The 144,179-nt window shown below is 42.3% G+C and overlaps 1 protein-coding gene across 1 annotated transcript; it reads right to left on the reverse strand.

Annotated features, from left to right (window-relative positions):
- Window positions 1-7,783: 7,783 nt before the first annotated feature.
- Window positions 7,784-109,754, reverse strand: NCALD (neurocalcin delta). The gene is made up of 4 exons (XM_077270980.1): window positions 109,399-109,754; window positions 26,952-27,348; window positions 16,878-16,983; window positions 7,784-11,682 (listed from the first exon to the last, which is right to left on the reverse strand). Exons 2-4 carry the CDS (start codon window positions 27,327-27,329, stop codon window positions 11,585-11,587), a joined length of 582 nt encoding a protein of 193 aa, XP_077127095.1. The 5' UTR covers window positions 27,330-27,348; window positions 109,399-109,754; the 3' UTR covers window positions 7,784-11,584.
- Between the last annotated feature and the right edge of the window lie 34,425 nt (window positions 109,755-144,179).

The raw sequence follows: 144,179 nt of genomic DNA on the forward strand, positions 1-144,179 counted from the left end.
CCATGAAGACCACTTCTGCCCAGACAGTAGATAGGTGTAACTGGGCCCCATTGGTTGCTGCCAGTTCTGAGCTGATGGCACTGCTGGACATCTTCCAAGTTTGAAGGTAAATTAAAAGGAGTTCTGTGAATATAATCCGCGCTGCTGAAAAAATGCAGGTCTAGACGTGTTAAAAAAATGGAAAATAGTGGTTTAATCTACACGTTTCAAAGTCCAAATGACTTCTTCATCAGGAAATGACCACATACATCAAGTAACTTGATGTGTCTTCCATCTGCTGCATTAAGTTTCCTTGGCTGACCACTGATTCTACATTCCTCAAAGTTGCCTATTTATTGGCGTCCTCATTGCTAAGAAACGCACACAAATACTTATTTATCATGCAATGCCATAAGGTTTATGATGGGATCCACGTTTATTCTACAGCAGGAAATAACCCTAAACATAAAGCCAATGTCATTAAGAACTGTCTTCAGCATAAAGAAGAACAAGGAGTCTTAGAAGTGATGATATGGCTCCACAGAGACCTTATCTCAACATTATCGAGTCTGTCTGAGATTACATGTAGAGACAGAAGGATTTGCACAAGCAACATCTACAGAAGTTCTGTGGTTAGTCCTCCAAGATGTTTGGAACAATCTCCCTGTTAAGTTCCTTCACAAACTATGTATAAGTACAAGCGTTCTATGGCTACGTTCACATTAGCGTTAGTCAGGAGCAGCCGCGGCGACGCATGCGCCCCTATATTTAACATGGGGGGCGCATGAACATGCGTTGCACTTGCGTTTTGTGACGCATGCGTCACTGTGGTGCATGCGTCAGGGCGCAGAGGACACTACATGATGCAGTTTTTTCTGCGCCAAAAACCATGCAAAAGTGGACGCATGCGTCACAAAACGCTGCGTTGTGCATGCGTTTACATTTGCGTTGTGCGTTGCGTCGCCGACGCTGCACCGCACAACGCAAATGTGACCGTAGCCTTAGAGGAATTAATGAAGGCAACAGGCAGTCACAGGAAATACTGATTTTAGTTTTCTCTTTTGCTCTTTCAATTTGAATTTTGTTAATTGATAAAAAATAAATTACTAACACTTCTATTTCTTAGAGCATTCTTACTGTGCAATATTTTTTACACCCCAACCTAACACTTTTGCACAGTACTGTATATTTGATATTTGAGGTGTTATGTTCAATAATGTGAGCCGAATGTCAGGATCAAACAGCCTAGCTAAATTAAAAAAATAAATAATTCTACAAAGCATGATCTAAAGGGTGGAAAATAGAAAAAACAACCGTAAATGTGTGCCAGGAAGCAACTATTTTGACTCACATTCTTTAAAGAGAACGTCTGTTTTCTCAACCACATTGTAATTATTCCATGGCAATAGAAGTTTGCAAACAGTCTTAATTAAAAATCTGATATACAGCCCAGTGCTTTCTTATCTAACTTCTTGGCTTCACATATCCCTACATGAGTGCTGCAGCTTCAGGCTGTGTGCACACGTAGCAGATTTTTTGCGTTTTTTTTGCGTTTTTTCGCTATAAAAACGCTATAAAACCGCAAAAAAAACGCTAACATTAAGCATCCTATGTAATACAATGCATTCCGCATTTTTTGTGCACATGCTGCATCTTTTTCCTGAGCGGAATCGAAATCCAGAAAAAAACGCAGCATGTTCATTAAAATTGCGGAATCGCGTCGATTCTGCACACATAGGAATGCATTGATCTGCTTACTTCCCGCACGGGGCTGTGCACACCATGCGGGAAGTAAGCAGATCAAGTGCGGTTGGTACCCAGGGTGGAGGAGAGGAGACTCTCCTCCACGGACTGGGCACCATATAAGTGGTAAAAAAAAAAAAGAATTAAAATAAAAAATAGCGATATACTCACCTTCTGGCGGCCTGACCTTCTCAGAGGCTTCCGAGGTGTGTGTGTGAAGGACCTGCGATGACGTCGCGGTCACATGACCCGCGGTCACGTGACCGCTACGTCAATGGAAGGTCCTGAACACACAGCATTAGGAACGGAAGCCGCTGAGGTGAGTATAACCTTTTTTTTTCTTCTTTTTTTTATTATTTTTAACATTCTATCTTTTACTATAGATGCTGCATAGGCAGCATCTATAGTAAAAAGTTGGTCACACTTGTCAAACACTATGTTTGACAAGTGTGACCAACCTGTCAGTCAGTTTTCTAAGCGATGCTACAGATCGCTTGGAAAACGCTAGCACTCTGCAAGCTAATCATGCTTGCAAAACGCTAGTTTTCTGCGGGTATATGCATGCAAATTCTGCATGCGATATACCCGCGGCAGGAGGCGCAGAATTTCCGCGGCAATTCTGCTACGTGTGAACTCAGCCTTAAAGAAAAGGATTTTACTAAACTCTGTCGAGAGTTGGTAATGCTTTATGGCCCTGATGCATCAAGATTGGCCTTTTTATAGGAAGGTACGCCAAATTCATTAAGAGGTCCGCACCTGTTTATACATTAGGCGTTTCTTTCCATAGTAAGAAATATGCTGCAGTAATAAATACATTTCGGTCATAATTTGCGGCCCATCTGTGGCATAAATTATGAATCATTTTTTAAATGCTCTTGGCCATGCTCCCTCTTGGCTAAGCTCTGCTACCTTTTCAAAAAGATGTTCGACCTGGCCGAGACTGGCGTAAATATGCCAAAATTCTCAACATTGGTGTGCAATTTTGTGTGGTGGAAACATTTTAGGACATTTACAACACTTTTAAATCGGAAAATTATCGGAAACAGGTGGATGAATCGGGATTCAGTGTTGCACTCAAATTGTAGTTTTGTGTTTACAGCTCCAATGAAAACCTATGTCATACTCATAATGCTTTCCAATTTGCTCCCTACTGCTTGCTTATCTACAATATATACAGTTGACACCAGTAGTTTACACACACTATATAAAAAGACAAATAGGCATGGTTTTCTCAATATCTGAGATGAAATTAGAATAAGTCTTTCTCGTTTTAGGTTAATTAGGATTATCATAATTATTACTATTTGCCAAATGCCAGAATAATGAGAGAGAGAGAATGTTTTAAGGCATTTTTATTACTTTAAGTTTACATACACTAAGATCCCTATGCCTTTAAACAATTCTGGACTGCCCATATGATGATGTCATGTGTTTGGAAGCTTCTGTTTTTTGGCAACATCTGAGGTAATTAGAGACACACCTGTGGATGTATTTTAATGCACACCTGAAACACACTTCTACTATATGTAGCATCATGGGAAAGTCTAAAGAAATCAGCCAAAATATCAGGAAGAGAATTGTGGACTTGCACAAGTCTGGCTCATTATTGGGTACAATTTCAAGATAACTGAAGGTGCCCTGTTCACCTGTATAAACAATTATACACAAGTACAAACAAGATGGGAATGTCCAGCCATTGTACCGCTCAGGAAGGAGACGGGTTCTGTGTCCCAGAGATGAATGTGCTTTGGTCTGACGTGCATATCAACTCAAGGTTAAAAGCAAAAGACCATGTGAAGATGATGGTGGAAGCTGGTAAGATAGTGTCAATATCCACAGTGAAACAAGCACTGTATCAACAATTTTTTGTGGGACAAGTTGTACTTTTGAATGACACCACTGGCTTTAGCATGTACTGTAATAAAAAAAACAGAAACAAATTCAAAGTTTGGTGAAATTGCAAACAAAGTGCAATCCCACACTTGATTTTTGTTTGGCTTTTTTACTAGGTTCACTAAATGCTAATACTGACCTGCCATTATGATTCTCCAGGTCATTACGACTTCATAGACACCAGACAAGTCTAGATTGTTTTTTATCTAAAAAAAAATTCCAAAGTTTGTAAAAAAAACAAAACAAAAAAAGTTGCCATTTTCCGAGACCCATAGTGTCTCCTTTTTTCGGGATCTGGGGCCGGGTGAGGGCTTATTTTTTGCATGCCGATCTGATGTTTTTATTGATAACATTTTGGTGCAAATAATGATCTTTTGGTCCCCATTATTGCATTTTATTGCAATGTTGCAGTGACCAAAAAATGTAATTCTGGAGTTTCTATTTTTTTTCTTTCTACGCCGTTTACCAATTGGATTAATTCTTTTTATATATTGATAAATCGGGCGATTATGAACGCGGCGATATCAAATATGCGTATATTTGATTTTTTTTATTGTTTTATTTTGAATGGGGCGAAAGGGGGGTGATTTGAACTTTTATATTTTTTATTTTTGTAGCGTTTTTAAAAACATTTTTTACTTTTTACTTGCTTCAATAGTCTCCATGGGAGACTAGAAGCTGCAGTTGTCCGATCGCCTCTACTACATAAAGCAGGGCTGTAGCAGATAAGCTCATTTGCTATGAGTGTTGACCGCTAAGTGGCGCTCATAGCAATCCAGCAATGACAACCACAGGGGTCTCCTGCTGACCCCGGGTTGTCATGCCAACCCATTGGCCACCCACGGTCGTGTGACATGGGCGCTGATGGGAGGAGGTAATGACGCGCTTCCTGCATGTGCATGTTAAATGCCGCTTTTAGCTTTTGACAGCAGCATTTAACATGTTAACAGCCGCGGGTGAATCACGATTCCACCCGCGGCTGTTCTGGGCACAGGTCTGCTGGTCAGATCAGCTGTCATGTGTCGGCAAAGGTGCGGGGCTCATCGCCGGAGCCCGCACCAAACGGGGAGGCATCCAATGACGGACTCTGTCTGTCATTGGACGTTAAGGGGTTAATGTTTGCAAATGCACACAGGAACAAAGGCCTTCATTTTTGGAGACGTCCTTTGGTCTGATGAAACTAAAATTTAACTTTTTGGGCATAATGACCATCGTTGTTTGGAGGAAAAAGGGAGAAGCTTGGAAGCCTAAGAACACCATCCCAACTGTGGCAGCATCATGTTGTGTGGTTGTTTTGCTGCAAGAGGGACTGGTACATAGTAATCTTAGTGTATGTAAACTTTTGACTTTGCAGTAAGTAAAAAAAAAATGCCTTAAAGCATTCTCTCTCTCTCATTATTCTGGCATTTGGCAAATATTAATAATTATGGTAATCCTAAGTAACCTAAAACGGGAAAGGTTTATTCTGATTTCATGTCAGATATTGAGGAAAACATGCAGATGTGTCATTTTATATAGTGTGTGTAAAATTCTAGTTTCAACTGTATATTGATAAGCAGGGGAAGGAGACCGATGACAGGTAATATTATTGCAGGATCAGACAACGGAGTGTTCGTTTGCAGTCTGTTACCATGGAAACACGTACAGTGGGGGAAATAAGTATTTGATCCCTTGCTGATTTAGTAAGTTTGCCTACTGACAAAGACGTGAACGGTCTATAATTTTAAAGGTAGGTTAATTTTAACATTGAGAGATAGAATATCAAAAATAAAATCCAGAAAATCACATTGCATATATTATATAAATGTATTTGCATTTTGCAGTGAGAAATAAGTATTTGATCCCCTACCACCTATTAAGAGTCTGTCTCCTAAAGACCAGATAGAGGCTCCTAATCAACTCGTTACTTGCATTAAAGATGATGAGCGAATATACTCGATACTCGAGATTTCCCGAGCACGCTCGGTTGTCCTACGAGTATTTTTTAGTGCTCGTAAATTTAGTTTTTATTGCCGCAGCTGAATGATTTACATTTGTTAGCCAGCATAAGTACATGTGGGGGTTGCCTGGTTGCTAGGGAATCCCCACATGTACTTATGCTGGCTAACAGATGTAAATCATTCAGCTGCGGCAAGAAAAACTAAATTTACGAGCACTAAAAAATACTCGGAGGACACCCGAGCGTGCTCGAGAAATCTCGAGTATATTCGCTCATCACTATTAAAGATGCTATCTTACATAGAGTCACCTTTATAAAAGACTCCTGTCCACAGACTCAATCAGTCAGACTCTAACCTCTACAACATGGGCAAGACCAAAGAGCTTTATAAGGATGTCAGGGACAAGATCATAGACCTGCACAAAGCTGGAATGGGCTACAAAACCATAAGTAAGATGCAGGGTGAGGAGGAGACAACTATTGGTGCAATAGTAAGAAAATGGAAGAAATACAAAATGACTGTCAGTCGACATCGATCTGGGGCGTCATGCAAAATCTCACCTCGTGGGGTATCCTTGATCATGAGGAAGGTGAGAGATCAGCCTAAAACTACACAGGGGGAACTTGTTAATGATCTCAAGGCAGCTGGGACCACAGTCACCAAGAAAACCATTGGTAACACATTACGCTGTAAAGGTTTAACATCCTGCAGTGCTTGCAAGGTCTCCCTACTCAAGAAGGCACATGTGCAGGCCCGTCTGAAGTTTGCCAATGAACACCTGGACGATTCTGTGAGTGATTGGGAGAAGGTACTGTGATCAGATGAGCCAAAAATTGAGGTCTTTGGCATTAACTCAACTCGCCATGTTTGGAGGAAGAGAATTGCTGCCTATGATCCAAAGAACACCATCCCCACTGTCAAACATGGAGGTAGAAACATTATGTTTTGGGGGTGTTTCTCTGCTAAAGGCACAGGACTACTTCACTGCATCAATGGGAGAATAGATGGAGCTATGTACCGTAAAATTATGAGTGACAACCTCCTTCCCTCTGTCAGAACATTAAAAATGGGTCGTGACTGGGTCTTCCAGCAATACAATGACCCAAAACATACAGCCAAGGCAACAAAGGAGTGGCTCAAAAAGACGCACATTAAGGTAATGGAGTGGCCTAGCCAGTCTCCAGACCTTAATCCCATAGAAAACTTATGAAGGGAATTGAAGCTCCGAGTTGCCAAGCGACAGCCTCAAAATCTTAATGATTTAGAGATGATCTACAAAGTGGAGTGGACCAAAATTCCTCCTGACATGTGCGCAAACCTCATAATCTACTACAAAAAACGTCTGACGGCTGTGCTTGCCAACAAGGATTTTGTCACCAAGTATTAAGTCTTGTTTGCCAGAGGGATCAAATACTTATTTCTCACTGAAAAATTGCAAATAAATTTATATAATGTATACAATGTGATTTTCTGGATTTTATTTTTGATATTCTATCTCTCAATGTTAAAATTAACCTACCCTTAAAATTATAGACTGTTCATGTCTTTCTCAGTGGGCAGGGGCAAACTTACAAAATCAGCAAGGGATCAAATTCTTATTTCCCGCACTGTAGTTGTATATTTCAGTTTCTTAAATAATAGCTTTTTAATTAAGACATTTTCCAAAGTTGCTTCATTTCTTATTTCAGATGTGTTGGAACAAAAATTATGGCTGCAAAGTTACAAAGAGCTGATTTGAATCAGTAAGTTTGGAAAAGAAGATAAAGAACTGGGTGGATAGATCTCTGCTATCTGTACTGAATTTTTTTTCAAGAATTAAGGATACAAATGCACAACACTGTATATGGAGTCTTTATGAGAGACATGGAGTCTCTAGAGCACAAAATATCACCATCGTGGAAAGCCCCAATTTTGCAGATGACGTCACACCCACCATATTAAAAAGTGTCGAGGTTCAACAATCCTACGGCCAAAAGTAGGTTGCTTAGGAAATGTTCTATACTATTTTGAATAAGTTCCAGAGTACTCCTGGGGTGGGAGGACTTAAAGGGGTTGTCACATTTTCTATATTTCACAGTGCACTGCTCCACGGTCTTCCAACTTCCTGTTTGCCGAGCAGTGGGGCAACCTGCTAACTGACAATTTGGAAAAATTTGGTGCCATATAACGACCGCGTACAACTTGTTATATGTCCATATCCATGAGACCTTGCGAAAAGAATTGCAGACTGACAAGTAGCTGTTTATTCCTCATTCATTTCATATATATCTCATTAAAATAAAAAAAAACTTTGTTTCCTTTATTTTTGCAAATTAATATTTAATTTTTTTTTACTTACGAAAAAAAACAGCTAAGTAATGTCATTTATGTAAACTTCAAAACCACATTATTTTTGCATACCAGAAAATATTCACAGTTTGGAAAATGATATGTCATGCATTAGAAACTGCAGCTGAATCGTTTGACAGTAGAGAATCCTTGCGATGATAAGCGAGAAAAGTAACAAGTGAGGGAAAGGAAGGGGAAGGTCGTCTTTCAGGACCGGGTAAGGTAATGATGAAGTTACATTTTTCTCTGGAAGAATTAGGTAGATTTCATGTCCTTTTATATAACCATCTTTAAAGCTTGTTATTTATACTTGATAGTAGAAAAAAAAAAAGATTTCGCACTAAGTCATGCTCACATGAATTATACACTCGCTAGGATCCCATATGGTAAAGCATAAAACCATCATTGGGTTGCTTTAAGTAAATATTTGATCCAAATTCACAAGACGTTTACAAAATTTTCAAATACGATAAAAGTTACAGGGTGTACAAAGTGGGGGAACACTACTCGGAAAGGGTCAACTAGAAAGAACTACAGGTCCGTACTACACGGGATAGAGCACAATGATATGAGGCAACCGTCCGATTAATTGTAAATTCATGGAACGATACAAGTGATGGAAGGAGGCGTGCAAAGCAAAGAGTCACGTGTTAGTCTACGGATTGCAACATGGCTCTCCGCACTCTCTTAGTGAAGCACCTCATTCCGAGCGGTGTGGTAACTCATAGTGGCGAATCAGCTACCATTTTGTAGAAAAGAATACTGAGGGTTGATACTTTTATCTACTTGATATGACCGAGCACTAAATATGCTCGTGTGCAATATACATTGGAGAAATTTATCATTATATTCACACATTTTTGGAAAAAAAATGAAAAATATTCATAAAGCCTGTGCACCACAAAAGTTTTCAGGACTCCAAAGTATAAAAATTTTATTCTCCATTTTTCTAACTTATGTTTTCTGTCCAAATAATGTGTTGACAAATATAGTGCAATGTATTGGGGGAGAAGTGGGTACGCCACTGGTCTCCAAGATCCTCTCTTCTTCATAGCTGCAGGCAGACAGGGTATTTCTGAACTTACGGTATATATGTGCATATAGTCATTTATATGGATGCCTTTTGTGGACACGTTTAAACAAACACCCTCCCTCTTATCCATTCATGGTGGCTTTATGGTCAAGGTTTAATAGAGTATATTGAAAAGTTCAACTCTCATGAAACGCCTAGGAGGATCCAAAAGAAAAGGGAAGCCTCCCTGGACTCTTGGAAGAACTGGCCAAGCTCCTGGGCAACTATGAAGCCTCCCAAATTCTCCCGGCAAGCATTAATTCTGGAAAGTTACTTGTGCGCTGAAAATTTGGAAAGGTTTAGAGGGGACTATACCTAAGAAAGCAATGTGGCGAAGGCAAGAAAAAAAATCAAGTGACGTATCTAGTGTCCTACCTGAAGAGCAGGCCCAGAAATTGACAAATACGCATAAATCTAATATGCAGAACGCATAGAACCTGATCAATTTATATCAAGCAAGCAACTGATTTTGTAAAAAGAACAATTGCCATCTGTGTGGACCACATTGTTAACGGAGTGTTATTCCCAAAAGTTCCAAGTTACCTTAATTCAAAGCCCCATTCTCAGGAACGGTGATGGCCCAACTGCCAAGAACGTTGTTCTAAAAATCTGAGGGAATGCAGCAGAGGCCAAGCATGAGTACCTCCATTCTATTTTTTATCTATAGGGCTGCTGGAGAAAACAAAGCGCTGTATTTGGCAGTCTCTAGCTGTCCCATTGACAATGAATGGGCCAAAAGCACACATGCACAGCATCTGCTTCATTCCAACGATGCATTCCAGAGCCCTGTTCTTAGGCCCACTTCCATTGGTCTGACCCCCAAAGAGCCCAATCCTGTAGATCAGTGACAACTTGCACGTTGGGAATAACTCTTTAAAGGATTTGTCCAGGGTTTCACAATTGAGCCTGAGCTGTAATTTTATTCTAATCATAGAAAGTCCCTTTAAAAGAAACTCCAGAAACGGTTAGTATTAAAATCAATAGTTATGGTAAATTTAATTTCTTGCCTTAGCTGATGTTAACAGCATTCCAATAAATGCTGCCACATGATCAATCGGAAACAATAAACTGGATATGTCCATTGACTTCTATGAGAAAGTGCTATGGCCATGCTCTGTGATCTGTGCAGAGGTCATTTGGCAGAGAGGGGGAAGAAGTGAACTGTGACAATTATTTAGTGTGACAAATGTGATCTTTTGTTTTCTATATATAGGTGACACTTGATGACACATTTATTTTAAGAAATGTATTGTTTAGAACCAACCAAGAGAAATGAAGGAAGGGGGTGACAACTACCATGAGCATATTTCTTGTTCCAAAATATCGGCAGTCTTAAATAAATCAAGTCTCTAGTCTGGCAATCTACATGGGTTGTTTTTTTCTGCACCAGTCTTGTAAGGATAGTAACTAAAAAGGAGACCATGACGTGAGCTACTCATTAGTTTTCTCTCTTCACATAGTCATGTACTAGGGTTCAACCATATTTGGCTGAGATTATCTTCCGATCAACAGGTACCTTCCTAGAGAAAGGGATCAAAACAGCTTTTCTCAGTTGGGTCTCATCAAGGCATCTGTTCTCGTGGAAGGACCATTTCTAGAAATGAACAAATTGGTGGTTGATGAATCATTCAATTTGTATTATGAAATGACAAGAAACATCATGCAATACTCCAACAATTGGCAAAAACACACATCCAGTCTTGCCATTGAAGTACATCAGTAATGCAGCTGAATGCTATTAAAATAGTCAATGTACTAATGCGTCACATCCCAAAGTCGTAGCGTTCTTGTGCCACTAGTTTGTGCCGAACTGTGCAAAGTTTGCAGCCTCCACATTTTTATTGCAGTTATTGCATAACGTACTGATCTGATATTAACCTTTCATCTACTCGGGTTCTTTGCAACCATGTAAAAAAAACAATACTTATGAGATTAGACCTTATATATGAGCTAGGATCTATGGACCCTTAGGCACAAGGTAATGACTATTCTTGCCTCTATGATGTCGGAAATCCTAGTGAAAAAGTATTGATTAACTATGATTGTTTCTACCGGGAACGGGTCGTTTTGTGCTTAGGCTGAAGAAACTCAACGATGCTGGTGGCACTCACCTATGTAGGTACTTTCGCAATCCACATAAATCACTGATCTCCAACCTATGGTTGTCCAGCTGTTGCAAGACTACAGATCCCAGAATGAGCATAAGCCTTCGGAAAGCCACAGATTGGAGACCACTGATGGAAAATATCGAATACTGTTCTTCCACCTGCAATCGTTGGCTGAACAATTAAGAAGTGACTGATTTAGGGAGGCCAAATTTTAAAAACAGTCTTCTAATATTTGTTTGTGAGCTCAAAAAAAAAAAAAAAAAAAAAGTCCATAGGTTGTGGCGGAAATCTCCCGTTATCCATTTACATAGTAAAATGGCAAGAATGCCTGGCGCAAACGTACAGAAAGTGTCCCAACAGTGATAACATTCACCATTCTTTGTCATCCAAATGAAAAGATATCATACAGGGAAGTAGATATGTTTGGCCATAATGTGTCAACACCACAACAAATTTAATTTTGGCAAAAATAAAACAAAAAGTAAAAATTGACGGGGTTTTATCCAAAAACAAAAAAGTGTTCAGAACTGTCCGGCACTGCTTGGGTCGCACTGAAGTAGGCGGACGATTGATGGATCGCTTTTTGCCCCTCTGATAAACTCCTCCAGTGACAGTTTCCCTGTAAATAAGCATAAGAACTCATTAATACTTTTTACCTAAAGAATAACCATGGTTTTAATTTTTTTTTGTTTCATAAATCAATAGTGCACATCTTATCAGAGAAATCTGGTTCTTTCTCAGCCTGGATTAATCTTTCACTCTCAGTTTATGGGTAGAATCTGTGTTCAGTGAAGACAGAGTTTTCCCATTACTGAAATAGGAGATGGCAGTTGGTGCTCATAACATTTTATGGAGAGGGGAGGAGGTAGACACAGACATTCTACTGAAAATTCTCCTGATACACCAGTTACACTTTAAAATATGATAAACAGCTTTGGAAATGTCTAAAGAGTTGTTAGTTTTAAAGGAGTCTATTAAGAATTTAATAAAATGGCCTCTGTAAGGCAAATCAAACTGCAGCCCCTACTAGTTACATATTAGGATGGGATGCAGTCTGAAAAATACAGCTCCAGACGAGACCTGTGTCTAAACTGACAGAGGAGGTGTATGGTAAACACACCGGAGATACGGTGAGCTGCAGGAGAAGGGTTGTGACAAGAGAAGAAATACCGTAAATCTTCTCGGCTAACTGAGCAACATTTTTTCTTCAGCCTCGGTCCTCTGTGCTCAGTCAGCTGAGGAGAAAATGTATTTCTTCGGCTGTCACACATTTCTCTGGCAGCATCGTTATGTGTACTTACGATACAACGCCTCTAGTCGGGAGAAAATGTATTTCTTCTGCTGGAACACACTCCGGCAGCATTGTTATGTGTAGAGGTGAAGCAGAAGTCTAGCGTGGGTGATATCCATAAAAAATACCTTTTATTCCATTTTCATTAAAAGCACATAAGTTATGTGAACTTACGATACAACTCCTCTGTAAGTTGAGACAAGATCTCAGGAGCTGTGTTTCTTCAGACTTCAGCCCATCTTGACACGTGACTAGAAAAGACTACTGTTTGAACTATGTGACGAGGCCGTTTTATTACATCCTGGGAGAACCCTTTTAAAACTATCAACCCTTTAGAAAATTAGACAATTCCAAGACTGTTTACTGCAAGAAAGTCTATGTCTGCTTTTAGTTCCTCCCTTCCTCTAATTCTAATTTAAAAGGACTGTCCAAAATTACGAAAAATAGACATACTTAAAAAAAAAAAAACTTCTGCCAAAAGGGAATATGTTATCAGAAAATGACCTATTGTTTAAATCTGGTTTTTGTATTAAATGCTCTTTTTATTTTGGTAATGTTTTTTCCCATATCTGATCTCTAATACTTCCTGTTCTTTCAAAAAATTGCCATTTACATTTGCAGCAATAGACTCACTCCGTCTTTTGTACAGAAGCATCTAACTAGCATGTGCAAAGGTGACTGTGGAGAGAAGGGGAGCAGAGTCAGCTGTGAATGGGGGATCCTGTGTTTAACCCTTTAAGGTATCTTGCAAATGCTCTTATTTGGGGGGGGGATTGTTCACCTTTGGGGACTATTTTAATGAAACCTAGTTGCAAAAAATAATGCTAGCCCCAAATCCAGTTAGCAAAAAAACATGTGGCTAACCCCTTTAAAGTGCATGTCTTATTTACTTTGTTACGATGCAGCATTTTTACATAAAACACATAGTTAAGAGCGCCGCACTATTTCACAACGATAAGGAGAGTATTATTCTTGAGTCCCTTCTTTTGTTTGATTATGAAAAGAGCTGTACTAGGATTACTTTGGGAATTTTTGCAAATCGGAACTAGGACTGTCAACCTTGCGTGACCCAATACAAAGCGCCCACGGTCCTCGGCCTTCCGAATGCTGACAAGCTCTGAATAATTCAGAACATGGTGAAACCTGTGGGTTTATCGAGCCTCTGCTGAAATCGCTACTTAGAAACAGATATTGCACGCATCAGCCAAGGTAACTGGGACACCGGCTTTTCTGAGTAAGGATTACACAGTTTTATATAATTAAGGTTAACAGCACAAAGGTAATACACGTTCAACTGAACTGACCGCAACAACCCTAAAGAAAAAGAACATTGAAAAATGGACCACCCTAAACTCACCAAGAAACATTTTGTACTAGAGCTCAAGTACAGATAATGAATTTAGAGGTAATATAGTAGTTTTAGTATAATGGTACAGTTACTACAATGGGTGTCCTCTACCACTGATTCCCGTCTTACTACATTCACACTAAATGTCTCTCATTAATAGTTGATCAACCACATAAATCAGATTTAAGGGACCCACACACTCTTTGTATAATAAAGAGGCTCAGAGCACTTATCTTAATACCATACCCCGTGATCGTGGTTACTTTTGAAATGTTAAACCCTTAAAAAGTGGCATTACTATATTGAGTGATAGATCTCCTCATCTTGTCCTCTCTGTCAGTGTCCCTTAAGCCCCTGTCTTGGGACCCCTACTCTTCTTCATTAATACCTTTGGCTTGAAACAACACATAAAGTTCCATGGCTTCCAGTACCATCTATACGGTGATGACACTCAGATCTGCCTCTCTGGCCCAAACATCACCTCTCTGCAGTCCAGAATCTTGGAAGTGTCTGTCAGCCATATCCTCCTCCTTCTCCTCTCACTTCCTAAAGCTCAATGTGGACAAAATTGAATTAATTATCTTTCCTCCATCTCACCTAGCTTTCCTATCCAATCTATTTATCATAATAAATGACATCACACTTTCCACTGCACCGGAAGTCCGCTGCCTCGGAGTAACACTCGACTTAGCCCTATCCTTCAAACCACACATGCAAGCTCTTACCACCTCATGCCGCCTTCAATTACAAAAACATATCTAGAGTCCTTTACTCAACTCTTAATTTATTAAAATGTTATTGCAGTAGTCAAATCGGTAGATTACGAGGGCATGCGCTATCTTCCTCTGTGACCTCCCTGCTAACACTCTCGCATCTCTCCAGTCCATCTTCAACTCTGCTGCAGACTAATCCATTTCTCTCCTCCCTACTCCTCGGCTTCTCCTCTTTGCAAATCTCCTCACTAGCTTCCATTTCCCCAACATATCCAGTTCAAATTACCAACATTGACCAACAAAGCCATCCATAATCTGTCACCTTCACATATCTCCGAACTAATCTCTGGTACTACTATGACATCCTTCTCTCCTGAACACACATGTTGCTCACCCAATTGCCTTCAAAACTTCTCCTGAGTATTCCCCATCCTCTGGAATTCTGTGCCCCAACACATCCAATTATCACATTCGAAATAATATTCTTCATTTTTATACAGCGCTAACATATTCCGCAGCGCTTTACAGTTTTGCACACATTATCATCACTGTCCCAGATGGGGCTCACAATCTTAATTCCCTATCAGTAAGTCTTTTGGAATGTGGAAGGAAACCGGAGAACCCGGAGGAAACCCACGCAAACACGGGTAGAACACACAAACTCCTTGCAGATATTGTCCTTGGTGGGATTTGAACCCAGAACCCCAGTGCTGCAAGGCTGCAGTGCTAACCACTGAGCCACCGTGCTGCCCAAATGTTCAGATGGAACTTGAAAACCCATCTCTTCAAAAAAGCCAGAGCTACTGCAACCCCCCAACCTACTGTTTCTTTCCTCATTATCCTCTGTATTGTAAGGGTACCGTCACACAGTGCCATTTTCATCGCTACGACGGCACGATTCGTGACGTTGCAGCGTCGTATAAGTATCGCTCCAGCGTCGTAGACTGCGGTCACATGTTGCAATACACGTCGCTGGAGCGATAATTTCATGACGTATTTGCGATGTAGAAGCCGTTGGTTACTGTGCGCACATCGTATACAACCTGTGTCACACGATGCAATCATGCCGCCACAGCGGGACACTAGACGACGAAAGAAAGTTTCAAACGATCTGCTACGATGTACGATTCTCAGCGGGGATCCGGATCGCAGTAGCGTGTCAGACACAACGATATCGTAACGATATCGCTAGAACGTCACGAATCGTGCCGTCGTAGCGATGAAAATGGCACTGTGTGACGGTACCCTAAGTCCTTTCCCCCTCTGTACTCGTCTGCCATTGGTATTTTGTTCATTGTAATTTATATTTATTTTCTATATGTAAATCCTTTTTCTCATCGACAGCACCATGGAATCAATGGTGCTCTAAAAATAAATAAATAATAATAATATATCAAATCATAATTTTATTTGTAACAGATATTCTTTGCTTATGTCAATACCAGAACTACAGATGAGTGGATCGAGAGGATTGAGTTTGGGAATAACTTCCTGAAATTTGCGTTTCCATGCAAATTCAAACAGTTTGCAATTCGATTAACGAAAAAAAATTAACCGGCTGCCATTTTGATGAACCATTTAAGGTCGGCAAATGGTGTAAAAAAAGAAAACTAATGTGCTCCTTACCGCTCACCTGAATGGTCGTTGCCGGTACTCTTTTTTACGCCATTGCAAAAGGCATAACCGGTCTCTTCACTATAGGCCATGACATTCAGCTGCGTGATATAAAGATGTTCACCACAACCTTACAATGCACAGTGATCAGGCTGAAAGTCATGGCCCATAGTGAAGAGGACAGAGATGTAACGCACAATACCAGAAAGAAGAGGAGCGGACAGCTGGTAGCGAACAGCAGGGCGACCGGACTGATGAGCTGAGTATTCGTTTCTTTTGGTTTTACATCTTGTATTCATTGTGCTCTAGGGTGGGGAAAAAATCAAATCTTTTGTAAAAATTTGGTGAGGCCGATGAATTTGAATGCCAGACGATTCACCCATGAGTAACCAAACTATTGGTTTAATATTGGCCAAAAACCTTTTGAAGAAAGTCCTGTGATCCTCCTACTAGCCAGTATCCGCATTCGTGCCACAACAATGGCGTTGTACCAGGCCAGCAAATCAAAAGAGTAGCCAAGGATGCTGTAGGTAAGAGGAGGTTCACTGGGCTCCTGTCTGGTAGCCACCGATTAATGCAACGGTTGCTGGACCTGGTCCTGCTAATCGATTCACACCATCTCTAGTACTTTGAAACTGGACTTGTAATTTATCTTTCTGTACACATTGGAAAATACAATGGTTCCATGCATCTTAATATACCACAATTTATTTCTTTTAGGTTTTTCTGATGTAAAACTTCATTAAAAATCAGTTTCAATAAAAAAAATCAAAAAAGTCGATATTGTGATTTTCATTTGTCATTTGTTTTTTTTTAAATCAATACTGCCTGAATCGTGAGTGACATACCATCTCGGTTGGTATCCATTTGTCGAAAGATTTTATCCGTCCTTTTCTCAGGCGTAGACTCGTCCTCTGGCATTTTCATCACTGATGAAACCATCTTGTAGATTGCCTGTAAAATAGATTGTATTCATTACAATCCCAGGTAGTCATACTGTTGTGTGTGATCCTTTTGTGATAGGGACATGACCCACCACATTGAGGACTGGTGTATCTCATCAATGATATCACCTGCTAGTTTGTTTGAAACTCAGGGGGAAATTAAGAAGTCAATCGAACAAAAATGAATAACAGCACAATATTCATTATCAGACACAACTTAGTACTAGACCATGAGACTGCAGAATGTGAAGCACAAATGTGCTGAATTACAGAACAAAAATACCTCCATAAAAACCATATATTACTGCAGTGCTCTTAGATCCTCAAATACTATGCCAATGTGAAATGAGTTTCTTCAGCGTTCAGATATGTTTGCAGCACTCCTTTCCTTCTTTCTACAGGGCGGGCCATTTATATGGATACACCTAAATAAAATGGGAAATCAACTTCCTGTTTGTGGCACATTAGTATATGGGAGGGGGAAAACTTTTCAAGATGGCGGCCATTTTGAAGTTGGCCATTTTGGTTCCAACTTTATTTTTTCCAATGGGAAGAGGGTCATGTGACACATCAAACTTATTGAGAATTTCACAAGAAAAACAATAGTGTGCTTGGTTTTAATGTATCTTTATTCTTTCATGAGTTATTGTCAATGCAACCCTCTTTTCATACTCTTTGACACACTGATAGCAACACTGCAGGAGAAATGCTAGCACAGGCTTCCAGTATCTGTTGTTTCAGATGCTGCACATCTCGCATCGTAAGGCAATTGTCTATGCTGTGAAGCTATGAGGTGTGCAGCATCTGAAACAACAGATACTGGAAGCCTGTGCTAGCATTTCTCCTACAATGTTGCTATCAGTGTGTCTAGAGTGGGAGAAGAGGGTTGCATTGACAATCCAACACAATGGGCAGCACTTTGAACACATTTTATAAGTGGTCATAAACTTGTAAATAACTCATGAAAGAATAAAGTTATGTTAAAACCAAGCACGCCATTGCTTTTCTTGTGACTTTCTCAATAAGTTTGATGTGTCACATAACCCTCTTCCCATTGGAAAAAATAAAGTTGGATCCAAAATGGCCGACTTCACAATGGCCGCCATGGTCACCACCCATCTTGAAAAGTTTTCCCCTCCCATATACTAATGTTCCACAAACAGGAAGTTGATATCACCAACCATTCCCATTTCATTTATATCCATATAAATGGCCCACCCTGTATATCACTAACAGGAGGTTCTTATAAATATATTTACAGGTATAATGGAGGGTATAATGCAGCAGCAGTCCGGTCACTCTGCCTATAATCCTGTTAGCTTATGTTACAATTGCCAACTATCTCCATTCACACAGTGGAGAAGGAGAAACTGATTTTCTGAATTAGTGCAGATGCTGCTGTGATCACAGGACACTATTAGGCTATGAGCGCACATTACGTATTTGCTTACAGAAATTTCTTGAAGGTTTCTGCATCTCTTGGCATAAAAATGCAGCTGAAAATATGCATTTTTTTTGTGCTTTTTTGCATGCGGTTTTGTAAATCCATAGAGCTAAATAAAGATATATTATAAAAAAAAAAAATGAATTGTGATGTAATTTCCTTGTTCAACCTCTTCAGCGAGATACCCTCATTAATATTAAATAAAGACACACACACACGAGACTATGTAGGAGCATTAACATAATTAACCTATATATGCTGTAACAAGAAAGCAACTGTCAGAAATCTGCGGGATATTCAATATCTGTTTATTTTTCAAAAAATGTAACAAAAAAATTGTGTGGGCTCCAGCATAATTTTCATAACCAGCAGAGGGAAAGCCGACGGCTGAGGGCTGATGTTAATATTCTGGGAAGGAGCCAATAGCCAAAGGTTCCCAGGCTATTAATATCAGCTCACAGCTGTTTGCTTAGCCTTTACTGGCTAGTTTACAGGGAAACCCCAGAAAAAAATCAACATGGGGTCCCCTTATAAAATCGAACCAGCAAAGGCTAGGCAGACAGCTGCGGGCTGATATTAATAGCCTGGAAAGGGGCCATGGATATTGGCACCCTCCAGACTAAAAACATCAGCTCTCAGCCACTCCAGAAATGGCCCATCTTATTCTGGCACTTAGCCTCGCTCTTCCCACTTGCTCTGTAGCGGTGGCAAATGGGGTTCATATTTGTGGGGTTGATGTCACCTTTGTATTGTCGGATGGGAGTAGTAGTCCCATCAGACGATGCCTGGGTACACACACATCACATGGTTACACGCACACAGACAGACACAGACACACACAGACAGATGCACATATTCTCCCCCCACACACAGAGACATACACACATATTCATCGCCCACTCACTCTTCCTCCTTCTGACATCATTTCCTTTGACAAATCGCAGCATTTTTTACAGCAAATCTGCAGCAAATACGCAAACCTTTTTACACCTGTGTTTTTGCTGTGGAGTTGACTGACTCAATTGAAGTCAATGAGTCAAAAACTTTGCAGAAGTGCAAAAAGAATTGACATGCTGCAGAAAATAAAACACTGCAAATAAGGACTTAAATTTACTGATCATGTGCACAACACTTCTGGATTGTCATTGCATTACCTTGAATAAGTATTCCATTGCATTTTTGGACCATTTACGCGTGTTAAAAAAAACGCATCAAAAACGCATTGTGTGCACAAAGCCTTAAGGTGAGACCACTGATTGTGCAGCTAATACTCTGGTAGTCACATGATTTAGATTACAATGGGTGGGCAGAGTTTCAGATGGGTAGCCACTATTGATGGGCGAACGTGCTCAGATAACGTCTTATCCAAGCATGCTCAGGTGTTATCTGAGTTTTTTGGGCGTGCTCATATATTATTTTTGCGTCCCCGTGGCTGCATGTTTTGCGACTGTTAGGCAATCCCCACATGTATTCAGGCTGTCTAACAGCTGCAAATCATGCAGCTGCAGCAACGCTAACATAATATATGAGCACGTCCAAGATACGTAGACTGTGAGCCCTCTCGGGCAGGGTTCTCTCTCCTTCTGTACCTGTTAGTGCCTTGTTTTTGCTCATGTTTATTGTATTAAAACAATAAACAATAGTAGGTAAAATATGTAAGTCAGTTTAGCTAAACCATTAATTATTTTCATGTACAAGACCGTTAAAATGATGACAGAGCTCTCACCAGAAATCCTGAGTCTAACTTTCTCCACCCCATCATAGAGTAAGCCTGTGAGTCCTACTTTTTCCACACACTCATAAAGTAAGCCTGTGAGTCTTACTTCTCCATTTACTTGTAAAGTAAGCCTGTAAATCCTACTTTCCTGTATACTAAACCTGTGAGTCCTACTTGTCCACCTACTTGTAAAGTAAGCCTGTGAGCCCTACTTTATCCAACCAGTCATGAAGTGAGCCTGTGAGTTCTACTTTCTCCACTCACTCATAAAGTAAGTGTGTGAGTCCTACTTTATCCCACCAGTCAGGAAGTAAGCCTCTGTGCTCTACTTTCTCCACCCACTAATATAGTAAACCTGTAAGACATACATTGTCCACCCAGTCTTAAAGTAAGCTAGTGAGTCCTACTTTCGCTGCCCAGTCATAAAGTAAGCTTGTGAGTCCTACACCTACCCATAAAGTAAACCTTTAAAACCTACTTATTCCACTGACTTGTAAAGTAAGCCTATAAGTCCTACTTTCTCCATCCACTCATAGAGCAAGCCTGTGAATCCTACTTTCTACATACATTCATAAAGTGAGCACGTGATACCTACTTTTTCCACTAACTTGTAAAGTAAGCCTGTGAGCCTTACTTTCTCCACCCACTCATAAAGTAAACATGTGAGGCCTACTTTCATCACTTGTAAGTTAAGGATGTGAGACCTACTTTCTCCACCCAGACATAAAGTAAGCCCAAGCGTCCACCCACTCCTGAAGAAAGAGTGAGTATGGGCACAGTGATGATAATGATGATGATGTCTGTAAAGCGCTGTGGAATTAATGGTGCTATATAAGCAAGTAACAATAAAGAAAAATAAATACAGTGGGGCAAAAAAGTATTTAGTCAGTCAGCAATAGTGCAAGTTCCACCACTTAAAAAGATGAGAGGCGTCTGTAATTTACATCATAGGTAGACCTCAACTATGGGAGACAAACTGAGAAAAAAAAATCCAGAAAATCACATTGTCTGTTTTTTTATCATTTTATTTGCATATTATGGTGGAAAATAAGTATTTGGTCAGAAACAAAATTTCATCTCAATACTTTGTAATATATCCTTTGTTGGCAATGACAGAGGTCAAACGTTTTCTGTAAGTCTTCACAAGGTTGCCACACACTGTTGTTGGTATGTTGGCCCATTCCTCCATGCAGATCTCCTCTAGAGCAGTGATGTTTTTGGCTTTTCGCTTGGCAACACGGACTTTCAACTCCCTCCAAAGGTTTTCTATAGGGTTGAGATCTGGAGACTGGCTAGGCCACTCCAGGACCTTGAAATGCTTCTTACGAAGCCACTCCTTCGTTGCCCTGGCGGTGTGCTTTGGATCATTGTCATGTTGAAAGACCCAGCCACGTTTCATCTTCAATGCCCTTGCTGATGGAAGGAGGTTTGCACTCAAAATCTCACGATACATGGCCCCATTCATTCTTTCATGTACCCGGATCAGTCGTCCTGGCCCCTTTGCAGAGAAACAGCCCCAAAGCATGATGTTTCCACCACCATGCTTTACAGTAGGTATGGTGTTGGATGGATGCAACTCAGTATTCTTTTTCCTCCAAACACGACAAGTTGTGTTTCTACCAAACAGTTCCAGTTTGGTTTATCAGACCATAGGACATTCTCACAAAACTCCTCTGGATCATCCAAATGCTCTCTAGCAAACTTCAGACGGGCTGGACATGTACTGGCTTAAGCAGTTGGACACGTCTGGCACTGCAGGATCTGAGTCCATGGTGGCGTAGTGTGTTACTTATGGTAGGCCTTGTTACATTGGTCCCAGCTCTCTGCAGTTCATTCACTAGGTCCCCCCGCGTGGTTCTGGGATTTTTGCTCACCGTTCTTGTGATCATTCTGACCCCACGGGGTGGGATTTTGCGTGGAGCCCCAGATCGAGGGAGATTATCAGTGGTCTTGAATGTCTTCCATTTTCTAATTATTGCTCCCACTGTTGATTTCTTCACTCCAAGCTGGTTGGCTATTGCAGATTCAGTCTTCCCAGCCTGGTGCAGGGCTACAATTTTGTTTCTGGTGTCCTTTGACAGCTCTTTGGTCTTCACCATAGTGGAGTTTGGAGTCAGACTGTTTGAGGGTGTGCACAGGTGTCTTTTTATACTGATAACAAGTTTAAACAGGTGCCATTACTACAGGTAATGAGTGGAGGAAAGAGGAGACTCTTAAAGAAGAAGTTACAGGTCTGTGAGAGCCAGAAATCTTGATTGTTTGTTTCTGACCAAATACTTATTTTCCACCATAATATGCAAATAAAATGATAAAAAAAACAGACAATGTGATTTTCTGGATTTTTTTTTCTCAGTTTGTCTCCCATAGTTGAGGTCTACCTATGATGTAAATTACAGACGCCTCTCATCTTTTTAAGTGGTGGAACTTGCACTATTGCTGACTGACTAAATACTTTTTTGCCCCACTGTACTTATCACTAGTAGAGAAAACCTGAAAGTACTGCTGCCTTATTCCACCAACACACTGTTGATTAATATTGATTAACATCTTTCTTGTCATGATCACTTAAGGATTAAAAGCTGTCAATTAGTTTGTCATGAAAGAAAGCCGGAATCATAAGCCTTCTTCACGAGTCCTGCCAAACTTTAGAAAGTTTTTTATACTAAAATACTGAAGAAAATAATTGAGAACTATATATCCCCTAACTCATCATCTCCACCTGTATCATATATTATTCTCAGCTAGGTGACCTGACCTATTATATTGAGCTAATCATTGTAAAAATAGGGAATAAGGAACGCTCTATAAAAGCCACCAGCAGCAGTCCTTTACTGTAATAAGCAATAGCCTATTTGGTACTGTCTCTGTATAATTGTCAGACTCTGAATGCGGAGTTTGATATTTAGGCCGGGGTCATACTTGCGGGTGCAATGTGAGAAACTCGCGCCTCAATACCCGGCACTGCCGCCGACACTCGGGACCGCAGCATTCAGCTGCATAGAAATACATGCAGCCGCACACTCCGGTCCCGAGTGCCGGCGGCAGTGCCGGGTATTGAGGCGCGAGTTTCTCACATTGCACACGCAAGTATGACCCCGGACTTATACAAGTACTACTTACATACTGCATATTAACATTGGTCTATAAGGAAAGCTGCAAATTAACATTGGGAATATAGTGAGCAAACGTAAAAATCTAACATTGTAATATTTTTCTATTATCCATTTATTGCTTTCTCTATTTTTCAGTTTATGTATACATTGTCTATTACATGAAAACAAATCCTGTTCCTACCTGGAAACAGTCAACAGATAAATAGGCAATGAACATGTAAAAAACAACTGCTTAAAGTGGAACTCTGAAGAGGCAATTTGCATGTTAAAGTGGACCTTTCACCATGTCAAACTCTGGCCCATGGGCCAAATCTGGCCAGCAGAGTGTTTTGATTTGGCCCACGACGCCAGAACCACCACCATTATGAAGGCCCATTATTCTGAATGGAGGACAATGTGGTGCCCATAATACTGTTTGGAGGACTATGTGGGGCCCATTATTCTGTATGGAAGACATTATACTGTCTACTGAAAAAGCAATGGAATAAAACTGAAAGGGAGAAGATATAGATTAGATATTACGTAAAACTTTGTGACAGTGAGGGTGATCAATGAGTGGAACAGGCTGCCACGAGAGGTGGCGAGTTTTCCTTCAATAGAAGTCTTCAAACAGAAGCTGGACAGACATCTGTCTGGGATGGTTTAGTGACTCCTGCATTGAGCAGGGGGTTGGACATGATGACTCCAGAGGTCCCTTCCAACTCTAATATTCAATGATTCTGGTTGGCCTGCAATTTTGTCTACGTTTTTCATTTTGGCCCTCTGTTTGGTTGAGTTTAACAACCTTGCTCTAATACATGTGTGCAGCTCTCTACATTATAGCCTGTGCGACATTATAGTCTGAATACTCCCTTACATATGAGAAGAGATTACCACTAGTGATGAGCGAGTATACTCGTTGCGTGGGTTTTCCCGAGCACGCTCGGGTGGTCTCCGAGTATTTGTGACTGCTCGGAGATTTAGTTTTTGTCCAGGCAGCTGCATGATTTACAGCTGCTAGCCAGCCTAAGTACATGTGGGGGTTGCCTGGTTTCCCCACATGTAATCAAGCTGTCTAGTAGCCACAAATCATGCAGCTGCGGCAAGGAAAACTAAATCTCTGAGCAGTCACAAACACTCAGAGACCACCCGAGCGTGCTCGGGAAAACCCACGCAACGAGTATACTCGCTCATCACTAATTACCACTAATGCATTATAAATTGACATTAAAATCATGTTTATCTGTAGGCATACACATTCATTTACATCTGTGATCATGTAAATCAAGGTATATACTCCAATCAAAATCAGCTATATACGTCAGGCTGACAAGCCTCCAGTAACAATGTAGTAAATTACAGAATGACCATTTCCAAAAAATAGTCCAAAGGGTTTTTCCCATTAACTAAAATGGCCTTAATAAAGTTCAAAGATAAATGAAGAAATAGTCCAGCTTCACAAATAGGTTCTTCTTTATTTAGGTAAAATCCATAAATAGGACATAGAAGTTCTGATGACAAGTGATCTAAGGTTGATGTAACGTTCACATCTATGCGTTTCTGGTGAACACGCACCTATAAAGGGGCTGTGCACTACTAGGATAACCGCTTCTTGAACAAAATGTTTGGCCCTGATAGAATGAAAAAAACCTACACTCACCTCTCGGTGCCATTCCAGTGGTGTCAGCACTTGCGGTCCCGGAGCTCTTGTGCGGTGTTGTGACACCCGGCGCCCAATCAGCACTGGCGTCACTGTCCCGCCTTCATACAAATTGAACATGAAGATGAATTCAGAGATCAGCTACAACCTGGACTTCTTCTTCATGTTCAATCTGTACAAAGGCGGAGACAGTGATGCCATCGCTGATTAGGCACCAGGCATCACAACACCGCACAAGAGCCTCGGGAGCGCAAATGCTGACACTACTGGGACGGCACCAACACAGGAGGCGAGTATAGGCTTTTTAATTTTATCGGGGCCAAACAATTAGTTCAAGAAGGGGGTTGTCCTAGTAGTGGATAACCACTTAAATCATGATTAAGTTCATGTTCATGATTGAGTTCATGATTAAGGGTGAGTGTTCATCTGAAATGTGTAGATGCAAGCATTACATCAACATTAGATCACCTGTCATAGTAACTTCCATGTCCTGTGCATGAATTTTATCTAAATCATGAGGAATCTACTCAGGAACCTGGACTATTTCTTCATTTATCACTTATTGGCAGAGCCGTTGTCCGAGTGGATGGGGTGAACATCAATGGTGAGCTGGAATCTACGTTATTAAATTACTTAACATAGTTCCTTTTTAAAAATGATGGCTTCTAAGTGGCCTAAATTTAAAAAGTATATATATTGCATCATTTCTGATATAAAGAAAAACTTATAATCCTGTTTGAAAATTCAGGAACTCCATGGAGCCAATTGGCGTTTTCAGATGCTGGCAATCATGCTTGTTACTTCTCATGATCAGCTTCATATAGACTTCTATTGACTCACTTTAATGGAGCCCACAGAAGTCTGACAAGCTGACCATGTGCAACAATGATTAAAAAATGCAAAAGCGCAATAGGGTCTTATCCAAGTAATGATGATGGATCAATCAGTTGACAATTATGTTCACCTTATAGGGTTATGTAAGACACAACCACAAAACTTGCATAAATTGCAGCGGCTGCAGCTTCCAGAGTGTTGTATATGAAATATGCCACGGGCGATGGAAATAACCTACGCTGCTGGAGAAATGACAAAACGCGATGGAATATGGAATGTTGGTTTATTGGCAACACGTTTCAGAGTCACTCCGACTCCTTCTTCAGGACACCCACAAATGAAAAACATTTTTCATTTGTGATTGTCCAGAAGAATGAGTCGGAGTGACTCTGAAACACATTGACATTAAGTCAACATTTGTTTTTCATTTGTGATCATCCTGAAGAAGGAGCCAGGGTGACGCTGAAACATGTTGAAGAAAAAGAATGTTGGCTTAATATTCGTGGAGTCGGAGTGACTCTGAAACGTGTTGACAATAAACCAACATTCTTTTTCATTTGTGGTGTCCTGAAGAAGGAGTCGGAGTGACTCTGAAACGCGTTGACAATAAACCAACATTCCATATTCCATCGAGGCTTGTCATTTCTCCAGCACCGCAGGATACTTCCATCGCTCATGGCATAGTTCATGTGCAGCAATGAGCAGTTACTGTGTATGTTCAGTAGCATTTCTGACTTCCGTAAGATCCACTGAAGTCAATAAAAACCATAGAAGTCTATGAGAAGTTGAACATAAGCAGTAAAGAGCAGTTACTTCACATATAAGGTAGCATTAATTGACTTTTATAAATCAGTGAAGTCAATAAAGCCCACAGAAGTCTATGGGAAGCTGAGCATGAGCATTAATAAGCAGTTACTGTGCCGGCTCGGTAACATTCATTGACTTTTATGAACTCCAATGAAATCAATAAAGCTCAGAGAAGTCTATGAGAATGTGAGCCTGGACACATTGCAGCAGATCAATAGATATCTGGGATCATATCCAAATATTGAACCCAGACCTTTGTATATTATGCATTAAAACCGCTTTTAAAACTGACTTTTTTTTATGGGTTTACACTATGTATACAAACTTTTATTCAATCACTAGAAGTTTTTCATTTTTGGTGAGTTAAATGGAAATATCTTCCTAAGAGTAATTCAGCAGATATAATGGAACCAGGATAAAGTACCTGCACGATTTCCAACATTTCCGATTTGCTGATATAGCCATTTCCATCGAGGTCGTACATACTAAACGCCCACTTCAGCTTCTGTTCCAGTTTTCCTCTGGACGTCACACTCAACGCTATGATAAATTCTCTAAAATCAATTGTCCCATCGCCGTTAGCATCAAAAGTACGGAATACATGTTCTGCAAATTTGGAAGCGTCTCCATAAGGGAAGAAATTCCCATATATTTTCTTAAACTCCTCCATTGTTAAATGTCCGCTTGGACAGTCTCTCAAGAAGCCTTTGTACCACTCCTGGATTTCATGCTCTGTAAAGTCTGTGCTTTCTAGTAAGTCCTGCATGACCTCAGGACGCAGCTTGCTGTTCTGTTTCCCCATGATGGCGTGTAGTTTTCAACTAGAAACAGAAAAACACAACAGTGGTAAATATTTTATAAAATGTAACGCATTATTATTATATTTCGTTGATTGGCGAGGTTCTGTATCATTCTATTTGCTTTTTCTTTTATATTAGTCAGACTTCTTTTAAAATAGTTTTTAGCCCTCTCCTCCAGTGAAATGATCATGCATAAGTCTGGGGAAATAGCAGTTGGCCAAGCATGAATGTCTGTTTTAATGGCTGACGTCAGACCTTTTTCACTCTTTTATTTTTTGCATAATGATGACATAATGTCAAACTAAATAACATCTAATGAATGGAGATCATATGAGCAAAGCTCAATAACTGTACGCTGTTTATTCCTCCTTTTTCTGCTGAACATGCAAATCTCATATTGGGGTCAATGAATAACCATATAAACCTGGTAGATACAACCAAGAATGCAAACTCATAAACTGCAAAAACACTAACCAACTATCGAAGGTTGCAAATAAGGGATTATATAAAGAATTAATAGGTGGAAACTCTTCTGTCACAATGTCCCGTTTCATACTCAGAATAGACTATACCTATTATTTGAAGAGTAAAATACTATTGTCACGAATCTGATGTCGGATGTCCTGGGACCAGGGGCTCTTTCCTTGTCCTTAATGCTAGGGGCGCCCTAGCACGCCCGGCTCCCCAGATTACTTCTGATGGTGAAGAACCCCGGGCCACATGCCGGGAAGAGGGAAGTAGTAGTGCACTATAATACACCAACCAGACCAACCACCACCGACCAACATACAAATATACTCCTTCAGACAACAGAGGAATGCAGCGGGGAGTAGAGGATGGGGTTAAACCAAAGTAGAAGAAGAAAGGGAATTATCACATACTCAAATCCTAGCAACAGTCACAGATAAATCCACCAAATGCTTTCTCCAATAACCACCAACAACCAACAGCCATGCAGCATAAGCTAGCTATGACAATGAGTGCTAGCCAGGGCCCAGATTATATGGGAGATGGGAGTGGCTAACAGTGCACAGCTGAGAGCCTTAATACAGGAAAGCTTCCAGGAGCTCTCAACTGAGCAGATTAACCCCTGCACTGCTGAAAGAAACTTGCACCGTTTAATAAGAAGGTGAAGTGCTTGTAGTCAGCACAGGAGTAGGAGAAATCAGACACTGTGGTCTTCTGGCTCCTGACGCTGTAAATCCATGACTACTATATTACTGTGTCCCAAGAACAGGGGTGCGGGTTATAGTATGGAGTCTGAGTTGTGGTCTATGTCCAAATCTCTGGTATCAGAAATATATATAGCATAGTCTAGTGACTAGTCTATGTATAAAAGAAACAATCCTTATTACCATATTATTACTTATATTTATACAGAATTTATGGCACTTTTACTTGTATACTGTAGTTACATCAGTAAAGTTGCCCTAAAAGTAGTAGAATCAGCAAATACTAATTGTAAGTTGATTTATGCTTTAGATTGTGCTGTGACTTCCTGCTGTGGTAGAGGTAGAAGGAGCTATATTATTTAATGTGTAGTGAAAGGAAATCTAAAATCATAGTTTTTATGTATCCAACTGATGACTTTCCTTCTTATTGACATATGAATCAACTTTTGTAATTGATTGTATAAATATACTTTTCATCATCTATCCAAGTACAGTGGATGAAATAAAATGAAAAAAGAATGGAATCATTCTAATTTTTTCAGTCTCAGACCATAAATACTGTATGACAGGGCCTTTATCTTTTCCAGATGATCATTACGGAGAAAATAGCCTATAATTTTACTGTCAATGACACTTTTATGACGTACGAGCAAATTATTTTTATACTTGGGGACAATAAACTTTGGTTTTAAGGTCACAAACAAGGCAATATGTTTCTCAGCACAAAAGTGTCATTAGGCATATTAAATAGTTGTAGTTTAATATCTCATTTTTCTGACATATTTTACAAAACATTTACCATTACGGTAATGTATTACTAGTTCATTAATTTATTACAATCTTAAAAAATAGATCCTGCTGTAGATTTCAGCTTTCAGCAGAATCAATTAACACCCAGGCATTGTGAGAGAATGACCTGTTTCACTTGGGACATACAGCAACCATTAAAGGGGTTGTCTTTGTTTTATTATAAAATTCCCTACTCTTCTCTCTATACAGCTAATCCCTATAGCTGTCATTTTTTTCTTCAGTGGTTTGTTTGAGGCAAGCCACAAAAGAAACATCACAGGAGGATGGCCTTGCAGTCACTTCCCGGCTGCTTCTATCACCCCCCCGAAACAGGATGTCATCAGGGGGCAGCACTGAGGTCACGTGCCACAGCTTTGTCACTGCCATCCCCTGATGATGTCCTGTTTCAGGTGGTGATGAAGAAGTGACAGCAGCTCCAGTGGCCACCACCACACTTTTTCTGTGCCTGCATCCTTGGTTGCCGCTGCCACAGTTCCTGCTTCTATCATCGAAGTCTCTTTCCTGGAAATGAGCCAAAAAACAGGGGGTGGTGATAGAAGCAGTGTGAGTGATGGCAAAGCCACCTAAAAGCTTCAATCACCACCCTAAAACGAATCATCATCAGGGGGTAGTAATATAAGCAGCGTGAGTGACATTAGCGCCGCCCGCCTGATGACAATTCATTTGAGGGTGGTGATAGAAGCTCTGGATTATTTTTTAAAATATATTTAATAAACGTTATATTTTTTCTAAATTTGATCAGTCTGTCTATGCCGCTGTAGGTTTGTACAGATCAGTAATTTGTCTATGCATCCTGTAATTTACATAATTGTACCACTTTTACATCCATACAAATCCAACAAAAGAAAAATTGTTCATTCCGCATTACGGAAAAAAATATTTTCTAACAGTATTGCTTTTAAGAAAGAAGATCTCCCAACATACGTCACCACCGAAAGAGCAATTGTCGGGTAGAAAATAAGAGTATATCTATAGAGCTTTTCCTCCTAAATTGTAAATCCTACAGCAATCTTAACAAACCTTCATAGACAGTGTCTTTAGTAGGTCGTACATTAGATACTTTAGAATAAAGGGGTGGCCCAGGCTTGGGACTCAACTCTAAAGTCACTCTTGTGTATCTTCAGAGTGTGCACAATGTGTGCTGTCAGGATTCTCCGAGGTTCAGTTGCCAGGAGCGGGCAGTCATGCCAGATTCCGACTAGAGGTTTCCGACCTTGCTCAATTCACTTGTATTGAGCAAGCCAGCACACGTCTAGTTGGCATGTGACAACATGCATGCAAATCGCATACTTACAGTCTCGAGTACACCCGCTCTCGACACAAGAGAATCCTTACAGAGTGCACACTGCACAAAGAGTGACCTCAGACTTGAGCACCAAGCCTGAACAACCCCTTTAAATACCTTGGTTCTCTCTGGTCAATGATAGTACATATTGGGGAAATTAAGCAATGAGTTTTGCTTATTGACTTGTCTTCCTCACTCCAAGGGTTGCTCAGAATGAAATCAATTGGGACCACCAGAACAAATATTTATAAAGGCCAAACACTTATCTATATGCAACCTGAACACCTCAAAATTCAATTTCTCAGCCATCTTTGTGCATATCAAGCTTAAATACTGCATTAATCAATTTATCAATCAGTCGGATTGATGGGATAGACTCCAGCACTCAGCTAACATCACGGCTGACCCCTTGGGCCACTCCAGACCTAATCAGCCCTGACACCATTTTTATATTTCACACTGCAGCGGCCATGAGGATTGCAAATTATAGAATGTGTGCATGGATACATTAAAAGCCCATTACTTAAAAAAATGACAGTGCTGGAATTAGCAAATCTCCTGTAGACATCGCTCATCATCATCATAATCCAAAGGATCTCAAGAACAGCGCTCAGAAACCCAGGAGCCAGACGCAGCAGATCTCCATCTTGAATGCAGCCTAGGTATGCATGCTCAACCATTCATTGCATATGGGATGGCTGGAAATAGCAGAGTATCTGTTCTCAGCTTTCTCCAGCAGCACAATAGACAATGAATTGATCTTTGCAGGGCCTGGCTCCTGGGTACCAGAACCCTATTAAAGGTATCACGATGGGTCCAGTGGTCTGAACCCCAGCGATCAGTAGGTTATCTCCTATTCTGTGTTTTTAATATAGTTTTCTTTTTCGATAAAGCCAGGAGTGGATCCAAAATTAAGGAAAATTAGGCCACCAGGGACATCCTCATTAACAACTTCTTCACCCTTTATCATTAGGGTTGTTACTATTAACTCTCAGACTGTTCTAGCCCACCAGACGGTTCTACCAGGCATGTTATCATTTCCCCTTCATTGTCAATAACCTTTTAGTACCCTAGACCACCAGGGATGTTGTAATTTCTCCTTCACTGTCCTTGATCAACAGGGATGTTATCAATAACCTTTTAGTACCCTAGGCCACCAGGGATGTTGTCAGTAATCAGTTCAATACAATAGATCACCAGGATTGTTATCAACAATCTCTTCACTACAGTAGACCACAAGGGATGTTATCAATAATTCCTTATGTACCCTACACCACCAGGAATGTTATCAACCACCCTTTCATTACCCTACACCACTAGTACCGTACATATTTCAGTACATTTGTCAACCAGAGATGTTACAATAAACCCCTTCAGTACCTTAGGCCACCAGGGATGTTACCCATTCCTGCCGGTATGAGTCAAACTGTTTTTACAGGCATTATTCCTTTTATAGAAGTTGTTTTTGCCCAAGAACCCTCTATTATCTGCATCCTCACCTGGAGAGCTAGAGAATATAGTACGGCTAAACATACAAAAAAACATTATCCTAGTACATAAATTTCACCCACTGATTTTTTTTCTGTGTAGTACAGGCTATGAGATGTGATAACCTTAAGCATCAGTACAAGGTAAAACAAAATACAGATCTGTAAGTTAGAAGGTATTTTTTCAGCAAATACCAAGACGCTTGGTGTTTGAAGTGATCTACAACATAGGCGAGGAGGATGCGCCGTGTTACATGTTCCTCTATATAAATATTCATGGAGGATGAGTCACCGGCTGCAATACAGATTCTTCCTGATGAAATCCAGCAGAAATATATTATGCTAACATTCAGCACAAACAATACAGTCAGCTGCGGTATAATAAGCCGCGTTCTATCTCCAATCAATGGCACTGACGTTACTTGGTTAACTGATGTTGTCCTGTAACCAATGTCCAAAACCGTCCACAATCAGCCCCTGAATGTGTGCTGAGGTCCGGAGGCCATATCGGAGTCCTACATCAATCTAAGGCCGGGGTCACACTAGAGAGAAATACGGACGTATGAGAGGCGCAAAAGCAACGCATTGCACAAGGACCAATGTTTCTCTATAGGGCAGCTCCTATCTGCCATATATTTCCAGGCCGTATTTAATGGGCTGAGAAAATTGCAGCATGCTGTGATTGTCAGCGTATTGCGCAAAAAATACGCCAATGAAAGTCTATGGGGGCGAGAAAAATACCGATTACACACGGACACGGGAAATATTCAGAAACTTTCCCACGCTACAGTTCATATGAGTTCATGCCGCCTGGGGGCGGAGCTTCGATGACATCACCGCTAGTCACCAAAGCTCCGCCCCCTGCATTTCATTAATTCCCCAGTCTTTTACAGCCGGGAGCGGGCTGCATTAGCAGCGCTCCTGGTTGTAAATGTATTTAACCCCTTGAGATGGATTTACAGCGTGGGACTTGACAGTATGGTGGACAGGTATGGGATATTGTTGCTTTTTTACTTTTTTACAGGAAAACGAGGGTCTTCAGTTGGATTGAGCATACAATAAACATTAAAAACCTGTGTTTCTTTCTTTCAATAAAATACTTTATTGTTAATGTGTGTGTGTATTTTTAACCCTTTCCTACTATTGTATTAATAATGGATAGGTGTGTTATTGACATCTCTCCATTATTAACCAGGCTTAATGTCACCTTACAATAGCAAGGTGACATTAACCCCTTATTACCCCATATGCCACCGCTACAGGGCAGTGGGAAGAGAGAGGCTAAGTGCCGGAAAAGGCGCATCTTACAGATGCGAGTTTTCTGGGGTGGCTGGGGGCAGATGTTTTTAGCCGGGGGGGGCCAATAACCATGGTACCTCTCTAGGCTATTAATATCTGCCCTCAGTCACTGGCTTTCCCTCTCTGGCAGAGAAAATTGGCGGGAGCCCACGCCAGTTTTTTCTGTGAATTAACCCTTTAATTTAACACCTAGAGCTCCCAAATTTTGCACACACACACTACTAACATTATTAGTGAGGCATATATAAAAATATAACAGATATGCAATGGTTTACTATATGTAAACCATGTCTCATATCCTGTTGGGTTCGGTAATTATTTAGCAAAAGCGACAATTGAATTACCGGCTTTTATGCTATCTAGCTCTGTATGAAATATAAATATATACAGTACAGAGAAAAAGTTTGGACACACCTTCTCATTTAAAGATTTTTCTGTATTTTCATGACTATGAAAATTGTACATTCACACTGAAGGCATCAAAACTATGAATTAACACATGTGGAATTATATACTTAACAAAAAAGTGCAAAACAATTGAAAATATGTCTTATATTCTAGGTTCTTCATAGTAGCCACCTTTTGTTTGATGACTGCTTTGCACACTCTTGGCATTCTATAGATGAGCTTCAAGAGGTAGTCACCGGGAATGGTTTTCAATTCACAGGTGTGCCTTGTCATGTTTAATAAGTGGGATTTCTTGCCTTATAGATGGGGTTGGGACCATCAGTTGTGCTGTGCAGCAGTCTGGTGGATACACAGCTGATAGTCCTACTGAATAGACTGTTAGAATTTGTATTATGGCAAGAAAAAAGCAGCTAAGTAAAGAAAAATGAGTGGCCATCATTACTTTAAGAAAGTAAGGTCAGTCAGTCTGAAAAATTGGGAAAACTTTGAAAGTGTCCCCAAGTGCAGTGGCAAAAACCATCAAGCGCTACAAACAAACTGGCTCACATGAGGACCGCCCCAGGAAAGGAAGACCAAGAGTCACCTCTGCTTCTGAGGATAAGTTTATCCGAGTCACCAGCCTCAGAAATCGCAGGTTAACAGCAACTCAGATTAGAGACCAGGTCAATGCCACACAGAGTTCTAGCTGCAGACACATCTCTACAACAACTGTTAAGAGGAGACTTTGTGCAGCAGGCCTTCATGGTAAAATAGCTGCTAGGAAAGCACTGCTGAGGGCAGGCAACAAGCAGAAGAGACTTGTTTGGGCTAAAGAACACAAGGAATGGACATTAGACCAGTGGAAATCTGAGCTTTGGTCTGATGAGTCCACATTTGAGATCTTTGGTTCCAACCACCGTGTCTTTGTGCAACGCAGAAAAGGTGAACGGATGGACTCTACATGCCTGGTTCCCACCGTGAAGCATGGAGGAGGAGGTGTGATGGTGTGGGGGTGCTTTGCTGGTGACACTGTTGGGGATTTATTCAAAATTGAAGGCATACTGAACCAGCATGGCTACCACAGCATCTTGCAGCGGCATGCTATTCCATCCGGTTTGCGTTTAGCTTGACCATAATTTATTTTTCAACAGGACAATGACTCCAAACACACATCCAGGCTGTGTAAGGGCTATTTGACCAAGAAGGAGAGTGATGTGGTGCTACGCCAGATGACCTAGCCTCCACAGTCACCAGACCTGAACCCAGTCGAGATGGTTTGGGGTGAGCTGGACCGCAGAGTGAAGGCAAAAGGGCCAACAAGTGCTAAGCATCTCTGGGAACTCCTTCAAGATTGATGGAAGACCATTCCCGGTGACTACCTCTTGAAGCTCATCAAGAGAATGCCAAGAGTGGGCAAAGCAGTCATCAAAGCAAAAGGTGGCTACTTTGAAGAACCTAGAATATAAGACATAATTTCAGTTGTTTCACACTTTTTTGTTAAGTATATAATTCCACGTGTTAATTCATAGTTTTGATGCCTTCAGTGTGAATGTACAATTTTCATAGTCATGAAAATACAGAAAAATCTTTAAATGAGAAGGTGTTGCCAAACATTTGGTCTGTACTGTATATATATGTGTCTCACTGACATATATACACTCACCGGCCACTTTATTAGGTACACCATGCTAGTAACGGGTTGGACCCCTTTTGCCTTCAGAACTGCCTCAATTCTTCGTGGCATAGATTCAACAAGGTGCTGGAAGCATTCCTCAGAGATTTTGGTCCATATTGACATGATGGCATCACACAGTTGCCGCAGATTTGTCGGCTGCACATCCCAAAGATGCTCCATACAAGGCAGGATGGATCCATGCTTTCATGTTGTTTACGCCAAATTCTGACCCTACCATCCGAATGTCGCAGCAGAAATCGAGACTCATCAGACCAAGCAACGTTTTTCCAATCTTCTACTGTCCAATTTCGATGAGCTTGTACAAATTGTAGCCTCAGTTTCCTGTTCTTAGCTGAAAGGAGTGGTACCCGGTGTGGTCTTCTGCTGCTGTAGCCCATCTGCCTCAAAGTTCGACGCACTGTGCGTTCAGAGATGCTCTTAGGCCTACCTTGGTTGTAACGGGTGGCGATTTGAGTCACTGTTGCCTTTCTATCAGCTCGAACCAGTCTGCCCATTCTCCTCTGACCTCTGGCATCAACCAGGCATTTCCGCCCACAGAACTGCCGCTCACTGGATTTTTTTTCTTTTTCGGACCATTCTCTGTAAACTCTAGAGATGGTTGTGCGTGAAAATCCCAGTAGATCAGCAGTTTCTGAAATACTCAGACCAGCCCTTCTGGCACCAACAACCATGCCATGTTCAAAGGCACTCAAATCACCTTTCTTCCCCATACTGATGCTCGGTTTGAACTGCAGGAGATTGTCTTGACCATGTCTACATGCCTAAATGCACTGAGTTGCCGCCATGTGATTGGCTGATTAGAAATTAAGCGTTAACAAGAAGTTGGACAGGTGTACCTAATAAAGTGGCCGGTGAGTGTATATATATATATATATATATATATATATATATATATATATATATATATCCTGAATATATGTTTTCACAAATATTTGAGCCCATGGATCTATTATATGTCCATTTTGCAAGCCGGCAAGAAAATCTCGCCGTACAGATGACACACGGATACTTTTTGGAGAAAAAATTGGATCCTCGCACTGCACACGGTTCACTATTCATGATACATTTCTACATATCTCTGCCTTAAAATACGGTCCGTATTTTTGTACGTTGTGTGTGACGCCAGCCTAACACTGTGTTCACCACAGTTGCTTTGTGGAGTCTTTGTGGAGTTCATTCCTGAATATCTGTGCCAATTTTTATGGACTTATAATGGGGTCTGCGGAGGTTCCAGTTAAGGGGCAGTCCACTATAATTGACGAGTTGGGGACATTAATTTTTTTATGCTAATACACAGTACTGTATATGTTTCAGCTTCACCTCCTTTTATTGTAGCCTTCCTCACAGGCTATAATGCTCTTCTGACAACAAAATGGCTGCTGGCGGAAGAGCATGTGACCAAATCAATCTCCTTCAAATAAAAACAGCTCACATGGGAAAGCTGCTTCTCAATTGGTTGAGGCTAGTCACATGCTCCCCCGTCAGCAGCCATTTTGAGAATAAAAGAGCAGAGCAGCCTTTAAGGAAGCCCTAATAGAAGGAAAACATCTACTACTCATATATTAGTAAGCGCCATAAAATCATGTCGCCGATGTATTTGTCAAAAGAAAGCGAAAGTGGACAGCTCCCTCTAAGGTTTTTCATCTTCATTTCAGCAATAATGGCGCTGGCCGCTACTCTATAATTTTTCTGTGAAATGTGACAGAACTGTAGCTGTGGAAAAGCAGACTGATATATAATATATGGTAAAAGATGATATAACTGTAATTAAAGAGACCTTATAGACCTGATTTATCAAAACATCTAGCAGGTAAAATGGCCTTGTTGCCTCTAGCAACCAAAGTGCAGATTTTATTTCCGGCAGTAATGTCAGATACTGGTAATTATCTGATTGTGAATAACACATTCACAAGAGCGTGTAGATATAAAAGGTTTAACCACACACTGTGGCTCGTATTATTAATGGTCGGGAGTCGGGACTGTACTTAGCAACGTGAGGGACAAATAACTATCTGGAAATCTTCTAGTCATCTGTTTCTACCATTTACTGTATATCAATTTTTGAGAATCCGGGTAACACCACAGCACCAACACAGGATGACAATGCAATAGTCTTGTTTAATTCATCCTAATTGGATACACCTGGTTGCGGTGGGATGGCTTTTACGCTATTTTGATCACCGTAGTTTAAACTAAGTCCCCTTTGTTATTAAGATGAATTACTACTATTAATTTATTTTCTGTAGGTATTGTCCCATTTTGTTTATTTCCTAGGTTTTATATGTTAAATGGTCACAGCTGTGAGAATGTGCACCACCTACACATTGCACTTATACCAACATGTGCTCCGGCTCATTTTTTTGGTTTTACTTTTTTTTTTTTGCACTTTGTACATACAGGGCTGTAGGTCCCCCTTTTTGGGCTGGGCATCTTGTCTATATAACTTTCCACAGGCAGGTGCAAGACAGTCAGGTCTGCTGACACATAGCGAGGTGACCTACAAGAAGAGCTAGAACCATCTTGATTGCATACACCATGTCGTGGTGGGATGGCTTTTACGCTCTTTTGATCAAGATAGTGTCAACTAAGTACCCTAAGTTATTTACATGTACTATCACTGTTTATTACTCACTATAGGGTATTTGCTCCTTTATTTTTTTCCTTGGTTTTGTCTGTTAAATGGCCAAGGTGAATGTGCACCTACACATTGCACTTGTACCAACATATGTTCCGAATCATTTCTTTTTTACGTGTGAGTATAGCATATACGGTAAATACCATAATCAAGTTGGATGCAATTAATTTTTACAAAGTCCATTTACTGGAACTTGCTTTTCTCAAGGCTGCAGCACAAGGATTTTATTCTGCGTAGGTAAAGGCAGTATTTATTTTGATACTACTACAATGCTGATGTAACTGTCTGATCATGCAAAGGAAAATGGCACGAACACTCTGAATACCTGGCACATAAAACGGGCATGATAAATTACCATCTTATTTAGTTAAGCTGGGAACACGATGGGATACTCATATTTTTTTCTTATTTATGACTCAACGAATACACAAAAGAATTAGAATAAAACGTCTGGCATCAGCTACGTTTCTCCAAACTTTACACACAGAAGTTCTAAAAGTTATTTTGCCTGTGTAGAATTTTCTGGAACATAAACTTGCTGGAAATGCTTCCGAGGACATAGAAGGGATTGTTCATTAAAGTCGAAAGCAGCTGTTGTCTGGGGGAGAGAACACTGACATCAAAGACTCTCTCTAAAGGGAATTTCCAGCCAGCAGGCAGCCAGCGAGCGAGCAAGCTGTATTTTGTTTTGTTGTAGTCCTGGCGCTTCAATGAACCATTATGAGAGCAGAGCGAAGAAAAGGAAAAAGTCACAGTCTGACAGTTAGCATCTAGTAATATATTCTCACAGTCATTATAGATCGGTGTGTCGTCATTGTCACCATAACACCTTCTATTAATATCGCAATAAGGGGACAGCAGTCAGAAGCCGTGACTAATTAATTGGAGGATCAAGAAGATGCTTCGTTTAAGCCTTTAAAATAACCGCTACATTTTACGAGTGCATGACTTCCCAATGCATTGACACAAATAAATGTTCTACCTTTTCTGACTGTATGTACAGTTTCTGTTTAAACCTATGGATCCTAATGGAAATCAACTAAAAAATGCTCTGTGAAGTCTCATCCTACACACATTTTAGGATTAAATTGTCCATAAGGACAATTTGTGTCAGAGACTGTAGACCGTCGCTGTGCATTTGACTGCAGAAGGTCTCAGCAGTTTGCTTTGCAGACTTCTTCCTGGGCCTTCTGACTTTAGGACCCAGTGGCAACCTTCCCCCAGCTCTAGTTGACACACCTGGACTGGGCTGTATATAACTCCCAGCTTGCTGCTGGAAGGGGAGGTTGATATTTCTATTTCAGTTCCCTGTTGCGGCTTGGAGCTATAGCAGTTGGCTATCTTCCTCTCTGGTGTTTGGAGGGAGCTAAGTGTTCCCCCTTGTTTGGGTATCCTATCTGTCTTTAGTGGTAGTGGGAATTGACTAGCGCTCATCCTGTCCTCGGTGCAGAGCTTATCACCAGGGTCAGGTAGTGATTAGGTATCCTGCTCGGCAATAGTTGCAAAACCTGTATAGGGATGATAGGACAGACAGGGCGACGTTAGATCTGTGTAGGGGTCTCCACTCCCCCCTTCTCTAGTGTTTGGTTCTCTTTCCCTTATCCCTTCGTGTTGCACTTAGCCTTTCCTACACTGTGCGTGACATTGACGTCGTTGTATGGTAAACTCTTACACATTCAATTATCTGGAGGATTCCAGATGAATGATTGTTCACATGATCGTTCAGTACATTCAGTTCCCCTTAATGTCTTATCTTGATCTGAAGAGCCTGGCCCATTGACTTCAAAGATAATTGTGCAACTTGCTCCCTAATTTACCCTGTGATTAATCTGCAGGGAAATTGGGCAATTGCCAATTGGTTAAGCAGAGACGAAGACTGAGGGTCTAACCAGCAGGACACCTTGTGATCAACTTATTATTAGAGAACAACCTCACTAAAGCTGGCCATACACATTAGATGGCTGTCTGACGAATGATGTCAGTCGTTCAACCCACGGCCATCTCTGCCGACTCTCCCATAGAGAACACAGGAGCTCTCGACCAAACGAACACTCCTGTGTTCTCTTTGAGACAGATGCCGGCTTAAATGTCGGCAGGTGGAGTATCTCACAGAGAACTATATGATCGGCAGTCCAAAATTGGACAGGCACAATCGACATTTCTTCCGACCATCACTCGGCTGGTGCCTCCATACACATTAGACTGTTGTTCGAACTCATTGATAGGTTTAGCCAACATTAGTCTAATGTATATGGTGGCCTTAAGGCTGCATGTACACTGGTCAATTTTTACAAACAAGCTTTCCTAGGAATGCTCATTGCCCAATAATTGTTCTGTTTCTAGAATGAAACGGAAAAAGCGCATTCCCTTCCACAGATGTGAGTCTAGCCTAAAGGTGCCCATTCACATGAGAACACTCGTTCTGTTGACAGCTATATCTTCACATTCCCCTATGCACATGAACGCTTGTCTCTATTACGAGCTCTTTTTTTAATGCGGAGAGGGGAGAAACCTGCTGCCAGATATCTCTGAATAAACTTGAATTCAAATTGTCCAACCCTTCCCCGATCACAGAGTAAGACGGCCCCATATACAACTGATGGTCAGCCAGTCCTGCTGAAATCAGAGACTTCAACTTTCTGTATTCTAATGTGTATGGGTGTCTTAAAGCACCACTCCAGTGTGTTTTTACTTACCGCTAGTGCAACGAATCTAAGTTCCCTGAAGCCAGTATGATACTTACCAGCTGGCATCTTCTTCTGCTCTTGGTGCCTCTCCGGTCATCTTCTGTAGGTTATGACCTGCTGGATTTCTCCAGTGTTTGGTGGGTGATGAGGAAGTCACAACGCAACATAAGTCAAAGAGAGACCAAACGAGGTCCTCGTAGACTTAGGGCTCATTCAAACACCCTTTTTACCATGTACGAAAAAAACGGACCGATTATTCTGATCAGACTTTGATCAGAAAGTTTGAGTGTCATCCGTTTTTCTGGTACGTGGAAAATAAAAAAATAAAATGTTTCTGTACCTTTTCCTATTTGACAGTCAGTGAAAATCGGACCACACTCAGATGTCATCCAAGTGCGGTCTGATTTTTTCACGGAACCATTAACTTGCATTGCCATTTTTGAGACGACCTTTGGGTCAAAATCGTACAGGTCTTCGATATTTTCCATCGACCACCTAGTCTGAAGAAACATATCGAGGATATGTGCACAACCCTAGAGAATATCATAGGTATGAGTGCTATCTGTGGAAACCAGGTATACCACTCGTACACGAAAATTGGACATGTGAACAAGCCCTTGCAATGGCAAGGTCAGAAGTTGTGGTCACAAGATAGCAGAGGGGTACTGGAGTAGAGGCGGGAAGAGTTGAAGACGGCTGCTGGTAAGTTTAGGATTAGGGTCAGGGAATTTTGATGAGTAGCACCACTCCAGCGCTGAATTAAAAAAAAAAAGCTGGAGTGGTGCTTTAGACTTTTCTAGTAAAGGATGTAGGTAAAAACATAATAAATAACATAATAAAGTCATTTACATCACTGTCATAGTACAGTAAATAAGTGACTTCCACCCTAGCGCAAATAACTAGAAACCCGACTATAGCGAGGAATTGTGTTCTCCGCCCTAGGGTGACCCGCTAATTTGATATTCCATAGATCATAAACCTTTGTCATGTCTGAGTAAATAAGCTGCGCCCTTTGCAGATCAGTTCATCTCCATCTTCCTAGAGAAAAGCTGTCCATGACAGGGCACTTAAGTCTTTACTGTCGAGACGGTGACAACTATACAGTAATATGTTCACAACAGCACAAATAATCTAATTTGCTCCTTCCTGGAAGCTCGGTAACATGTTAACGCAATACTGCCAGCTCAATATTCGATAGCATAGACCCGTAAGCCACCGTGGCTGGAAAGTGCATTAACTCTTGGGTGTCTGTAAAGTGCATTAGGTAGGTGACTCCGCTAATTGAAATGATCGTGGTTTCACTGTATTTGTGCATTTATTAGCAGCGAAGGGCACGAGAGGCAATCTTTCAATTTAAGCTTTGGAAAAAAAATCATTTTCATTACGCTAATGGGTTTCTCGTACTTTTTTTCTTAACATTAGTTTCAATCTTTTGTAAAATTGGTTTACATTTGCTGCAAGTACCAGGAAGAGCAGGGAATTATAAGGGCTCATGTACGGGTGTAGGGTACAATATCATTCCTATGGGGCCATATTCTACATCATACCTCTTAAATCAATAAATTCTGTACTGCGGACAGTCTCCCCTAGAATCATTGCCTCACCGCAACGCAACGCCATATGGCAACACATGACGAGTGGATGGCACCCCACTATGGTTTCATTCATATCACATCCATGTACCCAATGGCCTCAGGCCGGATTAGCACAAAGTGATTGCACTCATTATCCAAGTGTCTACTTATAGCCTTAAGGCACAACATCCACACAAGTAGCTTACAGATACATAACAAGTCGATAGGTGCTTGTCTAAATACAATTTTTCATGAACCGATAATAAGCTAAAGGGGTTGTCCATCTTTGGGGACAATATTTTTTTTTTTCTAACCTACATGTGTGTCTTTAGGGTAAAAAAATCATTTTTTTTTTTGTAATAGGGTCACATTGAAAATTATATACTGTTTCCTTTCTATAGCCTCTGCGTCGCACTGTCTATTGCAAGCTACGGAATGAGCTAACTGAGGATCAGTCAGGGAAGTCATTCTGACGATTTAATGGGAGGCTTTGTCGCTTATTTTTTTTTTTAGCTCCTCTTGGCGGCTTTATGACATCACTGTTGAATGTGCATGGAAACAAAGCCAGTAAAAGCCAAGCAGTGTGACATTTTTATTGAAACTGAATGGCAAAAATTATTTTTAGCCACAAATAGGTATATGGATTTAAGCGGAAAAAAAATTCCAGAGGTGGATAATGCCTTTAATATAATCCTTTGATCACAACACCATTTCTATGTTGTCAGTAGCAGATCCTCTACGAACACTTTTTTGGGATGTGATCAGCCAACAATTGAGCGAGCTGATCGGCACTATGTATGCAAAGGCCAATGATTTTTTCTTAAAAATACTAGTATGGCGGATTATCAGACTGCGTAAAAAGGGCTAATAACTATGTTTAAATGGTCATGATGGCCACATCCATAGGATCTGTTCTAAGCCGCAAAAAGTCAATATAATCAGTAGTCAAAAGGGATTGGGACGTATAAGGGTTAAGCTTTGTCATGTTGTCATCCTACCATAATACATTTGCCATTACTGACAGTCAATATTTCATTATTTGGGCATCTATATCTTTATAGGAAATGGCCTTAAAGGGGTATACCCATTTCCAAGATCCTATCCCAATATTTAGTAGATGTATTAAAAATAATATTAGCAAATACTTCCAATTAGTAATGTAGTATAGTTTTTCTGATTTGCTATGTCGCTTTCCTCATGTGCAGGCATTACAGGACCTTAGGTATCCATGGTTGTGACCGCTGATATAGTGACAGCTAGATGCTAGTGGTCGTAACCATGGATACCTAAGGTCCTGCAATGCCTGCACATGAAGAAAGAGACACAGCGAATCAGAAAAACTATACTACATTTCTAAATGGAAATATTTACTAATATTATTATTATTACCCTTGCTACATATTGGGATAGAAGGGGTGATACAACAATGTCAAAACTAAGAAAAGAAAATGGTGCCATATATGGATACGGACGAGGCCATAGAAAAATATAAATTCATAACATATGAATTCCCCAGAAGACATGATCCCGAGGTCCATACTATTGTCTGCATTTACAGATATTGTACATATAGAACATATCATCAACCAGGTCTCATAGATTATTAGCAAATCATCCCATGAGTGATTGACCCTTGTGATAAGTGATTGGCTCCAGAGCCACCTCAAAATGGACCCGTCCTCTAAAGGAGGTGACAAAACAGGACAGGGACCCAATTACGAAGGATGCCTTGACGTGGCAATTGGGCTCGCATACATTGGTCATTTTATGAGAGAAGTACCTTCCTTTCTTCTTAGCAATTTTTGCAGATAAATATTTCATGTGTACATTATATAGCACTTTTTTCCTATTTTCTATGGCAGTAATGCATTTTCAAAATTCTAGAGTAATCATTCTTGGTAAATAATGGTGCAACCTTTATCGTTTTTCACCTATATGTTTTTTTTGGTTGGTGCCTGTTCACACTAGCTTGGGTGTGCTGGACTTGTTCTCTATTTCTCTAAAGGATCTGTGTCACCCAATATTATGGCAAACCTGGTCCTACCCTGTGTAAATAAGTAAAAATAGTCAATGGACTAATCTGCCGTCAGATATGAGCGCCCCACAAAATTTCCAATGTTAGCTAACTTGTTTGACCCTACAATTCTGTGACTAACAAGAAAAAAAATGTTTTCATTAGACAAATTTCTAAGATGAGACACTACTAGAAAAGAAAAATGTCACAATTTTCTGAAAATTCTTTTTTTTTCTTGTGTTTCTATATCACTTTTTAAAGTTCAAAGTGCTATACACAGAGTGCTGGACTGTACATAAGGAGAATGTAAAAACACGGTTCCTGTGGATGATATATTCTGTATAAACAACGAGAACCTCAGGAACTTTACACTAAACCAAGGAGCTATGGAAACCGAGACAGCTTCCTTTAGGATGATTTACAATGTGTTTTCCTGAACAGTCACAGTGACAGACAGCGCTTAGATTGCAATCAGTGAAAGTATCACTGACTGACTGGCGTTCTTTTTCCAGCACAAGGTAAATTGGAGCCTAAACTTGTGGCTTGTCTCCGATTATCTCCTTCATAACTAAGATGGTTGACTGAAGGCCCCCATACACATTGGACTAATGTTGGCCGGACCAGCTGATATCAACAGGTTTGATCGACAGTCTAATGTGCATGGGGGCGCCCGCCAACTAACAGTCTGGAAAGATGTCAATCGCACAAGTCTGATTTCGGACTGTCAATCATCTTGGAGATAAGCCGGTGGCCAATGTCAGTTGGTAGCTTTCTCATATAGAACACAAGAATGCTCGGACGAATGATTGCTCCTGTGTATGGTAATGTTGGCTGTGAGAGCTATCGGCTGAAGAACTGTTTTGCAAACAGCCATCTTTTGGAGCAAAACCTTCACAATAACCATGAAGAGTTAAAAAAATCCCCACTAGGTTTGATTGCAGAGTTTCTTCTCTGAAAGCAATGAAAAAACTCAGTGTGAACATACCCTAAGGCTCCCCATTCATAATTGACTAATGCTGGCTGAACCAGCTGATGTCAACTGGTTCCTCTGACAGTCTAATTTGTATGCAGCCCCTGGACAACTGATTGACTTTGAAGTTAAAGACCTGGAATGTCAAAGACAACACTGGAGTGTGTAAAGCTCGCGCCCAGACTGGTTTGGCGCGGGCGTTCGGGGGTGTGGCCCCACTGGACCATAGACCAGACTTCCCTGGAAGGGGCGTAACTAAGCAGCTTCCTTGGCGTTCGCTGGAGCCTCTGATGGTGAGGTCAGACTTGTGCGGCAGGTAGCTACCAGGTACCACTCCAGGGTGAAGTCTGAATGTGGATGCTGATCCCACCGGGGGACAGGACACAGGCAGGCAGGCACGGCAGTGACACGGGCTGACGGACGGGTACAGCAGAGACCCTGACGGGCAGACTGGCTTGTCGGAGATACAGGCAGGCAGAAGGGCATGGCTAGCACTCTGGCAGACAGGCGGGTACGGCTGGCACTCTGGCAGGCAGGCGGGTGTATGGAGACAGGTAAGATCCTGTCCAGACTGGAGGGTATATGGAAACAGGTGGGGGGCTGTTCTGACTGGTGAATATAAAGAGACAGGTCTAGACCTGTACGGCAAGTTGCAGAACAGAGATAGAGCAAGGCCGCAAGAGCGGATGCAATGCAGAACCACAGGAGGTGGAGTTAAGAGCAGGAGGCAGAGCCAAGAACAGAAACGCAGGAAAGAGCAGAGAAGAAGACTGAGCTAAGAGCAGAGAAGAGGAAGGCAGAGCTAAGAGTAAAGAAGGAGAAGGCAGAGAAGGAGAGGGAGGAGCTAAGGATGGAGCCGCTGGAGGCGGAGCCAAGAGCAAATACACTAGAGACGGAGCCAAGAGCGGAGACGCTGGAGGCGGAGCCAAGAACCAGAAGGCACAGAGCCACAGGTTGTGGTGAGCAAAGCAGAGAAGCACAGAGCCACGGGTAGTGGCAACCAGAGCAGAGAAGTGCAGAACCACAGATAGTGGCAAGCAGAGCAGAGAGATAGCGCAGAATACACGCAGCTGAGTGGGAATGGCAACAACCAAAGCAGGAACAGGAACAGACATAACCCAGAGTTCAGACAGGAACAGACATAGACCAGAGTACAGACAGAAATAACGGAACACAGATTCAGACCAGGGTACGACGACCCACTGGGTGGCAAACACAGACCAGGGTACAATGCCCCACTGGACGGCGGACACAGAGACAGAACCAATCACCTCAGCAGCAAAGTACTGACTGAGGAAGTAAGTTTCCTCAGGCGTCCTCCATTGGGTGAGGACGCCTTAAGAATGAGAGGCCTCTAGGCTATTGGCCAGAGACACCTTAGGGAGGTGCACACAGACTGAAAAATAAACAGGAGTTGCTGGCGCCGCCCCCTTATGCACACAGACAGAAAGTGTACACAGAGCAAGCGGCCATGAAGCACACGGCATGGAGCCGGCAGCAGACATCTCACAGCATGGCACAAGGTGAGTGAGTTGATGTAATAGGCAGGTGGGGGATGGAAGGCCATGCAGTGATGCCGGAAGGGTTGTTACAGAGTGTTCACTGAGCGTGCACTCCGGATTGTGTGACAGTTGGCCAAAATAGTTGCCAAATGGAACCATTGTTCAGCCGACAGTCATCAAATGTGTGTGGCAGGATTTAGAGTGGTCTGCTATGGTCAGATGTTCTCTTTAAAGATCCCCATACACATTAGACTAATGTAGGCCGAACTTGTCGATATTGACAGGTTCGGCCATTGGTCTAATGTGTATGGTGGAGCCGGCCAACTGATCCCCGGGAGAGATGTCGATTGGACATGTTCGATTTCGGCCTGCCGATTGCATTGTTCTTCCAGAGATACACTACTGTTCCAAAGTTTAGGGTCACTTAGAAATTTCCTTATTTTTTAAAGAAAAGCACAGTTTTTTCCAATGAAGCTAACATTAAATGATTCAGAAATACACTCTATACATTGTTAATGTGGTAAATGCCTATTCTAGCTGCAAACGTCTGGTTTGTAATGCAATATCTTCATAGATATACAGAGGCCCATTTCCAACAACCATCATTCCTGTGTTCTTATGGTGCTTCGTGTTTGTTAACTGTGTAAGAAGGCTAATGGATGGTTAGAATACCCTTGAAAACCCTTGTGCAAGTATGTTAGCACAGCTGAAAACCGTTTAGCTGATTAAAGAAGCTATGAACATGACCCTTTGAGCTAGTTGAGAATCAGGAGCATTACATTTGTTGGTTCCATTAAACTCTCAAAATGGCCAGGAAAAAAGAACTTTCATGTGAAACTCGACCGTCTATTCTTGTTCTTAGAAATGAAGGCTATTCCATGTGAGAAACTGCCGAGAAACTGAAGATTTCCTACAACGGTGTGTACTACTCCCTTCAGAGGAGAGCACAAACAGGCTCTAACAAGGTTAGAAAGAGAAGTGGGAGGCCCCACTGCACAACTGAGCAACAAGACAAGTACAATAGAGTCTGTAGTTTGAGAAATCGAAGCCTCACAGGTCCTCAACTGGCAGCTTCATTAAATAGTACACGCAAAACGCCAGTGTCAACGTCTACAGTGAAGGGGCGACTCCGGGATGCTGGCCTTCAGGGCAGAGTGGCAAAGAAAAAGCCATTTCTGAGACTGGCTAATTAAAGGAAAAGATTAATATGGGCAAAACAACACAGACATTGGACTAAGGAAGATTGGGAAAAAGTGCTATGGTCAGACGAATCCAGGTTTGAGGTGTTTGGATCACACAGAAGAACATTTGTAAGACGCAGAACAACTGAAAAGATGCTGGAAGAGTGCCTGGCGCCATCTGTCAAGCATGGTGGAGGTAATGTGATGGTCTGGGGTTGCTTTGCTGCTGGTAAAGTGGGAGATTTGTACAAGGTAAAAGGGATTTTGAACAAGGAAGGCTAGCACTCCATTTTGCAACGCCATGCCATACCCTGTGGACAGCATTTGATTGGAGCCAATTTCATCCTACAACAGGACAATGACCCATAGCACACCTCCAAATTATGCAAGAACTATTTAGGGAAGAAGCAGGCAGGTGGTACTCTATCTGTAATGGAGTGGCCAGCACAGTCACCAGATCTCAACCCCATTGAGCTTGACCGGATGGTACGTAAAAAGTGCCCATCAAACCAACTTGTGGGAGGGGCTTCTGGAAGCATGGAGTGAAATTTCTCCAGATTACATCAGCAAATTAACTGCTAGAAATCCAAAGGTCTGCAATGCAGTAATTGCTGCAAAGGGAACATTCTTTGACGAAAGCAAAGTTTGAAGGGAAAATTATTATTTCAAATAAAAATCTTTTTTTTCGAACCTTGTCAATGTCTGGACTAGATTTTCAATTGATTTGGCAACTCATTTGATTAATAAAAGTATGAGTTTTCATGGAAAACACAAAATTGTCTGGGTGACCCTAAACTTTGGAACCGTAGTGTAAGTAGCCAGCTGCGTGTCATTCGGTGGCTTTCTCATATAGAACACAGGAGTGCTCGGTCGAACAAATGCTCCTCTGTGTGGGAGAATCGGCTGAGATGGCTATCGGATGAACGTTTGGCCGAAGCAACACTGATCCGACAGCCATCTAATGTGTATGGCCAGCTTAAGTCAATAGGAAAATCTAAAGCACGCTATATTTGTATAGTGACTGTGGCACTTTCAATTCACGGTTGGCACGGGTATTTTTTCTCCTCCGAGTCATCTCATGCAATCCGATCAGATTGGGTACTACCGTAAATATACTGTGTACATATTCCACATGTGATATTGGACATACAGTACAGTATGTAAGAAGTTATATTTAGCTGTCAGCGATCCATGGAGGTTATTTTTGGTGGGTTACAGCCAATAATTTCCTGGAAAGTGTTTTTCCAAGCAAACCCACAGTAACCTCTGACATCAATGTTTCTACTCAAAGTAGCAGACGTTAGCTAATAGATCCACCATCTTTTGTTCCTAGAGAATAATATTTCTGTGCTGGAAAATTTCATGTAAATTTCTCTGTATTTTTTTTATTGCTACCTGATTTATAATAATCATTTTAATGTTATCTAAAATGTTGATCTGGTTGACCTGTATCCCTATAATAACATGGCTAGAAATAACCTTCCACGTACCTAAAATCCTACCTTATGTAGAACATCTCAATTATCTAGACCTGTCCAGTGTTTCTCAAACTGTCAGGTAAGCCTCAATAATTAGATACCCCATTTTTTCTGCGAAATCAGAAGGACACAAGTGTGTGGGGTCAAGTTATTTCAGTAGGACAAGTAAGGAGTATGGGAAGGTAAAGTTCCTCATACATCTTAGATAGAAGTTTACAGCCCCACCTGCCTCCAAGACACATGTATGCTCAGTTGGGGCAAGCATGCACATATTTTCAAAGAGAAAAATGGAGTAAGCCTTCTCTGGAGACAAAAATGAAATTCAACAAGCCCTCAGCGGGTCCAACAATATAGGTGCAGTGGAAGCCCAGTGGCTTTTGCTAGGTTCACTATGGCTTAACTACGAGAAGTCTGGCTAGTACTGGAGATATTCTGGCTAGCTTTGTTTTGGACAACGTTAATGGGGGCACTTTGGGACCTAAAGCCCCATTCACTCACCTAATTTCCAAGTACATGTGCTATTAATTGTATTATGGACAGATCATGTGAACATTATAGTTTATTTGCCATTTCACATACAAGTCCATTTTTTGAGGACCATCAGCAGTCAGCCAGCAAAAAACCCAAAATGGTACCCAATTTTGATCTATGTTGAAGATCAAACGTACCCGTTCAAGTGCCAAACCTATGCCAACTGTGTGCTGTCTGATTTTGACTATGGGCTCCTTTACGTGTCAGTTTTTCTCATACAAGTGCTGTTTGTGTCTTTCATGGAAAGCACGCATACCTATGGTGATCTATGGGACTGTTCACAGGTCCGATTTTTCCCTTGGACCGAGAGGCCGGCACAAAAGTACAGAGACTTGTCCGATATGGATCCGAATGTCAGATCAAACTCCTCAGTGCAAGTCTATGGTTTCATGAGAAAAGCCGATAGCACTCAGATGCCATCCGTGTGTTATCTTTTTATCACGGACTGTTTATTATAAGAAGCTTGAGAAACTTCCATCAATTTTTTTTTCATCTGAAACAGTTAAAACTCTGAGCAAACTCTGTTGGTAAAAACTGACATTAACCAAACTCTGATGACACGCTCATCAAAAATACTGATGAAACTCAGACCATTTTTTGTGTACAAGAAAAAAATCAATAAAGTGTGAAGGAGTTCTAATGCCAAGAGAAGATTAGGTAACCCTAAAGGGGTTGTCCACTACTTTGACAATCCTTCTGAATACCTATGTTTCCAACCAGTAAAATAATAACACTGATACTCACATCCAGTGTCTGTGCAGTTCCAGCAGTGTCGGCACTGGCTCTCGTGGGACTTGAGCGACCATATTATGTCACGCAATCACTCCGGCCAATTAGCCCTGGCTTCACTCTCCTATATATTGACATCTGGAAGAAGGGTTAAGGTACCGTCACACTAGGCGATATCGCCAGCAATCCGTGACGTTGCAGCGACCTGGATGGCGATATCGCTGTATTTGACACGCAGCAGCGATCTGGATCCCGCTGTGAAATTGCTGGTCGCTGCTAGAAGGTCTGCACATTATTTGGTCGCTAGGTCGCCGTGTATCGCCGTGTTTGACAGCAAAAGCGACGATACCAGCGATATTTTACACTGGTAACCAGGGTAAACATCGGGTTACTAAGCGCAGGGCCGCGCTTAGTAACCCGATGTTTACCCTGGTTACCAGCGTAAAAGTTAAAAAAACAAACAGCACATACTCACCAGCGCGTCCCCCAGCCTCTGCTTCCTGACACTAAAGCGCCGGCCCTAAACTGAAAGAGAAAGCAACAGCGGTGACGTCACCGCTCTGCTGTTAGGGCCGGAGCTCAGTCAGTGTCAGGATGCAGAGGCTGGGGGACGCGCAGGTGAGTATGTACTGTTTGTTTTTTTAACTTTTACGCTGGTAACCAGGGTAAACATCGGGTTACTAAGCGCGGCCCTGCGCTTAGCAACCCGATGTTTACCCTGGTTACCCGGGGACCTCGGCATCGCTGGTCGCTGGAGAGCGGTCTGTGTGACAGCTCTCCAGCGACCACACAGCGACGCTGCAGCGATCGGCATTGCTGTCGCTATCGCTGCAGCGTCGCTTAATGTGACGGTACCCTTAGCTGCATCTGCTCCCTCACTTCGTTTGGATGTCTTGATTTGTCTGAAGGAAGTGAAGGTGAAGCCAGTGCTGATTGGCCACTGTGATTGCATGACATAACAATGTCACAAGAGCCCCAGGAAAGCCAGTGCTGACACTGCTGGAACGGCGCCGGCACCGCAGGTGAGTATAGGTGTTATTACTTTACTGGGGGAAACATAGAGATTTCAGAATGGGTTGCCCGAGTAGTGGACAAACCCTTTAATCATTTTTTTTCTTACATGAGTGACACGCAAATGGTATAAACAGACACATGGATGAAAATCACTTCCATTACACTGATGCATTTTTTTGCATCAGAAAAATAATAATTTGGCCTAAGAAATTTACTACAGCACCTGATCCAGATGACCGGTAGGCCCTGACATCACTATGGTTTGGTAGGAAAGGTCTTGATTAGTTCATACAAATCTGACTTTGCTTTCAGACTGGAAGATCATCCAGTGTGCGGCTTTATGGCATGATTGCTCCCAGAGGAGATACCTCTGAATCTCAGCACTAAATGGAACGTCACGGCTATCTTAGGTAGTGATGGGGCTCATTCAGAAGTCAGTTTGTCACGTATGAGTACTATCTGTATTTTTCACTTATAGAACACATATCTATCATGGTCTACTGGCCTATTCACATTTCCGTGTATTTTTGTGGATTGAGTGGCCCACACAGAATCACGAAGACATGTCTAATTTTGAGGCGAGTTATGGACCAAACTCTCGAATGTGAGTCTGTGGGTCCGTTAAAAACAATTGGACATTCGTGTGCCATTTGCCTTTCATTTGATAGTAGAAGCTTTAAAAAACTCCCATTTTCTTTTCTTTTTTTCATACAAGAAAAACTGAGGGTAAAAAGTGTTACATACCCAACATCGGATCCAAAACTGATGAAACCTGGACCGCTTTTCTTGTGAATCAGAAAAATCACTGATGTCTGAATGAGGCCTACCTGAATTTTGTGTCCCAAAAATCACAAAATCCGTGCCGTAAAGTTAGAAACCCTTGCTTAAGGGACAGCAACATTTGGAGGGGATAACCTATCACGCTCCGTCCATCTTTCATCATTCTCATGCTTAATGAACTTACCACCAGATGGATTTGTAGTTTGTTATTTTGCAATAATGATACGGATATTGAAGCCTTTAGACTTTAAATCATTTTTATGTGCTAACTACCATAGGACTTTGCAATATAACAGCGATCTCCGGTTGCCTGGTATGAGTTTCTTACAGCACCCTCTTAATTTGCTGGCATTTGACACTATGTGCGGACTGACCGCTATGTGTGTCCTGATATTCTATCACAAGATAGCATGCTGCATGAAGACTCTCCAGAGAGACATCTTCTTGTCTCATTTTCCGGAGCCCGTGATCTGTCCTTTCAACTCCTTGGTATAATTCATCTCAAGCTATAGCCTGGTGTTTGCATTAGCTTTTATTGCATACCCTATGAATGGTAAAATGATTCCATAATATCTTCTTACACGTTTCTATTCGCCTCTATTGGTTATTGATATTTACTTTGCAGCATCCTGTTTCATTCTGTAAAGATAAAGTCAATGAATATTCCAGACAACCCTGCAACCTAAATTCATGGTCACATTCACCTATACATAAATGCTCTCATCTCTGATGTCTTGGTAGTCAGAAGAAAGAAAGACTTCTACAATCACTGACTTCTGTGGTCCCATGCTGTAAAGTGGGGACCACCACAGTGATAGTGACAGATTTATCAGTTGAGGGTTTTTATTTTTAATTCTAAATTCTCCCTAATGGAATTTTCTTTAAAAAAAAACTTGCAGATAAAAAACCCTTAAACTTGATTTTTTAAAAAAATTTAAACTGAGTCCCTTCTTCAACTACCACTGCTCCGCTGATTCTGAAACCGTTTTTCTTTTTCTTCTGTACCCCTCCATTCCAAAGTTATACCCCCAGGTAATAATGATGCATATTTGCGCTTTCAACTAACTGAGCGTAAACCACAGAACTTCTCTGTGCGGGATTGGTTTTTCTCCTCTGACGCTGGCCAATGAAAACAAGGCCACGCCCATAAAGGAGGGCTGTGGTTTACGCTCGGTTGGAGGGAAAATAAGCATATTTATTACTCGGGGGAATAACTTTGGAATGGTGGGGCAAGAAGAAAAAGAAAAACTGTTCCAGATCCATTGGAGCAACAGCAATTGGAGGGGTATCCAGTTTAAAAAATCTAGTGAAAGGACGTCTTTAAGGCAAAGCCTAAAATGTACAATTGGGATGTGGTTTACAAGTAATAACAGAAGCAGAAGTTCACACTCTCAAGTCAGACTAAAAAATGTACATTAAGTTTAGTTTAAAAAAAAAAAAAAAAGGCATAAAATTCTTGCAAATACTGTGCGAAAGTAGTAAAATAATAAAGAAAAGCTATATAAGTTTAATATCAATACTAATCAATAATAACTCAGCAAATAAGATGAACATGTTATTTATACTAAAGCAAAGAACATAACCGAAGATAAAAAAATAAATAAGCAAATATACTAAATTTAGTGCTTTCCACGGGCAGGTACAAAGCCGCCAGGCCTGGGTCCTGCCCAGGCACATAGAGAGGGTTAATACTAGAGTAGGACCATCCTGATTGGGTACACCTTGTCATGGTGGGATGGCTTTTAAGCTTTTTTGATCACCATAGTGTCAACTAAGTACGCTATGTGATTTAGGCTACTTTCACACTTCCGTCGGTACGGGGCCGTCGCAAACCGTCGGCCCTACGTACCGACGGACGTTGTACTAAATTTAGCAGAATGTGGGCAGCGGATGCAGTTTTACAACGCATCCGCTGCCCATTGTGAGTTCCGGGGAGGAGGGGGCGGAGTTTCGGTTGAAAATGGCGGACTCGTCGCACAAAAAAAAGTTACATTGAACGTTTACCGCCAATTACCGACGCATCCAGTGCACGACGTATGGAACGTGTGTCCATACGTCGGGATGCGACGGTAATACAAGTCTATGTGCAAAAAACTCATCCTGCGGGCAACTTTGCAGGATGCGTTTTTTGCACAGAACGACGCATTGCAACGTCTTTATAAAGACGGAAGTGTGAAAGTAGCCTTACATGTACTATTACTATTTAATTATTTACTTACTGCAGGATATTTGCTTATTTTGTTGCTTTTTTTCTAGGTTATGTTTGTTAATGGCCACAGTTAATGGCCACATTGCACTTATACCAACATGTGCGCCGGCTCATTTCTTTAGTTTTGCTTTAGTTTTTTGTACTTTGTACATACATTGGTGTGTCTCCCCCTTTTTGGGCTGTGCATCTTGTCTATATAACTTTCCACGGGCAGGTGCAAAGCAGTCAGGTCTGGATCCTTCTCTGCCGCCATCTACTTTAAGGTCTGCTGACACGTAGCACGGTGAAATACTAGGACCGTCCCGATTGGGTACACCTTGTGGCGGTAGGATGGCTTTTACGCTTTTTTGATCAAAATAGTGTCAACTAGGTAGGTACCTTATGTTATTTACATGTACTATTACTATTTATCTATTTACTTACCGCAGGGTGTTTGCTTATTTTGTTTTTATCCAAGGTTATGTTATTTAAGGCCCCGTCACACTTAGCGACGCTAAAGCGATCCCGACAACAATACGACCTGTCAGGGATCGTTGCTGCGTCGCTATGTGGTCGCTGGTGAGATGTCAAACAGTGAGATCTTCCCAACGACGCAGCAGCGATGCGGCGACCTGTACAACGATGTCGTTGGTCGTTGTGACCCTGTCACATGGCAGCTATTATGACGATTCAGACCTCGATGAGGGACGTCCTGTGTGACGTTGTAGTCAACGAGGTCGTTGGTAAGGTGTCAAACACAGCGATGTGTGCTACCCAGCGGGACCTCAACGATCAAAAAAAGGTCCAGGCCATTCCGACACGACCAGCGATCTCACAGCAGGGGCCTGATCGCTGGTACGTGTCACACATAGCGAGATCGCTACTGAGGTCGCTGTTTCGTCACAAAACTGTGACTCAGCAGCGATCTCGCTAGCGACCTCGCTTAGTGTGACGGGGGCTTTATACTGCAAGATGAATGAAATTACAAAAAGTCCACGAAACTATATCCGAATAGATGTTTTTTCACTCCAACAAAATAATCAACGGTAATCAAAAAAATGATAGATGGCCTATCCAAATTTGGGTCACTAAAAATACTTTTTCTGAAAAAACAAATACTCTAACAGCTACGTGTATTGTGAAATATATATATATATATATATATATATATATATTCTCAGATGAGAAATACATTAGTTTTACACTATAGTCTACCGTAGGGTTAAATGGATTGTCTAGGACAAACATATTGATGACCCGTCAGTGAATCTGTCGGGGTCCAACACCGAACACCCCCATAACAGCTGGCGGTAGAGGATGTAAACAATGTACAGAGCGAGAACAGAGGGGCTCCGAACACCAATTCTTGCAGCTGCCGGGCACAGCAGACCAGTTCCCGTTCATTCTACGCCTGGTATATACTTTTTTCCTTTTTATGTCATAGATATCTTTCATAGGAATAACCATTTGAAGCCCATTTGATTCTTTTCGGTCTGAAATGCCATACATTCTCCAGTAATGACTCCAAACCTGGTAAGATTTTATCCAATATTGAGGTTGTCTGATCTTCAATACAAGGTAACCAAAAACTAATTTTACAAAAAAAAACCCAAAATCTATGAAATTTAACTTTCAAGTTCAATTCCCCAAAAAAATTGAGGTGAATGAATCTGCTGGTAGAGTCGGCGGCAGGATCCAGTAGTGCATTAACTATGCATCTGAATGTGAACTCATTCTGTCATTGTAGTGGGTCTGTCGATGTTGATGGCCATTGTGCAGAGGTAAACCAGTCATCCAGAGCAACAGAGGGATTCACATCTTGTCAGTGCAACTGTGTGCAATCTAAGATGCAATGCAACATGACAAGCGTCTCTCCGGTGGCCTTATCAGAATCCTTCAGCTTATTGATCATTTCTTACCTAGCTGCTTTGGAGGAAGAAATGGGTGCCCTTACCGCTTGGGCTCCTGGGTTGCATCAATGATATGTCACTCTTCCCCCCCCCGCGTATATTTAATGACAGGATTTCAATGTTTTGGGGGATGATAGAGTCAGCGATCATGCGTGGACTTGTCACTCCATTCAATCCCATTGCAGTGAGGTTCCCGGCAATTACCCAAAAAAATACAGAATCACGGCCCTCCTTAGCTCCCAGCCAATACCCATGATGGAGATAAATGACAAATTTAATATGTAGGAAAACCCCCTCTAAATGGTAATTGTATTGTCAGAAAGTTTGATCTGATAATGTGATAAATAGGCAAACTGCAAATCACTTTTATCCAATAAAATATGTTCTCATATGTTCTTCTTACACCCAGGCTCGGACTGGCCCACAGGAGCACAGGAGAATCCTCCGGTAGGCCGCTCCTGTGAAGGAGTGCTTATGAGCAGTGTTATTACACTTGATTCACTTTCATCCAATGATTTAGTAAACAAGCTAGCCAAATTAACATTACGTAGAAGTATAAGTAAATTTGCATACAAGGGTCATGTGATTTTTGCAGGCAGCTGAACAGTGGGCCCCGAGAGTCAATGTTATTGGGGGGGGCCTTTGCCAACCCAGGCCGACACTAATTAAAACCCCTACAATCCCGCCTCTAGATGTCTCTCTTCTGTCTAATGTACTTCCCACTACCTGTTGTCATGTGTAATCCATCTCTAGAAGCAATGACAGATGGATTACAGGAAATGGGGGCGAAGTTTTGTCTCTCTGTCTTGTCTGTCATTTGGTATGTAGACATTGCAGATAGGCAGACTTTAGTTCAGGGCTAAATAAGCCAATGCCAGGAGGAATGTATGTTGGAAAGTGAGAAGGTAGTTACAGCACATACAGTGCTGGTAGAATGAGGATGAAGAGGAATTGCCCACTCAAATAGAATGTGACAAAGCAATACATAGTAGACTCGTATATACACCAAAATTGGTTTTCAAATATTGTGAAGGATAAGGCAGCAAGACTATGGTTCTCTAAAATTTTTTTTTTTATAAAGGACAAGTATGCTTTAAAGAAACATTTTTTAATATAGAAGATGGGTCTAAGTCTGATACCCCCATAATAAGAAGTTATGTTGGAAGCATTGTGTGACCTCACAAATGTAGTAATACATGGCAGTCTTTCAGATGAACGACCAGCTATGTAATACATGGAAGACTCAAGTCCATCATTCATAGGGAAGCTCTTTGCTGTGGCTCATAAAGGGTGTCTGAAAATGCCTTCTACATGGCCATTTTACTAGCAGGTAAATCCCTGTCCTCTCTTTACTTTTACTAGCTAAATAAGTGGCAATCCTAAATTTAACCTAAAAATCTCTTAGGATCCATCATGGTTTCCACTTCGAAGTACTGTATCAACAATACAACATCAGAACAATGAAAAATAGAAGCTTTTGTGTTGCTATAAAACCTGCCTTGTATTATACAGCTCACATGTTAAAGCCTTTATCCATGAATATAATCATTTTACTATGTGCCTAAAGTAACAGGCAGGTAGTTGCTAACTAGTTGTCTGTTGTGTCCGGCGCCGATCTCTGCCTGCACACAATGGTCACTGACTGCTCAGTTGACGGGACGGGACTTCTGATGTCATGCTGATTGATTGCCGGCTCCCCACTGCCTAACTGCAGGGAGTCATCTGTCAATCAGCATGACATCAGCAGTCACATCCTGTCGTCAGACCAGCCTAGAAGAGGAAATGCTGCTCTGTTAACATGGAGAAGCTAAATTGCTGGCAGGAGCAGTCAGTGATCACTCTGAGCCAATGTCGGATAGAACAGGCAATTACCCGCATGTTGGTTTTTTAAGTCATAATAAAAAAAACCACAATTCTTGATAACCCCTTCAAACTGTTTGAAATAGAAAGCATGACAGATGTTAATGGATGACGTCCAGTACAATCGGCTGCTATTTAAAAAAAAAAAAAAGAAAAAAGAAGAGCAGGTTCCTGTTTCTAATCTCATTACAGCACTTTTAATTTCAAGGTGATGACAAAAAAAGCTGAAAGTGCAATACCACACATGACCTGTGGACATACTTGGCGCTGTCTTTGGAAAATAGCAGCTATGGACAACCCCTCTTATGTGTCAGTTTGTTATATGTGCCTTGTCTGATCTTCATCATGCTTCTCGCAGCATATTAGCGTATACTTGTTCTAGATGTCAGCACAGGTATCTTTAAGACGTCTTTTGTAACTTATCTGAGTTTTTCGTAATCTTCTGTAAACATTTCATTAAAGGCAATTCAAAGATGTGGTGAGACAAGAACTGAGGAAGGCTTGGCAAGAACACGTGAGGCTAAGAATAACCTCAAAGACCCATCCACAGCTACAGTATGTCCTAATCCCAATCTTATCCTAAGACAATACAGCAGGCTGTTCTCCCGGCTCCGAGTGCCAGAGACAACAGTGACATGATCACACACATAAGAAAAAGTCCAAGCCCATGTTTTCCTAATGCCACGTAATGTTACACAGATATGCTCAACTAATAACACTCGGAGTTCACAAACTTTACTGCTAAAGAGCATTTCCGAAGGATGTATATTTGGAATCAGAAAAGGTACAAGGCAAAGTTTAAGTTTGTCTCCTTGTCATACCCCACTCTTGGCTCAGATAAAATAACAAAGTTTATACTCGCCTCGCGTGCCGGCGCCATTCCCACGGTGTTGGCGCTCACTCTCCCTGGGGCTCCTGTGCTGTAGTTGTGACCCCGGTGTCACTGTACCGGCCTTCGTACGAATTGAAGATGAAGAGGAATTCAGGGATCAGCTGCAGCCCGGACTTCCTCTTCATGTTCGATTTGTCTAAGGGCATGGACAGTGACGCCAGCGCTGATTGGGCGCAGGACTCACGTCTGATAAGACCCGCACGAAAGCCCCGAGACCATGAGTGTCAACAAGGCTAGAACGGAACCAGCACGGCTTTTTAATTTTATCCCTTATCCCATACTGTCATAAAACAGGAACACTGATATGATAAGCCATCAATGTCTGATCCGTGAAGGTGAGGGATGAAGCAGGACTCAAATGGTTTCTCTATGAGAAGGTGGGCGAAGCAGGACTCACAGGCTTTCCTTGAGAGGGTGGAGAGAGCTGGACTCACAGGCTTTCTCTAGGAGAGGGTGGAAGGAGCATGATTCACAGACTTCTCTATGAGAGGGTGGGGGAAGAAGGACTCACAGGCTTTCTCTATGAGAGGGTGGAGGGAGGATGACTCACAGGCTTTCACTGAAAGGGTGGAGAAAGTAGGACTCTCAGGCTTTCCTTGAGAGGGTGGAGAGAGCGGGACTCACACGCTTTCCCTGAGAGGGTGGAGAGAGCAGGACCCACAGGCTTTCCCTGAGAGGGTGGAGGGAGCAGGAATCACATTCTTTTTCTATGAGATTGGGGAGAGAGCAGAACTCGCAGGATTTCTGTATTGATAGGATGGAGAGAGCAGGACTCACAGGCTTTCCCTGACAGGGTGGAGGGAGCAGGACTCACAGGCTTTCCCTGAGAGGGTGGAGAGAGCAGGACCCACAGGCTTTCCCTGAGAGGGTGGAGGGAGCAGGAATCACATTCTTTTTCTATGAGATTGTGGAGAGAGCAGAACTCGCAGGATTTCTGTATGAAAGGATGGAGGGAGCAGGACTCACATGCTTTCCCTGACAGGGTGGAGGGAGCAAGACTCACAGTCTTTCCCAGAGAGGGTGAAGGGAGCAGGACTCACAGGTTTTTTCTATGAGAGGGTGGAGGGAGCAGAACTCACAGGCTTTCTCTATGAGAGTGTGGACGGAGCAGGACTCACAGGCTTTCTCTGAGAGTGTGGAGGGAGCAGGACTCACAGGCTTTCTCTCTATGAGAGGGTGGAGGAAGCAGGACTGACAGGTTTTCTCTATGAGAGGGTGGAGCGAGCAGGCCTCAAAGGTTTTCTATATGACTGGATAGGTTACAGAAATGAAAGATTTTCTGTACTCTACTGCTCTACTTTTTTTTCCCAGATTGAAAAGTGAAAGGAAATTAATTTCACTTTGTGCATAAAGTAATTGTCTTACAGTCATAGTGGTAATAAGATTCCTCACTGCACTTGATCTGTAAAGTAATTTCACCTGTTAAATATCTCCATAAATGAGTAATTGGCCTATATTCAATCCCTTAAGTGCTTGATGCTGTCGCGGAGCAACCGAGCACAAAGGAGGCAGAACGCAGAATATCCGGAAAAACAGAAAGTTATCTCAATGTGTGTGATTGGTTAAGGCTGCTTTCACACATCCGTTTTTTTGTTTCAGGCACAATCCGGCAGTTTTAGAAAAAAACGGATCTGTTTTTTTTTAAGCCGGATCCGTTTTTTTTCCCATAGAGTTGTATTAGCGCCGGATTGTGCCTGAAGGACATGCGTTTCATCCGATTTGTGCTGGATCCTCTCTCTCTCTCTCAAAAATCCATGCACAGTAAAGAAAACCGGATGCGCCGGATCCAGCTAAAAAACGGATCCGGTGCATCAGTTTTTCACAATTTACACCGGATCCGTTTTTTCCCGAATTTGCCGGATTGAGCCGGAAACAAAAAACCTGATGTGTGAAAGCAGCCTAACAGGGTATAATGCAAGATTGGACAAGTATTTTCTGGTTATTGGCATGCCGTACACAAGTGATATGCTGTAATGTAATACCAACACCATTGTAAAGATAATGATCATTAACTGATCATTGAAAATCGGACGTCCCCATAGAATAGCTTCTTCCTATATGCCCTGATACGACACATGGATGTTATATAGCGGTGATCCTTGACACTGTCTGAACCGAGCTAACAGTATCACATTGTCAGAACACACCCCTTTGGCAATAAAAATAGTAATACCCAGTTGTGAATTTTTTTCTAACAATTCTGAATTTCTGCTTCAGATTCAGTTGAAAGTACGCAACAGATTATGATCAACATCCTGCTTGATAGGGTTGTAAGTTGCTGCGTTGCCAGGAGAAAGGTTTCTTGGATCCCATAGACCTAGAAATTTGGCAGATAATTCCACAGATTCCAGAAAATTATTTGCAAAGAATAAATAATTTTAGTTGAATAAAATAAAGGGAGTCTGTCAGTAGGATCCGCCCTCCTTAGCCATCTTTATGGGCATGTAGGATATAGAAAGTTGAATAAAATGATACCTTCATATCTGTGATACGATGTTTTATTCCAGGGAAATCAATGCTTTTCTTAATATGTAAATGAGCTGTTGAGATCTATAGGTGGGACAAAGATCCCGCTGAGAATCTGCCTCCACAGCTTATGTTTTGTGAGTCTGCACCGTCTTCACAACGATGCTCTGAAATCACATGGTCTGTCAGAGTCTCTTTTTCTCCCTCTTACTCCCTCTTCGTCCACATACAAATACAAATTTCTTTGACGCAAATTGAATTTTGTGGAAAATTCTGCATATATTTTTACGTCTCCACTGGTCTGCACAAAATCACGGAAGCATGTCCAATCTTGATCAGATTGTGACCTCTCCTAGTGTATCATCACCCATCCCCTGCAGACTGTGAGCCCTCGCGGGCAGGGTCCTCCCTCCTTATGTACCCGTGTGCCTTGTTTTTGCTCATGTTTAATGTATTTGTCTATATTTGCCCCGTATTTCACATGTAAAGCGCCATGGAATAAATGGCGCTATAAAAATGAATAATAATAATAATAATAATAATAAGATTCTCAGATCAAATTCGCCAATACAGGTCTATGGGTCAGTGCAAAACTTGGACACTACCCAGATTACATCTGTGTGCAATCCGCTTTTCACAGGTCTATGTTTGATAGGAAATGGTTGAGAAAATTTCATCATTATTTTTCATCCGAGAAAAATTTATGACCCAACTGTTTTTTGAGTACGAGAAAAATCACTGTTGTCTGAATTAGGTCTTTGAGAGACAGAGGGAGGGTTGTTCACAATTTGTACAAAGACCTCTTGTGGAGAGGTGAGAAAGGATCTACAGTCTCAGGAGTAGAGTGAAAACAGCCTGTAGTTAGGGAAATAAACACAAGAGGAAACAAGATAAGTTCAAGAGAAAACCTGTGCTAATATGGGAGCTAATACAGACAGCAGCACCCTGGATACACACCGCTCACATCCAGCCTATATTACTGGGAGAGACACTCACACAAGAGAAAAATCTGAAACTTGGATCAGGCTGCAAACTAAATGAAGTAAGATTGTAGACTGACACGCACTGTAAGTTTTTCACAGTTATTTTTATGCATTACCTACCTGTTGGACAGTTTTGACCCATCTTGGACAACCGCTTTAAAATTCTTATTTATTTCAAAGTTCTACTAAATACTTCCAGAATTTTTCCATGGATTTAGTAAATGAATAGAAATAAATAGACAAGAAGTTGTATGATTTATCATGGAGACTTAGCTTGTTGACAGGTTGATTAATGAAAAGATTTAACCGTGATATAAATAGAGCACATAAGAGAACACGTGTAGAGCTCCTCCAGGCTGATATACCCGGCTTTTGTTTCATCGGTTCTTTTATCTTTATGGCTTTCCGAGTCCACATGGATATACCCCTTTCTGTCCATCATTACAATAAGGTGTAAAGGACACAATTGTAGCACAATACATATCGTTAGTACTCTGATACCTGAACTAAATTTTAAAGAAAATCTAAATCCCCTTTAAGATTAAAGGGGTTATGCACTGCTAGACAACCCCTGCTTAGTCAATTGAGGGTCCCATAGAAAACAAAAGCAATGTATATTTAAGATTACCGTCTGGACAGCTTGTGCCAACTGGAAGGTTTGGAGGAGCAGAGCTATGGGCTGTTTTTCAGGACTGTTTGTCCTTGGCCCCCTAAGGGTACCGTCACACAGTGGCATTTTCATCGCTACGACGGCACGATTCGTGACGTTCTAGCGATATAGTTACGATCTCGCAGTGTCTGACACGCTACTGCGATCAGGGACCCTGCTGAGAATTGTACGTCGTAGCAGATCGTTTGAAACTTTCTTTCGTCACTGGATCTCCCGCTGTCATCGCTGGATCGTTGTGTGTGACAGCGATCCAGGGCCGCGCTTAGTAACCCGATGTTTACCGTGGTTACCAGCGTAAAAGTAAAAAAAAAACAAACAGTACATACTCACATTCCGGTGTCCGTCAGGTCCCTTGCTGTCTGCTTCCCGCTCTGACTGTCTGCCGGCCGGAAAGTGAGAGCAGATCACAGCGGTGACGTCACCGCTGTGCTGTGCTTTCACTGTACGGCGGCACTCAGTCAGAGCGGGAAGCAGACGGCAAGGGACCTGACGGACACCGGAAGGTGAGTATGTACTGTTTGTTTTTTTTTACTTTTACGCTGGTAACCACGGTAAACATCGGGTTACTAAGCGCGGCCCTGCGCTTAGTAACCCGATGTTTACCCTGGTTACCAGCGAACCTCGGCATCGTTGGTCGCTGGAGAGCGGTCTGTGTGACAGCTCTCCAGCGACCACACAACGACTTACCAACGATCACGGCCAGGTCGTATCGCAGGTCGTGATCGTTGGTAAATCGTTATGTGAGACGGTACCCTAAGGTCAATGATCTTAATGCTTTAGCATACATTTTGGACAATTTTAGCTTCCAACTTTTGTTAGGACATTTTGGGGAAGCCTATATTCTGTTCCTCATGACTGTGCCCAGTGCACAAAGCAAGATCCATAAAGTCTGCCCGGAAGAGTGGAAACTGTCATAGAGAACAACTCTATGTTAATGCCCAATGATTTGGAGTCGGATGTCATCAAAGCTCCTGTAGATGTATTAAAAAGGTGTCCTAATACATTTGTCCATATGGGGTATGTTTTCTAAATCAGGCGAGATAGTTTAAGCTGGAACGTCCCTATAACATGATCGTTGCCACGCAGTGGATTTACAGTCACCGCTGCAGCTCATACACATGGTGCTAATATCTGGCCCGTAATCCCTGCACAGGAGTCAGGAGGCAGAGCCGTAACCCCAGAATGTCAGCAAATCCCTCTCTTTACACAGTGTGAACTTGTAAAAGATTTCAGCTGGCAAAGCACAGGATCATATGTTACCGAACAGCAAAATACGTATTGCCTCCCACTCACCCAAACTGGTCATAAGATTTTGCCGTGAACGGAGGGTCCTGGATAAATGTAGATAATGACTGTTGTATATGTAGCATATCAATGTATGAATAAAAAGATGCACGTCCATAATGGGAACTAATGCTCCTAAAGTTTTAGTCTTTTACATGTAATTACTTTTATTAATTGGATTTGCAGTATTATGCCTATAAACGAGAAGTAATTAAATTTTTTTGTAATATTGTCACTAATTCCTGTTTTTAAAAGCTTCCCCGGTGGCGGCCATCCCTCGTGAGTCGTCTTCAGTATTGCGGCAGGATATCATTTCATGACAGCTGAAATGAATGTAAATCACTTTTAAAGGGGAACGTCATATTTTATTAGTGTCCAGGAAGAGCAAAGGTACAGCGCAGAACTCTAGAGCGATTCCCTCTAATCCCTCACCCTGAATATATACATACATGCTAGGATCAGTTGTGCGTGCGTGCATCCTTCATTGAAAGAGTGGAAAAAGCCACTTGTCCACTCCTCTGACAGCAGCTTATATGCCTTAAAGGGTTTTTTGCTACCCCTTATGAGAGCAGCATGAGGTAGGGGCAGAAACCCTGATTTCAGCTATGTCTCACATAGTTGGCTGCTTAGTGTAGTTTTTTTTTTTTTTAAATCACTGTTTTATCAGCAAGAGATTATCACTAGAGGACTATTGGGGTAATTCAGCTCCGCCCCTACCAGGATTGCTCAGTGCACACAGAAAGCTGCCTATCAGTGCTGGGGGAGGGTTATACACAGATCAACATTCAGAGAACTGCTAGAACTTCAGAATCCAGTAATGTAAGTGATAGATCGCTGGAAACCAGGCCTTTGCCCCTACATTATGCTGCACTCAGATGAGTAGCAAACACCTGGTGACAGGTTCCTTATAAAAACAAAGGATCACTAATCTTGAAATCCAGCATTTACAATTCTTCCTTTGCCAACATCACACATTAGATAGTTGTCTAATCCTAATGTGTGTTGGCACCTAATGAATAGAGCCCCTTCCTTAAAGATGGGGGGTGATATTGGAGCTGCACACAGAACCTTATATGTGTATTTAGTGCATAATAGGCGTCCTCCTTAAGGGTATTTCTTTTTATTTAAATGCATGTTTGAAGCTAAAAATAATTTTTGCGGTTGGCTGTTATTAAAAATGTTGCACCGTTTTGCTCTTACAGGCCCTTTGTATCTCAGCACATCCATTCTTTGTGTCTGACTATGATCCGCTTTTTAAGGACCGCGTACACGGACATACGCACACATATTGTGTTCAATGGTGGTGCCCACATGTCAAGTTTTTCACACGGACATTTAAAAAGTCACGAAATGACATTAATCCGTCAACCCCCAATGAACCTGTAAGAGACACAGTTATTGATCAAATAGGTATATACAAAAAATGAATAGATGAAGTACAATGTTATAATGCCAAGGACCTGGTAATTCTGATAGTAGCCCAAAGCAGGCACAATAACACAGATGCCAAAATAACATAGTGTGGATGAATGCCACACAAAAGACCAAGCTCAATAGCCCTAATTTACACAAGCATGCAATCAAAAGGGGACCAAAGACACATGGAAGTCAAGTAATGTGTGGAGATATAGACCAATGCTCACAAATAGGTATGGGTACCAAGTAATAAACAGCCCAATAAACAGAGGCTAATATATGTGATAATGTGGTCCAAAGTTCACATGGAGATCAAAGAACTGTGGCACAAGAATGCCCAATCGCGTGTCGCCACTAAAAATTGGCTTCCTCAGGGGCTTGTGGTTCGGCTAAATGTGTCAATGTATATATAGGGTGCTGAACCCAACTCTCATCATCCTTGCCTGGTCTCCCTGAGATCAGCAAGACCAGGCGAGTCTGATGATATTTCTAGTAAGCGGCTGTCGTCTTTGTATCGCGCGTATTAAATAAATCATTTTTTTAAAATGGCATGGTGTCCCACGAACACACTGAGCATGAGAATACGGCTGTAGTGACCGGCAGTAGCCTTAATAACATCACCACCAGTCAAACCAGCCGCATTCTCATGCTCTGCTTAGTGTGAGAAGACTGGCATGGAGAGTGGTCGCATCACTGATGTGACTGTTCACCAAACCATCCAGATCGTCGTGGAACATGGCTGTGAATAGATTACTGGCGGAAAGGTGAGCAAAACTTTGTTTTTTTATTTTCGTTGAATAAATGGGTAAAAGAGGGTTAGCTGACATCAACCCCACAACTATTACCCCACTTGCCACCACAACAGGGTAAGTGGGAAGAGCAAAGCTAATTACCAGAATTGGCACATCTTATGGGGTGGCTGAGGGCTGATGCTCTTAGTTTGGAAGGGGGCCAATATCCATGGCCCCTTCCTAGGCTACTAATATCAGCCTGTTGCTGTCTTGTTTAGCCTTTGCTGATTAGTAATTATAGGAGAACACTACATCATTTTTTTGGGTGGTCTCCCCTATAATAACCAGTAAAGAATAAGCAAACAGCTGTGAGCTGATATTAATAGCCTTGGAACCTTTATGGCTATTGGCCCCTTCCCAGAATATTAACTTCAGCCCCCAGCTGTCGGTTTTCCCTCAGCTGGTTATGAAAATTACGGGGAGTCTGATGCCATATTTTTATTTATTTATTTATTTATTTATTTATTTATTTATTTAAAAAAAATACAAGTACAGAGAAATCAGCACGCAAAGCACTGGTTAGAAATCACACTGACATATATCTATCTATCTATCTATCTATCTATCTATCTATCTATCTATCTATCTATCTATCTAGTTCAGTGTTCCCCAACTCCGGTCCTCAAGAGCCACCAACAGGTCATGTTTTCAGGATTTCCTTGGTATTGCCCAGGTGATCATTGAATTACCTGGAAAGGCAAGACTTCCATCACCTGTGTAATACTAAGGATATCCTGAATACATGACCTGTTGGTGGCTCTTGAGAACTGGAGTTGGGGAGCACTGAGATTCTAGTTCTCATCAGTATCTCTATCTTTGAGAATCTTTAATACATAAAACTCTTTAATTTCTATGCTGCATTTCATTCCATGGGTGTCACACTGACAGCACATGGACACACAGATGTCACATACGTGCACATGAATGCCACACGAACATGGACCACGGATGTTTTTTCCAGTAGAGGAATCACCAGAATGTGTGAAGGAGGCTTAGTAGGGGATTTGTTTCGGGCCTGCTGCTGACCCCCTGTGTAAAACAGGAGATGAATAAATGATTTCTAATATAAACTTTATTACAAACAGCAACATTTTATAACAAATATTTGGCACTAAAACTAATATTTTAACTCAAGTTTGGCGAGGCTTATTTGCCTATATGTTCGCCCCTGAAGTCATCGTCTTTTTTATTGGTGGTGTCATTATTTCAAACATTTTTTACTCTCCTAAATTAACGTGTTGCTCAAGGATACGGCCATTAATGAGTATCATCAATAACTGCCAAGATTACTGATGGATCAGATTGAGACAGATGATCACACTCGTCTTTGTCACTCAGCAACTGATGGATAAAAGGATCCAGTTTTGTTATTAAAATGTATACACCTGCCCTCCGCTGAATTAAGCCCCTGTGCTCCTTCTCAGTATCTCCAGGAGTCAGCCCAGCTGTCACATAGTAATGATTTCTCGACACTCATGCACTATGGTGACTTGGATCAATCCCTTTGTGTCAGCGAGGGCACCAAAATTTATAGCCATTGCATGTCAAGAGAACATTTGTACATACACAACACTGCTATTTCTGCATACCACAAATACCTCAGAAAGTTTTAAAGTGTTTGCCGGTGACCGCTCCTGCTGGTGATTCAGCTGCTCCACATTAACAGAGCAACTTCTCCTCTTCCAGGCTGCTCCATTGGCATGGAGCTGGCACAGACTTCTCCTGCCGGCAATTCAGCAGATTCCACTGACATCATGTCGACGGTTTCTTTTTCACTCTGCTCTGTTGACGGGGTGTGACTGCTGATGTTATGCTGACTAACAGCTAGCTGCCCGCAGTTAGGCACTGGGGAGTCGACTGTCAATCAGCACAACGTCAACAGTCACACCCCGTCAACAGAGCAGAGTGAAAGACAAGCTGTCGACGTGATATCAATGGAAGCTGCTGAATCGCCGGCAGGAGCAGGCTGTGCCAGATTTGAGTCAGCGGAGATCTGCATCAGGCACAACAGGCAGGTAACTACAGGCCTAAAAACTTACAGGCAGCCAGTTAGTAACTACGGTCCTAAAACACCAATATTGGTGGCTCATGGCTATCCGGGATGGATCACTAATAAATGTCTTCTCTTGGACATCCATTTGTCTGGCCCGGAACTACATTAATTTTGCACACAGAACAATGATGTCGTTGTTCCATTTTTTTTTTAACAGTATGCCCTTTTCTTTTCTTCCATTTCAAAGAACGGGGCCCAATAATAATCAATAGGGTCCATCTACTTCTGTTTACTGCAATAGATACTGTAACTTATTCGTCTGTTCCTAAAATGGATAGGACATACAGAATGTCTGAGTGGCCATGTGAACACAGCCTAAAACAAATTCATTGTAATAGATGCTGTGTTACATTGTGATCCCGATTGTCCCTCTACTTGAGTAATCTTCAGTTTGAATGGAGTTTTCTGACCTGGAAAACAATATATTGGATGTATTTCATAGATACTGTACCCGCTAGAACTTGTCTTTCTATTGAGTCGATGCGAGACTTTAAGATCTTGGGAGTTAACTTCTACGTGGGTTTGGAGAAATAAAATTGTCAGAATCATTGCAAAAATCACCATGGAAACATCCAATCACCATGAAATGAGAGTCTGAGGCAATCTTCCTTCTGTATTCCTAATCCTTACAGAACTGCATGATCTTAGCAGAAAAAAATCAATTGTCATTGTCTCTTCAAGAAACACAAAGCTGGCTCGACAGAAGACAGAAAATACCCTCCGCCAATTATCTGCCCCATTGTCCAAGGATATGAACAGCAGACAGCGTACGTGAGTGAAGGGGGGGGGGGCACATACACTGCCCCAGGTATAATACCCATTGTCACATTTCCAAGACACACTAAAAATACCAGAACAAGTCCAAAAATCTCTATGTATCTATCTACAGTATCTCATATCTCCTGGTCAAGATGAATTACATCCTAGGTTACTGTAAGGGTACCGTCTCACAGTGGCACTTTTGTCGCTACGACGGTACGATCCGTGACGTTCCAGCGATATCCATACGATATCGCTGTGTCTGACACGCAGCAGCGATCAGGGACCCCGCTGAGAATCGTACGTCGTAGCAGATCGTTTGGAACTTTCTTTCGTCGCTGGATCTCCCGCTGTCATCGCTGGATCGGTGTGTGTGACACCGATCCAGCGATGCGTTCGCTTGTAACCAGGGTAAACATCGGGTTACTAAGCGCAGGGCCGCGCTTAGTAACCCGATGTTTACCCTGGTTACCATCGTAAATGTAAAAAAAAAAAAACACTACATACTCACATTCTGGTGTCCGTCAGGTCCCTCGCCGTCCGCTTCCCGCACTGACTGACTGCCGGCCGTAAAGTAAAATCAGAGCACAGCGGTGACATCACCGCTGTGCTCTGCTTTCACTTTACGGCTGGCACTCAGTCAGTGCGGGAAGCAGACGGCGAGGGACCCGACAGACACCGGAATGTAAGTATGTAGTGCTTTTTTTTTTTACATTTACGATGGTAACCAGGGTAAACATCGGGTTACTAAGCGCGGCCCTGCGCTTAGTAACCCGATGTTTACCCTGGTTACCCGGGGACTTCGGCATCGTTGGTCGCTGGAGAGCTGTCTGTGTGACAGCTCTCCAGCGACCACACAACGACTTACCAACGATCATGGCCAGGTCGTATCGCTGGTTGTGATCGTTGGTAAATCGTTTTGTGTAACGGTACCCTAAGAGTTAGCAGACGAAACTGCAGAACCACTAGCCAGAATCTTTGAAAAATCCTGGAAACAGGAGAAGTCCCAGAAGATTGGAGAAGGGCAACTGCTGACCTCATCTTAAAAAGAGGAAAACCAGGATATTACAGGCCAGTGAGCCTTACTTCTATACCAGGAAAGGTATTTGAACAAATTATTAAGCAGCATACATGTAATTACTTGGATAAGAATACAGTAATTAAGCAGAGCCAGCATGAGTTTGTAGCAAACAAGTCATGCCAGACTAATCTACTTTCCTTCTATGATGGAATCACTGACTGGTTGGATCATGGAAATGCGATATAGTATATTTCGACTTCAGCAATGCATTTGATAAAGAATCTCATACTATCCTTATTTTAAAATTGACCGGGTATGGTATTGACAAGGCTACAGTTAGGTGGATTCATAACTGGCTTAGTGATCGTACTCAAAGAGTTGTGATGAATGGTTACACATTCAATTGGAAGAGTGCTTCAAGTGGGGTACCACAAGGCTCTGTCCTGGCTTCAGTGTTGTTCAACATTTTTATAAATGATCTAGATAAGGGAACTGAAGGTAAACTAATCAAATTTGCAGATGATGCAAAGCTAGGAGTGATAGCTAACACTAAAGGAGACAGAGAATGGATTTAGAAGGATCTAGATAAGCTTGAGCAATGGGCAGCGACTAATAGAATGGTATTTAACAGGGAGAAATGCAAGATTCTACACCTGGGCAAAAAAAACAAAAATCACATCAACAGAATGGGAGGAATAGAACTAAGCAACAGCATGAGTGAAAAAGACTTGGGTATACTAAAAGATCACAGACTGCACAACAGTCAACAGTGTGATGCAGCAGCAAAAAAGGCAAACACAGTTCTAGGATGTATTATGAGAAGCATAGAGTTTAGATCACATGAAGTCATTATCCACCTCTACTCCTCCTTGGTCAGGCCTCATCTGGAAAACTGTGTCCAGTTCTGGGCACCACATTTTAAAAGACATTGAAAAACTGGATCAAGTTCAGAGAAGAGCAACGAGGATGGTAAGTGGACTACAAAGTATGTCCTACGAGGACCGGTTAAAGGATCTGGGAATGTTTGCTTATAAAAAAAGAAGGCTGAGAAGAGACTTAATAGCGGTCTACAAATATCTGAAGGCATGTCACAGTGTAGAGGGCTCATCATTATTCTCAATTGAATGTGGAAACACAAGAAGCAATGGAATGAAACGGAAAGGGAGAAGATACAGATTAGATATTAGAAAAATGTTTTGACAGTGAGAGTGATCAATGAGTGGAACAGGCTGCCATGAGAGGTGGTGAGTTCTCATTCAATGGAAGTCTTCAAACAGAGGCTGGTCAGACATCTGTCTGAGATGGTTTAGTGAATAGTACATTGAGCAGGGGATTGGACACGATGAGCCAGGAGATCCCTTCCAACTCTAACATTCTATGATTCTATTATCAGATGTCAGAAAGAAAGTGCAATTCTTCAACCACAGAATAAGTTTCCACTACTCTAGAGTCCAGTGGCGGCTGTTTAACATAATTGAATCCAGTGCTTGGCATTGTGCTTAGTGATGTAAGACTCCATGCAGCTGAAACCCATGTCATGTAGCTCGTGGCGCACAGTTTTTGTGCTTATGTTACTACCAGAGGAGGTTGGGAGCTCTGCAGTTAATGAGTCAGCAAAGCATTGGAGACTTATCAGGGTCATGCACCCTAATATTCAACAACCCCGCTCCTGAGTACCCACAGAGTGCATAACCTTGAGTGTAAATTACTGCTATTTTTCTTTAATTAAGCTAACAATGAGTTAAATAACAAGTCAAATTCCTGGACTTTGCTTGATGTCCGAGCAGCCAGGGACAACAGGTAATGATGAATTAATATAAAGTTTTCCTAGGTGTGGTACTTTGCCTTCTCTTTGGATCTCCGCCAGCTCCCACCAGAGTTTATTGAAACACCCCCTCCCTCCCTAATTTCTTGCTTTTTTTTAATAAACTCATCAAATGTTGCTGGATTTACCTCACAAAAATATAAGTTTTTCCTTTACAGGTTTTTGATATGTGTTTCTTGTTGATAGATAGGTCACAGCTGTCACCTGAAATGACCTTGCTGAGTTTTAATTACCGTATATACTAGAGTATAAGCCAAGATTTTCAGCCCACTTTTTTGGGCTGAAAGTGACCCTCTCGGCTTATACTCGAGTCATTGTCAGCAGAGGTGGTTGGGAGCGGCGCGGTGACATACTCACCTGCTCCTGGCGAGGTCCTTGGCAGCGTCTCACTGTCAGATGATCTCCGGGAGCCGGCGGCATCTTCCTGTGTTCAGCGGTCACACACCGCTCATTAAAGTAATGAATATGCATGCATATTCACTACTTTAATGAGCGGTACCACGTGACCGCTGAACACAGGAAGATGCCGCCGGCTCCCGGAGACCATCTGACAGTGAGACGCTGCCAGGGACCGCGCTGGGAGCAGGTGAGTATATCGGGGGAGGTGAGCATTGCGCGATAGTCACCTTCCCCGTTCCATCGCTGTGCGCTGCTCTGTCTTCCGTCCTCTGGCTGTGACTGTACAGGTCAGAGGGCGCAATGACGCGATTAGTGTGCGCGCCACCCTCTGCCTGAACAGTCAGTGCGGAGGATGGAAGACAGAGCAGCGCGCAGCGATGGAACGTGGAAGGTGACTATCGCAAGTGTCGGGGGCCTGAGCGAAGAGAGGTGAGCATGTGATTTTATTTTAATCGCAGCAACAGCATATGGGGCAAATGTGTGGAGCATTGTATGGGGCCACAATGTATGGAGCAATGTATGGGGCCACAATATATGGATCATCGTATGGGGCCACAATATATGGATCATCGTATGGGGCCACAATATATGGAGCATTGTATGGGGCCACAATATATGGAGCATTGTATGGGGCCACAATATATGGAGCATTGTATGGGGCCACAATATATGGAGCATTGTATGGGGCCACAATATATGGAGCAATGTATGGGGCCACAATATATGGATCATCTTATGGGGCCACAATATATGGAGCATCATTTGGGGCCACAATATATGGAGCATTGTATGGTGCCACAATATATGGAGCATTGTATGGGGCCACAATATATGGAGCATTGTATGGTGCCTGTTATGATCTGGTGGCCTAAGAGCAGCATGAGACGTACTCTGGAGAAGGTGGTATCTGTACTGACCGCAGACCCTGAACCTAACACCGCAACTAGAAGTAGCCATGGAATGTACCTAGCGCTCCCTAGACATCTCAACACAGCCGGAGGACTAACTACCCCTAGAGATAGAAAAGGGAAAACTATCTTGCCTCAGAGAAAATCCCCAAAGGATAGGCAGCCCCCCACAAATATTGACTGTGAGAGGAGAGGGAAAAAACATACACAGACTGAAATGAGAATTTAGCAAAGGAGGCCACTTCGAGCTAAATAGAAAGGATAGGACAGAGTACTATGCGGTCAGTATTAAAACACTAGAAAATATCCACCACAGAAAATACAAAATCTCCACAGCTAACTAAAGATATGGAGGGTATATCTGCATCTCCAGAGATACCAGCTTGGCTAAAAAAAAATCCTTATACAGACCAAGCTGGACAAGACAAAAAATAGAAAAGAACTGAACAATAAGACCACAGCATGTGGACATCAAAATCAAGGCCAGAACTTATCTTGCTGAAATGAACTGCAAAGCAGAAGAGACCAGGCAGGGATGTGAATCCTCCAGGAACAATGGACAACTGGCACTGACTAAAGGGCGAAGCAAGACTAAACAGCCCAGTCAAAATTGCCAAAAGTGAACACACCTGATAAATGCTGCGATTCAGAGACAGCAGCGCCACCACTTACAACCACCGGAGGGAGCCCAAGAGCAGAATTCACAACAGGTGCCACAATATATGGAGCAATGTATGGGGCCACAATATATGGAGCATTGTATGGGGCCACAATATATGGAGCATTGTATGGGGCCACAATATATGGAGCATTGTATGGGGCCACAATATATGGAGCATTGTATGGGGCCACAATATATGGAGCAATGTATGGGGCCACAATATATGGAGCATCATATGGGGCCACAATATATGGAGCATTGTATGGTGCCACAATATATGGAGCATTGTATGGGGCCACAATATATGGAGCATTGTATGGGGCCACAATATATGGAGCATTGTATGGTGCCACAATATATTGAGCAATGTATGGGGCCACAATATATGGAGCATTGTATGGGGCCACAATATATGGAGCATTGTATGGGGCCACAATATATGGAGCATTCTATGGGGCCACAATATATGGAGCATTGTATGGGGCCACAATATATGGAGCATTGTATGGGGCCACAATATATGGAGCATTGTATGGGGCCACAGTATATGGAGCATTGTATGGGGCCACAATATATGGAGCAATGTATGGAGCATCATATGGGGCCACAATATATGGAGCATCGTATGGGGCCACAATATATGGAGCATTGTATGGGGCCACAATATATGGAGCATTGTATGGGGCCACAATATATGGAGCATTGTATGGGGCCACAATATATGGAGCATTGTATGGTGCCACAATGTATGGAGAATCGTATGGGGCCATAATGTATGGAGAATCATATGGGGCCACAATGTATGGAGCATCTTATGGGGCCACAATGTATGGACCATCTTATGGGGCATAATGTGTAGAGCATCTTATGGGACCATCAACCTTTATGCAGCATTATATGGGGCATATTTTAACATGGAGCATTATATGGGGCGTATTTTAATATGAAGCATTATATGGGGCGTATTTTGTATGGAGCATCTTATGGGGCCATCATGAACTGTATGGAGCATTATATGGAGCTCCTAATTCAATATGGATATTCAAAAACACTTAACCTACTGATGTCTCAATTAATTTTACTTTTATTGGTATCTATTTTTATTTTTGACATTTACCGGTAGCTGCTGCATTTTCCACCCTAGGCTTATACTCGAGTCAATAAGTTTTCCCAGTTTTTTGTGGCAAAATTGGGGGGGTCGGCTTATACTCGGGTCGGCTTATACTCGAGTATATACGGTAATCCCTCAGTGTTGTCACCAAGAACAAATAGCATGACATGCCCACCGCGGCAGTATGCTGGTCTGTCGGCGTCCTGGTTTAGCATGCAATGTCCTTTTGTAGTACAAGATAAAGTAAAAGGGGTGGCCTAAATACTTGCATTAAAAGTAATACATGGTCCTGGTTTTGCTTCCATTTTGTCAATGAAATATGGACAAGTTGCCCCCTTCTTTGTGGGGTTTTGGTAGAGTGCCAGCAGTTGTAACTCTATGGGGTCTCCACTGTGGCTGAGTGGCTGTTGTTCCTTCCACTTTCCAATAAATCACTCACAGGTGATGGGGGACGATTTAAGAAGTCAGAAATGTCATGAACAGATTTGTTACACCGGTGGCTCCTATTACAGGACCGCACTGTTATCAGTGAACTCTTTACCACCAGCCATTCTGTCATATGTTAGTAAAGAAAAGGCAGACGGTATAGCGAGGGGCTGGATGTTATAATCCGGGGATGAATGTTATATACCAGGGGGTGGTGAGTTGGACGTTATACACCTGGGAGGGGCCAGATGTTATACACCAGGTGCGAGGGGCCGGATGTTATATACCAGGGGGTGGTGAGTTGGACGTTATACACCTGGGAATGAGGGGCTGGATGTTATACACCAGGGGTGAGGCGTTGGATGCCATAATCCAGAGTGGAGGATCGAATGCTATACTCTGGGGCCGAGAGGATGAATGTTATACTTCGGGGTCGAGGAGATGGTTGTTATACTCTGGGAGTGAGGGGCTGGATGTTATACTCTGAGGGCAATATTCCCAGATGTTATACACCAGGGGGCAATGGGGTCAGGTGTTAAACAGTGGCGGGGAGGGGCTGGATGTGCAAGGGGCCGGATATTATATACAGGGGCGAAGGGAGCTGGATGTTATACACTGGGGAGTGAGGGGCCCGGATGTTATACATCAGGGGCGGGGCTCTGGATGCTATAATCCAGGGTCGAATGTTATGCACAGGGGCGAAGGGTCGGATGTTATACTCTGGATGTTAGACACCGGGGGAAAGGGGGCAGATGTTAGACACTGAGGGACGAGGTGTCTGATGTTATAAATCATGGGTAATGGGGCTGGATGTTATACACCTGGGGCAATGAGGTCAGGTGTTATACACTGGGGGCGAGGGGCTGGATGCTATGTACTGGGGGTGAGAGGCCAGATGATAGACACCGGGGAATAGGAGCCAGATATTGTACACCAGTGTGTGAAGTGCCGGGATGTTGTACTCCAGGAGCGAAAGGCCGGATGTTATACACATTCATCCATCCATGCATCCATCTACCTTCCTATCTGAGGAATATACCAGCGAGTGCCGCCTCCGCAGCTGCAGAGCCTGATATTTGCTCTGGAGACTGGAGAATTGCTGTAAATATATTACAAACATCCTGTACACTTTTTAACTCACTTTAATGAACCATTCAATAAAACTTTAGGAAATTCTCAGGATCAGGATATGGAAATGTTACTAAATATTGTTTGTTGACTGCACCCATCAAAAGACAACTATAAATCGCGGGTGCAGGTCCGGAGGGGAAATGTGGCCTCATGTGACATAGTTTCCCACTAGCACGAAGTCCGTCTGTGCCCTACACTATGACAAGGGCAGGCGCAGAGCTGGACTACAATAGACTAATCCCCCACGGGGAGTGAGTGTGGTATACATAGCAATTCCAGCTATACACAGGGTTTTACAATCACTGTGCAGCTAAGAATATCTAAATGCAAGGACACTACTGACGATACTTGAGGGTAGATGTCAGAAATATTCGTAATTCTTCTGTAAAAATCAATTTATTACTATTTGTCAGTTTAATAAACTTTATCTTTATTACAGAAACCTATAGATCCTTATACTGTACCCGGTAAGCTTAGACTGCATATAAGGGCATCCAGTATTTTTAGTAAATTTAACTTACCCTCCTAAATATTAGCACAGTGAAGAAGGCCTGTCACTTGCCATAAATATCTATTTTTTTAGCTTATATAAATGTCGATGTTCTCCTGAATCCAGGGCTGATTTTCTTTTGTTCCAGCGCCTCTCCATTCCTGAGACATGGCTCTCTATTCTTCGTTTCTAAATCTGGTCTTTTTGCCAACTGGGTGTGGTCCTCAAGACTTTTTAACAACTAAGCCTAGGGTTCAAAGCACCGCCTTCTTTTCATAGGTAGGGGTCTAAAAAAACTCAGATTTTTTTGTATCCTATTCAGGGGTGTAGCAGTTCCAATTGTGACCTTTTGGTCGAAGACTGGCCCTTCTGCCAAATTAGAACACGCCAGTAATATCACATTGCAGGTGACGCCCAGTTCAGTTTTTGCACTGGGGTTCAGGAGTTTAGGCCTCTGATAATATGAATTAGCCTTAAAGAGGACCTTTCACAGGATGTTTTACTTTAAACTGAGTACTTCCTCTAATTGCAGCTGTTCCACTGATTTGGGAACAGTTTTTCTTTTTCTTCTGTGCCTTTCGGTTCCAATGTTATGCCCCCTGGAAATAATGGTGCAAATTTTCCATTCAATTAACTGGGCGTGTACCATAGAACTTCTATGTGGGCGTGGCTGTGTTCTGATTGGCCAATGTCAGAAGAAAAAAAGCAAATGCCCACAGAGAAATGTTGTTGTACACGCCCAGGAGGTTGAAGGGAATATTTGCACCATTGTTTCGAGAGGGCATGACTTTGGAATGGAGTAGAACAGAAGAAAAAGAAAAGTGGATCAATGAATCAATGGAGCAGGCAAGCTGAGGAGATACTCAGTTTAAATTAAAAAAATCCAGTGACAGGTCCTCTTAATGTCTACAGTTGGAATACCACTTTACCACTATGTCTATAGTTTGGGCAATGTAAAGACTTAGTAACCAATCAGATCATGTGTTTCATTTTTGTAATTTTCTTTGAAAAAATGCAAACTCAAACATGGTTGGATTGTATCGGAAATATGTTGGATTTTAGCCTGCACTAGCTATTAGACATGAAATCCTCTTTTTCTAATCTTTTCTCTGATCTTACTAATTACAAATTTATCATGATAGTCGTTTAACATGATCCCAATTAAATACATAGAGACGTGCCAAAATAAACATGGATTATTCAGATAATCTTGTCGTATAGCGAATGTCACATATGCAGAAAGTAGAGTTCACTGAGAGGCCAAGGCTGTGTGTGACAGTGAGCTGTCAGCCTCTCCTCCGCACATCCTTAGCACTGCACCTAACAGGCCGTGATCGAGGCCCGGGAGGACCGAAACATTGCTCATCTTGTAAAATGTGGGGCCCCTGAACGTGACATGCTGACAGATCAATAACCATAACCTTTCTTCTTCTAAGGGCTGGTGCAAATGGCCATATATTCTCCATCTCAGAATATCGGTCTGATTATACTAATCACGCTCTGATCAGGCATTTCTTGGATGTGGAGAAATAAAAAAAAAAAATGTTTCTCCATCTTCTCCATTCAGTCTGTCTGGGAAAATCAGACCGCACTCAGATGTCACCCTAGTGAGGTCCAATGTTTTCCACGGACTACTATCCTGTGCTTATTTCCTTTCCATGTGTTTTCCTTTAAATCTTCAGAATCTTTTCCTCTTCTCTCTATAAAACTTTAGATATTTTCCCCTCTCCCCACTGCAGATAAGGATAAAAGCCACAACCCTGCTGCTACCCCCAACACTGAGAGAAGGGAGTGGGAGAGCAGAGCAAGTCCTCAAGACAAGGAGCACTGGTGAATTTCTAACATTTTTGTGGATCACTCGATGAAGAAGCTATAGACACTCTGAAGCAGCAAAGTGGTAGCATTTTTTTTAATGAAGACTAGTTAGAAAGTTGCTTAACTTTGTATTTATGAAGCAAATTAATTAAAAACAATACTGCGCAAAGGTAAGCTGTGGTTACATGTAGCAATGTTTTTCAACTGATTTAAAAACTAATTACAATGCAATGATTAAAATCATGCTTGCAGTGCGCTCTTTTGCTACCTTAGATAAGAAGTAACAAACTGTGAAGAGAGCACACTGTCAGTGCGCATTGTACGGAGAAAATGAGCGAGCAGAGAGGAGCACCCCCCTGCAATGTCTCTGCTTACTATACTTTCTCCTTACAATGTGCACTGACAGTGCCAGCTTGTCACTTCTCATCAGAGCCAGGGAGGGAGCACACTGTCACTGTGCATTAAAAAGAATATTGTACACTGAATTTAATTGACAGCCAACGCATGCTCAGTACAGTGGGGAGTAACCCAGCCCCAAAATAGACATCACTGATGACACTTCATTACAGGGTGCGGTCAGAGGTTGCAGCAGTGACAGCAGCCTCTGCCCTCTGATGACTACTCGTTTGAGTATCCCAGCATACATTAGGAATTCTCAAAAGGAGCATCATCTCACAGGAAGTAGTAAAAAAACAAAGCAGTTAGCGTAGTGAAGAAACGAGGGGGACTTTTTAATTAAAGTATATTAGAAAATACATTCAATTATTACATTAAATAGACAGGCATTTTGGATTAAATAAATTTTAGTTCCGGACCACCCCTTTAATATAACATTCAATGAAGTGTGTCCTAATTTTGGATTCTGTTGATTTTATACAGATCCATATGGAGGTACTAATATACTCGATGGGTGCCAAATTACAGCCCTGCACTTCTCCTAACCCAAATAAATCATGCAGTGAGAAAATGAGATGTGTATTTCATCAACACCAAGGGGAAAAAAATTACATAAACCTAAGACAGAACTGTTAACAGATGGCAGAGAGACAGGAGACGCTTTCACCTGTTTTATGGGATGACTCTTGTGTGCTATTATTGCATGCCTCACTGCACAGCATGTTAGATGTGTGATTCCTATTGGAAATAATGACTGATCGCCACCAGGGTTTTTTCCTCCTCTTTTTTTTAGAATATTTCTAGCGCAGTATCTGCTGTCATAATTTACTGTGTATAACTTTGGAATAAGAGACCCTAGCCGCCTGTGCTGCAGCTACTAACTTGGTCTCAACTTTGCAGCATACTTTTACATGTGAGACAAATAGAACAGGAAACGGCATATTGTGGGCAGTGTGGTCGGTTACATAAGATGTAGGCGAGTTGGAAAAAACGGCTAATTCTGTCTCATGACATCAACTTTGATGTTCAGAGCTTTCAGATGACTGTCACACATTGTAGAATTAATAGAGAAAGTATTAGTATACTACACAACCGGCAAAAATAGGCAAAAAGGAGGCCATATGGCAAGGTGCATCACTTCCTATGTATTTAGTATATGCATTTATTGGAAGTTTTTCATAGCACACAGTGTAGCACGTGTCAATCAATGAACTTGAGAAAACTGGTGTAAATGTAGTGTACCGCCTGCAAGAGGCGAGACGGTGGTGACTAGTGAGAAGCGAACGTGTTTGGATAAGGTGTTACCTGCCATGCTCGGGTGGTAATAGAGTGTCTTCGGCGTGCTCAAATACTATGTTTGAGTCTCCGCGGCTCCATGTCTCGTGGCTGTTCAACAGCCGCAACACATGCAGGGACTACCTAACAAACAGGCTATCCATGCATGTGTTGCGGCTGTCAAACAGCCACGAGACATCCAGCCGCGGAGACTCGAACATAGTATTCGAGCATGCCGAATATACTCTTTTAGCACATGAGCAAGCTCGGATAACACCTTACCCGACCACGTTCGCTCATCACTAGTGGTAACATTGCAGCCCATATAAAATTACGCTACGTGGGTGCAACAAAACCCCTCCAACAAGAAGACCTGTCCCAACAGGCTTCCACCCAGGTCAAGTTCACAGATGGCACTATTTTCGGTGGCACGGTATGAGATATTTGATACTCCACCCCCCAGTCTGCAGCACGGTTCTCAGGATTTCTGTCATATATCCTCACCAGTCCTCCAATTTTCTCCTTCAGTAGATGCTGAGACTGAAAATGAAGCGGCATTCAAGATCCTTGGCATCCACTTAAAGCGTCTCTGATGCCAGCCCATTCTCAGCTCTGACATATCTTCTGTGTATGTTGGCAGAGACAGAAAACCTATTAGTGATACAGTACTAGAAGGAGCAGGCTCCATTAAAAATGTGGAGTGTAAGACTGGGAGACGAGACAGAGAATCTACTGTAGCCATCCATTTTGAGCTTTAGAGAAGACCTGTCATCAAGTCAAAAGTTACTAGTGTTTTGCTCATGTTTTATTCTCTTTGTTCCCCCAAGTATTCTGTTTATTTTTTTATTTTTATATCCATCAAACGGTGCTGGAGATATGGGTCTTCTTATTTAGTGCATATTTTCCTAGTCTTTATAAAAGTATGTCCCTCACAGGATCCTCTGGGGCGTGTCCTTAGGCTGCTCTGCATTATTACCCTGTGATCCACACCCCTTTATAAAGACCGTAAACATTACCGCTAAATATATATTCCCATATCTCTGGATCCGTAAAGCAGTTTGAAAAGAAAACAGGCAAGGTCCTCTCTCCTCCTGTACCAGTCGCTGACTTGTTTTGTTCAAAATTATTGTTTTTTAACTATGTATACCACTTTTCACATGTAAAGCACCATGAAATAAATGGCGCTATAATAATAATAATAATTAATAATACTAATTAAGACATCCGTTCTTCACGTACATGTTTTTGCTTTTATTTTTCATGAACAGAATACGTACACATTATAATCTATAAAACTGATCGTACGTCTGGTTTTTTTTGCAGATCATATACCGTATATATGTCACGTAGACGAATCACCCATGCAAGTCTGTGGGTCCGTGAAAGTTACAGACAACACACAGATGCCACCCATGTGCAATCCGTGTGCTGGTCATTTTTAAGGAAATGCTTTATAATTTTTTTTTTTTACCAATCAAGAAAATTTCTAATTGCTAAAAGTTGGCCACCACACTGATGAAAATTGGTCCTTTTTTTACACGTACGAGAAAAAAAAAACAGACGTCTGAATGATTCCTAATTTGTAGAACGCAGCAGACATCTCTAAGAGAATATTTTTAAAAAGTATTTTAAAATGAATGAACATGAAAAAAAAAAAAATCTAGAAATGGAAAAAAAATTGTAACGACAGCATTTTATTTAAATATCTCAGAGGAAACCACGTTAACTATCAGGCCAAAGTCTGCTGACCTTTCACAATGCTGCACTGGCTGAGTGTAGAGCTGGCTCTATTCTGGTTGCATGTCAATGTGAATGGACAGGAGGCTTAGTCACGAGGCTTTTTTACTTCTTTACTTTCTTCACATGGGATAGAAAGGGGGATTTACGACAGTGACCTCGCTAAAGTCAAACGCAACTCTTGCTGTGGTCTGCATGAAGCCAGAACTTTTGACAAAAGAAGCTAGAACCTGTTATAGATGGAAAATTGTTATTAATTTTATCTTCTAATTGTCTAATTTTTTACCTGGTGTAAATGCTGCCATTCTACTGAAACTAGTATTTTTCTTTTGCACCTGTCCCTCTGCATTCCAGAGATATGGTCCTCTCTTCTTTGGATGTAAATCTGGTCTTTTTGCCCAACTGAGCGTGGTCCTCAAAAATACTTCCATAGAAGGAGATTGAGGACCATGTACATAAGGATGTATCAACGGAAGACCAGGTCGTTTTCTTTGGCCCTCTAGTCTTTCAGGTCTTGGTCGACGTTACTGTATTCCTCTTCAGGAATCTTTACAAGTGGTGAAAATGAAATATTCAAATTCACACAATTATGCCTAGAATTGTGATTTTATCACATTTTCTTTCGACCTACTACAAAAAAGTAAAGTTTTTAATGTTCTCCTCCTGGAAAGACTTCTGTTCTTAGATCACATTTCCATAAGCCGAAATGAAAAATTAAAAAAAATCCCCATTCTATTTCACAATATTAGTCATAAACTTTGGAGCTCCTGCCAATTGTGCTTGTTAAGGGAAAACAGAGCAATTACCCATCATAGACGAACCCCCGAGACTGACAGCAAACTTCCATCTGATCCTAATGTCTCCATCTACTTCAGTAGGTTTCAATAGTATAAAAAGAACTCGCTGAACAATGGGGGTTGCCTCAGCCACGGCCTTTGAAGCAGAATTAATTATATTTAATCTATTTTTACAATGCCCACATTCCCCGTTCCCATGGACTCTTGAGATACGTAGTAGTAAAACGATATCTCTGAGCATATATTATGTGTCAACAGGATGAAAAAACTATATAACTATATATATATATATATATATATATATATATATATATATATATATATATATATATATATATATATATATATATATATAGTTGTGGCCAAAAGTATTGACACCCCTGCAATTCTGTCAGATAATACTCAGTTTCTTCCTGAAAATGGTTGCAAACACAAATTCTCTGGTATTATCTTCATTTAATTTGTCTTAAATGAAAAAACACAAAAGAGAATGAAGCAAAAAGCAAAACATTGATCATTTCACACAAAACTCCAAAAATGGGCCAGATACTTGGTTGCACAACCTTTAGCCAAAATAACTGCGACCAACCGCTTCCGGTAACCATCAATGAGTTTCTTACAATGCTCTGCTGGAATTTTAGACCATTCTTCTTTGGCAAACTGCTCCAGGTCCCTGATATTTGAACGGTGCCTTCTCCAAACTGCCATTTTTAGATCTCTCCACAGGTGTTCTATGGGATTCAGGTCTGGACTCATTGCTGGCCACCTTAGAAGTCTCCAGTGCTTTCTCTCAAACCATTTTCTAGTGCTTTTTGAAGTGTGTTTTGGGTCATTGTCCTGCTGGAAGACCCATGACCTCTGAGGGAGACCCAGCTTTCTCACACTAGGCCCTACATTATGCTGCAAAATGTGTTGGTAGTCTTCAGACTTCATAATGCCATGCACACGGTCAAGCAGTCCAGTGCCAGCGGCAGCAAAGCAACCCCAAAACATCAGGGAACCTCCGCCATATTTGACTGTAGGGACCATGTTCTTTTCTTTGAATGCCTCTTTTTTTCTCCTGTAAACTCTATGTTGATGCCTTTGCCCAAAAAGCTCTACTTTTGTCTCATCTGACCAGAGAACATTCTTCCAAAACGTTTTAGGCTTTTTCAGGTAAGTTTTGGCAAACTCCAGCCTGGCTTTTTTATGTCTCGGGGTAAGAAGTGGGGTCTTCCTGGGTCTCCTACCATACAGTCCCTTTTCATTCAGACGCCGACGGATAGTATGGGTTGACACTGTTGTACCCTCGGACTGCAGGGCAGCTTGAACTTGTTTGGATGTTAGGGTACCGTCTCACAGTGGCACTTTTGTCGCTACGACGGTACGATCCGTGACGTTCCAGCGATATCCATACGATATTGCTGTGTCTGACACGCAGCAGCGATCAGGGACCCTGCTGAGAATCGTACGTCGTAGCAGATCGTTTGAAACTTTCTTTCGTCGCTGGATCTCCCGCTGTCATCGCTGGATCGTTGTGTGTGACAGCGATCCAGCGATGCGTTCGCTTGTAACCAGGGTAAACATCGGGTTACTAAGTGCAAGGCCGCACTTAGTAACCCGATGTTTACCGTGGTTACCAGCGTAAAAGTAAAAAAAAAAAAAACAGTACATACTCACATTCTGGTGTCCACCAGGTCCCTTGCAGTCTGCTTCCCGCTCTGACTGACTGCCGGCCGGAAAGTGAGAGCAGATCACAGCGGCGACGTCACCGCTGTGATCTGCTTTCACTTTACGGCGGCACTCAGTCAGTGCGGGAAGCAGACGGCAAGGGACCTGACGGACACCGGAATGTGAGTATGTACGGTTTGTTTTTTTTTACTTTTACGCTGGTAACCACGGTAAACATCGGGTTACTAAGCGCGGCCCGGCGCTTAGTAACCCGATGTTTACCCTGGTTACCCGGGGCCCTCGGCATCGTTGGTCGCTGGAGAGCGGTCTGTGTGACAGCTCCTCAGCGACCACACAACGACTTTCCAACGATCACGGCCAGGTCGTATCGCTGGTCGTGATCGTTGGAAAGTCGCAGAGTGTGACAGTACCCTTAGTCGAGGTTCTTTATTCAACATCCGCACAATCTTGCGTTGAAATCTCTTGTCAATTTTTCTTTTCCGTCCACATCTAGGGAGGTTAGCCACAGTGTCATGGGCTTTAAACTTCTTGATGACACTGCGCACGGTAGACACAGGAACATTCAGGTCTTTGGAGATGGACTTGTAGCCTTGAGATTGCTCATACTTCCTCACAATTTGGTTTCTCAAGTCCTCAGACAGTTCTTTGGTCTTCTTTCTTTTCTCCATGCTCAATGTGGTACACACAAGGACACAGGACAGAGGTTGAGTCAACTTTAATCCATGTCAACTGGCTGCAAGTGTGATTTAGTTATTGCCAACACCTGTTAGGTGCCACAGGTAAGTTACAGGTGCTGTTAATTACACAATTAGAGAAGCATCACATGATTTTTCGAACAGTGCCAATACTTTCGTCCACCCCCTTTTTTATGTTTGGTGTGGAATTATATACAATTTGGCTTTAGGACAATTCTGTTTATGTTTTTTCATTTAAGACAAATTAAATGAAGATAATAATACCAAAGAATTTGTGTTTGCAATCATTTTCAGGAAGAAACTGAGTATTATCTGACAGAATTGCAGGGGTGTCAATACTTTTGGCCACAACTAAACTGTATATATATATATATATATATATATATATATATATATATATATATATATATATATATATATATATATATACACACACTCACCGGCCACTTTATTAGGTACACCATGCTAGTAACGGGTTGGACCCCCTTTTGCCTTCAGAACTGCCTCAATTCTTCGTGGCATAGATTCAACAAGGTGCTGGAAGCATTCCTCAGAGATTTTGGTCCATATTGACATGATGGCATCACACAGTTGCCGCAGATTTGTCAGCTGCACATCCCAAAGATGCTCCATACAAGGCAGGATGGATCCATGCTTTCATATTGTTTACGCCAAATTCTGACCCTACCATCCGAATGTCGCAGCAGAAATCGAGACTCATCAGACCAAGCAACGTTTTTCCAATCTTCTACTGTCCAATTTCGATGAGCTTGTACAAATTGTAGCCTCAGTTTCCTGTTCTTAGCTGAAAGGAGTGGTACCCGGTGTGGTCTTCTGCTGCTGTAGCCCATCTGCCTCAAAGTTCGACGCACTGTGCGTTCAGAGATGCTCTTAGGCCTACCTTGGTTGTAACGGGTGGCGATTTGAGTCACTGTTGCCTTTCTATCAGCTCGAACCAGTCTGCCCATTCTCCTCTGACCTCTGGCATCAACAAGGCATTTCCGCCCACAGAACTGCCGCTCACTGGATTTTTTTTCTTTTTCGGACCATTCTCTGTAAACCCTAGAGATGGTTGTGCGTGAAAATCCCAGTAGATCAGCAGTTTCTGAAATACTCAGACCAGCCCTTCTGGCACCAACAACCATGCCACGTTCAAAGGCACTCAAATCACCTTTCTTCCCCATACTGATGCTCGGTTTGAACTGCAGGAGATTGTCTTGACCATGTCTACATGCCTAAATGCACTGAGTTGCCGCCATGTGATTGGCTGATTAGAAATTAAGTGTTAACAAGAAGTTGGACAGGTGTACCTAATAAAGTGGCCAGTGAGTGTATATATATACACTTTTCTGAGCATGAAAAATACCGAATCATCTTTCTTGGCATAAAAACTACCGATATCCTGATATAAACCCATCAGGACCCCATTATGGGTGATTGGGGATTGCCAAGATTTGTTTGGCTCGGTTACAAGGTTGTCTGGCGATGCTTTAGTTGGCCTGATAATGACTAAAGGCTCCTTGCACATGACACCGAGGCTGTACAGCGGCACAGGTCAGGTGTCTTAAGGCCCCGTCACACTTAGCGACGCTAAAACGTTGCTGCGTCGCTATGTGGTCGCTGGTGAGATGTCAAACAGTGAGATCTTCCCAACGACGCAGCAGCGATGCGGCGACCTGTAGCGACCTATACAACGATGTCGTTGGTCGTTGTGACCCTGTCACATGGCAGCTATTATGATGATTCAGACCTCGATGAGGGACGTCCTGTGTGACGTTGTAGTCACACAGGCGTGCATTTGCGTTGCCTTTTCCGCGCCCATTCAGTTCCAATTGGTGGTCGCTACTGCGTTCTGATTGGTGGCGGCCTTGCCTTATGAGGCGACACAATAGCCCTTCCGTCCTTTGTTCCTGACCGCGTGGTGGTTTGCAGAAAATATCAGAAGAACCGTTGAAGAATAGATAAATCGAAGAGGAGTCGCAGGCCGGAGAACTCTACAACGATCTGCAAACCACCACGCGGTCAGGAACAAAGGATGGAAGCGCTACTATGTCGCCTTCTGTTGAAGGCATGACCGCCAATCAGAACGCAGTAGCGACCACCAATCGGAGCGGAGGGGTGCGGAAAAGGCAACGCAAATGCACGCCTATGTGTCGGTGTCTGAGTCGTCAACAAGGTCGTTGGTAAGGTGTCAAACACAGCGATGTGTGCTACCCAGCGGGACCTCAACGATCAAGAAAAGGTCCAGGCCATTCCGACACGACCAGCGATCTCATAGCAGGGGCCTGGTCGCTGCTACGTGTCACACATAGCGAGATCGCTACTGAGGTCGCTGTTGCGTCACAAAACCCAGCGACCTCGCTTAGTGTGACGGGGGCTTTAGGTACTATTTGTCTAGAGCTATTCTTCCCTCGAAGTTCAGCACATACGGCTTTTTGGGAAGATAAAAGTACAGCAAAGGCCTCATGCCCTATTATGACTTTTCTAATAATTTCACATGCTCTAATGACCCAAAGACACACACAATAATACGTATTTTTACAATGAGCATCTACAGGCGACAGTAGCAAAAACTGGGATTCTACATTTAAAGTGGTTATCCACTACTAGGACAACCCCTTTCTTGAACTAAATGTTTGGCCCCGATAAAATAAAAAGCCCTCTACTCACCTCCCGTGCAAGTAGTGGACAACCTCTTTAATATGTACGGACCTATTTTTTATACGCTCGTGTGGCCCTAGCATTACTTGCCATATACGCCAGATATACTCCAAAGGCATAGTATGAACATACCTGAACATATAAATCGATTAAAGGGTTGTTCCTAAATTATTAAGCCGTGCTCTATCCATAAGATATGGGATAACTTACTGATCACTGGGGGTCTTGATTGTTGGAACCCGCAATGATCCTGAGAACAGGGCTCTGGGACCCAGATCTGGCACTGTTGCCCCATGTTGAGTAGAGTGGAGGTGCACATGCTCAGCCTCCGCTCCATTCATTGATTATGGGACTGTTGGAAATAGCGGAGCACTGTTCCAATAAAAGGAAAGGAAGATCAGCAAGTGCACTGTGAATAGGAGATGACTGGGAATAACCCTAGAATATACATGGATGAAAAAAAGTGATAGCCTATTGCTCACTTTCTCTTCGGGGAGTAGATCGCCCTGCAGAGAATGAAAGGAGTGCACCATGCTCCTAAGGGCTCATGCAGACATCCGTGCATACTGGTCCAAGCCAGGCCGGCTAATGCACAGACTGGCCATGGGTCTGTGATGAAGCCGTCATGCACGGGTCAGGAGAGCTTCCGGCAGCCTGTGCGTTGCGGTCCGAAATCAAATTTTTCAATGTTTTCAAGATTGGCATTGCTGTTGGTGATGTCAGACTAGAGACTCTCAAAGTGCGAGCCGCAATAGTCCTAGGCAAATCTTCCCGTAGACAGTGGTAGAAAAACATTGCTTTCCTACAAAATGACACATCTTACTTTCTGCAAACTTTTTATAACAACCCGTTTACACGCAACGGACGGGAGGAATTCTTAGGAAACGTTTTGTCATTTTACCATCTATCGCATAAAGAAAGCAGAAATCCAGAAGCGACGGGAATTAGAGAGGTAAATAACCAATTAGAACGGAGAAGCTCAGCTGATAATGTACGCTTGATGGATGACCTCATTACACACACTGCAACAAAAAACACAGAATTCCTTGCATTACACAGAGGATGCTGCTTTAAAAGGGCACAGGCGAGAGCCGGGACTAATTGGATGAAGTTTTCAATCTATTTTTAAAGAAATAGTCACAGAGCCGCGCATGGAATGAAGGGTCTCTGGACTGATAATGAGTCGGATTTTTGGCTGAAACCATAGTGACTTGCATTGACTCCACAAACTTTCTACAGCTGGAGTAATGTCATGATTCTGCGGCTAGAAATTTTGACGTGCCGCCATTGTTACAAGTCCAAAAGAAGTTATGGCATAAAAAATGATCGAGGACTCTGCAAAATAACTCCCCTCCAAATAAAAAAAAACTGTGAGCGGAACCCGAGAGCAAGTGACCCTCATTACTGCCAATATCAGATATCAGACCTCATTAACCCTCTTTTGGCTGGACCTCAGTGAGAAAGACCACTGGTGGGTCATCACGTGAGCCAAATTCTTAGAAAACAGTGCTGTCAATCCTACAAAATTTCTGTTGCTAGTTTTTGGCAAAATCTTATTTTACGGTAATCGCGCCAATATGCCACACTTTTATCAAACTGTGCAAATGTACCCCATAAATAAAAAGCAAAAAAAGAGAGAAGACCTCCAGAAGGGTCAGCAAATCTTCTGGGCTCCACTGATAATGGCCGAATGCAGTGATTCAAGAAGGTATTATGTCCCCGTGTGTTTCATGTAGGTGGGGAATGAGGTGTGGAGACTAGAAGTGATGGGGCATGAAAAAGGCATGACTTTGGGTGGAAATTTTTGGCAACAACAGTTAAAGGGGTTGTCTGCTGAAAACATGTTAGCGCCTGTCCTTAGAAAAGTCAATATCATATTCATCGGAGGGGGAACCCCATTGATCGGCAGAACGGGGCACTTTTAACCCCGATAGAATGGAGTGACAGTGCACTTGCTCGACCACTACTTCATTCATTTCCCATGGGGCTGCTGGCTTTTTTTTTAGAAATCCAATAGAGAATGAAATGGGTGGCAGCATAGCAAGATGAAAGTGAGTTGTTCTTCAAATTGGTGGGGATTGCAGCAGTAGGACCTCCACAATCAATAAGTCATCACCTAAAGGTACCTTCACACTAAGCGACGCTGCAGCGATATCGACAACGATGCCGATCGCTGCAGCGTCGCTGTGTGGTCGCTGGAGAGCTGTCACACAGACCGCTCTCCAGCGACCAACGATGTCGAAGTCCCCGGGCAACTAGGGTAAACATCGGGTTGCTAAGCGCAGGGCCGCACTTATTAACCCGATGTTTACCCTGGTTACCAGTGTAAATGTAAAAAAACAAACACTACATACTTACATTCGCTTCCCCCGGCGTCAGCTTCCCTGCACTGTGTAAGCGCCGGCAGTAGCAGGGCACAGCGATGACGTCACCGCTGTGCTTTGCTTTCCGGCCGGCACTGACACATTCAGTGCAAGAAGCTCTGGGCAGCAGCGCGGACGCCGGGGGACGTGACAGACATCAGAGGGTGAGTATGTAGTGTTTTTTTTTTACTTTTACAATGGTAACCAGGGTAAATATCGGGTTACTAAGCGGGGCCCTGCGCTTAGTAACCCGATATTTACCCTGGTTACCATTGTAAAACATTGCTGACATCGTTGCTTTTGCTGTCAAACACAACGATACACGCCGATCTGACGACCAAATAAAGTTCTGAACTTTCAGCAACGACCAGCGATATCACAGCGGGATCCTGATCGCTGCTGCGTGTCAAACACAACGATATCGCTAGCCAGGACGCTGCAACGTCACGGATCGCTATCGTTATCGTTGTAAAGTAGTTTAGTGTGAAGGTACCTTAACTCGTGGATAGGTGACAACCTTTTGGAACTTGTCAACCCCTATAAACATTGATGGCCTTTTCTTTAAACCAAATGTACAGGTATAATCAAGAGTCAAATTTCGCCTTATTAAGTACACTGACTCAACGGAGAGCCAATTTTTTTCCAAAATTTAACAACTTTCTGGCACACGAACAACCCTTTTAAAAATTATCACTGTGCAATGTGTTCTATGCAATTTGACTGGCACCTAATAACCCTCTTGTAGCCTCGTCCAGTTGTATATAGTAGAATTTTTCTTTAAGAGTAATCATTAGTGTGGTGCAATCGCCGGGGTCCCCCTAATTTCCTGGGTTCCCAGTTACAAGGAATGGATAAAAATAGCAAAAGTGGTAAAATAATAAACCTGTTTAATGCTGACACGAGACTAAAGTGTACGGAGAGGCGGAGGGGATTCCGGACCGTTCTGTCAATGAAGTGTTTACATGACATCCGTAGACTCATAGAATAACAAATGTTCTCAGCCACTAAGGACATGGCGAGCCGGCTATAAATGTACACGGCTCTAGGAGAGCAACGTGATCATGTCATGGAAGCCACAGTCCTGTTGGCACTAAAAAGTTTTGCGGCTAAATTCCTGGAGGGGATGAAATTCCACACATTACAGCCAGCAGCAGATTAGCAAACACAAGTCTACCACTCTTTAACACCATGGGGGACCTTATGCACAACAAATGCCAGCAGGTCCACCTAGCCACAGGACAAAAAACCTAGCACATACAAACTAGAGTGATATAGTATTGTTTTTGGAATCTATTACAACTCAAAGGGGTTGTCCAGGATTCTCCAATGCCAGCGCTGGGAGCAGGCGGTCATGTGACCGCAAGTATGAGATTTGCATAGTTCCGGCCACATTCCGACTAGAAGTCTCCAGCCTCAAGTAAACTGAGTGAGGCCAGTCAGGTCTAGTCTGAATGTGACTGCCCAATCTCGCCGTCAGCGACAGAGAATCCTGACAGCACACTCTGTGGGCGATGTGTGGATACACAAGTGACTACAGACTTTTGTGCCAAATCTGGACAACAGCACTAAAAAAAACCAAGTTATTCCTTATTCACATAGTTAGGGGACAACTTATTGATTGTTAGGGGTCCGACTGCATTTTTGTTTCCTGAACTCTACATAACATAAAAATAAGTACAAAACGAGTCAACTATGTCACTAAACCAGAGATTTCTACAGACAGAGAATGTACTGTGCGGCCTGTAATCTCTTATGTGAATACACAGTCCCTCTCTGACCCTCGAAAATACCTAGGGGGTGCCTCACTGGAGCGCCTAGCCTCGAAGTTTGAGAAGCACTTATGTAAGGTACTACAGAAGATAATTAAAAAATACACCTTCAGAATATAACAAGGAATTAAAATGTTGATATTTCACTGCTGTTTTGTGGCAGCCTGTATTCTGAACGCAATCAATGTGTCCACCCCGATGAAGCTGGGCGAAACGTGCGCCAGGTTAAAACACCATTGGGGCTTCACATTGCACCCTCTTTATCTTTGGTTTATTAGACGTACATTATATGCCTATTGTTGCAACTGCTCCCTTTACAGACAAATGTAAACCAGCATCTTCCCATTCATGGCAGCAAGAAGGGATGTTGGAAATAGTGATAAATCGAAACACTAAGTACATCTACAAACCAGGAACTTCTAATTGTTTGGTAAGAAAAATTAAGCAATTGCAACATTTTATAGCTAGAAAATCTAAACATATTTCGTCTCGAGCGGCAGAAAAACCACAGAGCAAATGTCAAGTTGAGCTACGCGACATCGTCTAAATGCAGAACGGATTCGTTCATAAGGACACATCACCTTGGGAACTTCAGCGGGGAACGTGCTGTACACAAAGGATGGTTCATAGAATATGGTGTAAAATTACATATTTATTAACCACAAATATTTACTTTCATTGGATGAGCGAAAGTTACAGCCATAGAAGCTAAATATTGATTGCTGGCTATGATTCCTGCACAGTATCACATGTAATGTTGTGTCCATTCAATCACAAGAACTTCCAAATATATTAGATTACAACCACTAAGGCTATCTTCACACGCTACATTTTTGCAGCAGGTCTTCTTTTTTAAAAAAAGCTTTTTTTATGCAAATTTAAAACTGCTTTTTACAGTACCAGGAAAAAGCTAGATTTCATAAATGTGATGTACAGTCTTGTTTTTTTTCTTTCCAGACAGCAGCGTTTTTGAAATCTGCAGCATGTCAATTCTTTCAGCATTTTTGCAGCGTTTTTTTTTCACCTATGGAAAGCAATGAGAAAGTGCGTTTTTGCTGCATTTTCGCAACGTTTTTTAAGAATAAAGCTACGGTAACTTTATTTCAAATGTACTATTAAGAAAAAAAAAGCAAAGTGCAGCAAAAAAGCACCAAAAAAACCAGCAAAAATGCACACAAAAAAGCAAAGCGCAGCAAAAAAGCACAAAAAAAAAACCGCAAAAATGCACCAAAAAAAAACAGGAAAAAACCCCAGCAAAACCCACTTTTTGTAAGCAGCTTCTTTACTGCCAAGGGAGTAGGTTTTGCCTGCAGAAAAAAAACACTGCAAAACTGCAACATGTGAACATACGTCCAAGGAGCTCGGGATCTAATCAAGAAATAAGGAGAACAGGTTAAAAGGAAACCTGCCATCAGATTCATGTTATGCGTATATTAGGCAGCATGAATCAGTCTCCGTATGTATGTTTCATTCTGAAACGTTGCCCAAGGACGATGTGTCCAGGTATGTGCTGGGAGACGTATAGACTTAGACAAACAGTGCAAAACTTTAATAGATGTCATCCTATTCTAGCAGATGAAGTAGTATTGCATCAAACCTATAATTTGTGACTTCCTGAATATTCCAAGACCAATACTAGGACCCAATCCGATGTAGCTGCACCCTGATTAATCATATTATATGCACATGTTTCCACTACCCAAGCAAAAAAAAAAAAGAGCACATTTCCATATGCTGAACCCACTATACTGCCCAGACATACTGCCCCATAGGGCGCTCTGCCTTTCTTTTATTTGTTCCAGTATTTTATACATGACAAGATACCAATAACTAAGGCATCCAAGAGACTTGCGAGAATCAAAATAGATTTTTAAAAGAGAAAAACAGTATATAATGAAACATTAGTAAAAGTGCAGCTAATAATAGATAGACAGATAATAGATAGATATTCATTTGTTGCATTGTACTCACTGCTTTGTATCCATGCTGAGGCCACAGGAGATGTTATCTGGTGCAAGGTGTTAGGCCATGTGCACACGTTCAGGATTGTTAGCGTTTTTTTCGCGTTTTTTCGCTATAAAAACGTGATAAAAACGCGAAAAAAAACGCTTACATAAGCCTCCTATTATTTACAGGGTATTCCGCATTTTTTGTGCAAATGTTGCGATTTTTTCCGCGAAAAAATCGCATAGCGGAAAAAAAAGCAACATGTTCATTAAAAATGCGGAATTGCAGGGATTCCGCACACCTAGGGGTCCATTGATCTGCTTACTTCCCGCACGGGGCTGTGCACACCATGCGGGAAGTAAGCAGATTATATGCGGTTGGTACCCAGGGTGGAGGAGAGGAGACTCTCCTCCACGCACTGGGCACCATATAAGTGGTCAAAAAATAAGAAATAAAATAATAAACAGTCCTATACTCACCCTCGATGTATTCCCGCCTCCTCGCACGCTGCCGTTCGGTTCCTGTAGCTGGTGTGCGCTGAAGGACCTCGCCGAATGACGTCACTGTCCTGTGATTGGTCGTGAGCGGTCATGTGACCGCTCACGTGACCGTGACGTCACGGGAGGTCCTGTGCGCACAGACCAGCTAGAAGAGGAGCCGGACGGCCGCTGAGGAGATGTCTGGGTGAGTATAAGCATTTTTTTTATTTTTTTTATTATTTTTAAACATTCTATCTTTTACTATAGATGCTGCATAAGCTGCATCTATAGTAAAAAGTTGGTCACACTTGTCAAACGCTATGTTTGACAAGTGTGACCAACCTGTCAGTCAGTTTTCCAAGCGATGCTACAGATCGCTTGGAAAACTTTAGCATTCTGCAAGCTAATTACGCTTGCAGAATGCTAAAAAAACGCGAAAAAAACGGAAAAAAAACGCAAAAAAAAAATGCGGATTTCTTGCAGAAAATTTCCGGTTTTCTTCAGGAATTTTCTGCAAGAAATCCGCAACGTGTGCACATACCCTAACAGCATAAGGATGTAGTCAGGCCCAGTGCCCTTGATCATGTAACCTCCCCCGATGTGTTGGCTAATTGCTATTTTATCTCACATCAGCTCCCACAATCCCTTTCACCTACTACTTAGCCCTATAAATTTAGTAGCATTCTAGGGGGCACGCGTTCGGGGTCAGACGCGCGTCTCCCGGCAGCAAAAGTATCGTGAAGTGCAGTTATTTCAACGGCAGTTAGTCACGGCATAAGTCAGGACGCCACTCTATGTGTCTGTCTCCTTTGGGTATGTCTGCTGAGTAAGCACTTCTTTTTACTTGGATCTAGCTTTTTTATTAACCCATCTTACTCCTTCATCATGTTTACCTATGCCCTTACAGTGTTTGCTCCACTAATCCTCACTCTCCTTCGCTATCCACAAACCCCAGCACCCTCTAACCAAATAATCATCTCCCCTTCCCTCTTACCTCCCCACTTGACCTCCTCTGCTGAGCTGCTCCTCAACCTCAAATCTGTCCTAATAAAACATAAAACAAGCGGCCCACTCTTCTTCTCCCACCTGTTCTCCCTTTCTCTGCTTCTCCTTACTGCTGGCGACATATCTCCCAACCCTGGAACCCCCAGCTCATACCTCCCATTCCTACTGCCTCCTACCACTCCCTATCTAATATGAACTACCGCAATCTTTCCAACATAAAACCCATGCCCCTGACGCCCACCCCCCTGCTACCTCTCTCTGGAGCACTCTGAAATGCCCGCTCAATCTGCAATAAGCTTCATGTGATTAATGACCTTTTTTTTTTTAACAAGCTTGCCTTCTTCAGCCTCACAGAAACATGGCTAACACCGCCTCCCTTGATGCGCTGTGTTACTGCGGCCTCCATTTCACCTACACCCCTCGCCCCGGCAACAGACATGGTGGAGGAATGGGTCTTCTCCTTTCTTCTAACTGCACCTTTATCTCAATCCCACCTCCACCCTCCCTTATCCTCTCCTCCTTTGAAGTCCACTCTGTCCGCATCTACTCTCCCTCCAACCTCCAAGTGACCCGGCCACTGCCTTTATTGACCAATTCTCCAGCTGGCTTCTTCACTTTCTCTCTGCTGACATTTCCACCATCATCATGGGTGACTTCAACATCCCCACTGATACCCTTCAGTCAACAGCCTCAAAACTTCTGTCCCTTACTTCATCTTTTGGACTTACTCAGTGGTCCTCCTCAGCCACCCACACAGACGGATATACATTAGACCTGGTCTTCACCCATCTCTGCTCTCTATCTAACTTCACCTCTCCCTCTATCCGACTACCATCTGCTTACTTTCTCATCCATCCTCCTCACCAGTCACTCATGTCCAGCAACATGTTGCCACCCACAGAAACCTTGCACACCTAGACACCTACACACTCTCTGACTCTATCCTACCACTGGCATCCATATCCTCACTCCACGACACAGACGGTGCCACTGCTATCTACAATGCCACTCTCGCATCAGCTATTGACACGGTTGCCCCTCTCGTTCATGGCAGAGTGTGACGTATCAATACATAACCCTGGCACAATAACACCACTAAAAAGCTCCGGCAAGTGTCCAGGGCTGCAGAGCGGCGTTGGAAGAGAACACATTCGCAAAACGACTTCACTGCATTCAAACAGGCAACACTCTCTTTTAAATCTGCTCTCACCTCTGCTAAACAGGCCTAGTTCACAACGCTTGTATGTTCCTTATCCTACAACCCCAAACAGTTATTAAAAACTTTTAACTCCCTCCTCCGCCCCCCACTGCCCCCTCCAACCTCCCTCATCTCTGCTGAGGGCTTTGCCACACACTTTAAAAATAAGATTGACCAAACAAGGCAAGTCTTCTTCATTGTTCAACCACCACAACCCCTTTGCGTACCAGACCAATGCCCAAACCCCATAACCTCCCTATCCAACATCACTGAGGGGGGGATTGTCTCCTCTCCAAATCGTACCTCACCACCTGTGTGCTCGACCCCATCCCATCCCACCTTCTCCCCAACCTCACCACCACTCTTTTCCCATCCCTAACCCACCTCTTCAACCTATCACTAACTTCTGGCACCTTCCCTTCTGCTTTCAAACATGCCACAATCACGCCTATCCTTAAAAAGCCAACCCTCGATCCAACTGCTATGTCCAGCTATCACCCAATATCGCTGCTCCCATTCACTTCCAAACTCCTGGAGCAGCACGTCCATGCTGAACTTTCTCTTTGACAATCTACAATCTGGTGTCCACCCCATCACTCAACTGAGACAGCCCTGACCAAAATTACTAACGACCTACTTACAGCCAAAGCTAACGGACAATACTCTATACTCCTACTCCTAGACCTGTCCTCTGCTTGTGACACAGTTGACCACTGCCTCCTACTACAGATCCTCTCCTCCTTTGGCATCAAAGACCTCGCCCTATCCTGGATCTCCTCATACCTTTCCAACCGCACATTCACCGTCTCCAACTCCCACACTACCTCCTCATCCCACCCTCTCTCTGTTGGAGTCCCCCAAGGCTCTGTTCTAGGACCCGTACTCTTCTCAATCTATACACTTGGCCTGGGACAACTCATAAAGTCACATGGATTCCAGTACCACCTTTATGCTGATGACACTCAGATCTACCTCTCTGGCCCAGACGTCACCTCTCTGCTGTCCAGAATCCCGGAGTGTCTATCAGCCATATCCTCCTTCTTCTCCTCTCACTTCCTCAAACTCAATGTGGACAAATCTGAACTCAATTCCTCCATCTCATAGATCTTCCTTACCTGACCTATCTATCGTAATTAACGACATCACACTTTCCCCCGTACTGGAAGTCCGCTGCCTCGGAGTAACCCTTGACTCTGCCCTGTCCTTCAAACCACACATCCAAACTCTTTCCACCTCCTGTCGCCTCCAGCACAAAAATATCTCCAGAATCCATCCTTTCCTCAACTGTCAATCTACTAAAATGCTTGTGCATGCCCTCATCATCTCCTGCCTCGACTACTGCAACATCCTTTTCTGTGGCCTCCTTGCTAACACCCTTGCACCTCTCCAGTCCATCCTTAACTCTGCTGCCCGACTAATTCATCTCTCTCCTCTCTACTCCTCCGCTTCCCCCCTCTGCGAATCTCTTCACTGGCTCCCATTCCCTCAGCGTATCCAGTTCAAATTACTAATACTGACCTAAAATGATGTACAATAACAAATTGTATTGTGGTACCGTGTTAGCCAGAAAAATCGATGTGAATACTTTTCTGCCCAATGATGACAGATGATAGATAATACTGACCTACAAAGCCATCCATGACCTGTCTCCTCCATATATCTCTGAACTAATCTTCCCTCACACAATCTCCGGTCCTCCCAAGACCTCCTTCTCTCCTCCACACTTATTCGCTCCTCACCTAACCGCCTCCAAGACATCTCCAGAATATCCCCGATCATCTGGAATTCTTTGCCCCAACACATCCGACTATCAACCACATTCGGATCCTTCAGACGGAATCTGAAAACCCACATCTTCAGGAAAGCCAACAGCCTGCACTGACCCCGCTGCCTCCTCACCACTACTGAAGCTACCGGCTCACCAACACCGGAGCTCCTGCAACCCTCAACCTACTGTCTCCTTTCCCACCATCCTGTAGAATGTAAGCCCGCAAGGGCAGGGTCCTCGCCCCTCTGTATCAGTCTGTCATTGTTAGTTTGTTTACTGTAAGTGATATTTGTATGTAACCCCTTCTCATGTACAGCACCATGGAATCAATGGTGCTATATAAATAAATAATACAAGATAGATTAATAGATAGATGATAGATAGATGATAGATAATTAAGATAATTATAGATAGACAGATAATAGATGGATAGATAATAGATAATAGATAGATAATTATAGATAGATAATAGATAGATGATAAATATAGATAATAGATAGATAGATATATAGATAATAGATAATATATAGATAGATAGATAATAGATATATAGATAATATATAGATAAATAGATAATAGATAGATATATAGATGATAGATAGATAGATAGATAGATAGATAGATAGATAGATAGATAGATATTTACATTGGTTTATTGTTAGAGTATACATCCAGGTAATTTTGATGGCTTTGATTTACAATATCTGTGATATTCCAGCTGTGGACACAACCCTGTGTGTTTTGATTGCAAATCCTGAGGTAAAATAATCAATACTGTCCACATCGATGCACAACATCACAAAAAGGAAAATCGATGCGTGGATCAATCTTTCTGGCCATATACACTGTGTTCCAAATTATTATGCACAAAGAGTTTAGGAGTGATAAGGTTAGAATTTTTTTGTTTGTCATTTAAACTCATTGATGGTGATGTGTGTCAGGGCTCTTTATATCACTGAAAGCAATTGCAGATACCTGTGCACATTAGTTTGGCAGGTTTGTCCAAATAAAGGCAAGACTACTTAAGAAGGCTGTTCCACATTATTAAGCAGCCTACATTTTTTGCCAAAATGGGAAAGAAAAAGGATGTGTCGGCTGCTGAGAAGCAACAAATTGTGGAGTATTTAGGTCAAGGCATGACTACAATCAACATTGCCAAGACACTTCATCGTGATCATCGCACAATCAAGAAGTATGTAGCTGATTCCCAGCACACACGTGTGCGCGCTGATAAGGAAAAATTGAGGACTCTTTCCAACAGGCAATTGCGTAAGGTTAAAAGAGCAGCTGCAAAAATGCCTTGTCATAGCAGCAGACAAGTTTTTGAAGCTCCTGGTGCCTCCAACGTCCCCAGAACAACAAGATGCAGGGTCCTTCAGAGGTTTGCAGCTGTGCGTAAGCCATCCTGTCGACCACCTCTACCCACTGCACACAAGCAGAAACGGCTCCAGTGGGCCAAACGATACATGAAGACTGACTTCCAAACTGTTTTGTTCACCGATGAGTGCCGTGCAACGCTCGATGGTCCAGATGGATGGAGTGGAGGATGGCTGGTTGATGGACACCCCATGAAAACACGGCTAAGGCGCCAACAAGGAGGAGGTGGAGTAATGTTTTGGGCTGGAATCATGGGGAGAGAGATTGTCGGCCCCTTTATGATCCCTGAAGGGGTAAAGATGAACTCCATAATCTATGTGGAGTTTCTAAAACAACACTTCCTGCCATGGTTCAAGAGGAAGAACCGTGCTTTCCGCAGCAAGATCGTTTTCATGCATGATAATGCACCGTCTCATGCTGCAAAAAACACATCTGCATCTCTGGCTGCTATGGGCATAAAAGAGGACAAACTTATGGCGTGGCCACCATCTTCCCCTGACCTCACCCCATTGAGAACCTCTGGAGCATCATCAAAAGGAGTGTCTATGATGGCGGGAGGCAGTTCACATCTAAGCTACAGCTCTGGGAGGGTATTCTGTCCACATGCAAAACAATTGAAGCAGAAACCATCCAAAAACTGACAAATTCAATGGACGAGAGAGTTCAGAAGCTTCTTTTGAACACGGGGTCCTATGTGCAAATGTAACATCACCTAGAATAAAGTTTTCACTTGAAAACTGTTTGATTTCATTTTGTAATAAGCTGATAATGCTTATAACTTCACAATCGACCATTTTTTTGTTCAAAATAAAAAAAAAAGTTGAAAACTCTGCTGTGCATAATAATTTGGAACATGCATTGTGAGTGTTTATTTTTTTTTTTTAAAGATACTGATTTCATAGGCAGTTTGTTCCAAAACATTGCAATTATACTAGAATAGTAGATGACTGGAAAATAACAATGACTGCAATTCAGATAGGTAATTTAGAGAAAATATGAGGAAATATTATTTGCATAATAATTTGGAACACAGTGTAATGACGGATTGTAACTTGGTCACGTTGATGCAGTGCTGGTAACATGGCTGAATGATACTATGCCCTTTAAAATCTAGATAAGAGGAAAGAGATGAAAAAAGGAAAAAAAACAACAGCAAAGAACTCTTCATTTTGTAAAAATCAGGTAACACCCAATAAAGATGTCATTAATGCTCCCACAGGAGAAATCACCCACTTCCGCACTCCTTAATGACTAATTAGTAAGTGTCTGTGCGGCAGAGGCTCATCCACAGCCCAATCCCTGCACTCCATTTCCTCTTATTTCTATCTATCATACACATCAATTCCATATGGAGCCAACTAAGAGCAGAACTCACAGGAGACGCCGGCGGAGGGAGAAGCCGGGGGACAATTCATGTGGGGACATTACTAGGGGCCACTCACTCTGATTTTTTGGAAATCAGTTTGTCAGATCTGGCAGAGGTGTTTGCTATATACTCATGCATTAATGCGGATTACAGCGACGCTTCATTATCTTCACTCAGAGTGTTATCATGATGCTGAAAATGACCCATCTATATTTATCTACCTCTGACATAGGCCGGGATTAGGATACTTAGCATAGATAAATCCTATTCTCCCAGGCGCAAATCACATCCATGCTGAAAAAGGGAGTTACTGCGTCTCCTGAGCAAATATTAGATTGTAATGTACATAAGGCAGTCCTGGCGGTGGTGGTGCCAAGCCTTGCCAGCTGGCACAGTGCTATCTACAGTCATAAGGAAAGTTCCTGTGGTTAACATTTATTTTTCTGGCTCTATGTGACAAACAACAGCTGAAAGGCCACAGAAAAGCCCAAGCAATCAAGGCAGCAGCACAGCCCCTGCCCCAACATTGCACCGATCACATACCACCAACATCAGAGGGGGCAAATACACTTTATTTTAATTTTGTGCAAGCAAACCTAAGCTGCCATTAAATAGTCACTTACAGCCTCATGTACCACCCAGTGCTCTGTGGCTGCCATCTAATATTACATAGCCTGAGTGTATTAGCATATGAGTGCAATATAGTCCTCTATGGCGCCATGTATACAACTACATGCAATTTACTGACAATAAGCTTAATATTAGTGCACGCAAGGCACTGCTATGTAAAGGCAATAAACATTTTATTTGGGTTCGTTTTGGTGCAAAATATCAGTAAACAATAGTATTATATGAGTGTATGCACTCTATAGTATAATGTAGGAGCCATTCAGTGCTACATGCATATAATATATGGAGGAAAAATGCTATATGGATGCAACATAGAACTACATCTAATATCACATATATAATGTAGCGAGTAAAATGATGTATTGATGCAATGTAGAACAACATACAATATCATATATGTAATATATAGAGTAAAATGCTAAAAGAGTGCAATGAAAAACTACAAGCAATATTATATACATATAATATATAGGATGCATTGTAGAACTGCATACAATATCATATATGTAATATATAGAGTAAAATGCTATATGAATGCTACATACATTATCATATACATAGTATATAGAGTAAAATGCTATATAGATGCTACATACATTATCATATACATAGTATATAGAGTAAAATGCTATATAGATGCTACATACATTATCATATACATAGTATATAGAGTAAAATGCTATATAGATGCTACATACATTATCATATACATAGTATATAGAGTAAAATGCTATATGAATGCTACATACATTATCATATACATAGTATATACAGATCCTTCTCAAAAAATTAGCATATAGTGTTAAATTTCATTATTTACCATAATGTAATGATTACAATTAAACTTTCATATATTATAGATTCATTATCCACCAACTGAAATTTGTCAGGTCTTTTATTGTTTTAAAACTGATGATTTTGGCATACAACTCCTGATAACCCAAAAAACCTGTCTCAATAAATTAGCATATCAAGAAAAGGTTCTCTAAACGACCTATTACCCTAATCTTCTGAATCAACTAATTAACTCTAAACACATGCAAAAGATACCTGAGGCTTTTAAAAACTCCCTGCCTGGTTCATTACTCAAAACCCCCATCATGGGTAAGGGCCCCTTCACACTGGTCGATTCTGCTACGATTACGACGCATTTACGTCATATTCGACATCGCAGTACGAGCTCGTAGCCAGCGGTCACACTCTACGATGTTAACGCTTTTTCTGACGTAGTTGCGATGTGAACGTCACGCGTCGCAATCGTACGCTACCCTTCACACCGCCATAGTCCTACGACTCCGAGCGTGACGTATTACCAACATGGGCGTGCTAAAACGTCACGCCCAATCAGGAGACAGGTATGCGGAAGCCCAACCCACGTAGTCGCATTACGAGCTCGTATGACCGCCGTCACATACTACGATTTCGACCGCCACAGCGAGACATTTACGACGAAAGAAAGTTCTGCTCTTTCTTTCACATCGTACGATGCTGGGCTGCGTCGCAAATCGTAACGCCATGTCACACTTTGCAACCTCGGAACGAGGACGGATAAACGTCACAAATCGAACGCTCGTTCAGACTTTGATTGCACAGTGTGAAGGGGCCCTAAGACTAGCGACCTGACAGATGTCAAGAAGGCCATCATTGACACCCTCAAGCAAGAGGGTAAGACCCAGAAAGAAATTTCTCAACAAATAGGCTGTTCCCAGAGTGCTGTATCAAGGCACCTCAATGGTAAGTCTGTTGGAAGGAAACAATGTGGCAGAAAACGCTGTACAACGAGAAGAGGTGACCGGACCCTGAGGAAGATTGTGGACTGAGTCTGGTGTGGAAACATCCAGAGCCACCGTGCACAGGCGTGTGCAGGAAATGGGTTACAGGTGCCGCATTCCCCAGGTAAAGCCACTTTTGAACCATAAACAGTGGCAGAAGCGCCTGACCTGGGCTACAGAGAAGCAGCACTGGACTGTTGCTAAGTGGTCCCAAGTACTTTTTTCTGATGAAAGCAAATTTTGCATGTCATTCGGAAATCAAGGTGCCAGAGTCTGGAGGAAGACTGGGGAGAAGGAAATGCCAAAATGCCTGAAGTCCAGTGTCAAGTACCCACAGTCAGTGATGGTGTGGGGTGCCATGTCAGCTGCTGGTGTTGGTCCACTGTGTTTCATCAAGGGCAGGGTCAATGCAGCTAGCTATCAGGAGACTTTGGAGCACTTCATGCTTCCATCGGCTGAAATGCTTTATGGAGATGAAGATTTCATTTTTCAGCACGACCTGGCACCTGCTCACAGTGCCAAAACCACTGGTAAATGGTTTACTGACCATGGTATTACTGTGCTCAATTGGCCTGCCAACTCTCCTGACCTGAACCCCATAGAGAATCTGTGGGATATTGTGAAGAGAAAGTTGAGAGACGCAAGACCCAACACTCTGGATGAGCTTAAGGCCATGTGCACACGTTAAGTATTTTTCGCGTTTTTTTCGCGTTTTTTCGCTATAAAAACGTGATAAAAACGCAAAAAAAACGCTTACATGTGCCTCCCATTATTTTAAGTGTATTCCGCATTTTTTGTGCAAATGTAGCCTTTTTTTCCGCGAAAAAATCGCATCGCGGAAAAAAAAGCAACATGTTCATTAAAATGCGGAATTGCAGGGGATTCCGCACACTTAGGGGTCCATTGATCTGCTTACTTCCCGCACGGGGCTGTGCCCACCATGCGGGAAGTAAGCAGATTATGTGCGGTTGGTACCCAGGGTGGAGGAGAGGAGACTCTCCTCCACGCACTGGGCACCATATAAGTGGTCAAAAAATAAGAATTAAAATAAAAAAAAGCGATATACTCACCCTCGATGTCTTCCCGCCTCCACTGCATGCTGCCGCTTCGGTTCCTGTAGCTGATGTGCGGCGAAGGACCTTGCCGATGACGTCACTGTCCTGTGATTGGTCGTGAGCGGTCATGTGACCGCTCACGTGACCGTGACGTCACGGAAGGTCCTGCGCGCACACACCAGCTATAGGAAGACGAACAGACGCCGCTGATGAGATGTCTGGGTGAGTCTAAGCATTTTTTTATTTTTTTTATTATTTTTAAACATTCTCTCTTTTACTATAGATGCTGCATAAGCTGCATCTATAGTAAAAAGTTGGTCACACTTGTCAAACAGTATGTTTGACAAGTGTGACCAACTTGTCAGTCAGTTTTCCAAGCGATGCTACAGATCGCTTGGAAAACTTTAGCATTCTGCAAGCTAATTACGCTTGCAGAATGCTAAAAAAACGCGAAAAAAACGGAAAAAAAACGCAAAAAAAAAATGCGGATTTCTTGCAGAAAATTTCCGGTTTTCTTCAGGAAATTTCTGCAAGAAATCCGCAACGTGTGCACATACCCTAAGGCCGCTATTGAAGCATCCTGGGCCTCCATAACATCTCAGCAGTGTCACAGGCTGATTGCCTCCATGCCACGCCGCATTGAAGCAGTCATTTCTGCCAAAGGATTCCCGACCGAGTATTGAGTGCATAACTGAACATTATTATTTGATGGTTTTTTTGTTTGGTATTAAAAAACACTTTTATTTGATTGGCCGGTTGAAATATGCTAATTTATTGAGACAGGTTTTTTGGGTTATCAGGAGTTGTATGCCAAAATCATCAGTATTAAAACAATAAAAGACCTGACAAATTTCAGTTGGTGGATAATGAATCTATAATATATGAAAGTTTAATTGTAATCATTACATTATGGTAAATAATGAAATTTAACACTATATGCTAATTTTTTGAGAAGGACCTGTAGAGTAAAATGCTATATGGATGCTACATACATTATCATATACATAGTATATAGAGGAAAACTGCTATATGGATGCAACATACAACTACATGCAATGGACTGAAATAAAAGTACAACGCACTTTATGTTAGTGCACATGAGCCTCTGCAATGTAAAGGCAATACAAATATAATTTGGGTTTGTTTTGGTGCAAAATATCAGCAAAAAAATCATATTATATGGATGCACTATATAGTATAATGTAGGAGCCACTCAGTGCTGTATGCATATAACATACAGAGGGGAAATGCTAAAAGGATGCAATGTAGAACTGCATGCAATATGATGACATAATAGAAGTGTTACTTTATATTAGTGCAATGTTCTATAAGTGCAATATTCATCTTATTTAGGTTTATTTTGATGCAAAGTAGTAATGTATCAATGTATCAGCACAAAACAGTGTTACACGGATGATGCTCAATATGGTAGAATGTTGGAGTCATGGGTGGCTATATGTGGAGACAAGAGTAGTATAGAGTAAAATGCTACATGGGTGCAATGTAGAAGTATATATGATGTATAGAGTACAGACACTACATGGGTGCAATGTAGAAGTATACATGATGTATAGAGTACAGACACTACATGGGTGCAATGTAGAACTATATATGATGTATAGAGTACAGACACTACATGGGTGCAATGTAGAACTATAAATGATATATAGAGTACAGACACTACATGGGTGCAATGTAGAACTATAAATGATATATAGAGTACAGACGCTACATGGGTGCAATGTAGAACTATAGATGATATATAGAGTACAGACGCTACATGGGTGCAATGTAGAAGTATATATGATGTATAGAGTACAGACGCTACATGGGTGCAATGTAGAACTATAAATGATATATAGAGTACAGACGCTACATGGGTGCAATGTAGAACTATAAATGATATATAGAGTACAGACGCTACATAGGTGCAATGTAGAAGTATATATGATGTATAGAGTACAGACGCTACATGGGTGCAATGTAGAAGTATATATGATGTATAGAGTACAGACGCTACATGGCTGCAATGTAGAACTATAAATGATATATAGAGTACGGACACTACATGGGTGCAATGTAGAACTATAGATGATATATAGAGTACAGACGCTACATGGGTGCAATGTAGAACTATAAATGATATATAGAGTACAGACGCTACATAGGTGCAATGTAGAACTATAAATGATATATAGAGTACAGACGCTACATAGGTGCAATGTAGAAGTATATATGATGTATAGAGTACAGACGCTACATGGGTGCAATGTAGAAGTATATATGATGTATAGAGTACGGACACTACATGGGTGCAATGTAGAACTATAAATGATATATAGAGTACGGACACTACATGGGTGCAATGTAGAACTATAGATGATATATAGAGTACAGACGCTACATGGGTGCAATGTAGAACTATAAATGATATATAGAGTACAGACGCTACATGGGTGCAATGTAGAACTATAGATGATATATAGAGTACAGACGCTACATGGGTGCAATGTAGAACTATAGATGATATATAGAGTACAGACGCTACATGGGTGCAATGTAGAAGTATAGATGATATATAGAGTACAGACGCTACATGGGTGCAATGTAGAACTATATATGATGTATAGAGTACAGACACTACATGGGTGCAATGTAGAACTATAGATGATATATAGAGTACAGACGCTACATGGGTGCAATGTAGAAGTATATATGATGTATAGAGTACAGACGCTACATGGGTGCAATGTAGAACTATATATGATGTATAGAGTACAGACACTACATGGGTGCAATGTAGAACTATAGATGATATATAGAGTACAGACGCTACATGGGTGCAATGTAGAAGTATATATGATGTATAGAGTACAGACGCTACATGGCTGCAATGTAGAACTATAAATGATATATAGAGTACGGACACTACATGGGTGCAATGTAGAACTATAGATGATATATAGAGTACAGACGCTACATGGGTGCAATGTAGAACTATAAATGATATATAGAGTACAGACGCTACATGGGTGCAATGTAGAACTATAGATGATATATAGAGTACAGACGCTACATGGGTGCAATGTAGAAGTATAGATGATATATAGAGTACAGACGCTACATGGGTGCAATGTAGAACTATATATGATGTATAGAGTACAGACACTACATGGGTGCAATGTAGAACTATAGATGATATATAGAGTACAGACACTACATGGGTGCAATGTAGAAGTATATATGATGTATAGAGTACAGACGCTACATGGGTGCAATGTAGAAGTATATATGATGTATAGAGTACAGACGCTACATGGGTGCAATGTAGAACTACTGTAATATATAGAGTAAAAGTGTTATATGAAGCATTGTACTTGTATATAACTAGTGTAAGTGAGATGCAGGGTACCATGTAGGGTCTGTGCGGGGCAGATGCAGCACTGTGTGACTGGGGGCTACACGGGTTTTGCTACAGTGAAGTGCCTGTAACTATAGGAAGTCCCAGCTCTCAGGCAGCAGATACACAGGGGGCAGAGGAAAGGAACAAATGGGACACAAGTCTCCAGATCCCTTTATGATCATTGTATCAGTACAATGCAGAACTATCTCCGGAGCGGCAGCCATATATACATACAAGTCTCCTTCCTGGGGCTGAGCCTGCAGCATGGGCTGTGCATAGCCCTGTGCACGAGCTCAGCGCTGGAGTCACTTCCTTCTGCCTTGTGTTGCAATGTGACAATGTACAGAAAGTGCTGAAAGTTGTGCTAAGCTCTATGGCAGGAGGGGTATGAGAGGGGAATGGTGACAGGCTCCTTACCAGGTGCGGTGGTGGTCGGAGGGTCAGTAGTCCATGCTCCGGCAGACAGTGAGAAGCCTCGGCAGCACACAGCTCCTCACCGGGCAGCACCCCGCTCCTCACCGGGCAGCACCCCGCTCCTCACCGGGCAGCACACAGCTCCTCACCGGGCAGCACACAGCTCCTCACCGGGCAGCACACCGCTCCTCACCGGGCAGCACACCGCTCCTCACCGGGCAGCACACCGCTCCTCACCGGGCAGCACACCGCTCCTCACCGGGCAGCACACCGCTCCTCACCGGGCAGCACACCGCTCCTCACCGGGCAGCACACCGCTCCTCACCGGGCAGCACACCGCTCCTCACCGGGCACCACAAGCTCTGGGCTGCGGGCTCACTGCTCGGGCTCTGCCTCCTGCTGACGTCATATAAGCCAGGAGAGCGCTGGTTGCCTTAGCAACTCCGGGCTGCTGTGCGCTGCCTTCAGTGGGGTCATCATCCCTCATAGTGCGCGCACATTCAGAGCAGAGCTCCGGCCGCCGCTGCTGCTGCACAGCTTCTTCTGCTCTGTCCAAGAATGTAAATATTATGTTGTTTCTTTGGAAGAGTATTTGTTCGTAAATCCTCTGTCTCCTCTTCTCAGTTCTGTGGGAATAATGGAGGAAGAAGGGGCTGCTGCAGAGGTCACTGTGCCTGACAGCAGGGAGGGGGCTGTATTGTGGGATAACAATGGGGGTCTCTGCTAGGCAACTGGTCAAGCATCACTGGAAAGAAGCATCTAAAGTAAGACCTGGGGGAAGTGGAGGAATGTGGCTGCCTAGAAGCAGCCTGGAGGATGGGAGGAGGACAGAATGGGATTTATATAGACACAAATAAGTTGTTTTAACCCCTTCACGCCGCAGCCCATTCTCGTTTCCGTTTTTATTTTCCCTCCCCTTCTTCCCATAGTCACAACTCTCTGTTTTGTTTTTTGTTTTTTTTGCAGGACGAGTTGTACTTTTGAATGAGACCATTCATTTCCAGATAGTGGATCCGAAAACAGGAAACAAATTCCAAGCGCGGTGAAATTGTGAAAAAAAAACCACAATTCTGACACAGTATTTTGGGAATTGTTTTTACAGTGTACAATTATTGGTAAAAATGACCTTGCAGTACGATTATCCTCATCAATACGATTACGGCGATATCAAACTTGTCCATTTTTGTTTTTAGTATTTTAGTGGTGAAAAAAATCTGAAGTTTGCAAAAAAAAAAATGATGAAGTTGTTTCTCCATTTCCAGAGACCAGTAACTTTTTTTTAGTTTTCATCATCCGATGGAGCGGTGTGATAGCTTATTCTGTGCAGGGCGAGACGTTTTTATTTGTGCCATTATGGAATAAATGAGACTTTTTGATCAATTTTTACAGCACTTTTTGTGGAATTGAGGCTACTAAAAAAACATAATTTTTGCGTTCTTGAGTTAAAAAAAGTTTACGGTGTTTAATTGTCATTATATTTTAATAATTGTATTATATTTAATATCGGACTTTTCTGAATGCGGCAATAACACATACGGTATATGTGTGTTTGTTTTTTTAATATCTTTAGTTTCACTGGGGGAAAGGGAGTGATTTGACCTTTTATTTATTAATTTATTTTTTCATATTTTTTTAAACTTTTTTTTTTACTTTCCACTTATATGATTTTGTTAACCTCCTTAGGGGACTTGAAGATGCGATCATCCAATCCCTCATGCTATATGCAGCAATGCCACAGTATCGCTGCATATAGCGGAAATCACAGTCTCTCCTTTGATGCTGGCCACAGGCAGGGATTCAAAGGAGTTCCATAATGAGAGTCATGGGGGTCATCAGCTGACCCCAAGCTGTCGTGATAACCCTTCGACATCCCATGATCACATCACGGGTGCCGCCAATGGGCAGAAGTAAAGACATGGGCATTTAACAGGTTAACAAACCGCTCCACTCGCAATTGTTAGCCACAGGTCCTGGCTGTAATATTCAGCCATCGCTTACTGGGTATGGGGCAGGCTCATTGCATGAGCCCACTCCATACTCCAGCTTCCAAGTTACGCCGAATATATACGCCGCATGTCATGAAAGGATTAATCCATCCTCAAATTTTAGGTTCTTCTATAAAAGAGAAGCAATAGGATTAGTCACAATGTTAACATGCAGAAACTTTCTACTATTTTGTTCATTTTATTCTGCACACATAATGTTGATATGTTTTATTACATTTACAGTGCCTTGAAAAAGTATTCATATCAGGTGAACTTTTCTACATTTTTTTCCGTTACGCCCACAAACTTTTTTTGTATTTTATTGGAATATTATGTGATATACTACACTGTGTTCCAAATTATTATGCAAATAATATTTCCTCATATTTTCTCTAAATTACCTATCTGAATTGCAGTCATTGTTATTTTCCAGTCATCTACTATTCTAGTATAATTGCAATGTTTTGGAACAAACTGCCTATGAAAACAGTAACTTTTAAAAAAAAAATAAACACTCAAAATGCATGTTCCAAATTATTATGCACAGCAGAGTTTTCAACCTTTCTTTTTATTTTGAACAAAAAAATGGTCAATTGTGAAGTTATAAGCATTATCAGCTTATTACAAAATGAAATCAAACAGTTTTCAAGTGAAAACTTTATTCTAGGTGATGTTACATTTGCACATAGGACCCTTTTGTTCGAAAGAAGCTTCTGAACTCTCTCGTCCATTGAATTTGTCAGTTTTTGGATGGTTTCTGCTTCAATTGTTTTGCATGTGGCCAGAATACCCTCCCAGAGCTGTTGCTTAGATGTGAACTGCCTCCCGCCATCATAGACACTCCTTTTGATGATGCTCCAGAGGTCCTCAGTGGGGTTGAGGTCAGGGGAAGATGGTGGCCACACCATAAGTTTGTCCTCTTTTATGCCCATAGCAGCCAGAGATGCAGATGTGTTTTTTGCAGCATGAGACTGTGCATTATCATGCATGAAAATGATCTTGCTGCGGAAAGCACGGTTCTTTCTCTTGAACCATGGCAGGAAGTGTTGTTTTAGAAACTCCACATAGATTATGGAGTTCATCTTTACCCCTTCAGGGATCATAAAGGGGCCGACAATCTCTCTCCCCATGATTCCAGCCCAAAACATTACTCCACCTCCTCCTTGTTGGCGCCTTAGCCGTGTTTTCATGGGGTGTCCATCAACCAGCCATCCTCCACTCCATCCATCTGGACCATCGAGCGTTGCACGGCACTCATCGGTGAACAAAACAGTTTGGAAGTCAGTCTTTATGTATCGTTTGGCGCACTGGAGCCGTTTCTGCTTGTGTGCAGTGGATAGAGGTGGTCGACAGAATGGCTTACGCACAGCTGCAAACCTCTGAAGGACCCTGCATCTTGTTGTTCTGGGGACGTTGGAGGCACCAGTAGCTTCAAAAACTTGTCTGCTGCTATGACAAGGCATTTTTGCAGCTGCTCTTTTAGCCTTACGCAATTGCCTGTTGGAAAGAGTCCTCAATTTTTCCTTATCAGCACGCACACGTGTGTGCTGGGAATCAGCTACATACTTCTTGACTGTGCGATGATCACGATGAAGTGTCTTGGCAATGTTGATTGTAGTCATGCCTTGACCTAAATACTCCACAATTTGTTGCTTCTCAGCAGCCGACACATCCTTTTTCTTTCCCATTTTGGCAAAAAATGTAGGCTGCTTAATAATGTGGAACAGCCTTCTTAAGTAGTCTTGCCTTTATTTGGACACACCTGCCAAACTAATTTGCACAGGTATCTGCAATTGCTTTCAGTGATATAAAGAGCCCTGACACACATCACCATCAATGAGTTTAAATGACAAACACAAAAATTCTAACCTTATCACTCCGAAACTCTTTGTGCATAATAATTTGGAACACAGTGTAGAGTGAGGGTCCCACATACAGTATTTTTCGGACTATAAGACAGAGGCAGAGCGGCAGCGACGGAGCAGTGTGTCACAGGAGGCAGGAACCGGCTGCTGCGTCTAACACCTGTGCCCGCTGCTAAAGAGAAATGAATATTTGCTGGTTCCTCCTCCTCTCACCTTCCCCTTACTGTTGGGGTTCCTCAAGGATCAGTCCTAGGCCCCCTCCTCTTCTCTTTGTATACTGCCCCTATTGGACAAACAATCAGTAGATTTGGTTTCCAGTACCATCTCTATGCTGACGACACCCAATTATATACCTCTTCTCCTGTTATCACGCCGACCTTTTTAGAAAACACCAGTGATTGTCTTACCGCTGTCTCTAACATCATGTCCTCCCTCTATCTGAAACTGAACCTGTCAAAAACTGAACTCCTCGTGTTCTCTTCCTCTACAAACCTACCTTTGCCCGACATTGCCATCTCTGTGTGCGGTTCCACCATTACTCCAAAGCAACATGCCCGCTGCCTTGGAGTCATCCTTGATTCCGAGCTTTCATTCACCCCCCACATCCGATCACTGGCTCGCTCTTCTTATCTGCATCTCAAAAACATTTCCAGAATTCGCCCTTTTCTTACTTTCGACTCTGCAAAAACTCTTACTGTCTCACTTATTCATTCTCGTCTGGACTATTGTAACTCTCTACTAATTGGCCTACCTTTTACCAGACTCTCCCCGCTCCAATCTGTCCTGAATGCTGCTGCCAGGATCATATTCCTCGCCAACCGTTACACCGATGCCTCTACCTTGTGCCAGTCATTACACTGGCTACCCATCCAATCCAGAATCCAGTACAAAACTACTACCCTCATCCACAAAGCACTCCATGGCTCAGCACCACCCTACATCTCCTCTCTGGTCTCAGTCTACCACCCTACCCGTGCCCTCCGCTCTGCTAATGACCTCAGGTTAGCATCCTCAATAATCAGAACCTCCCACTCCCGTCTCCAAGACTTTACACGTGCTGCGCCGATTCTTTGGAATGCACTACCTAGGTTAATACAATTAATCCCCAATCCCCACAGTTTTAAGCGTGCACTAAAAACTCATTTGTTCAGATTGGCCTACCGCCTCAACGCATTAACCTAATTATCCCTGTGTGGCCTATTAATAAAAAACAACAACATAATCACGTTCCTCCATCATGTTCTCATACACTTTATGCAGTTAATAGCCTCTGTGTCTGTACTTTTACATACTTAGGCAGTTAACTGGTTCATGCAGCTTTACATGAACACCCGAGCCTTACACTATGGCTGGTCCAAATAACTAAAGCAATTGTTACCATCCACCTCTTGTGTCTCCCCTTTTCCTCATAGATTGTAAGCTTGCGAGCAGCAGGGCCCTCATTCCTCCTGGTATCTGTTTTGAACTGTGATTTCTGTTATGCTGTAATGTCTGTTGTCTGTATAAGTCCCCTCTATAAGTTGTAAAGCGCTGCGGAATATGTTGGCGCTATATAAATAAAATTATTATTATTATTATTATTATTCACTCCTATGGGAGTGGAGAGCAGTGAATATTAATTTCTCTTTAGTAGTGGGCACAGGAACCTCAGCCGCTGGCTTGCTGCAGTGGCTGGGCGATCATGTGTGCCCGCTACTAAAAGGAATGAAGATTCACTGCTCTCCACACCCACAAGAGTGGAGAGCAGTGAATTTTCATTTTTCTATAATAGCCGACATACTGTTAGCTGGCTTTCTAGGCTTTCTGTAGCTGGGCTCTGTAGGGTGCCTGCTAATTAAGGAAATGAATATTCTCTGCTCTCAACTCCCATAGGCAAGGAGAGCAGTGAATATTCATTCCCTTTAGTAGCCTGGCACACGTGATCGCTCGGCCTCTGCAACAATCCAGCGGCTGAGGTTACTGTGCTATTAAAGGGAATCTGTCACCCACTGGATCAATTTTATCTATTACTATGGGCACAAAGGTAATTGAATGGTTAAACCAGTCTTACCTGTATGCCTCATAGCTGTGGTGTAGACATTGATAAATTGATTTATAATCTTTTATGTTAATGATTTCTTCCAGGCTCTGGGGCGTGCAGCGCCTGGAAGAAATCACGACCTCCTCACTTCATTATGCTATCACCCTCCTCCCATCAGCGTCGTACTGACCTGGTCAACGCAGTAATCCCGCACATGCGCTGTGCGATCGTGCAGTTTTGAGCCTGAAGTTCAATTCAGACTCTGTCCATACAAGGGCGGACAGTGTTCTCGTAACCGCTGGATCGCACAGCATATGCGTGGGATTACAGTATTAACCAGGTCGATATGATGCTGATGGGAGAGGGGTGATAGTATAATGAAGTAAGCAGGCACATGCCCCGGAGCCTGGAAGAAATCCTTAACAGAAAAGATTATACATAAATTTCTCAATGTCTACATTCCCTATAAAGATCAGTGAATATTCACTGCTCCACGTGCATAGTTTCGGCGTGGAGAGCAGTGAGTATTCCAGCAGTTGTCCTCTGTTTGTAAGCAGTGCATGACTTCACAGTCATGCACTGCTTACATGCATAAATCAGCTACCAGAATCAGAACAGGATGCTGTGAGGGAGCACACGGAAGGTAAGTAGAATGGTTTATGTTTTTTATGTTTTTCTGATGGGGGGCCATGCATACCAAGATAGGGATGAGGGGGCCATGCATACTAGGATAGGAATGAGGGGGACAATGCATACCAGGATAGAGATGAGGGGGCATTGCATACCAGGATAGGGATGAGGAGGTCATACATACCAGGATAGGGATGAGAGGGCCATGTATACCAGGATGGGGATGAGAGGGCCATACATACCAGGATGGGGATGAGAGGGCCATACATACCAGGATGGGGATGAGGTGCAGTACATACCAGGATGGGGATGAGGGGGCCATGCATACCAGGATAGGGATGAGGGGGATATGTATACCAGGGTAAGGATGAGGGGGCCATGTATACCAAGATAGGGATGAGGGGGACATGCATACCAGGCTTGTATTTGAGTCAATAAGTTTTCCCAGTTTTTGTGGTAAAATTAGGTGTCTTGGATTATATTCGGGTCGACTTATACTCGAGTATATACTGTATTTGTGAAGTGTAAAGGATGGAGACGTCTGTGAATGGAAATTTTCAAGTCTTGTCACAGATTCTATACGTCTGGACTATGACTGGACCATTCACACACACATCACATGAATAAGCTTTGATCTAAGCCATTCATTGTAGCTCTGGCCATGTATACCAGGATAGGGATGAGGTGCAGTGCATACCTGGATGGGGATGAGGGGGCCATGTATACCAGGATAGAGATGAGGGGGCCATCTATACCAGGATAGGGATGAGGAGGTCTTGCATACCAGGATAGGGATGAGGAGGTCATGCATACCAGGATAGGGATGAGTGGGCCATACATACCAGGATGGGGATGAGGTGCAGTACATACTAGGATGGGGATGAGGGGGCTGTGCATATCAGGATAGGGATGAGGAGCCATGTGTATCAGTATAGGGATGAGGGAGCCATGCAGACCAGGATAGGGATGAGGGGGCCATGTGTACCAGGATAGGGATGAAGGGGCCATGCCTTCCAGGGTAGGGATGAGGGGGCCATGTGTACTAGGGTAGGGATGAGGAGGCCATGTATACCAGGATAGGGATGAAGAACCATGCATACCAGGATATGGATGAGGAGGCCATGCATACCAGGATAGGGATGAGGGGGCTATGTATACCAGGATAGGGATGAGGGGCCATGTATACCAAGATAGGGATGAGGGGGCTATGTATACCAGGGTAGGGATGAGGGTGCCATGAATACCAAGATAGGGATGAGGGTGCTATGTATACCAGGGTAGGGATGAGGGGGCCATGTATACCAAGATAGGGACGAGGGGGCCATGCATACCAGGATAGGGATGAGGGGGCCATGCATACCAGGATAGGGATGAGCGGGCTATGTATACCAGGGTAGGGATGAGGGGGCCATGTATACCAAGATAGGGACGAGGGGGCCATGCATACCAGGATAGGGATGAGGGGGCCATGCATACCAGGATAGGGATGAGCGGGCTATGTATACCAGGGTAGGGATGAGGGGGCCATGTATACCACGATAGGGATGAGGGGCCATGTATACCAAGATAGGGATGAGGGGGCTATGTATACCAGGGTAGGGATGAGGGGGCCATGTATACCACAATAGGGATGAGGGGCCATGTATACCAAGATAGGGATGAGGGGGCTATGTATGCCAGGGTAGGGATGAGGGGGCCATGTATACCACGATAGGGATGAGGGGGACATGCATACCAGGGTAGGGATGAGGGGGACATGCATACAGGATAGGAATGAGGAGGTCATGCATACCAGGATAGGGATCAGGGGGTCATGCATACTAGGATAGGGATGAGGGGGCTATGTATACCAGGGTAGGGATGAGGGGGCCATATATACCAAGATAGGGATGAGGGGGCATGCATACCAGGCTTATATTCGAGTCAATAAGTTTTCCCAGTTTTTGTGGTAAAATTAGGTGTCTTGGCTTATATTAGGGTCGACTTATACTCGAGTATATACGGTATTTGTGAAGTGTAAAGGATGGAGACGTCTGTGAATGGCAATTTTCAAGTCACAGATTCTCTAGGTCTGGACTATGACTGGACCGTTCACACACACGAATAAGCTTTGATCTAAGCCATTCATTGTAGCTCTGGCAGTATGTTTAGGGTCGTTGTCCTGCTGCAAGGTGAATCTACTCCCCAGTCTCCAAAGTCTTTTGCAGCCTTTAACAGGTTTTCCTCCAGGATTGCCCTGTATTTAGCTCCATCTTCCTATCAATTCTCATGAGCTTCCCTGTCCCTGCTGAAGGAAAGCCTTCATCCGCCAAGTTTGATGGTGGGGATATTCAGCGTGATGTACAGTGTTAGTTTTCTGCCACACATAGCGTTTTCCATTTAGTCAAAAACGTTCTGCTTTGGTGTCATCTGACCAGAGAACCTTCTTCCATATGCCATGTAGGGGACACAGCTAGCATGTGGAAGATGTTGCTCTCCAGTGACTGTTTTGGAGAGCCAGGGACTGTGCTTTCAGTGCTTTATTGTAGAAAGGAAGTAGAAAGGTGGTGAATAAATTGTGTCTTTAGCAGGTTGGATGTTGGTATTTCGACAGGTAGAAAGGGATTCCCCTTTGAGGCTTAGAGGGAAAAAGTATTGCTTCATTGAAATAAGTGAGGCCTGAGAGCGATACACAGGAACATTCTGGAGACCCGGATTGTGGCCAACTATAACCTGCAAACATTTCTAGTTGCAAGTAGTGATGAGCGAGTGTGCTCGTTACTCGCATTTTCCAAGCATGCTCGGGTGTTCTCCAAGTATTTTGGGCATGCTCGTAGATTATGTCTGTGTCCCCGTAGCTGCATGATTTGCGGCTGTTAGACAACCTGAACACATGCAGGGATTGCCTGTTTGTTAGGGAATCCCCACATGTATTCAGGCTGTCCAGCAGCTGCAAATCATGCTCTGCGGGGTCAAAAACATAATTTACGAGCACGCCCAAGATACTCGGATATCACTTGAGCATGCTCGGAAAACTCAAGAAACGAGCAGACTCACTGATAACTAGTTGCAAGCACTAATGTGTTGTCCAACTAACACCTTTCCATGAAAACTCATACGCTTGTGTGCTTCATATTGAAGTGCAATCATGAAGCAAATAAACTGCTTTCCCTTAACCACTGCGGTTTACATGCCTCCAAGTGAATTATTATTATTATTATTTATTGTTATAGCGCCATTTATTCCATGGCGCTTTACATGGGAGGAGGGGTATACATAATAAAAACAAGTACAATAATCTTAAACAATACAAGTCATAACTGGTACAGGAGGAGAGAGGACCCTGCCCGCGAAGGCTCACAATCTACAAGGGATGGGTGAGGATACAGTAGGCGAGGATAGAGCTGGTCATGCAGCGGTTTGGTTGATCGGTGGTTACTGCAGGATGTAGGCTTGTCGGAAGAGGTGGGTCTTCAGGCTCTTTTTGAAGGCTTCGAAGGTAGGCGAGAGTCTGATGTGTTGTGGTAGAGGGTTCCAGAGTAGGGGGTGATACGCGAGAGAAATCTTGTATACAATTGTGGGAAGAGGAGATAAGAGGGGAGTAGAGAAGGAGATCTTGTGAGGATCGGAGGTTGCGTGTAGGTAAGTACCGGGAATAAACATTTATTGAGTTCCAGAGACTTTCTTGGTATTACTTCAGGGCAACCATACCCTGTGACTGGTGCAATACATTACAGCTACAGTATATCACCCCAGTCTTCTGTAATTGACAAAGCAATCACCGTCCAGATGAAGCCGCTGTTATGCCATGTTTCTCCTCCAATTGGCTTCCCTGTCCCATGACTAAAAAAACCTGAGACTACACATGAGGTTGACTTGTCAACCATTGTCTATAGCTATAGCTGGACAATATATTCTGGACTTGTGACTAGGTAATGACCTCATGAAAAAATCACGTTGATGGCTTGGATGTTTAATTGGTCAGCCATTACTGGGCAATTTTGCTATTTACTCTTGCAGATTGAATGGTCTGGAAATGAGCGTTGTCTTCATGAATTGTTGTATTGGATCTTATCCTTAGCTTGGCACAATATACACGTTAATTACTTTAGAAAAAAACAGGGGTTTTGGAACCCGCACTATTTAATTACTCACAAGTGGGTGCCAAGTCTCCAGACAAATGTCCAATTTGTTTCATAGTAAGAATCCCATAGAAGTAAGCACTCCAAACAAAACAAAAGTAAATTGAAAAAAAAGGACTTTATTAAGCCCAGATGGCAACGCTTCAGTTCATAGAACCTTCTTCAAGAAGAAGAAACGTTGCCATTGGAGCTCAATAAAGTACTTTTTTTTTAATTTTCTTTTGTTTTGCTTGGAGTGCTTTATGGGATTCTTAATTACTTTAGACATCAAAGCTACACCAGACACCTATTTTGAAGTGAAAACAATAGGATCTTTTTGAATTGTCCCAAAACAGGCATGTGTTATGGGGTTTAGAACAATCCCCAATGAACAAAGACGCGAAAAGGAATGTCCCTCTAGGAGAGAATATTTTCTCTTGAAAGTTAAATTTTAATTAAAAAAACGTCATAATCCACAAAAGCCAATGATATTTTTATTTATTTATTTATTTTACTCATTTATATAGCACCATTAATGCCACAGCGCCTTACAGACATTATCATGATATGCCAACAGCTAGCATCCTAAAGCCCCCCATACAGATTAGTACAGATTAATGGTGGTTGAACCTGAGTTTGACTGATAGTCTACTGTATATGGGGGCCGTGGACAACTGATTGTCAGGGGAGTTAAGGATCCAGCATATCTGATTTCGCACTGCTCATCCTTTTTTGTTCTCACGCGGGTAAGTGGTCATCAGACAAGCCTGGCAGCGGCTCTCTCATAAAGAACGCAGGAGTTCTTGGCCAAGCAAACGCTTCTGTGTAGGAGAGAGGCGTACGAGAAGGCTACTGAAAGAATGATTGACCGAACCATCATTCGGCTGATACCTGACTAAGGTGTATGAGGACTTAAAACATAAAAATTGTAAAAGAGATCTAAAGTTATCACTGCTCGAGGAGATAAGGGTGCACTTTCTGGATGAAATGACCCCAAGAGATTTAAGAAGGCTGATATATGCCTGACGGAAGAAGCCTGAGGCTGGAGTGTTGTATGGGAAGGTTTTGCAAACAGAAATAGGATAAGACTAGAGTCAAACACAGGTTGGGCTATTAGGAAGTACAATGGGTACAATTGTGAGAGAATTAAGACCCATGAAATGAAAGGCACACCTTTGTTGGTTTTGCCAGCCCATGGTAATAGTTTAATCTTTATACTAGAACATAAGAGAAGACCAAACACTTGAGCATATATGATCATTTTGGTAAAATGGTTCAGCCTGAAACAATCCAGTCAGTGAAAGACGAATTTACATTGGATGATTAATAATATAGTCTTATAGACTCGCTTATCAGTAGAATAGCTTCACGAGGACATCTTCAGAGAAAGTGGAAAACAAATGCGGTAAGTAAGAAAAATAGCGTCAATGTGTGAAATAGGGATAAGGGGCTGGTGATTAAGCATATGTATATGCAGTTTATACACACGTGGAAAAAGTTTTTGATACCTTTCTGTTAAAGCAAGAAAAATCCACAATGGTCACTGAAATAACTTGAAACAGACAAAAGTAATTTCCAATTTAAATTTACTGAATATCATCTTATGAAGATCAGACAATGCTTTTGAGTTCTGGTTCAACAGAAAAATTATTAAAAAAAAAAAACCTAATGAAACTGACCTGGACAAAAATGATGTAAATTAACTCAATATTTTGTTGCACAACTTTTTGAGGCAATCACAGCAAACAAACAATTTCTGTAACTCTAAATTAGAGACTTTTACACCTGTCCAAAGGTATTTTGGCCCTCTCTTCGTAAGCAAACTACTCCAGCTGTCTCAAGTGGGAAGGCGTGTCCTCTTAGGGTATGTGCACACGTCCGGATTTCTTGCAGAAATTTCCTGAAGAAAACCGGAAATTTTCTGCAAGAAATCCGCATTTTTTTTGCGGTTTTTTTCCGTTTTTTTCGCGTTTTTTTAGCATTCTGCAAGCGTAATTAGCTTGCAGAATGCTAAAGTTTTCCAAGCGATCTGTAGCATCGCTTGGAAAACTGACTGACAGGTTGGTCACACTTGTCAAACATACTGTTTGACAAGTGTGACCAACTTTTTACTATAGATGCTGCTTTTGCAGCATCTATAGTAAAAGATAGAATGTTTAAAAATAATAAAAAAAACAAAAAAAATGCTTATACTCACCCGCAGACAGCTGATCTCCTCACCGGCGTCCGTTCCGTATAGATGGTGTGTGCGCGCAGGACCTTCCATGACGTCGTGGGCATGTGAGCGGTCACATGACCGCTCACGACCAATCACAAGACAGTGACGTCATCACAGGTCCTTCACCGCACACCAGCTACAGGAACCGAAGCGGCAGCATGCAGCTGAGAGGCGGGAAGACATCGAAGGTGAGTATAGGACTATTTTTTATTTTAATTATTTTTTACCAATTATATGGTGCCCAGTGCGTGGAGGAGAGTCTCCTCTCCTCCACCCTGGGTACCAACCGCACATAATCTGCTTACTTCCCGCATGGTGGGCACAGCCCCATGCGGGAAGTAAGCAGATCAATGGACTCCTAGGTGTGCGGAATCCCCTGCAATTCCGCATTTTAATGAACATGTTGCTTTTTTTTCCGCGATGCGATTTTTTCGCGGAAAAAAATGCTACATTTGCACAAAAAATGCGGAATACACTGAAAATAATGGGAGGCATATGTTAGCGGTTTTTTCGCGTTTTTATCACGTTTTTATAGCGAAAAAACGCTAAAAAAACGCGAAAAATACTGAACGTGTGCACATGGCCTTACTGAAGGTTTCAGCTCCTGCCACAGAGGTTCAGTAGAATTTAGATTAGGGCTGATAGAAGCCACTTCAGGTTAGTCCAATGCTTTACTCTTTTTTTTATGTTTCTAGCTGTGTGTTTTGGGTCATTATACTGTTGGAGAACCCATGATCTGCAGCTCAGAACAAGCTTTCTGACACCGGGCAGCACATTTTGATCCAAAATGCCCTGAAAGTCTTGAAAATTCATTGTACCCTGCACAGATTCAATACACCCTGTGCCAGATACAGGAAAGAAAGCAGCACCAAAACATAACCAATGCAATTTCTTGCTATGTTTAATTTTTGTGTCAGTGAACATAGATCTAATGTGATTCGCCAAAAAGCTCCAGTTGTGGCTCATTTGTCCAGAGGACATTCTCCCAAAAGCATTCTGTCTTGTCAATATGTATTTTGGCAAATTACAGTGTCACTTTTTTATTATTTGCTTTCAACAGTGGTTTCCTCTGTATGAAAAAAGACATAAGAAGAATCGATGCCTTCGAAATGTGGTGCTGGAGAAGAGAAGAACAAACAACTCAATTTTGGTGCAAATCAAGCCACACATGTAGCAAAGATCACCAAGCTATGTCTTACCAACTTTGGACACATCATATGAAGAGAGCAATCACTGGAGACATTATGGTCGAAGGGAGAAGAAAAAAGGTGAAGAGAAAGACCAGTAACCTGATGGCTTGATACTATCAAGATAACGACGGCGAAGACCCTGGTGGACCTATCTAGGCTTGCACAAGATTGATCTTTCTATAGAGCGATCATCCATCAAGTTGCCATGGCTCGAGATTGAACTGAACGTCATTATTATAATTATCTACTATATAATTGTCTAAGGGGTACTTCCGTCTGTCTGTCTGTAAAGGAAATCCCGCGTCGCTGATTTCCTTTACAATCAGCAACAGGCACAGTCCGGCCGAGAATAAGTCCCTCCCTACTTCCGTCCAGTCAGTGCCCGGCGCCCGCTCCATACTCCCCTCCAGTCAGCGCTGACACAGGGTTAATGGCAGCAGGTAACGCACTCCGTTAACGCTACTAACCCTGTGTGACCAACTTTTTACTATTGATGCTGCCTATGCATCATCAATAGTAAAAAGATTTAATGTTAAAAATAATAAAAAAGCAAAAAACCTGCTATTCTCACCTTCTGTCGTCCGCCGATGCGCGCGCGTCTGCCGCCAGCTTCCGTTCCCAGAGATGCATTGCGAAATTACCCAGACGACTTAGCTGTCATCGCTGGGAACGGAAGCTGGCGGCAGCAGCGCGCGCATCGGGACAGCTTCGCTGGACGCCGACGGGTGAGTATATAACTTTTTTATTTTAATTATTTTTTTTAACAGGGATATGGTGCCCACACTGCTATATATTACGTGGGTTGTGTTATATGCTGCGTGGCTGCTATGAACAACGTGGCCAGTGTTATAAACTGCGTGGGCTGTGTTATATACTATGTGGCTCTGCTATATACTGCGTAGGCTGTGTTATATACTATGTGGCTGTGTTATATACTGCGTGGGCTGTGTTATTTACTGCATGGCTGCTATATACTACGTGGCCAGTGTTATATACTGCATGGGCTGTGCTATATATTACGTGGGCTGTGTTATATACTGCGTGGCTGCTATATACTACAAGGACAGTGTTATATACTATGTGGGCAGTGTTATATACTGCGTGGGCTGTGTTATACAGGTCCTTCTCAAAAAATTAGCATATAGTGTTAAATTTCATTATTTACCATAATGTAATGATTACAATTAAACTTTCATATATTATAGATTCATTATCCACCAACTGAAATTTGTCAGGTCTTTTATTGTTTTAATACTGATGATTTTGGCCTACAACTCCTGATAACCCAAAAAACCTGTCTCAATAAATTAGCATATCAAGAAAAGGTTCTCTAAACGACCTATTACCCTAATCTTCTGAATCAACTAATTAACTCTAAACACATGCAAAAGATACCTGAGGCTTTTAAAAACTCCCTGCCTGGTTCATTACTCAAAACCCCCATCATGGGTAAGACTAGCGACCTGACAGATGTCAAGAAGGCCATCATTGACACCCTCAAGCAAGAGGGTAAGACCCAGAAAGAAATTTCTCAACAAATTGGCTGTTCCCAGAGTGCTGTATCAAGGCACCTCAATGGTAAGTCTGTTGGAAGGAAACAATGTGGCAGAAAACGCTGTACAACGAGAAGAGGTGACCGGACCCTGAGGAAGATTGTGGAGAAGGACCGATTCCAGACCTTGGGGAACCTGAGGAAGCAGTGGACTGAGTCTGGTGTGGAAACATCCAGAGCCACCGTGCACAGGCGTGTGCAGGAAATGGGCTACAGGTGCCGCATTCCCCAGGTAAAGCCACTTTTGAACCATAAACAGCGGCAGAAGCGCCTGACCTGGGCTACAGAGAAGCAGCACTGGACTGTTGCTAAGTGGTCCCAAGTACTTTTTTCTGATGAAAGCAAATTTTGCATGTCATTCGGAAATCAAGGTGCCAGAGTCTGGAGGAAGACTGGGGAGAAGGAAATGCCAAAATGCCTGAAGTCCAGTGTCAAGTACCCAGTCAGTGATGGTGTGGGGTGCCATGTCAGCTGCTGGTGTTGGTCCACTGTGTTTCATCAAGGGCAGGGTCAATGCAGCTAGCTATCAGGAGATTTTGGAGCACTTCATGCTTCCTGGCACCTGCTCACAGTGCCAAAACCACTGGTAAATGGTTTACTGACCATGGTATTACTGTGCTCAATTGGCCTGCCAACTCTCCTGACCTGAACCCCATAGAGAATCTGTGGGATATTGTGAAGAGAAAGTTGAGAGACGCAAGACCCAACACTCTGGATGAGCTTAAGGCCGCTATTGAAGCATCCTGGGCCTCCATAACATCTCAGCAGTGTCACAGGCTGATTGCCTCCATGCCACGCCGCATTGAAGCAGTCATTTCTGCCAAAGGATTCCCGACCAAGTATTGAGTGCATAACTGAACATTATTATTTGATGTTTTTTTTGTTTGTTATTAAAAAACATTTTTATTTGATTGGACGGTTGAAATATGCTAATTTATTGAGACAGGTTTTTTGGGTTATCAGGAGTTGTAGGCCAAAATCATCAGTATTAAAACAATAAAAGACCTGACAAATTTCAGTTGGTGGATAATGAATCTATAATATATGAAAGTTTAATTGTAATCATTACATTATGGTAAATAATGAAATTTAACACTATATGCTAATTTTTTGAGAAGGACCTGTATACTGCGTTGGCTGTGTTATATACTGCGTGGGCTGTGTTATATACTACGTGGCCACTGTTATATACTGTATGGCTGCTATATACTACGTGGGCAGTGTTATATACTATGTGGGCAGTGTTATATACTGCCTGGGCTGTGTTATATACTGCGTGGGCTGTGTTATATACTGCGTGGGCTGTGTTATATACTGCGTGGGCTGTGTTATATACTGCGTGGCCACTGTTATATACTGCGTGGCTGCTATATACTACGTGGGCAGTGTTATATACTACGTGGGCAGTGTTATATACTGCGTGGGCAGTGTTATATACTGCGTGGGCTGGGTTATATACTGCATGGCCTGTATTATATACTGCGTGGCCTGGGTTATATACTGTGTGGCCTGTGTTATATACTGCGTGGGCTGTGTTATATACTGCGTGGGCTGTGTTATATACTGCGTGGGCTGTGCTATATATTACGTGGGCTGTGTTATATACTATGTGGCTGTGTTATAGACTGTGTGTCTGCTATATACTACATGGCTCCTATGTACTACGTGGCCTGTGCTATATACTATGTGGCTGCTATATACATAATTACATACATATGCTAGAATACCCGATGCATTAGAATCGGGCCACCATCTAGTTCAGTGATGGCGAACCTATGACACGCGTGTCAGTGCTGACACGCGTAGTCATTTTCAGTGACACGCCGGCCGCCGGCCGCGGCCCCATAGAAATTGCTTCTTTCCCAGGGTCTGAAGGAGAGGAAACTCTCCTTCAGGCCCTGGGAACCATATTAATATGTAAAATAAAGAATTAAAATAAAAAATATTGCTATACTCACCTCTCCGACGCAGCCTGGACGTCCGCGAGGGAACCGGCAGCGTTGTTTGCTTAAAAATCGCGGTTTTCCTTCCTTACTTGAAGTCCCGGCTTGTGATTGGTCGCGTGCCGCCCATGTGACCGAGACGCGACCAATCACAGCAAGCCGTGACGTAATTTTAGGTCCTTCAGGATTTTAAAATTACGTTCCGGCGTTGTGATTGGTTGCGTGCGGTCACATGGGCGACGCGACCAATCACAAGCCGGGACGTCACGGGAGGCAGGACAAGCGTGCATTTTAAAATGCACGCTTGTCCTGCCTCCCGTGACGTCCCGGCTTGTGATTGGTCGCGTCGCCCATGTGACCGCACGCAACCAATCACAACGCCGGAACGTAATTTTAAAATCCTGAAGGACCTAATTACGTCACGGCTTGCTGTGATTGGTCGCGTCTCGGTCACATGGGCGGCACGCAACCAATCACAAGCCGGGACTTCAAGTAAGGAAGGAAAACCGCGATTTTTAAGCAAACAACGCTGCCGGTTCCCTCGCGGACGTCCAGGCTGCGTCGGAGAGGTGAGTATAGCAATATTTTTTATTTTAATTCTTTATTTTACACACATTAATGTTGTTTCGATACCGATACCCGATACCACAAAAGTATCGGATCTCGGTATCGGAATTCCGATACAGCAAATATCGGCCGATACCCGATACTTGCGGTATCGGAATGCTAAACAATGGCATCCGATCCGATTTTTTATCGGATCGGATGCCATGCAGGAGGTCTGTGGGTCCAAACAACAGAGCTCCGGTGCAGAGCGTCTAGGCCTGGGACTTCCGGTAGGCCAGGCGCAGCTCCCGGAAGTCCCAGGCCTCTGCGTCGGATCTGTGTTGTTTGGGCGACATTGCGCTGCTCCCTGCTGCGCCGACCAGAAGGCCCTTCTGAGACTTCTGAGGCCTGAGGAGATAGCTGTCCGGAGGCCCTGTGAGTGCTGTCTGCAGGCAGCAACCATCATCTAGTGAACTGTGGGGTGTCATTGGCCAATTAACCAAGATAAGTGAGGGGGAGGCTGGAAGAGGCCTGTGCTATGGGTGCCGTTTCCCGCCATTAGGAACGCCATCTTGCAGTACAGACTCCATTTCACCACCATTACTGTTTGTGGTGCATCCTTATTAACCCCTATTTCTGCTAATTGCAGGGCTAACTATAAATATTCTCTCATGGAGAAGCCACAAAATAAGAAACAAAAGTTGAGTAAAGGGAGTGGTAGTAGCAGTAGCCGACCCTTTCAAGAGTCATGGACTGAGATGTACGGCATTATAGAAAAAAATGGCAGATCATTTTGCGTTCTATGTAGTGAAACGGTAGTAAGCAGAACGTGGAATGTAAATAGATATTTTGAAACTAATCATTCCCAGCTCTTGAAAAAAAGTGAGGATGAAAGGAAGGAATACATTTCCAGGCAGCTACACCTTCATAAGAGCCAATCTAATTCCATCCTTAAATTTGTAAAAAGCTCTACAAATTTAACATCTGCAAGTCTGAGCATTGCTCACTCCATAGCTCAGCATGGAAAAGCACTCAGTGAGGGAGAATTTATTAAAGATACTCTCTTAAGATGTGCACCAGTTCTATTTCATGATATGCAGAATAAAGATGCAATTATTAAGAGAATATCTGAGTTACCACTGAGTAGAAATATCATAAAAGACCGAATAATGAGACTGAACGCAAACGTACAACATCAATTAAAGAGAGACATAAGTAATTGTAAATATTTTTCGATCTCTCTTGAAACTACTGATGTCACATCACATGTTCAGTTGGCCATTATTGGTCGATATTCTGATGGTCTCACAATGAGAGAAGAGTTGATAAAGTTAGTATCAGTGCCAACAAGTACATCAGGAAGTGAAATATGTAAGGTTGTTATGCAAACATTCTGTGACCTAAGCATTGATATTTCTAAAGTTGTGTCAGTGACGACAGATGGGGCACCAAACATGGTGGGGAAAAAAGTCGGATTTGTTAAATTGTTTACGGAAGGTATTGGACATCCGATTGTGCCTTTTCATTGCATTATCCATCAGGAGGCTTTATGTGAAAAAGCAGGATTCACTGACTTAATGTCAGTTGTTACAAAAATCGTTAATTTAATAGCTGCTCGCCCCCTTCGCAAGCGAGAATTTTCTGCACTTTTACTGGAGGTTGATTCCACCTACAGTGGACTGCTGATGTACAATAATGTAAGATGGCTGAGCCGAGGCAAAGTTCTTGAGCGCTTTGTGGAGTGCTTTGAAGAAATTAAGCTATTTCTTGAGGATAAGGATCTGGGAAACTTTCCTCAGCTCTATGATTCTACGTGGGTCAACAACCTGATGTTTTTTACAGATCTCTCTGTTCATATTAATGAACTGAACTTAAAGCTACAAGGTTTTGGCAAAAGTATTGACGTTATGTTTGGATACATAAAAGCTTTTGAAAGTAAACTTAAAATTTTCAAGCGAGATGTAGAAACTAAAACTTATAAGTATTTTCCTAGAGTAACAAAGTATTTTGAGAAGGCCAGTGCAGCTGTACAAAATGAAATGGAACCCTTGCATATACAGTACCAGCATGTTTTAGACTCGTTACTTGACCAGTTCAGTGATAGATTTCATCAATTTAGAAGCCTAGAACAGACCATGAAAATAATTAAGTATCCTGATGTAGTAGTCTACAGTAGTTTGGAATTAAATGGTTTCCAGTGGATACAAATTGATGATTTGGAGATGCAACTTGCAGAATTTCAGGACAGCATCTGGGCTCAGGTGTTTGTTGACTTGAGGTCAAAGCTTGAGAATCTAGAAAGGTGCCGCTTGGAGAATCAAGAGGAGTGCCACTATGAACAGGAAATTTGGAGTGCCTGGAATAGGTTACCAGACACTTTTAGCACCCTGAAAAATATAGCAATGGCTTTACTCACTATTTTTCCCTCTACCTACTTTTGTGAGACCTTATTCTCAGCATTAAATAATATCAAAACCAACAAAAGAAACAGATTGACAGATGAACTTAGTAGGGCTTGCTTGGGCTTGAAGTGTACAAAATACCAACCTTCAATTGAACATTTAGCAAGTGAAATTCAGCAACAAAAAAGTCACTAAATTTAGTGATGGCGAACCTGTGGCAGTCCAGCTGTTGCAAAACTACAATTCCCATCATGCCTGGCCATTCCAAGCAAAAGCTTTGGCTGTGAAGACATGATGGGAATTGTAGTTTTGCAACAGCTGGAATGCCACAGGTTCGCCATCGCAAGAATTCCCCCTCCCCCTCACTTATCTTAGTTCACGGCACCCCACACAAGTTAAATAATAGCAAGAACAAGACCAACAAAAGAAAACAACTGACAGATGAACAAAGAAGTCACTAAGCAGGTAAGTTAAATAATTATAATTATACATATTTGTTATTTAAACTATACATGTCGCAAAATTATGGTTTTTTATCAAGGTGACACACCACCCAAGTTATGCTCGGTTTTTTGGCGAATTTTGACACACCAAGCTCAAAAGGTTGCCCATCACTGATCTAGTTATTAATAATAATAACAATAATGCATACCTCCTCGTTAGTCTTCCATGAAGTCCACTTTGGTCAAGACATATGGTGCGATCTGAAACTAATGTACCTTGACCTTGGAGTTCACCTCTAAACTCTTTTGAAGTTGTTCTGGGCTCTTCGTTTATCATTCCTATTATCCATTTCTTCAATTTGTCATAAATTTCCCTCTTGTGGCCACATCCAGCGAGTTTGGCTACAGTCCCATGGACCTTAAATTTTTGAATAGTATGTATAACTGTAGTCACAGGAACATGAAGCTAGGCCCATCATGCACACGTGGCTCTGGTCAGATTGGATCAGGAAAAAGCCTTTGACCGAGTTTCCTATGACTTAATGGGCAACGTACTGCACAAGTTGAGTCTGGGTAACATGTTTTACGCCTATGTCTAAATGATGTACCTTAATATCCATAGTACAGTGAATGGCTTGTTGACTGACTCCTTTCGTGTCCTCTCAAGGGTTTATAAAAAGGCTGCCCTCTTAAACCTCTTGTTTTTGTCTATGTTATAGAACTCTTTTCAGAGATTAACTGGCAGAATCACACTGTTTCTACTCCTGGGACTATGCTGTGGAGTGACATAATGTACAGTATGGACCAGCTTTCAAGATCCAAACCAAAGAAAATGTTTACTGCTGGTTGCAAAGTAGAAACAACCCATTTGAAATCTTGCCACCAGTCTTTTACATAACAATGCAATACTTTACAATATATTGGTCTAATTCTCAGTATTAGTGTTACTTCTTTAAAAATACAGAAAATAATTTTAAATATTAAACCAACAAGAGAAAAAATAAGCAAAAACCCTGCTGTAAATAAGTAAAAAGCAAAAAATGCATCTAAGTAACACAGAGTTTTTGGTAATACTGTTTTTGATTAAAAAAAATGGCATAAAAGCCATCCCACCCAGACAAGGTGACTCTGATCAGGAGGTCCTACATTGTCTAATATTAAAAACCTTACCATGTGTCAATATTGACCTCAGTGTGAATAAGAGCAGACAACAGGACTGGGCCCAACCACTAGAACACCAGTCTGGGGGAGCTTTATATACAGTCTCCAGCTCAGAAAAGGGAGGCCGCACCCCAGCTTGCACAGAATGCAATAATACAAAGAAAAAAACACAAAAATTGATCTTGACTTAAGTTGGTATACATGCAACACATAAAACACATGTTAACATTGGTCATAAAACATATAAAACCTACAAGAGAAAAAATTAGCAAAAACCCTGCTGTAAATAAGTAAAAAGCAAAAAGTGCATCTAAATAACAGAGTTTTTAGAAATACTGTTTTTAATCAAAACTAGCATAAAAGCCATCCCACCACGACAAGGTAACTCTGATTGGGATAGTCCTACACAGTCTCAGGATCAGGAAAAAACCTTTGACCGGGTTTCCTATGACTTTATAACTTCATTGGCAACGCACTGCACAAGTTGAGTCTGGGTAACATGTTTTGCGCCTATGTCTAAATGATGTACCTTAATATCCATAGTACGGTGACTGGCTTGTTGACTGACTCCTTTCGTGTCCTCTCTGGGGTTAGACAAGGCTGCCCTCTTGTACCTCTTGTTTTTGTCTGTGTAAAAGAACTCTTCTCAGAGACTAAGTGGCAGAATCACACTGTTCCTACTCCTGGGACTATGCTGTGGAGTGACATAATGTACAGTACTTGGACCCCTGTAGCTCAGCAATGTTTGGTCAGGGAACCAGTGGTATGGCCATTTCTCTGAAGTGTCACACAAGGTGTTTTTCAGCATGATGACGCCAGACATCATATTGTTCGTACTACTATGAGTAGTCAGCATGGCCTAAATGTGCTACCATGACTTGTAGCATCTCTGAACTTTTTTCACATCGAGCACATCTGGGAAGTAATGGGTTGCCAATGATAATGGAGCTGCTTCCAGCCTCGGATCTTGATGATTTGCCCAAGTGCATTCAAGGCGGCAGACCAATCCTGACATCCATTAAATAACCTCACTGATAGCAGCCAAGGCATGTTAGTGTGAGGATTTCTGCACATAGTGCTCATACTCAATACTAAATAAATCAAGATGTTTTGAAAAATTTGTTTTTCATCATTTGCAGATCATTAACATGTTTTATCCATTCTGTGATTTCTATAATTCTATGACTTTTCTTTCTTGGTGTTGCAGTTTCAACGTGAATTAGGACCAGCTTTCAAGATCCAGACCAAAGAAAATGTTTACTGCTGGTTGCAAAGGGCATAGAAACAACCCATTTGAAATCTTGCCACCAGTCTTTTACATAACAATGCAATACTGTACAGTATATTGGTCTAATTCTCAGTATTAGTTTTATTTCTTTAATAATACAGTAAATCATTTTAAAGTAGATAAAGAGGTGGTCCAACGTACAATTATACAATGTATAATGCTCCCATCAATTTAAACCCTTTAGGTATTTTTGTAAATATCTTCTTTTGCCATATGTGCCTGTGAGCAGCACTATCGCTGCTCGCTCAGTCTGCATCATGTGACCCCCATCTGCAGCCACCGCTGAGCTACGCTAATGTCACATCAACTTCCGGACTTCCTTCATTTACCCGGGCGAGACCCAGTCACATGCACCCCCCACTCTGATTGACTGCGCAGTGTTTCACTGCACGTCGCAGCCCAGTATCCAGCACACGCTTTGCCACTCTCCTCTGCTTTCATTGGCCGCAAACGCGCGCTGGACACTGGGCTGTCGTGCGGTGAAACACTGCCCAGTCAATCAGGGTGGGGGGTGCATGTGACTGGGTCCCAGCTGGGTAAATCAAGGAAGTCCGGAAGTTGACGTGACATTAGCGTAACTCAGCGGTGGCTGCAGCCGGGGGTCATGTGATGCAGACTGAGTGAGCAGCGATAGCGCCATTCACAGGCACATATGGCAGTAGAAGGTATTTACAAAAATACTTATTTAATGGGTTTAAATCAGTGGGTGAATTATATATTTTAGGGGACCGCCTCTTTAAAAAATGTGCAATGCCCTAAAAAAAGTGAACTAATGTACTGTGCCCAAAAAGCGGCGTGATGCTTTGCATACATTATAGAGTATTTGACAAATGGACTAAATGCACATTCTCTTACATAGTTGGACTCAATTGATATTTCTCCGTTGATTGCTGTTATGGCAGTGGTAGCCTCTAATTAATCCTGAAAACATATTTAAACTGAAGGAACATTTTTGCAAGTACTTTGTTTTCCTGTGTTTGTTCCTAAATTCCTTTGGAGACGTTGTGCATTGAAAAGATCTGTGCCCCGCGCACTTATTCTGAAGAACATTATCCTGTTGAACAATGAGACAAAGATCTTTTAGCTTTGGGGAAAAAAAAGAGGTTAGACGTTTAAGAAAGGACTATTTCCGTTGAAGAGGAATGAAAGAGCTTAGGAAATAAAAGGTAAAAAAATGCTGGAGGGGAAAGTGTCTTAACAGCCAAGGACAAGGAATGTTAGAACAAGGTAAGACATTAGTCAATTATTAAACCCAACAAAAAAACAATAGGTATCTATCAGAAGTTTTGGAGAAGATTTATTAATACTGCCTTTTCTAATGGAAAAATTGGTCTTATTGTCCATAGCGACCAATTATACAGCAGTTTAGCAGTTTTTATTTTACCAGAGATGTTTGAAGTGGAAGTATCACATCAGGAGAACTTGCAGAGGAATGTCTGTGTCTGTCTCTAGCTTCTCCTCCCTCCTTCCTCCTCCATAGATTCTGAAAAGCACCAACTTCCATCTCCTCTCATAGGGATACTTAGGTCACATGACCACTTTCCATTCGAGAAAAACGGTCAGAGTGGGATTCGTTTTTCTCAGAGGTGGAGAGAAAAAAAGGAAGTCTCTCAACATTCACCATTATGGTAGTACGCAAAAATCGGACACACGGACCCATAGACTTGCATTGCTGTTTATGATCCGACACTCAGATTCAAAATCGAACATGTCTCCTTTTTTTCATTGGACTACTTGGCCCAAGGAAAAAATTGGACATGTGCAGAGCCCCATAGAACGACTCGTGTGCACGAGCCCTAATGGGAGGATTAGTCTTCACTGAATACAGATTTTGCCCCTGAATTGAGATTGAAAGATCAGTCTAGGAGGAGAAAGGAGCAGTTTTCTTCGATAACACATTACCAAGTTCCTTATTTTCACATGTACGATTGAGTTCTGAAAGAAAAATTAAAGCGACGGTTACACTTTACAGTATGAAACCTAAGATGTGATTGGTCGCTATGGCCACTAAGGCCTAGTTATTTTTTTGTCCATAACATTGAATAAAATTTTAGCTTTCATTTTTCATAGTCAATTTCCAACTGTAGAAAGGGCATTGCAACTGCCTAAACAGACTATTAAGTGACCGTGCTAGTGTGTACCCACCAACCCTCACACTTAGGCCAGGGTCACAAGAGCGTAAATTCTCTCATTCAAGAGAATTGGATTGCTTATGGGCCGGCGCATCACTAGCATCAAAGATCCGGGGCCAAACGGTTTTCCCCTGGCCCCGGATCTCCTGCCAAATTGCAGCGGAGGTGACAGTGAGTCAGGTGAAAGTTACTCTGCCTGTGCACTGACTGCTGCCGCACCACTGCCGTGATCCATGCCTGTGATTACCTTTCCCTCGCTGTGGTGGGAGAGGAGCCCGGCTGCCCTGCACACAGGAGGAAGTGCTCCTTTCTCAGTGAGCAGAGCTCACCACTGAAACAGAAGCTAAACGGACTCCAAAGTGTCCCCATCTGCCTCATTATGGTGGGTGGTTCTGTCGAGGGTTTCATCCGAATCACATTATTGTTGAGTTTACACTGAATCTTCGATGTAAGTGATCAGCATAGAACACAAGAATGTGATCCAGCCCTTTACTGAAAACGATAAAAAAATGTTATGTACCCCAAAATGTTACCAATAAAGCCCCTAACTTATCCAGCACAAAACCAGCCAGCAATCACATCTGTTATAAGGTATCATGTTCAAATTAACTCCTTCCCGACATTCATCATGTACGGTACAAGTTGGGAGCTGGTGTATGAAGCGGGCTCAAAGGCTGAGCCTGCATTACAGTGCAGGCTCAGTCCAGTTGTACAGCTCTGGCAAAAATTAAGAGCCCACTGCAAAATTTTCAGCTTGTCTGATTTTTCTCTTTACAGGTATATTTTTGAGTAACATTTAAATTTTTCATTTATTCTATAAACTACTGACAACATGTCTCCGAATTTCCAAGCAATAAATTTAGTATTTTTTTTCTGAAAAGAAGTGGTCAAAATTAAAAAACAAAACAGTGCTTTCAGACCTCAAATAATGCAAAGAAAACAAGTTCATAATCTTTTAGAAACAACAATACTAATGTTATAACTCAGGAAGAGTTCAGAAATCAATATTTTGTGGCATAACCATGATTTTTAATCACGGCTTTCATGTGTCTTGGCATGCTTTCCACCAATCTTTCACACTACTTCTGGCGCAAAAATTTAAGCAGTTCTTTGCTTGATGGCTTGTGACTATCAAAGATAAAAGTCTAGGGGGGCCAGACCGGGAGACCTTGGTGGCCTGGAAAGTGGATTGGTCATTGTGGGCCAGTTGAATGGCCACCAAGGTCTCCCGATCTGACCCTCTTCCCCCTTAGACTTTTATCTTTGGGGTCATCTGAAGGCAATTGTCTATACTGTGAAGATACGAGATGTGCAGCATCTGAAACAACGGATACTGGAAGCCTGTGCTAGCATTTCTTCTGCAATGTTGCTATCAGTGTGTCAAGAGTGGGCGAAGAGGGTTGCATTGACAATCCAACACAATGGGCAGCACTTTGAACACATTTTATAAGTGGTCATAAACTTGTAAATAACTCATGAAACAATAAAGTTACGTTAAAACCAAGCACACCATTGTTTTTCTTGTGAAATTCTCAATAAGTTTGATGTGTCATATGACCCTCTTCCCATTGAAAAAAATAAAGTTGGATCCAAAATGGCCAAGTTCAAAGTGGCCGCCATGGTCACCACCCATCTTGAAAAGTTTTCCCCCTCCCATATACTAATGTACCACAAACAGGGAGTTGATATCACCAACCATTCCCATTTTATTTAGGTGTATCCATACAAATGGCCACTAACCAGGTACTCTTGATTATTACTGGGTTACGCACCCTAATATTGGAGAAGAGCCTTAGCAGATGGTGCAGTAATAGGAGCACATATGGCAGCAGCAGCTCAGCATCGGGGTATCAGCAGGATGAGGAGGTTGAGCAGGTTGGTAATAGTCCCATTGGTGACAGTGCTGAAAATGTGAGATGTGAAATTTGTCTTTGATGTGTTCTCTGCAGCCGAGTCCTGGGTGTAAGAAGTTCTCATGTCAGTCTGGGCCAGATGGAAAAGACGTGAAAAGTGAATGACTCCATTAGAAAGAACGTCAGCAGTAAGTCATTATCTGTAACTGTGCTGTAATTGGAGCGCCCCCAGACGCAGGGCCGCGGGGTACTCGGTACCGGGCCTCTCTGGCTCAGTTCTGGGGTTGTCACGGTGGCTAGACCCGGTCCGTGACCCTGCTAAGGGGCGTCCAATGAAAGGTGTAGGTGGTGGTGCGTGGTGCAGGTCGCGATGAATAACGACACAGGGTTGCAGTCTCTTTACCTCTTTACTGAAGGCTTCAAGATCCTCAATCCAGAGTACGATTAACAGGGCTGTCTGAGACCGGCCGGTCCGATGGCACCTCCAGCGTTCCCTTTGCAGGTGGAAATCTGTGCTTACCTTCTGGCGCCTGTGTGTTGTAGTACTTCCCTGCTGAGCACCACGGGATAGTCCTCACAACTGTTGTGTCTGTTTCTGATGTTCTTTCCCACAACTTATGTCTGTTCTGATGTTCTTCTCCGTCCCCCAGATGATATGGATAGGACGCACCCATATGACGGGTAGGCCTGGAGTTCTTCCGGGACCCTAGTGACGCCCCTCTCCCACAGTTGCCCCCTATGTCTGCTTAGGTGATTTAGGTGAGACAGCCAACCTATAATTAACTGTCCTGCCGTTGGTTTGAAGTAATGCTTGGAGCCCAATACTTCCTCGGCGTTCCGGCCACCGGCTACGCGCCTCAGTAGGATGTTGCCTCGATCTTACAGCATGACTCCTACTGGTGTTATCTCCTTTTTGCTTTGATCATAACGTTCTTTCCTGTTCGCTAGGCCTCTGTCAGGATCCCACCCCTGACAGGGACCCCCCTGAATCTTCCCCTGCAACACCCTCTGCCACAGGATGTTGCCTGGTTCCAACCCAGTCAGCTTCTGTCTAACTTTCTATCTAACCCCCAGTTTTACCAGGTTGTGAGGAGTGGCCTAATACATAGCACCCTTAGCTCCCCCTGGAGGCCAGACTATGAAGTGTATTGGTGTCTGTGATACCTGGTCAGGTGAACTCCTTCAGTGCCATCAAACGTACCATCAGTCCCCTTAGCGGCGGAGCGTCAGTACTGCAACGACCAGGACTCTGGGGCGCTGCATAATCTCTTATATGTTCTGTAGGACTGGTATCTACCACTGACCATATGGCGATAATGTCAATAGTGGCCTTTATATAGAGATTATTTTCAGCAACAGCACGGTCATCTGCTAAGGCTCTCCTCCACTATTAGGGTGCGTAATGCAGTTACAATCAAGAAAACCTGGATAGTGGCCCACTCAGAAGTTTCTCCCTCCCTGAACCAAAACCCTAACTATGCCTCTGGCATTGTCAGTGTACAGTTGATACAGGGATCACCAGTGGCATTATACACAGGAGCTCTGTATATAATGTCTGTGTGTATAGAAATAGAGGAAAAAAGCCAACTCACCAAGCCACCACCGCAGGTGCACGGAACTCCACGCTGATCAACGAGGTCAAATCCAAAGGAAAAAAAAAACATGTTCCAGCTCAATGGTAAAACTCAGGCGTTATATCTTTATTAAATCCTGTTTAAAAATGATGGCTGTAAAGCTCTCCACGGGCACACAGGACAACGAGTGACGCATTTTGATCCAAGCGGATCTTTATCCAAGCTTGGATAAAGATCTGCTTGGATCGAAACGCGTCGCTCGTTGTCTTGTGTGCCCGTGGAGAGCTTTACAGCCATCATTTTTAAACAGGATTTAATAAAGCTCTCCACGGGCACACAAGACAATGAGCGACACGTTTCGATCCAAGCAGATCTTTATCCAAGCTTGGATAAAGATCCGCTTGGATCGAAACGCGTCGCTCGTTGTCCTGTGTGCCCGTGGAGAGCTTTACAGCCATCGTTTTTAAACAGGATTTAATAAAGATATAACGCCTGAATTTTACAATGGAGCTGGAACATGTTTTTTTTTCCTATAATGTCTGTGTACAGGTAATACAGTGATCAGTGACATTATACACAGAAGCTCCGTATATAGTGTCTCTGTACAGGTAATACAGTGATCACGAGTGACATTATACACAGGAGCTCTATATATAGTGTCTGTTTGCAGGTAATACAGTGATCACGAGTGACATTATACACAGGAGCTCTGTATATAGTGTCAGTGCACAGGTAATACAGCGATCACCAGTGGCATTCTACACAGGAGCTCTGTATATAGTGTCAGTGTACAGGTAATGCAGCGATCACCAGTGGCATTTTACACAGGAGCTCTGTATATAGTGTCTGTGTACAGGTAATACAGTGATCACCAGTGACATTATACACAGAAGCTTTGTATATAGTGTCAGTGTACAGGTAATACAGTGATCACCAGTGACAATATGCATAGGAGCTCTGTATATAGTGTCAGTGTACAGGTAATAGAGACATCACCAGTGACGTTATACACAGGAGCTCTGTATATAGTGTCAGTGTACAGGTAATACAGTGATCACCAGTGACAATATACACAGGAGCTCTGTATATAGTGTCAGTGTAAAAGTAATACAGTGATCACTGGTGATATTGTACACAGGACATCTGTATACAGTGGATATTGTCAGTGTACAGGTAACACATGGATCTTGTATTGTAGTTATTTTGGTAATATTGGTCTTTGCATTGTGTATTTTAGGTTAGCAACAGTGGTATACTATAATTATATAAGTATAGACCTTCTTTAAATTGACAGGGAGGTTGTAACATAGTTAATAACATTTACCACATGTCTACTTTACATCAGCACAATTTTTGAAATATAATTTTTTTCTTAGGAAATTAGAATGGTTAAAACTTGATCATCAATTTCTCATTTTTCCAACAGTTACAAAACCAATATTTTTAGGGACCACATCACATTTAAAATGACTTTAAGGGGCCTATAAGACATAAAATACCCAAAAGTAATACCATTCTAAAAACTCACCCATCAAACTGCTCAAAACCACATCCAAGAAGTTCATTAATAGTGATGAGCGAATAGCATTGTTGCTCGGGTGATCTCCGAGTATTTGTTAGTGCTCAGAGATTTAATTTTGTTGCCTCAGCTGCATGATTCACAGCTGCTGGACAGCCTGAATACATGTGGGAATTCCCTAACAGGCAACCCCCACATGTATTCAGCCTGTCTACCAGCCGTAAATCATGCAGCTGAGGCGCCAAAATTAAATCTCCGAGCACAAACAAATAGGAGATCACCTGAGCATGCTCGGGGAGACCCGAGAAACAATGCTATTCCCTCATCACTATAATCATTAACCCTTCAGGTGCTTCACAGGAATGAAAGCAATGTGGAATGGATAAAATGAAAGTTTTATTTTTTCCCTTTTTTAGCCCCAAATTTTGCATTTTCACAAAGGTAACAGGAGAAAAGGCACCGTAAAATTTGTTGTGCAATTTCTCCTGAGTATGAAGATACCCAATATGTGGGGGAAAACTGTTGTTTGGGTGCACAGCTGGGCTTGGAAGGAAGGAGTGCCATCCGACTTTTTGAATGCAAAATTGTCTGGAATCGATAGAGGACACCGTGTCATGTTTGGAGAGCCCTTGATGTGCCTAAACAGTGGAAACTCCACACAAGAAATACCATTTTGGAAACTATACCCCTAAAGGAATTTATCTAGATTTGTGGTGAGCACCTTGAACGTTCACAGAATTTTATAATGTTGAGCCATGAAAATTTAAAAAAATTTTCCCCACAAAAATGTTATTTTTACCCCAATTTTTTTATTTTCATAAGGGTAACAAGAAAAAAATAGAGCATACAGTTTATTGTGCAATTTCTTCTGAGTACGCCGATACCTCACATGTGGTGAAAAGCTTCTGTTTGGGTGCACAACAAGGCAATTTTGGCTAGAATAGGTTGTGGACACCATGTCACATTTGAAGAACTCTTGACATACCAAAACAGTAGAAACCCCCACAAGCGATCCCATTTTGGAAACTACACCTCTCAAGGAATGAATCTAAGGGTGTAGAGAGTATTATTCACCTTCAGGTGATTCACAGACTTGCATAACATTTTGCTGAGTAAAAGAATATTACCATTTTTTCCACTAAAATGTTGGTTTGAAGTTTTCAAAAGGAGAAAACAATTAGTACAATTTATTACGCAATTTCTCTTGAGTTCGCCAATACCCCATAAGTGGTCGAAAACTACTTGTGAGGCACAGCGCAAAGCTCAGAAGAAAGGAGTGCCAAATTATAGTGCAGATTTTGCTGTTATGGTTTGTGGGTACCATTATCCACTGGGAGAGCCCCTGAGGTGCCAGAACAGCAGAACCCGAGGAACAGAAAAACAGAAGTGACCCCATTTTACAGTATACACCTCTCAATGAATTCATCTAGTGATGTAATGATCATATTGACACCATACGTGTGTCACAGAATTTTAGACCATTGGGCGGTGAAGAAAAAATAATAACATTTTTACCACTAAAAAACTAATTTAGCCAGATTTTCACAAGGGGAAATGGGTAAAAATGGCACAAAAATGTGTCACTCAATTTCTGCTGAACTTGGCAATACCCTATATGTGTATGCCCAAGACTCGGAAGGTACAGCGTGCTATTTGACTCTTGAAAAACAAATTATTGTAGAATAGTTTGCGGACACCACATACAGAGCTCCTAAGTGTCAGAAGAGCAGAATGCCCCCTGAAGTGACCCAAATTTGGAAATTACACCCCTCTGGGAATTTATCTGCAGGTGTAGTGAAGATTTGGACTCCATGGGTGTTTTCCAGAAAAAAGCAGCAGTGGATGTTGCTGAGTGAAAATTGAAAATCTTCCATTGTAGTGCCAAGTACATTGTACATACACCAGTAAATTAGGTGGGCTCTCATCACTACAGAAATGCCAAACATGTGGACACTAAATGTGGTTTAGGCACACCAGAGCCCAGAAAGGAGGGGGCATTTGGATTTGAGAGCAAAGAATTTGTTGGATTTCCTTTTAGGAGTGAGGAGTCATAGCGCTTTTCCAGAGCCTTTGTGCTACTAGTAATGTGGAAGCCCCTATATTTGCTTAACAGATGACGAACCTGAGTGGGGTCTTTCTTTTTTTGTGAATTGAGTTGAAGCTTTCATTGGGAACATTTTACATAACATTTGGGCTCACATTTATCTGTCGCTCTTCGTTGAGTACTTACTTTGGGGTTTCCATCTAAATCTTAAAATGTTGTGATTCAGATGAAATCCTTGATGGATCCATTCACTATAATGAAGCAGCAAAGTTACTCTGGAATCCATCTGTCCTCTGTTCAGTGTTGTCCTTCTTTTCAGAAGTGCACAAAACATTTGCCGACTGCGCTTTTATGCACATCTAAAAAGATGGACACTGCCAGATCACAGGTCAGACAGCGTCCATAGTGCCTCCATCTGCCTCATTATAGGGAATCTCCTACCTGGGGTCCCGTCTGAATCACATATTTCAGAGATTTACACGGAAACCCCAGTGTAAGCGTTCAGCGCAGAGCGCAGGATAAATGTGCGCCGAGCCTTACTGTGATCTTTGGGAGGCAGAATGAACAAATCAACAGGAGGTGAAGAATTGGTGTTATTTATTTTTTATGCCATTCCTCGTGCAGCATAAGTGATTAGACACCTTTATTCTTCATATCGGTGCTATTATAGTGATACCATATTTTTATTTTGGGTTTTTATGCTTGGCTGCTGTCACACACTAAAAGATGCTTTTCATACAACGCTTTTTGCTTTTTGCCAACAGAGTCATGTGATGGCATGTTTTTGTGGGATGAGTTGATGTTTTTATTGGTACTATTTTCAGGCAGATGATATTTTTTGATCACTTTCTATTCCGATTTTGGGAGGCAGAGTGAACAAAAATCAGCAATTCAGGATTTGTTTTTGAGGGTTTTTTATGCCATTCACTGTGCGGTAAAACTGATAAAGCACCTTCATTCTTCAAGTCAGTACAATTTTAGTGATGCAACAGTTATATATATTTTTTTCTGTGTTGGCTCAATAAAAACACATTTTTTAAAAAAGAATTGTTTTTGAAACGCTTTATTCTAAGAGCTATAACTTTTTTGTTTGTCCGGTGCATGGCAGCTTGTTTTTTGCAGGACAAGATGACGTTTACATTTTTATTTACATTTGTTTTTTTTATCATGTTTTATTCCACTTTTTTTCCAGTGCCATTTTTTTAGTGTTCATTGAAAGGGTTAACTTCTGTAACAGTTTCATAGATCAGGTCATTACTGGAGCAGCAATACCAAATAAGTGTATTATTTTTGCTTTTACATAAATATACATTTTTATTGGTGTAATATTTTTTCTTTTTTTATTTATTGTGTGATTTGTTTAAATACTTTAAAAAACATTTTACATTTTTTAAAAACATTTTTACTTAGCCCCTGTATGGGACTTCAACTTTTATATGTCTTTTTACTGGTCTCATGCATTGCAATCCACATGAGAACTATAAGCTTTACTGGCAAGATCGTCAAGCCACCGTACCTGGCAGACACATAGATGAGCTATCGCGGTATCTAGTAGATAGCAAAGGGTTAACATCATGGGGACCTGATCGAGCCAGGTCCCAATGATGTCATCTATCAGAGCTATTGCTCTGCACTGCAATTGATAACATACATTACTGTAAAATACATTTAAGCATCTGGGGTGCCAGAGAGTATATCACTATCTTCACCACTCCTACCTTTGTTTTGACCCCATCTCTTTTACATAATCCTTTAACGAATTCACAAGTCATTGCTTACTGTCACTGACATTGAAAGGCTTATTTTAGGGCCTGTGCAGCCTAAATTTGACAGAAACCTTGGTATTGCAGCTGCTCCTGTAGGTCTAGGCTAGATTTACACCAACCGTTCTATTTGTTAGAGCCATTTACAAGGGTCTAGTGTACATGTAGCCCCCAAGTAAGCCATTATACATATACAGATGCATATATCTACCCTTGACTCAGGTATAAGTTTTTAATCATTTCCCAGCCCCAATAACCACTTTACAATTGTGATGAAATTGCCAAAAAATGCAAAGATGCTAGCTCAGTGTGCGAGTCCACATCAAAGGCGGGAACACGGCCAATGACCATGAAGGGGTTAAATTGAACAAAGCAGTGTTGTAGGTTGAAACCGCAGCGTCCAATATATAACAAATCATATTGATATCACAAATATCACATGCAGAGATGAGAATATCCCCTAATAATGAAGTTATACGTACTTTTTGAAGTTACTATGCATTATACAATTACAATAAAAATGATTCAACCCCCCATTGCAAATTAGTTTCTTTGA

This window comes from Ranitomeya variabilis, chromosome 6 (genome assembly GCF_051348905.1).
Source record: "Ranitomeya variabilis isolate aRanVar5 chromosome 6, aRanVar5.hap1, whole genome shotgun sequence".
Taxonomy (NCBI): Eukaryota; Metazoa; Chordata; class Amphibia; order Anura; family Dendrobatidae; genus Ranitomeya; species Ranitomeya variabilis.

Coding starts and splice junctions, on each gene's coding strand:
- NCALD (XM_077270980.1), bottom strand. CDS start 27,329: ATGGGGAAACAGAACAGCAAGCTGCGTCCTGAGGTCATGCAGGACTTA. Junction 16,984..26,951: donor AAATGTTGGAAATCGTGCAG/GTACTTTATCCT, acceptor TCTATTTTACAG/GCAATCTACAAGATGGTTTC. Junction 11,683..16,877: donor AATGGATACCAACCGAGATG/GTATGTCACTCA, acceptor GCTTATTTACAG/GGAAACTGTCACTGGAGGAG.